Here is a 132344-nt window from a genome sequence, read left to right on the forward strand (position 1 = left end):
TGCAGCTCTCCTTCTGGTGTCCCTGTACTGGAGGGCTGGGGAGAGCTATGCACACATGTGCAGGAATGTGGGTGGCCTTTTGCATGTGAAAGTTCTGCAGCCACTGCTTGTTGTCTCTCTGCGGCTGCTTGGTTGCACCAGCAACCCTTAAATTGTTTTTCACTATGTCCATCAGCAAACTGTCCTTGAAGATATCCTCATATCCTCAGTTACAGTAGTTACGGTGGGTCTGCAAATACAGGTGAACCGTAGGTCCTGTATTTACAACATTCGTGACAATAGTGCAGAGCTTTGCAGGCTCTATGCTTCTGTCAGAGATGGAAGAGACTGCAAAGCACCACATGGGTTTGTGGGGTTTTTAAAAAACAGCATGAAAAATTATGGGATATGGATGGTATTATTGGATGGAAAAAGTTGCATGCTGGGAACTGGACCCCATAGCGCTCAAAGAGCCCTGGGCAAGTCATTCCTATATCACAAAACATTGCAAAAATGTCGCAAAAGTCATTTCATTGGTTGGTGATGCCTGGCACCTTGGGATACCTACCTGCGGTGCACCACGCTTTGCATTGATGCAAGCAGCCAAGTATGCACGTGCCCGAGCTACACACAAATTATGGTGGCTGTATGCCAATGTAACTTGTGTAGATGTGGCTTGAACCTGTCCTCTGAGATTTAATACAGCTCACTCTTGTGTCTCAGTGGAGTTAACGTCTCATTCTCCCCCTAGAACTGGAGCGAGTGGGAGTTTTGCCTGGATAGGCACTGCCAGATTGGTCCCTCAGGAGCTGGGAAATCATCTTGTTTCTTAGCTTTGACACTTTAGACCCGTTTCTCCTCCCCCAAATAGCTTCTTTACTTATTGTTTACTTGGCTGTTAAAACTGGCCCAAAGTTTCTATTCTTGCAGTGCTCTTTGGCTGTAACAAAATTGCAAATGTTGCGCAAAAGCTTTCTCTCTAGTGCTGTTCTTGTAAAAACTCCTGCAGCAACTGATTTCCCCCTCAGCTGCCCCTCTCTGCAGTGGATCAACTCTTCTATTTGTTTAAACTATGTATTCTTCACTTCCGCTCCATGTGATGCCTTGGGCTAAACATTTTAATCACCCCGGGCCAGCCTTTGCTGTTGAGTGTCAATTGCAGTTCGTTCAACATGACCGTCAATTCAATTTTCCTAGCTTTTGCGATGATCCCTCTGGCATTCTGCGGGCCAGCAGCTTTCCAAGAGGTAAGTCTGACCTCCAGAGAGAACAGATTGCAAGAATGCTTTTCCCCCCCTCTCTGTGGAAATAGGACAATGTGCATTCAAATCAAAATGGATTAAGCCCCGCTAATCAAGAAAGTACAGTCATCTTCTCTGGGTGATCATTCTGTACCATACATTTAATGCAAAAGAAAGACATCAACATTAAAATGAATAAATGAAGTTCTGCGCAGGATAGGTGGTGCTGAATAAAGTTTTATTTCCATTTGTTTTTGCTTTGAAAATGTAAAACTGCTATTTTACTTTTTGCAGAAATTTCTTGAGGCATTGGATCCAGAAGACGTTTTTTCTTATTTTGGCACCAATGCAGTCCTTGATGGTATGTAAGCCTTCTTCCTTCTGAATTTTGTAATGTGTCATGTTTGTAAATTTGTTTCTGATACAGTATATTTGATATCAGTAAGCACGCACTATTACTGACATTAGCCCTGATCTGACCTGCAAACACTTATGCTTGTGAGTGACTTTACTCAAACAAGTAGTTTGGTTCAAGTGTGTAAGTGTTTGCAGAATTGGGTATGTTATTTGGAAATCAGATGCAGTAATTCTTTTAGCACTTTTCTGTTTCACTTCTCCTTCTGCTTATTGCTATTGTTTTAGTGCACAATTCATAGAATGAAAGATTCTAAATAACCCTGGAACAGATGCAGATCAGCTGGGTATAAGACTATAGATTATAATGATGATTTTATGTAAGTGTTTTTTTAAAAACATTTCAAGAAAATATAATAATACTTTTAGATTGATAATTCAGGATTAAGATACTGTTTAGATTTAGGCAAGATTCTCAGGGCAGGGACGCTGTACTTACATGTTTGTATAGTGCCTAGCAATAATAATTTTCACTTCTATAATGCTTTACATCTGATGAACTCAAAATACCTTACCTTTTTGTCAGGTAAATTGTTATCCTCATATACAAGTGGGGAAATGGGGGCACAGAGAGGTTACAAGTCTTGACCAAGTTCACACAGCAAGTCAGTTTCAGTACTAATAGGAGAACCTGGATCTCCTCATCACCGGTTCTGTGCTTTAGCTGCAAGGCTATCCTCAGTTTCGGGATTGATAAAAACACAGTGGACCAGAGTTATTGACATAATTAAAGGGAAAAGGCTCTTTGGAGAGTATTGTTTTTCATGGAAGCAGATAGTTATATTTATTTTCCCACGCATCATTATTATTACAGTTAATTATGTGTATAATCCTAGTAATTTGTGGTATTTCTTCCAGTACCGGAATTTGTTATTGCTCAGCCAGCTTGTCCCTGTGAAGAGGACCAAGTTGAACCAAAATCTTGTAAAGGTCAACGCTGCTCCCTTAGGGCCTGGGGAGAACTCTACACCTTTGAATTCCTGGAGGAGCACATCTTTCTTTCCTCTTCCTTCGTGAGCGATCGAAAGCTGAACTCCTCCGTTAGTTTACTAAAGCAATTCCCAGGCACCTGCTTTGCCAGTGGACAACTACTGCACCCTCCAGGGGCTGAATGTAGAGTCACTTACTGCGAAGGGCAGCTGGTGAGTATGCAGCATAGACTTTGAAATCAAAACATTGGCTGCATTTACAACCACTAATGACCAACGATGTTTTGCCATATGCACTTGGCCAGGTGTCTCAGAGTGAAGACCCAGGTGCCTAGAAAGCAAAGTGTCAGATCAGAAATAAGGGGTTAGAGCGAAATTCATTCCTGTGCAGAGGACCAGTGCGAGGACTATGCACTACATAAAAGTTCAACTTTGACCCAGAAAGCGGTGTGAAGAATGCGTGGGGTGGAAGTGGCATTTATGCGGCGCATTGGCCTGGTGCTGGCCCCTCTGCCTAGGGATGAATTTCACCCTGAGCTTGGAATGGAAGAAAAAGCCCTGCCCTGTCGAAAACATAAGGGGATTTACTTTTTATTTATTGATGACTAATTGATGGTGCTGGGTCCAAAGCCCAAAAGTTTGTGTCCAAACTTCCTTCAAGGTCTAAGGGGATTCAGATCTGGTGTTCAGGTTCAGATCAGTTTCGAAGAAGTGAGGTTGAGCTGAGAAGTTCAAATCCAAATTTCCCCCAGAGTCTGAACGGTTTCTGATCCAGTGCTGTGGCTTGGGACCATCTCTCCTATCTAGACAGCACTGTGAAGGCATTTCAGAGAGTCCATAAAAGTCAGAGTCATTGCTCTGAAGAGTCTGCAGTTCAGTACAGTATATGGGGGGTCACAATTCTGCCATGAGAAAATGTGGAAACAGGCAAAGAAATAAATAAGCCGCTCCCCCCTCTCCCCCACTCAAAGGGAGGAAGGTCTCGAAACACTCAATTTTGGTCACCCCAATGCTGCCTCACTGAGCCTCCAGTAGCTTTATTTTTCAGAGCTTTTGGTAACCTGGCAGTTTGGTGTTCATCCAAATCCTTCTGATAACAGGAGATCCCGATGATGTGTGAGGTACTCCATGGCAATGATAATAATTAGCATTGATTTAGTATCCTTATTCTCTGTGTGTATATAAAGTCTGCTGCAGTTTCCACGGTAAACATCTGATGAAGTGAGCTGTAGCTCACGAAAGCTCATGCTCAAATAAATTGGTTAGTCTCTAAGGTGCCACAAGTACTCCTTTTCTTTTTGCGAATACAGACTAACACGGCTGTTCCTCTGAAACCTATCCTTTCCTATGAGGATCTGAAAGTGCTTTATAACATTAATGAAGCACTGCCCTGAGGCAGGTAATAGTAACCCCGTTTTATAGACGAGAAAGCTGACAGGATAACGATTCACCCAGTATTACACAGCAAGTTGGTGGTGAAGTCAGGAACAGAATATAAGGAGCCTAACACCTAGTCCCTCATTCTAACCACTAGACTACACTCCCTCCTAGATCCTAGTAGTATCCTACAGATCACAAATGAACAGGAAGCCTTTGGTTTTGCATCCTCATGCCCCAAACATATTCAGTCTTGCCTGGGTGCAGCACCCATTTGGGAAATCTTGGCGGTAAATCTTGGCAGGAGAGGTGGTCTGTGACTTTCTCTTGGTGGTGAATGCCTCTGGAATAACGTAGGGGTGGGATTTTGCTTTCTTTAGCAAGGGGCCGTCATCGTGAACAAAGAAAAGATTCACATCAGACCTGTAAGAAGCAAACACCTGAATGTGTTGGAAGACCCCAGCCTCCCCACACCCCACATCATCTTCAGAGCTGCAGGGAGAGGGACAAGGACGATAGGAGGTATTGGATTTCTCGGGGCCAAGAGAGGAACTACTGGCTCAATTCTGCCCCCTCTTTTTGCCTGCAGTCAGTGGGGCTGCATGAGTGACAGTGAGGGCAGGACTTGTTGCCGTCACAATGTGTAAATGAGGCTCTCATTGGGGCCTGTGTAGTCCAGGAGCACTGTCTGTGGCTTGGAGAAGAGGCCAAGCTGCATCCTATCACTCTCCTGTCTGCTTTCACCCTTGCTAAAACAACATATAGCCTCAGTAGGGACTCAGGATTTATCTTGGGCGGATAGGCATGGCCTTGTCACTCACCAGTTACTGCCAAACACAAGAGCAAAAAGATATGAACTTCAGCTGAGGATGGGTCAGGACTCAGGGTATGTAGGTGGGATATTTTGTCCATGATAAATTACCAAGGGTGGCAGCAGCAGCTAATAGAAATCAGTGCAGACGGGAATTAGCTCAGTGTCGGGAGGAAGCAATCTTGCGATGTATTGCTCATAAGTGTTCAAAAGGCTGGGATGGACCCACAAGGCTTCCAGGCCTCCTTCCATCCTAACCTCCCTTGTATTTCCTCGTGGTGTTGTAGAACAAAAGTCTCCTCCTCGTCTCTGGAAAAGGGCAGAGGGGAGCATCATGCACCTGGAGCTGCTGGTGGTAGTGGGCCCTGATGTTTATCAGTTCCACACAGAGGACACCGAGAGGTACATCCTTACCAACCTGAACATCGTGAGTGGCTTTCTGTTTGATTTCAGTGCCATGTTTACTGAGCCTATGGCGGCTTGTGTTGGAAGGGACCTCTGGTGGGGTGTCTGGCTAAGCCCATAGCCAAATGTTCTGGAAATGCCTCCACAGAAGTGAGTGGGAGCACCCCTCCCTCGGGTATGTACAGTATACTGGACTGGGGTGCAAAGCACACTTCAGTGTGCAGCCACCTCCTTTGCATGGGCCATTGTACCCTCATCCAGGAAGCTGCAGGCATAAGGGAGGGCATTCACGAACGCTGGGAGTGCAGCTTTAAAGCCCCATTTGGAAAATGTGTCCCTTAATTTCCTTAGTAACTGGTTGGGTGCTGGCTCCAGCATTAGGAGTTTATCCTTCAGTGCCCATTGATTTCAGCAGCCGTATTTCAATTTGAGTTGATCTATCATTTCACTGTGTGGGTTTTAACATTCTATTATTAATTTCCTCAGCGCTACCCACCTTGCTCCAGTCAGGAATGTATCACTGTGTTTTCATGTGGATAGCAGGGGCTGGGGGACTTTGAGGGGTCTTGACATTAATTTTCACACCCTGTGAAATCCCTTGTTCTCGCTCTGCTGGAGGCTTTTAATCCTATTAGTTAAATCTAGTGCACACTGGTGGACAGACTTGTGGCTTACACTGAGTTTAGTTCTCAGATGAATCCTGGTTCTGTTTGTAATGGGCAAATTTCATGCAACTGCCTGTTTCTTTCCCTGGTGATTTGCAGATTTTATAATTGTCCATTATAATTGCCCGATGTGTCACCTTGGAAGTGCATCTGGCTGGTTTGGTGGAAGATCTTATGTGTAGGGAAGCCTTAGTGTCAATGCAGGGCACAGACAGGAGTCACACCGGCATCTTCATTATGAAACTCCATCTGGATCCTGTTTTTCCTTTTACAGGGTGCAGAGCTGCTGAGAGATGCCTCGCTGGGAGCTCAGCTCAGGGTTCACCTGATGAGAATGATGGTCCTGACAGAACCAGAGGTAGAAAATGGAGATTTGTTCACAATCCTTGGAAGGGTCCGTCACAGGCGAGGCTGAGCCCAGCTCCCCTCAGAGGGCTAGCCAGCCTGTGACAGGGCCACTAAAGGGGAAGCATATGAAGATGTGCCTTCTCTTTAGGTGGGTATGAACATCACCACGAACATCAGCTCCTCGCTGGTCAGTGTCTGTGAGTGGAGCAAGAAGGTCAATCCCCAGAATGATTCAGATCCCCAGCATGCCGACCTTGTCCTGTATGTGACCAGGTAACAGAACGCCCCTGAGGGGGATTAGACTGAGGGGAGATTAGAGACATCAGGTCAGGCTGGCAGGGTCAGGCAAACTGCGGCACCTGCTGGACGCGCTTAGATGGGGTAGTAGTAAAATGTGCACCCTTTGGAGAGGGGCCTTACAATTCTCCTTCCATGAGTGGCTTGCTGTGGTGTAGGAAGCCCTCATGCCACTTTGCTTCCCTGGTCTGGAGGGGGGAGGTATTCTGCATGTCTGCACACACCAGCTCCCAGAGCACAGACTGGGCTGAGCGCTCAACAATTCCACTTCCTCAGCTTCAGTGTTAACTGGAATATCCCTCGGGAAGTGGCCAGCCTGGCTGTGGTGAACTCGGCACAATTCCAGCGGCGGCCTGCGTCCCCAAGCAATGTTTGCATGATCACGGGAGGCTCATGTGAGGGCAGAAAAGTCTGGAAGAGGCAGAAACCCAGTGGTTGTTATAGAGAAATTCCCCAGCTTCCGAGATTTCCTCTGACTCACGCATTCCTACAGGCCGCTTGACTCCCAGGCTCACATTATTCTCAACTGACTGTAACTAATGACACCCGCCAAGCTCCCGTTGAATGTAATGGCCTTGTTTAGTTGCTCATCTCTGCACAGAGGGGATTCTGGTATCTCTCTCTCTTGCAGACAGGGTTATATCTGATCAACACGTGCTGGGTAGGGTGGTTCTAGGTACTCAGTGTAAACCTTCATTGAGCATCTCATCCCTGGGGAGATTCACGAATCAAAGTGAAAGGGGGTGGTAAATACCTGGTCAGGTTGAGCTGGGAGAGGCTAAAGACGTTTTCAGTTGACAATGTTCACTGCTAGGGTTTTTAATCCTAATGGATCTGCTCTCACGTTTTCTCCCCGCCTGTCTCACCCGTCCCTAGGTTTGACCTGGAGTTACCCGATGGAAACAAGCAACTGCGCGGAGTCACCCAGCTGGGGGGAGCCTGCTCCTCCTCCTGGAGCTGCGTTATCACTGAGGACACTGGCTTCGACTTGGGAGTCACCATAGCCCACGAGATCGGGCACAGGTCAGAGGGCAAGACCCAAAGAGTTGCCAAGTGTCAGCCAGAGAAAATTGGCCATTGTTTGCAAGCTGAGTTCAGGGAGTGAGCGAGTCACCTCGGGCGGTGCTGGGATTCCCTTAGGTTCAGGACCATCCTTAGGATTTATGGGGCCCTATGCAGTATTATTAAACTGGTGCCCCTATGCCCCACTTGGGGCACAGCCACCACCCCCACCTGTGAACCCCCAGAAGACACACCCCCCCCATTGCTGACACACACCGAGCTTCGTACACAGCAGACGCTGCGGCAGCCCGGGCTGTGAGGCATCGAGGCAGCCAAGGATACTGAGCCGCCCGGCCCGCCTCACAGCGGCAGAGAGTCCCAGTTCCCCACAGAGACCCCCATACCGTCTCCCTCACACAGAATGCGCCGCACTGGCAAATTCGGCTCTGTGAATACGGCCCCTGCCTAAGGAGACTGCAGTGCACGCTGGGTGTGCGGGAGCCGACCCGCTCTTACCTGCTGTCCTGGTGGTGCCCCAAATTTTCAGGTGCCCCACACAGCCGCATATGCTGCGTATGCCTATGGTCAGCCCTGTTCAGGTTGCTTGAAACGCAACTCCGGAGAGACGGAATGGGAACAAGGGGCCCAATCCTGCAAGGTTCTGCGCTCCCTTAACTCCCATCATCTTCAGTGGGAGCTGCGGGCACTCATCATCTCAGGAGGTACTCTGCACAGAGCCGACTCTCTTCTGCACGGACGTCCTCCGTGCTCGGCTCAGTGTGCCACCAGCTGGATTCCAGCCCCTCAGAGGGCTCAGGTCACTCTTGTAATCGATGTGGCGGCGTCTTGGCCCAGAGAATGGTGGTGACTCCCGGTAGCATGGCAGGGCGGGTGACGAGAACAGTGTGCAGTGAGTTACCTATGGGCGGGGGGGGAATAACAAAGGGAAGACTGGCGACGTAGAAAACCACAACAAAACAGAGGCCGAGATTTATAATCCCTGGTCCAAATTCTCGGCTGCTGTAAATTTGTGCAGCTCTGGTGACATCAGTGGGGCTGCGCTCGTTTAGAATTTGGCCTGTTGTTTTTCTTGAGCCATGTCATTCACACCCAAAGGTTTCCATCAGCCTCAGGTATAATGGAGCCGCTTCATCCCCCTTTCCCCAATCCTTTGTCCCTCTGACCTTCTTAACCTGTGTAAACTCTGCAGCCCAGAGACTGTCTTTTCCTAGGTGTGTGGACAGTGCCAAGTGCAAGGGGGTCCTGATCCTGACTGGGGCCTTGAGGCACTAATGTAATGTCAATAAGACCCAGTAAGCACTAGTGCGCGTCAGGAGAAAGCACGCTGTGCTGTGGGGAAAGGGAGGGCCGAGGGAGATGGAATTAGAACAAAATGCAGTGGAAACTTCAATATTAATTAACACTTTGCACTTCCCTCCCATTGCATCTCTCCACATTGGTCTGAGGGTCTGAGAGCACTTTATAAACAATGAATTATGCCTCACAGCACTGCCACATAGCAGGGAAATACTATTGACCCCCTTTTACTAATGGAGAAACTAAGGCACAGAGCAGAGAAGTGACTTAGCCAAGATCACTCATACACTCCCGGAATAGAATGCAGGAGTGGTGACTCCCAGCCCGGGGTTGGAACTGCGTTCTGCTCCTGCAATTTAACACCAGGAGATCAGCTGGATAATATCGGTAACGCCCCCACCCCCTTTTATCTCTTGCGGCAGTTTTGGAATCCATCATGACGGTGAAGGAAACCGGTGCAGTGGGAGTGGCAACATCATGGGTTCCGAGGGCAGCCACAACAGCGTGGACCTGGTCTGGTCGGAGTGCAGCAGAGAGCAGTTCCTTGCCTTTCTCAGGTAGGAGGAACCAGCTGCTCTCCATGCTCATCTGCACATCTGCGTTGGGGAGAGGAGAAAGGCAAGGAACAAGGTGGGGGACTCTTGGAGAGCGAGGTGCTGTTACTCCTCGGGGGTTTGTTGATTTTAGGAATGAACAAGTGGTGAAGAGAGCAGACTTCTCTGAGCCTAGGACAATGCTCACGTTTCCTGGGACACCAATAATGAACTCCCAAGGCCTGTGTTAGCATGTGTGCGTGTCCTTGCTGGCTGTGTGCTGGAAAGCGATGTCTCTTGTGGCTTTCCCAGGACAGGCCAAGCAAGCTGCTTGAACGACCTGCCGGACCTGGAGGGCAGCATCCCCGGGTGGAAGCCTGGCTTGTATTACGGCGCAGACGAGCAGTGTAAAATAGCCTTTGGGAGCGCAGCCACGGCGTGCACCTTTGCCAGGAATGACATTGTAGGTAGAACACTTTCTACCCGCTTGTGCTTCTGGCTGGTAACGGCCACCCCTGAAGTACTGCAGCTGGGACGGGCATGGTGGCGCAGCAGGGCGGTGGGCTGGCATGGAGCGGGGGACAGTATTCATCTGCTAGGGGGCTCTTGGCAGAGAGCAGGCTTATAAAGAATTTGGATCACTTGCCCCTTTTTCAGCCCCTCCTCTCTCTCCTCCACCTCAAGTCTCCTCTTCATTATTATTTAACATTTGCATTGCAATAGTGTCCACGGATCCTGGCCTGGTCAGGGCCATGCTGTGCTAGGTACCGTACAAACACAAAGGGAGAGAGACTCCATGTGGTGAGGAGTTCTCCATTGTCCCTCTCTTGTTCTACTCCATCTCTTTGCTCTCCGGATCCCCTTTGTCCCCTCCCTTGTACAAGACTGTGTGGCTCTAACACACGGACAGTATTGTTAATGCATCTCATTAACAAGAAAACACTAATCCGGCTGCAAACCTCAGCTGCCGTCACCGACCCTCATCCTGTGCCATAACGATTGGCAGTGCCAGTCACTGGAAGCGCCTATAATGCCTGCCACCTGCAGCATGGGCCTCACCTCATTCCACTCAAAATGGAGACGCTAAGGAAATTGCCTAAGCCCTTGGGATTTGGAGGGAGAGAGCAGGTGCTGGCTTCCTGCTAGCAGGAAGCAGGTGGGTGGGTATGGGTAAGGCATGCTTGTCTTCCTGCTGTTCCCCGGTATCTGGTGAGTGCAGAGCACACACAGAGCCATGGCACGGCCTAGGGAAGCCATCTAGCCGTGGTCTGCAGTGTTCCGGCTGGGAGGCGTGGGGGTTCTATGTTGGTGGGACAGGGGTGGGAGCTCAGGTTGAGTAACTGGCACAGCAGCCTCGGGCACAAACTGAATAGCCTGGCTTCCCTGCCCTCCCAGGACATGTGCAGAGTTCTTTCTTGCCACACCCATCGGGCCGACCAGACCAGCTGTACTCGCCTTCTTGTTCCCCTTCTGGATGGGACCGAGTGTGGGATCAACAAGGTAAAGAGTCTCCGGGCGCGGTGAAGATTGGAGGGGGGAGTGGGTGGCTACCAGACACATGGGGTGGCAGGGCGGTGCAGTGAGTGATTGTAGAGCGCATTGGATGGTTGGATGGCGGAGTGGGTGGCTACAGGGCATAGCGGATGGCTGGTACAGTGGGACGAATGAGCTTTCCCATGTAGAGAGCTAAGTTGGAAGAGTGATGGAGAATCCACCACCACTCTTGGTAAATTGCTCCGAGGGTTAATTAACCTCACTGGTAAAAATGAGCACCTTATTTCCTGTCTGAATTTGTCTGGTGTCCTCTTCCAGTCATTGGACTGGGTTATCCCTTTGTCTGCTGGACTGAAGAGCCCGTTATCAAATATGCTGTTGGCACAGGGTATTTTCACTGTTTGTCCCCCATGGGAGGTAGAGTTGGAGGAGAAGATGCCTCGCTCAGCTCCTCCCCTCGCGATTTGGGGTCCAATTTCCTTCACCTCCCCTCCCAGGCAGGGGAGTGACTGAGGCACAAGATACTGTCCCCTTCCAGTTGCATTTCTCCCAGCTGAAGGGGCAGAGCGCCTCCCCCCAGCTCCCTGCAGTCTTAGTTGCAGCATGGCTGTTGCTGATCTCTGGTGTTCTGGGTTCCAGTGGTGCTCCAAGGGACGCTGTAGCTCTCTGGAAGAGCTGAACCCCGGGGCAGCGGTGCATGGGCAGTGGTCCAGCTGGAGCCCCCTCACCGCTTGCTCCCGCAGCTGCGGAGGAGGAGTTATAACGAGAAGACGACTCTGTAACAACCCCAGGTAAAGACCTTCTTCTTTCCCGGCAGCGCCATTGGACGTGCTCGTGGGGCCCTCTGGCTGTTTGCAGGCCCAAAGTATCCGTGCTTCCACTCGTTTACCATGGACGAAAGCTTGTTGATGTTCGAGTTCATTTAAACATGGGCTGGTGTCCTGCGCTGAACCCAGCTTAGGATGTGCTGCGTGTTTTGCCAGTGTAACAAGTTCCTTGTCTCTCTACTGACCATGTGTATCATTCTCAGATCTCATTGCCTTTTCACTGCCCAGGTGTGTCGTTGTCCGGATGAGTCTTTTCAGTGCCTTGATCCCTGTGTCACTCCATTCTTCCTCTTAGCATATGCACAATGTGCCTCAGGTGTCACGTGACCAGGATTCGTCACTGAATTTGGTCTGCTGGTTGGGTCATTAGCTCCCCCGGCTTGGGCCAGGCACTGACTGGGAGCGCGACGTGAACGCTGATCCATGCCCCCCGTCGTTCCATTGATTGGCTGCATCACCGACCCGTGTATTTGTCGTTTCGTTAGCCGGCTCGGTGTGGCTGTCCATGAGCCAGATCTTGGTGCTGCTGCTAGGCACTCCCAGATCCTGTGTATTTGGACGATCAGGATCCTCGGTCTCCTTACTGTGGGGCAGCTCTTCCAGCCTCTCACCTGGCTGCCTGTGGACTCACATGTCTGTTGTTTTCAGGCCTGCTTTCGGGGGTCAGGAGTGCAGGGGAGCAGACGTCCAGGCTGAGATGTGCAATACGCAGGTAGGCTGCCTTCTCTCGCTCTGCAGGCATCACACACATGGCCAAACAATGCACTGTCAGTTATATGCCCTTTTTAACCCTTTAAGAACTCTACCATTCAGGGCCACAGCTTTCAGAGTCGAAACAATTGATTTCCCTGGGAAGGAAACCAAGTATTGGGTATGCAGTCTCCATCTGTGTGACAAGACAGGTATTTGTTCCACTGTCACTGAGGCCAATTACCGACTAATAACTGACCAGCCCCAGCAACGTGTAATAAAGCATCTTATCTGGGACCCCTAGAGAGCCCCCAGGCACTCCAAGGGAGGGGTAATTCCCAGCTCAGGTAGATGGACAGCCGCTAGCTTTGGTTGAGCTAGCATGCAAATAGCCATGATGGTGTGGGCAATGGAATGCGCTAGCCGCTTGAGTACTGGCCTAGGGTCTTGGACGAGATTGGGCAGCCAGCCTGTCCCATTGCCTGTGTCCCCATGGCAACACTGCAGCTATTAGCGTGACAGCTCAATCAACTGTAGTGTGAGTCTGTCTACCCGAGTTGAAGATTACCCCTCTAGCTGCAATGCACATGCCCTGAGTCCTTTCAGTGCAGGACTGTGCTCAACAAGGGCCATGCTTGTATTGCTCACATTTCCCCCAGCGTTTATTTTGGATAAGTAGGAAAGATAACATCATCTGCAAACCGTCTATCTCCCATTCCTAACCCATCTCCTCCTCCCCAAATTCTCCTGCAACTTCACTTTAATGGGATAGTCTTCTTCATTTGCTGTTATTCTATTTGTCAGCTGCTGCTTTTCACCCCAGAGGTGGTTGCACTTAGGTAGTGGGTGAAGTGGTTCCTGGGATTCTGCTCTTATTGTATTCCATTTCACTTTCTTTGCATAATAATCTTCCTCTTCCATAGGCCTGTTTGAGCTCCCAGTTGGAGTTTATGGCTGAACAGTGCGCAGCGACAAATGTAAAGCCGCTGTATCTCATTCCAGAAGTCCCATCTTTTTATAAGTGGACGTCGGCTACTGGTTATGCCAAAGGTAAAGGGGGGAGGGAGAGAGAGAGAGACAGCAGTTCCTTTGGGAAAGAGACCCCGTAGTGTGACCTCGAGTCCTGACCTTAATGGCAAATCAAATGGCATCTTTACTGGTGGTTACAGCCTTTCCTGACAATTCCTTTTACCTTCTTCCCATAATGTATCTGACTCTCTTGTGCCTTTTTGCTTGAGTAACTCTGCCTTTCTCCCCATGTCTGTCTCCCCCAGGGGATACCCTGTGCAAACACATGTGCAAGGCAGAGGAGAAGAATTTCATGGTGAGCCGCGGGGTCAGTTTCACAGATGGAACCAGGTGTGAGCAGAGCAACCACAGAGCCAAAGGGGCTTTCGATCTGTGCGTGATGGGCAGCTGCAGGGTAAGGATTTTCCTCTCTGCAAGTGGATGGTGGATCCAGGCCAAACTTCAGACATGGGATCTAAATGGTCTCAAAGGAGCCACCTCCTTGAGGGTAGGAACAAGCAAACTGTGACCCAAACTTTTGAGGCTGGCTCTTCTATAAGAACAGGATTTGTTAGGACTGTTTAGACTTTTGGACTAACTAACTGGGCATCCCGCTTGTGCATCCAATACCAACTCTCCCCAGCTAGTCCATCCTGCCGATTATACAGTACGGTACATGTGTGTGTAATTCCTTCCTGAACAGTGCAGCAATCAGTTTATACCTTGAAGCATGAGAGTGAAACAACCTTGTCATCAATTCAGCTTGCATAGCTGTATATGTTGTTAGGGTAACTGGGCAGACCTGGACAGACCTAACTCTCCTCCAGGAGAGATTTGCTCAGAGTCAGACAGTGGGTCAGTGGCAAAATGAGGACTAGAATTTAAGAATCCTGACTCTAAATGCCATGCTGTAACCACCATCCGTGCTTGCTTCCTCTGCCCATGAGTGTCCATGCCCACGTGGGTTCCTCTGCCCATGAGTGTTCGTGCCCACGTGGGTTACAAAGAGAAAAGGTAGCTTAAAGAGCGTAACACAGGAAATGCCACTTTGATCACTTCAGGTTCTTCCCAGAATAAGCCGGTCTTGTGGCTCTGCCCTTTGCTCAGGTGTTCGGCTGTGACGGCAGGATGGACTCTGGGATGGTGATGGACTCCTGCATGGTGTGTGGGGGAGACAACGCCACGTGCACCAGAGTGAGCGGCTCTTACACAGAAGGAAAAGCCAAAGGTCTGCAAGCCTCAGCCCTGCTCTCCACATCAGGGTCTATCTCGGTTGCCAGATGCCCCCAAAACAGATGCAGAGCTCTGTACTGTCCCTATGCAGCTTCTTGGGTGTGGTTTTGCTTGTTTCGGTTTTGTGTGGAATCTGCTGGTGGAGACTGTCAGAGATGGAAACGGATGAGATTAATGCTCAGTGCAGCTCGAGAGCTAGTTGCAGCCTGGATTCCCTGCCAAGCCATTCGCAATGTGGCTTCCCTGTTTGCCACGGGCAGGGATCCTGAACTCTGGCCTCGGGGGAAGAGCTCAGCCTAGCTGAGTTCTGTAAAACAGGGGGGCTGCGAGCTTTTTCAAATTCTGCCTGAGCAGTAAAATGTTGATCTGCCCAAGCTTGCCCCTGCCATCACTCTCACGTAGATTTCTCTGGAGGGTATTTTAAAAAATTGAAAGTGAGCGGAGGGCTTTGGTAGCTAGAGCGGAGGATGCTGAGGCCATGTTCCCAGGTCTGCCACTGATTCAGTTAAGTTCTCTTAACTGTCCCGTATTCGTCCCGGGGTGACTCTGAAGTCAGTGGAGTGACACTGGGGGGAATTTAGTTCTCTGTGCCTCCGCCTGTCCTTCCGTAGCATGGCGATATAATACCTACCGTGTAGGGGAGTTTAGAGGGTTAATTACTGTCTGTAAAGTCTTTTGAGATCCTCGGAAGGTGTACTGTGAGGGCAAGGACTGTAATAACAAATCCCCCACTCCTTAGAGAAGGTGCTAAAGTGAAAGTGACCACATCTTCTCTGTGTTCATTCCCCAGAGTATGTTACGTTTCTAGCCCTGCCTCACAAGGCCACCCTCGTCTACGTTACCAATCGCAAACCTCTCTTCACACATTTGGGTGAGTATAATGGAAAGGCTCCTGGGCCGGTTTGGTTTCTGTGCCCCCAAACACCCAGGCAGTCTCGAGAAAAGGCAGACTGGGGGGGAAGCGTCCTGGCAGTGGGGTACTCTCTGTAGAGAAGGAGGGGAAGCTCTATTGCTTGGGATGTTTAAAATAGACTGGACAAGTCACTAGTGGATACATAGAAGGAAGCCATTGTCTCTAGCTGATTCTGTGAACACATAGTACCCCTCTGCCCTGACTACCATTGTTGGTTCTCTAGCTGTGAAGGTCCAAGGTCGGTATGTGGTGGCTGGGAAGGAGAGAATCTCCTTGAACATCACCTATCCATCAGTAATAGAGGACAGCCAGATCAAATACAGGGTGTTACTTACTGAGGACAACCTGCCAAGCCTGGAGGAAGTCCATGTCGATGGACCAACCCAAGAGGACATTGAGATTCAGGTAGCTTGGTAGGGCTGGAAAGGGGATAGCCAGAACTGGCTTGGGGCTGCGTGGCTCAGGGCTAAGACCTGCAAGGCAGAGTCTGGTGGTGGTTGAGGCTCTACTGATTCCCCCCATGGCAGCAGAAATTGAGCTCCGTGCTGGTAATGGTCTCCTTATCCTTGGAAACGGTTGAGCACATGTTCCCTGTGGGTTTTCTGTAGACTTATGTGAAGGTTGGATGCGGGGGGAAAAAGGAGAAAACAGCGGAATCCTGATAGCAAATCTCTCTTGTGATACAAGAGATCGGTTTCCTTCCCAGAAACAAACCTGGTGGAAGTACAAGGCTGTTTCTCCAATTAAGCAGTTCCCATCGTTCATTACCGAAGTTCGTGCTCTAGTGGCAGATACACACATGCTAAGGCAAAGCCATCCAGGCGAGGGATGTCCCTATCAGGACGTGAATTCAGATTTGGGTTTTGGTTCTTATGGCAGACTTAATCTGAGTTTGAATGATTGGAAGTGATAAACAGACCCAGTGTTAACTTGAACTGTTTACAAAGAGCATTGGCTTTAGTCTCTAGTCAGTGCCCAGCGGATGGGTGTTTTTTAAAAGAACTTTTATTAGGGAATACTAATCAACCCTCCAGCATGCTGATTGGCTGACAGAAATTCCACAGACATTGGTACAACCAGGTGTTTGTTAGAGGTGAGTATGACCCCAGCTAGTGGAGTGTTTGGAATCCACATCCAGATCTTGCACCGTGGTTCCATCTTTGCTCTCCATGTGCTCAGACCCAGTCCTCTGACTTGATCTGCATATGCAGCACCATACTGACCTGGGCTAAGCTCTAGATTTATAACTCTTCTCCTTCCCCAGGTTTATAGGAAGTATGGGAAGGAATATGGAGATGTCACCAACCCAGACATCACCTTCAGGTACTTTATACCAAAGGAGAAACAGACACATGTGTGGATTCCTCAGTTCAGGACCTGCTCGGTGAGCTGTGGGGAAGGTGAGGCAGATGTGAGAACCAATGGTTAATTGGGGGAAGCTGCTCAGGCTTGTAGGTTGACTGGCTGCTATCCACCTAAGTCCTCAAACCTTCTGGACTCACTTTGCTTATTGAAAGAAATACGGCTTGGTATCAGTTTCATAAATTTTATTAAAACTTACTAAACAAACTGAAATTTTAAAAAGTGACCAAATCTAAGCTGTTATTACTAATATTAAATTAAGCTAAGAATAAAGCAGTACAGCTATCAAATCATGATCAACATCAACAAGCTAGACGCCACAATGAATTGGAATTAAATCCTCAGGTTAATACTCAACATAACCAATCCTTATACACTCCAAAGAGGATTCTCAGAAGGGGGCTGTGCATTTGGTTATAAACCCTAGCTAAAGAATTTGGTCAAAGTCAATCAAGTCTATGATTTAGAGCTAGTTAAGTGCTAATACTGAAACCAAATTATTACCTAATGACTGATCTGGAGCTGGATGAATTTTTTTGCCCAAAACGTATTTTCTTTCTGTTTTGGAACTGGGCTAACAGTTGAACAGCTGATCTTTTAGAACCTTCATCTTGCTTGAGAAAAAGTTACTTTAAAATCTTTCAAGATGAAACCCATGTAAGAAATACAGTTTTTTAAAGTTTATATAAGGGCTGTATTCCCATATTTGTTCTTTCTGTGACACATCTGGGGATTCACTTCTGTCTTGTTGGACAGAGGGAGCTCATAGTTTCTTCCTGTAAGAGCAAAGACCAGCCCGTAAGTCAGCCTAGAATTTCCTTTCCCTTTTTCAGCTGAGAACCTCTGCAATGGCAGTTCTAATATTTTACTGAACTTTCGTTCCCAGGGGTGCTACTGGTCAATCACTCCTGCTTTGATCAGACCAGGAATGAAATAACAGATGATCAGCAGTGCTCGGAGACTCCACAGCCCCCTTCAAGGCAGGAGCCCTGTGCCATGGCGCCATGCCCAGGCAGGTGAGTATTCCTGAATGGCCTTTTCCACCACTAAGCTAAAGTCTCTTATCACTAGAGATGGGCATAGCTGGCTCTTGTCCTTTCACAGTTGGGTGGCAGGGGACTTCGGCCCCTGCAGTGCCACATGTGGGGGTGGAACGATGGAGCGGCTGGTTCGCTGTATGAAGAGAGAAGGGGGCTTGATCCTGACTCTTCCTGATTCCAAATGCATGGATGCTCCCAAACCTGCCTCCACCGAGGCATGTAGCACTGAGCCGTGTCCCATAAGGTAATTCAGAGGCCCCCTAAATATGTGTGGGGGGGAATAAATAATTGACTCTTTCTCCCCTTGTTTTGTGTGACAGTCCCGTAGTCAGGGGGGTTATTGCATGTTCTTCATTCTTGAGGGCACCTTGTTCGTGCCCGGGCTATGTAACCATTTCTGTTACTGTGCCCTTCACGGTGACTTCTGCTGGGGCCACAATTCTTCAAGCTGGGAGTGTGCGGACTCAGCCATGAGGAGATCTTTGTCTCTCCTTTCCAATCACGGAGACCAAGTGTTCTCCCCAGAGGCCCAGCTCTTAATCGGGAGAAGGTCTAAGTATTGTCTAGGCTGGAGTAGGGGACAGGGAGCCAGAACGCCTGGGTTCTTTATCAGCTCAGCCACGACTTGCTGTTTGACCTCTTGAACATATCACGTCACCCGTCTGTGACTCATATGTGGAATGGGAGTAGTAATCCCTACCTACTGAAGGTGGTGTGAGGGTCAGCTGATTAAGGTTTACAAAGTGCTTTGAGATCCTTGGGTGGTGCTGTTATTTCCCATATAGATGGAAGGAATCTGAGCCGGGCAAATGCTCTGCCATCTGTGGGGCTGGAGTCACCCAGCAGAACGTGACCTGTGTACAGATTCTTGATGGACTGGAGACCACAGTAGACGACAGCCTGTGCTTGGCGGAAGAGAAACCTCTAGCTTTTGTGCCATGTGTGGTTAATATCTGTCCTCTAGGCTGGAACACAGTGAGTACACTGGCTTGGCTAATGGGGAACCTCACACACTGGCCCGTGGGGGATCCCAGGCTGGAGGTTGAGAGGGTGTTATGCACATAGGACAGCTTATTAGTCCAGAGTCCCTTGTAGTCACTGCAGGAAGCCTTGCTCACCTTAGATAATGCTGCCAGGTTCATCAGACTTTGGTGGGGGTGATTTAATTCTGGCAGGGGCCAGCTAAACCACCTTGGGCATCATCCCACCCACTTTCCTTCCCACGCAGCTATATTGCTCCAAGCAAAGCATAGGCTGAAATGCTTTAGCATTTATCACAGAGAGCCATCGCCTCATGAAATCACCTCCCATAAAGAAACCTGCGGTGCTGTCTGTCAGAGGGACCCTGGCATTCGCAAACAGACTGCGGGATGAAACTGGAAAATGGAGGGGGAATTGACTGGCTCTGGGGATTGTTAATGGGGTGTAGAGACTGTCCCCTGCAGGCCACTGGTTCTAAGCCAGCCCAGATCAGGCGTGACTGAAAGTCATGACTATCTAAGGTAGGCCAACGGTCTGGAGACAATGTGTCCATGTCAGAGAACCACCCCCACAGTGCCCAAGAGGTGCCCATCCAGGCAATCTCAGCCAAGGGGCCAGAAGTCAGAAGGGGCTCTCTCCACAGGGCTCAGCCTTATTGGTGGGGCCCTGTGAGGGAAACTTCCCTTGAGTGTGCTGTGCTGCTACAACTGTGTGGGGTAAACGCAGGGTTCGGCCTCCAGGGCTTTCGGGGGCCTTTTGTCAGCACTAAAGTCTACAGACCAGTGTCCCACTAAAACAGGTAAAAGGAAATTCTCAAATCTGTCCCCTTTCAGTCAAAGACATAGGTGCCAATGCTCTGACTCCACCCCTGCCCCGTCCCCATTCCAATCCCTTCCCCAAAGTCCCCGCCCCCTCTCTGCCCCATTGGACTCCTTCACCAAAGCCCCGCCCCGGCCCTGTCTCCTCCCTTGAGTGTGCTGCGTTTCCACTCCTCCCCCTCCCTCCCACAGCTTGTTAAGCCACAAAACAGCTGTTTTGCGGCAGCAAGCGCTGGGAGGAGAAGAGGAGACGCGGCGCGCTCAGGGGAGAAGGCAGAGGCAGAGGGGAGGTGAGCTGGGGCGGGGAGCTTGGTTGCTGGTGGGTGCAATTTTCCAGCCCTGGAGCATCCACAGAGTCGGCACCTATGGTCACAGAGGGAGATTCTTGTGGGGGCTCAGATGCACAGCTTGCATCACTGAAGGGGAGTCCTCGGGGTATACCAGTTTGGAATCTGTCAGAGAGCCCTGTGACACGACTGAAAAGACTCCCTTGGTTCCAGTGGGCTTGGCTCAGGCCCTGGGCGAGCAGCAGCTGCCAAATACTTGTTGTTTTTTGCTGCTGTGTTGGAAGCAGGACAATTCGCCCTCACGGGAAGAGCTGGTGCCATTTGGGAGTCTCCAGAAGGAAAATCGCTTGGTGCATGTCTGGAGCCCTCTCCTTGGCGAATGCACCGTGACCTGTGGTGGAGGTGAGATGCTTGTGACGCTGCACGGAAACGTTCTTTGTTCTGGGGATGAACTCGGCAGCCTCGTGCATTCGTGCAATTAATCTTTCACCGCTGAGGAGCGGGGTGCATGTGTAGTTGTGGTCACAAGTACACAGAGTCTGGAAGAGTTAGGGGGCTTGGAACAAGGATGCAGAGCCTTCCCCTGTAACGTTCCTGGTTTGAATCCAGAGTAGGCTGGTACTAATACAAGGTTCCAGGAGCTTGGGCGGAGCTTGCTTGATCGATAAACAGCACTGAGCTCCAGCATAAGGCTGCTGCTCTCATAAATGATCTTGTTTCAACAGCTGCGTCCATGCCATGCTATCAGACTGTCTCCCCTTCCCTTCTAGGTGTGGCCCAGCTTCGCTATGTGTGTGTGGCTTTCAAGACCAAAGAAGAAACCCAAGAGAAACATTGTAATCAAGTGCCAAGGCCAGCGAGCAGGCTGGAAAGCTGCAATCCCATGCTGTGCCCGCCAAGGTACGAGACAGGTCTCTTTTCACTGTCAGCCTCCAGTGACGGGGTGGTGTGATGGGATCAGTTGTTTCCCGCAGGGGAAATGTTGTGTGGGTCCTGGTACAGATGTTCTCTCCATTCTTGTCCCCCGCAGTTGGGAGGTGAAGGAGCTGGCTGCATGCCCAGTGAGCTGTGGAGGAGGGAGAATACCACTCTCTCTTCGCTGTGTAAGACAAGAAGGAAATACAACCCGTCCTCTTCCTCATTCCAAATGTGGTAGGATGCCCAGGCCAGCCAGCACCAAGGAGTGTGGCACTGATCTGTGCCCAGCAAGGTAACTGCTTGTCGCTTTAGGGCCTGGGTATAACTGAGTGAAGCCCTTGAATGCTTATGTGCCATGGGAAATCTTAGCCCAATACCCCTGATACCTCACTACCTCAGAGTGGGGTAGGAGCCCCGTTTTAACAAATATGGGTTGCAAACGTGGACACCACAATTACCACCTAAATTGTGCTTAGACGTTCCAGTACCCCAGGTGTCTACCATGTGAACTAAAGGACAATCAGCTGTACTTCTTAAATAGGGCTGATAGTCTCTGCAGGCAAATCTCTCAAATAAGCCCGGTAAGAAAAGCTTTGGATCTTGTGCTTTGGAGGTTGGACCCAAACTCCACCTTAGTTCACTGATGGCCGGGGAATGGCTTGCTGAGGGTTGGAGTCACTCATTGATGGCTGTGTTGTTCCCAGGTGGCATTACAAAATGGACTCGTGCAGCGTAAGCTGCGGAGGAGGTGTGGTGCGCAGGGTCCTGTACTGTGCGAGGGAGACAGGGGACAAGGTGGAAGAGATTGTATCAGACGCACAGTGTCATGGTTTGCCTCGCCCAGAGGAGCAGGAGCTGTGTAATCTGGAGCCGTGCCCGCCAAGGTCATTATAATCACATTCACCAAGACCGCATGTGCCTGCGGAGAGTGTGTGTCTTTAAAAGTTCCATGGACTCAACCCAGGGTGGTTGGGGAACCAGGTTACAGAGGGGACCTCTGGATTGTCACTCTCCAGAAGCTGGAGACAAAGTGCTTTGTGTTCTAGAGGAAGGGTGAAGGGTGCTCACTGTCCAGTCACTTCTGACCTTGTAACTTCAGGATGGAGATGCATGGCAAGGTGGTAGCGGAAGCATGCTCAGGACAGGCTGGCTAGGAGGGTGTGTGGCTTCGTTTTTGATGTTTCCGGAGGCTGTTTACTGGGCTGAAATAACACAAGAGTTGGTGTGTTCAGGATATGTCAGTTCCAGGGGGGTGGAAATATCACGAGAAGACCAGATCTTGACTCATTTCAGCCCGTACATGTCTCCCCAAGGGCGGGGAGGGGGGCGCGGGGGAAAGGGCTTGTGATGCATGTACTGTGAACCCCCATGCAAATATTGAGCTCATGGGGTTTCGGCAAAACCCAAAGATGCTGCTCTACAGCTTTCAGAGGACCCACTTCTACACCAGCCTCAGATACTCTAACCTCGCCACAGGGACTGACTCTGTTCCAGATATGGATTGGAGCCACAGTAAGTTGGGATGATCCCAGGCTGCAGTGTGCGTGTTGCTCAGGAAGGGAGTCTACAGATGGCTGGGGAAGTGGGAAGATGAGGAAGTCTCAGTATGTGCTTTTTAGCAGGGGCTGGTGAGAGGAGAGGTATCAGTCCTCACTGAATTTTCTCCTTCCCTTCGGATCAGATGGAAAGTAGCAGCAACTGGTTCGTGTTCCTCCTCTTGTGGGCTTGGCATAGCCACGCAATTGATCACCTGTGTCCAGCTCCGCCAAGGCCTAGAGACCGAGCTGGAAGAGAGTTTGTGTCCGGAGGCAGAGAAACCCCTCTCCAGCATCCCCTGTATCATCAGAATGTGCTCCTATGAGTGGGGTTTCAGTGAATGGACAGAGGTACCTGCTACCCTTCTAACGCAGCGCTAGGTGCAGAAGCTGTGTAGCCCACTGGCTTCATAGCAAATCCCAGGACTATAGGAGAAATAACTCCTCTCTTGCACACTGCATGGTGTTAGCATCCATCAAAATGCCAACCTGTTCCTAGGGATGTCATTCATCTTTCCTTCCGCTCTCCGTCCCTGAGCAGGGTATCTGTGCAGCCCCCAAGTTGTTAGACTTCTGCTCTTTGGCTGCTGTTTAAAAATTGCCTTTGCATGTTTTGGGGTGATGTGCTCCATGCAAGTCTTTTCTGAACTTTGCTCAAACCTTCCCCTGTCAGATCAGACACCCACATAATCACTATTGTGCATGCATATTGGTACATCTGTGGGTCTCAGGGTTCTTCAGTAAGGTGGCTCAGCACTATAATCTCCATTTCACAGCTGGGGAAACTCAAGGGCATAGAGGTTAAATGCGTTGGCCAATATCAGTGGAACGGCTGAGACTATAACCCAGGTCTTCCTACTCCCTGACCTGCACTTTAGCCATTGAACCTCCTTCCCCCTGCATAGAACCCTGACTGTGGATTTATAAAGGCCTCTGGGTTTCTTCCACTGCAGTGCTCGGCGTCGTGTGGGAACGGCATTCAGATGCGGCAGGATTTCTGCCTCAATCCGAAAACCCATGAGCACGTGAACCCCGTCTTCTGCATGCGCTCCCCCAAGCCCATCACGGTGCGTGGCTGCTCTGCCGGCCCCTGTCCTGAGCAGCCTGTGGTGGATGGATCCTCGGTATCAGAACACCAGATACCAACTTCAGCTACGAACCCGATAACGACAGCAGCCACCACTTATTCCGAGAGGCCAGAATACAAAGCCCTGGATCGTCCTCCAACCAGGGTGCTGGCTCCTTCACCCAAACGCCCCGAGGAGCTTTCAGCGGGGGAGGAGGACACTGCTGAAGAGTACAGTTAGGTGGTGATTACATAGGGTGATGTCCTTCGCCAATACTCCGGCCAGGAGTCTGAGAGTCCTCCCGCACTTATGACAGGTTTCAGAGTAACAGCCGTGTTAGTCTGTATTCACAAAAAGAAAAGGAGGACTTGTGGCACCTTAGAGACTAACCAATTTATTTGAGCATAAGCTTTCGTGAGCTACAGCTCACTTCATCGGATGCATACTTTGGAAAGTGTAGAAGATCTTATTATATACACACAAAGCATGAAAAAATGTGGGTGGGAGGAGGTATTTTTTCATGCTTTTTGTGTATATAATAAGATCTTCTACACTTTCCACAGTATGCATCCGATGAAGTGAGCTGTAGCTCACGAAAGCTTATGCTCAAATAAATTGGTTAGTCTCTAAGGTGCCACAAGTACTCCTTTTCTCCCGCACTTAGGCAGTACTCCGGCAGGGAGCATGGAAGCACTCCAGTAGGAAATTTGTCTGGGTCAAGACTTCGGATTCCAGGCTCATGATCATTTAAAATCAAATGAAATTCATTGCAGAGCCTAATTCCGGCCCACAGCAAGTTCAGATCCAGGGCAGCTCCCTTCCAGCTCAGGAGGATGAAAGCCCCAAGCGGGTACAGCACATTGGTATGGCTAGGCAAGCTCCGCTCAGAGTTCCCCTGCTCTGCTTTGCTGTGAAGAGCATCTCGCTTGGAGCTGTGTGGAACATTCATAGCACAGGCCAGAAGCCCCCAGCACGCACGATTCAGGTTTGCTGCAGACTCAGAAGTTGGAGCGGATTCACTGAAAGTCTTGCTGTGAGTCACGCCTTCCAGGTGTGTCATGGGCTACCCATCAGAAGAGAGTTACGAGCAACAATTCTCTTCCCAGGGCCTCCCGCATTCTTTGGATTGCAAGCACCTCAGGCCAACAACTGTCTTACTGTGTGTCTTGTACAGAGGTCAAGCACGCTGTTGGCACATGTTCAGGAGCAGTGATCACAGTCTGTGCTCCAAGGAGCTTGCAGACAGGACGGCGCACATGCCGCGATGTAGAGGGAGTGGTTTCAGTGGGTGTACGTTCCTCCTGCTGCCCTTACTTATCCACGATGTCTGTGCTTTTGGTTTTATTGTGCAGGTGTCTGTGGGAGGCTCTTCCTCAACTCCACCGGGGTCATCAACATGACTGGCCTGCAAGTCAGTGACTGCACGGTTTCCATTGGACGCCCCTTGGGGGAAGTGGTAACAGTCCAGGTGCTGGAGAGCTCCCTAAACTGCAGTGCAGGTATGTTCCAGAGCCTGCAGAGCTCATCCATGGCAGGGGACTTTCAGAAACCTGCGCCTGCCTCCTCGTTGTTACTTCTGTGTAAACTTTTGCTGGTAGTCCACAATTCTAATCTTGCTCCTTAAAATATCCTTGTGGTTTCATTTTGATACCCGATTATTCTTCGCTTCTTTTCTTGAACTGTTATGTAGCACTGTTGTGTGCTGTTAAACAGCTGCTGTGTTCCATGCCAGAGGTGCTGCATTTTATTGATGGGTGACGTGGTCGGAAAGCAATTTCTTAGATCTGTGAAGTAGACGCCTATCTGTTGTATCCGACTGTGATGTCACGACAGAGTGTGTGTTCTCATGTAGTTGTATAGTTTAATAATCCATGAGGTGCAAGCTTGCAAACAGATGTCACATGGGAATGTGCAGGCTCCTGCTGAGGCCTTGGCGTGACTCTTGGCCCTTTTCCAGTCAGTTTTTTGCATCTGTCTTCCTCAGAGGGTTTACATCTTTGATTGACAGTTGCTGTCCATTAAGGTCTGTCCTTGGCTGTGTCTTCAGAGTTATCACTAGTTATGCCCCAGAAGGTCAGACTCTGATTAAGGGAGTCTTTGAAGTGTTTTCATTGACCATCCCTCCTGCACTTTCTGAATTTCAGCTCACCATAGAAAACTTTTTTTCGGGAGTCTATCATTGCCCACTCCGACAGCATGACCTCTCTTTCTAAGCTTTGTTTTGGTGATCATTGCCTCAACGCTAGTTGGTTTTCCTTTTTTCATGGATGTTAACCTTTGAGACTTTCCCTGTAAAAATACTTTGTGGTAAAAGGGTCCTTTATCACTATTTAATTTTATTACAGGGGATATAGTGCTGTTTTCTGGACGGAGGATGTGGTGGACAGGCTGTAAGAAGCTGACGGTGTCATCCGTAAACTCCAGGACCAACACATTGATGGTGAGGCAGCGCCTCCTGCTGCCAGGGAATGGTGTAGTTCTTCAGTACAACAGCAAAGCAGCGGCAAAAAAATATCACCAAGGTACTTTGCTGAACTCTTCACTGGGGCTTTTGGGCAGGGGCAGGGAAAGCAAGGCCCACTGAGTTTCACTGTGCAGTTCATGGCTGCCCATGGAGACCCAAGGGCCCAGAGATGTTGCTCCTTCACCAGGGGCCCATAAGGCCTCTCAGTTGTCTCCATTGGCTGCCCTTCCATATTGAAGATGGGTCCCTGCAAGATGCTTGCACATGCTTTGAGATCCCCGTCTGGAGTGCACTGGGGAAATTTGCTGGACACATGCTTTATTTTGTATGGACATACCCAACACAGTTTGCTTTCTCTCCTACCCCACTTCCCCATCCCAGACTGTGATGTGCAGCTGTTTGGACCCTGGGGTGAAATAGTGAATCCCAGACAGTTGCCAGACCCAAAACAACGAGTGGCATGTCGGACCTTTATCAACGTGGCTCCACGGTATCGCATAGCCATCCATGCCCTGTACATGGACCTGGGGACTGAAAACAATCAAACACACTCCAGTTACATCTCGGTGAGACATCAGCCTGGGGTGGGGCGCCTGTAGGACATGCTTTTCCCCTCATAGGCCCTGAGAAGTTTGCTTCTACATTCGAGGTTCAAAGCACCCTGGAAATCATATAGGGCCAGATTCTGATCTCAGTTACACCAGTGTAGATCTGGAGTGACCCCACTGAAGTCACTGGGACTCTGCCCCCAACTTTTGTGACTTCCCATTCTGTGAGTACCAGGTCCCCTGAACTATTGATGCGCTTCCCTAATGGGTCCTGGCATAGCAACAACAGTGCTCTTGTTTGAAAGAGGCAGACTGCTATGCGATTGTGATTCATTCCTTTCTTTGTTCAGATACGCGATGTGAGTGCCATGAAGACAACAGTGTTTCATGGGAAACAGATGTTCTTCTGGGAATCGACGGGTAGCCGGGCTGAAATTGAATTTCATGAAGGCTTTACAGAAGATCGTGTCAGTTTCCGAGCAGTGTACTGGGTCAGAGAGCCCAGATAAATGGAAACAAGGGGCACCGCAGACAGGGAGGCAGTGGATCAATTAGAGTCAGGACACCCAGCTCTGCCACTGATTCACCGTTTGACCTTGGGCAAGTCATTTAACCTCTCTGCCGCAGTTTCCCCATCTGTTTAATTGGAATAACAATACCTGTCTCCTTCACAGGGCTGATCAGTTAATATTTGTAAAGCATGTGGAGATGCTCAAGTGAAAGGCATTATATAGATGTCAAATATTATAATTCTCTTAAAAGCTTTTTCCTGTCTCTCCCAACTAGCACTGAGACTACTTAGCTGCCTGAAACGAATGACTTGGAGACTGAAGCCCAAGTCATGACTGTGATTTAATGTCATCTTGTTAGAAGGGTCTCGTCTGCCACAGGGCCTCAGCATCCACTGATGAAGATGTAGATTAGAGCAGTTAGTAAAAGTCAGCAGCTTAACCCTTTAGCATTTTCCCTTTTGGCCAATGATACGAATGTGTGTCACAGGCGGAGAAGCCATTCGGAATTGATGGACCTGTTACTCCTTTACACTCTGGCAGTGTACAAGGACCCTAACGTTTACAGCCACTTTACTGTCCGAATGGTGGAAAGGGGCCTTATGCATAAATGAGAACAGGGCACTACATGTCCTCTAGCAATAATAGTATTTCCCAATAATTAGGTAGAGAACTTGTCCTGCTAATGATGAATTTGGTGCCACAATATACTCTGGCCAAGAGTTCCACAGGGTAACTGTGCGTTGTGTGAAGAAATTCTTCCTTTTGTTTTAAACCTGCTGCCTGTTAATTACGTTTGGTGACCCCTGGTTTTTGTGTTATGAGAAGTAGTAAACAACACTTCCTTATTTACTTTCTCCACACCAGTCATGATTTTATAGACCTCTGTCATATCCCCCATATAATTGTCTCTTTTCCAAACTGAAAAGTCCCAGTCTTATTAACCTCTCCTCATATGGAAGCTGTTCCATACCCCTGATCATTTTTGTTGCCCTTTTCTATATCTTTTTCAAAATCATGAGTCAGGCCTCAAAAATCAAGATGTTGGCTCAAAAATCATGAGCTTTTAAAAAAACCCAAAATGGATGTTGGGTTCTTTTTCATTGCTTTCTGGTTTCTGAACCTTTAGGTGGCAGTTGGTTCATGTTTTCAAGCTTTTCTCTGCAGCCATGAGAGCCAGAAACTTTTGTAAAAAAACAGAGCTGAGATTCTAATGCACTCCCTTGATTCCAGGAGCAGGGGCCTTAAGAAAAACTCCAAATATTGTGAGATGCCTGATAGAATCGTGAGAGTTGTCAACGCCACATTTAAAAGGTGCTTTCCTCCTGTCTCGAATGTGAATGGGAAGATTTCCAGGAAGACAAGAGATTTGGAAAGCCTTGCTGAAACACACAGCAAAATCCGTTTTCACAAGAGGGGGAAACACTTTAAGAACTGCCCCATAAACTTAAATCCTAACTGAGGGACTCTCTTTCCAAATGACTGAGATTTGGCAGCTCTGGAAATCACTGAACACTAACTGCCAGAGAGAAGAGAGGTGGGGTGAAGGGTGGAGTGGGAGTTTCCCTGAATCCCTGCCAACCCAATCCCTTCTAATCAGCCTTAGCTCAGTACGTTTTTTGTTTGCATATACAGACCTCCGTCATGTCTCCTACCTATTCACTTGGTCTGACAGACCTGGATCCTGCCCTCGCACACTGGCCACCTTGGCAGCATGTCCTAGTAGTTAGCGCAGGGCACTAGGAGTCAGGATTCCTGGTCCTGCTTCTGGCTTTACCACTGACATATTCTGTGTAACCTTAGGCAAGTCCGTTCACCTCTCTGATGAAGCAAAAGTGCAGAGACATGCACAAGAATGAAACACGCGAGTGGAGAAGACCAAGTTCGCCAGAGTTGTTGAACCCACATGGAAGTAGGAGCTCATGCCCGTGGGAGAGGTGTGGGGTTGGGGGGTCTGAACACAGGACGTCAAGGAACGCCTGTGTTACCATACTGGCTATTAGAAATGAGCCCTCTGTGGTTCAGGGCGAGCTGAAAGACGCGTTTTAAACGCAAGGTAGCAGCCCGTCTGCACCCAGGTGCACACAGGCAGCCTCACAGTACTCGCCGAGGTGCCTACACGTACACGCACCAGTGTGCACACATGGCTGTGCCTCGCTGGGGCCAGGCAGGGCCCTGCCCACTGTAGCTGTGTCATGAGAGGGTGACATCAGCGTCCTCCCTCTCGGAAGGGAGGGGACCCATCATGCAGCACGCAGGGAGCTGGAGAAACTGCTGCTGCTGGGGACAGAGGCTCTCCATTGTCAGCAAGAACAGAGCAGCTGTCAGGGGCCAGGCCGGCTCCATGGGGCGGTGGTGAGGGGCCCCGCCGCAGGACGGGTGTCAGGAGCTGTCACTGACTCTTCTGGGTGTTTGTGTGTGGGGGGGGGGGAAGGGGGGTCCCCTTCTGCTGTGGCTCAGGTGCAAAGGGGGGGCTGCCCCTAGCCCCTGAGGAGGGGCCACACAATGAGCTCCCAGGAGGATCAGTTCCAACAAGCAACCCCTGCCCCGGCTGCCTCCTCGGGGGACGATGACATGACCTGGTGGTACAAGTGGCTGTGCAGGATCGCCGGTGTCATCGGGGGCGTGTGTAAGTAGCCCTAAGGTCCTGCTTGCCGGGTGCCCCTGGAATAACCTCCAGGGATGGGCCGTCCTGGGTCAGCTGTGCTGGCCTGTGCCCGCCTGCCAGTGACTGGCGATGAAGGTCCGAGCAGCAATTATCTGTCTGTCTGTCTGATCACAGCCAGGCAAAGATCCAGAAGCACATTGTCTAGGTGCGGGAATCAGAGTGATTTTAACCGGAGCCTACGTTGTGCACGCTTTCATTGTTTAACCTGCCTGGGCCTCATTGTGAAGCACTTTGGGATCCTGGTGGAGGAACGTCATTCTCCGTATAAATTATTACGCTTGTGCCAAATTGTGACGTTTCCCCTTCAGGTGGAATGCCCTGGGAGGCCATGGAAACAGGGTGTGAGGCCCCAATCCTGCAATGTGTAGCAGGCAGATGGATGGCACGTGGACTTGAATGGGGATCTGCATGGGCAAAGCAATCCGCGTGCAGTTTGCAGGCTCAGGGGTTGGTTCATTGTTGTTATTGACCATTCGTTGCTTATATATATCCATTTTTTCTTTTCCTTGCTGATCTGCTGGTTTCACAGTGGTTTTGTGTACCTGTGTGTTTGCTTCTGTTATTACTAACCCCTGAATAGAGACCCCAAAAGGATAATATTGGGCCTTTTTTTTTTTTTTAATAAGGGATTTTATCTTTGAAACAAACAGAAGGGAGATGGAACAAAGCAGGAGAACTGTGCTGGCTTGTTAAATACTTGCCCCTGAAATTAACAATCTCCCATGGAAAGAGTCAAGGCATCATTGGGTCATATTGGGTTGTGCTGCTCCATGGTTTGACAAGATGAATAGATCTTAAAGCCAGAAGGGACGGTTACGATCACCGCGTCTGGCCTCCTGCCTAGCGCAGGCCGGAGAATTCCACCGGCTGCCTGTTCCTGCATCAAGCCCATCACTTCTGGGGAAGTGAGAGCGTGTCTCTGAGAAAGCACCCACTTTTGATTTGTTCAGTGTGTGCTGGAACATTTCATCCATTCCCTTTCTCTGTCTCCGCCTCCTCGGTTGGCTCTTGTTCTGGTGTCGGCGTGAGTGGCAGGTTTGCTTCAGTTCCTTTTGTTCGCCTGTGTAGAACGTGTTTGTTAACCTGAGGGTGTGCCGGGCTGGGGCTTCAGAACATGCTGCACAGCTGAGGCACGTTGGCAGCTGCATTCCTGGTGTGGTGAAAGGATGTAACAGAGTTGCTCCTACTGGGTGAAATTCACCTGAGTGCACAGCGCTTCTTGCAAGGCCCTCCGTACCTTGCATACAGTCAGGAAATTTGCTGAAGAGTCTCCCCAGGGCTGGGAGGAGGAATCTACCTCACAGGTTGTGAGTGCTGCGAGAGCTACCTGGAGACTTCCACTCCAGCCTCTGTAGTTTCAGTGCAGCATACAGTCCTTGGCGAGCTGGGGTTTTTAGCAAGGGATGGTTGGGGGCCACAGAAATGCTCTGGGCTGAAGGTGCAGAGCTGAAGGGGACAGCTGGTATGTGCCACGGACAGCATTGCCAACTTCAAGCTTTAAAAAATCACCAGTGTGCTTTAAAAGTCATGAAATTGGGAAAAAAAAGACATTTGGGTTCTTCTGGCTTCTGAGCATTTAGGGCACACTCGGGTCACATTTCCAGCTTTTCTCTGCAACCAGGAGCACTCGAAATGTACTTGGTTTAAAAACATGAAAGCTGAGAGTCTCACCTATTCACATGATTCCAAGTGCTGGGGCTGTCCGACAAACGTCAGATTTGGCAAGAGTTGTGGTCAGCCTCTTGTGATCAGTAACAGTATTGCAAACAAACCAGGAAGGCTGGAAAATCCGTGTATACACCTGGTAGTTTCTTCTCCTTGTGATTTTGCCAAGCAGGGAAAAAATATGCCGAGCGACTCTTGGGCAAGTAGGGTTAATGATAGGTAACCGAAGGGACAATTCTCTGAATCCCAAAGTTCTCTGAATCCCAATGCCAAAGTTAATGGCAGGTAACAGAAGGGACAATTCTCTGAATCTCACATACTAACAACAATGTCTTTTCAAAGAGCTTCATATCAGGGAAGCAAAATAACAGAAGGCAGTTTTCCAGAGTGCAGGGAGACAACACAATTTGCTACAAGATTCTAGCCTTTGTGGGTCACTAAGAAATGGAACCAATTTATTCGTATTTTAGTTGATTGTATCCAGGCTGCTAAAAGGAGAGTTTGTTCATACAATGCCAGATTCATTCAAATGCAAAAGGGGTTTGTATTGTAATGGTTTCAAATGCTAGCATAAGGAGATTCAGCCCCAGTGAAGCTGTGACTGCTGATACCTGAACTTGGCCCAAAATGTATTAGAGACAGAACTGTCTGTTGGTTGGAGCAGGTGACTGGGGCTCAGGAAGGATGTGGACAAATTGGAGAGAGTCCAGAGAAAAGCAACAAAAATGATGAAAGGTCTAGAAAACATGACCTATGAGAGAAGATTGGAAATATGGGGTTTGTTTAGTTTGGAGAAGAGAAGACTGAGAGGGGACGTAATGATAGTTTTCAAGACCATAAAAGGTTGTTACAAGGAAGAGGGAGAAAATTGTTCTCCGTAACCTCTGAGGATAGGACAAGAAGCAATGGGCTTAAATTGCAGCAAGGGTAGTTTAGGTTGGACATTAGGAAAAGGTTCCTAACTGTCAGGATGGTTAGGCACTGGAATAATTGCCTAAGGAGGTTGTGGAATCTCCGTCATTGGAGATTTTTAAGAGCAGGTTGGACAAACACGTGTCAGGGATGGTCTAGATAATACTTAGTTCTGCCATGCGTGCAGGGGACTGGACTAGATGACCTTTCGAGGACCCTTCCAGTCCTATGATTCTATGAATTATAGAGGAGTGAATTCTTCTGCTAAGAGTTCATTTTAGCTCCACGTTCTCTGGATGCTCCTTTTCCATTCAGCAAATTAGTTAATTGACTAAGCACCAGACCTGTCCGTCTTCCACACCACAAATCCCAGCAGACGTTTTCATAATTGAAAAGCTCTCCGTGGCCTAGAACTGGAAAAGAAATCTCGGCTGACAGCTCTTTGTTCCCCCTTGGCATCAACAAGAGTGAAAGAACAGTTTGGTCACGGGTGCTGGTACACTGAGGGCTAAAACAACCTCTTGCTTAGCTGAGAGTCGTACAGAGGCATTCTGCAGTCAGGTTTGTTTTGAGGGTGGGTCCTCATAACAAAGAACTCCCAAATCATAATTGTTTTTTAAATGTATTCCAAGAAGTTATTAGCCCTGGTGTCTAGGCCAAATTTGTGCTCGGATTATAGCATTCTGCCCTCTAAATTCTCTCTGTGCTTTCAGCTGAATGTGGGAGCTTTCTAAATTTCCTGTCCTACACTGTTGTAGTGTTGCTGTGAGTGGTGAATATCAGCTGCTGTGTTCCACTCCAGAGGAAGCTGTGTTTCTGTGGTGGGTGAAGTGATCCCTGTATATAACTGGTCTATCGGTTTGAAAGTGCTTTTGGATGACAGATGCTATGTGGCTGTTAAGTGGTTCCTACTTATGATAATCATGCACTTTCTTGTGGGCAGCGTGAGTGCCTGAAGCTCTGGGTTTAACTGCCCGTCTCCCCTGCTCACAATCTGGTGCTTTTATCTGCTAAGATGTATCAAGGACAAGCAGTAGAGCTGTCTATGCCCTGTCCTTGTGCCAGCAGCTGGTTCCACTAGCCCTGCCTGGAGCTCTGGTTGCAGTGGGAGCGCACACATGTCTCATCAGCAGATAGTTTAGGAAGGTTAGAATAAGTCATCTCCTGAACCCTGAGGGCTGTTTCCATTTCCTGTTAGTGCATGTATCCTTAGGGGATAGGGCACTGGACTGAGCCTCAGAAGACCCGGGTGCTGGACTGGGCTCTGCCACTGGTTTGTTGAGTGACCTTGGGGAAGTCACTCCACTGCTCTGCGCCTCAGTTTCCCCATCTGTGAAATGGGGATAATGATACCTCCATTGTAAAGCAGCACTAGATAAGAGTTGTTATTATTTCTCTTTTGACTTTTCTTCTCCCCGGCTGACCTCTCTCACTGAGTCTTCATTATCTTTGGAATGTGTTAGTCTCCTTGAAATACCCCTAACGGACCCTTTTAGAAAATCGTACTGCTTAGTGTTTCCCAAAGGGTGGGCTCCAACGGCAGAGCACAGGAAGTCCTGACTTCTCAGTGTGATACTGACTCACTGGGTGAGTTTGGGCAAGTCAATTTGCCATCCTGTGCCTCAGTTTCCCCATATGTGGAAGGTGCTAATTATAGTGGGTTGTGAGGGTTCATTAATGATTGCTTTAAAAACTCCCCCACATTGCTCTCTGTTTTCTAAGATGAGGTACAACCACACGAGACACACCACAGGCAGGGCAATGACCCCTGTGGACTCTCACCTATGGAAATCCTTAATGCTGAGTAGGTCACAGCTTTCAAATACAGAGAGACGCCAAAAGAAAAGGAGGACTTGTGGCACCTTAGAGACTAACCAATTTATCTGAGCGTAAGCTTTCGTGAGCCACAGCTCACTTCATCGGATGCATAAAGTGGAAAATACAGTGAGGAGATTTATATACACACAGACCATGAAAAATGTGTGTTTATCATATACATTGTAAGGAGAGTGATCACTTAAGATGAGCTATTACCAGCAGGAGAGTGGGGTGGGGGGAGAGAAAACCTTTTGAAGTGATAATCAAGGTGGGCCGTTTCCAGCACATTAGGAGTTAACAAGAACGTCTGAGGAACAGTTGGTGGGGGGTGGGGGGAGGGAGGAATAAACAAGGGGAAATAGTTTTACTTTGTATAATGACTCAACCACTCCCAGTCTCTATTCAAGCCTAAGTTAATTGTATCCAATTTGCAAATTAATTCCAATTCAGCAGTCTCTCCTTGGACTCTGTTTTTGAAGTTTTTTTGTTGAAGAATAGTCACTTTTAGGTCAGAAATCGAGTGACCAGAGAGATTGAAGTGTTCTCCGACTGGTTTTTGAATGTTATAATTCTTGACATCTGATTTGTGTCCATTTATTCTTTTACGTAGATACTGTCCAGTTTGACCAGTGTACATGGCAGAGGGGCATTGCTGGCACATGATGGCATATATCACATTGGTTAAATGTGCAGGTGAACGAGCCCCTGATAGTGTGGCTGATGTGATTAGGCCCTGTGATGGTGTCCCCTGAATAGATATGTGGGCATAGTTGGCACCGGACTTTGTTGCAAGGATAGGTTCCTGGGTTAGTGGTTCTGTTGTGTGGTGTGTGGTTGCTGTGAGGGACACCAGTCATTTGCATTGCATGGGCTACAAAAACCAGCAGCCTCTATACTAACCTTTAGAGACCCTATTTTAGCTGGAGTTTTGTTTAGTGTCATTATTTCTTATTGAGCCAGCCGCTGATTCTGTCCTACACTCAGGCCATGCAGCCCCTCCTCCACACCTGGGCTCTGGTTACCCTGGGCATAAAGGTAGCCTCTTATTGTTAATTGAGGAGACTGACTGTATCAAATGCAGGTGACATTTTGCAAGTTTAATGAGCTGCTAGGTAAATGCATGCACTGCGGGCTCACAAACTGCCCGTTGGCTCCTTTTCTTGCATTACATACTCAAGGCCTCGTGGGTTATTTTGAGGCTTGTTTTGTCAAACAACTGCTTCCATATCTTCAGAAAGAGGGCCAGGTTCTGCTCTGGGTTCCACTCATGTCTGTCCAGAGTATCTCCGGATAAGTCCCTACGACTCCAGAGGAATCACTCTGAATTTACAGCGCTGTAGATGAGAGAGGAATTTGGCCCATTTGTCAGTTCTTGTTTCTGCCTTCAGTTTGTTGCAGACTGCAGCTATTTTTTCATTTCAAAGTAGCTTGTTGTTTACCTCGGGGCCAGTTACACATGACTCGAGATTCTTCAGCAAATAAAAACAGAGGCTCCCTTAAAATGACTTAATTTAAAAGCAAACACACTGGGGTTCTGTGTAACCCTGAACGTCCATAGAAACACAAGCCTGAAGGACGAGTGTCCTAAGCCAAAGGCACCCCGTGTTCTTGTCTTAGCCAAATTGGGAGCAGAGCCTATCTCCTACATCCCAATCATTCTGGCCATTATCTCTCCCCTTCAGTGTGGATTGGTATACGTAGTTGTTATTCATATCATAGTAGTGGCTACAGGTGGCAATTGAAATCAGGGCCCTATTGTGCTAGATGTTGTACATACAAGTAATGGGAGATAATCCCTGACCTAGGGAGTTTAATACAGACTGAAGAGGGAAAGCACAGGTGCAGAGACTTGCCCAAGGTCACGCAGCAGGTCAGTGACCGAACCAGGATTCGAACCCAGATCTTCTACCTGCTAGGTTAGTGCTCTGTCCACTAGATCACACTGCCACCTCTGTGTGCTTCATGGTTTATTTTTCACATGAATTAAAATCAATCTCTTTGCTTTTAAGCTTGTGCACTTGCCGGCCTTTGGAACTGCGTGACCATCAACCCCCTGAACATAGCGGCTGGGGTGTGGATGATGTAAGTACGCTTGTTCTTCCCTCTTTGCCCCAGCGCTGCTGGTCTCCACTTTTGAATCACCATTTAGCAGTGGCAGGCGGTAGAGCTGCGCTTTGTGGGCAAATAACTCTGTGCTCGCATTTTGTAATGGCTGCCTACCGCTGCAAGAGATCACTGTCTGTCTCATGGGACGTGAGGGTCTCGCCCTCACTGATGTGTGAGGCACCTGGGGTTAGCCTAGTATACTGATCTTCCCCGGTCTTGCCGTCTGCCACTATCCGGAGACTCTTTTCCAGAATAAAATGGGCATCCTGCATGCAAATAAGCGGGGTCCCTTCCTGAAGCGCCATCGGCTGCAGATGTCATACAGGCTTCTATGTCTGCCGCCACAAAGCTTGTGCGCAAACCCTGGTGATCACCAGCAAGGCTTTGGGCCAGTTACGGCTTGAAGTAGCTGCCCTGGTGACCTAAACTGCCCAAGTGACACGTGGGGAGTAGGCAGTAAAGCAGTGTAACCTGCCACTCATGGAGGGGATGTGCAGCAGGAGATTAACAGGAGAGTGTAAGGTCAAGTGTGTGCGGATTGGGCCTTTTCACCCAGTTTGGACCAACCTACGCTCTACATATAACTTACGCCCCCATTTACATGGCTGCTGAGCTAGGCTTTCAGGGCATGAGTCTCGGTTGTGCTAGAGTCTCATGCTCCATGCAACTGAGGGGTGGCGTTGTCTCTACCTTACCCTGCCGAGCTTGTTCGCCAGGGTCATCCCCCTTCCTCAGGATTGCTGGAGCGCACTACACTGGCTCCATGCCACCCTGGGGGTCCCTGTCTGAAAGGGGGAGTCCCACGTGGCCAGTTCAACGGGACTGTCGGCCACTGGAGCGGAGGAGGAGGCAGAATCTGGCCCCATGTAATAAAATCTCTCTGACTGTTAAGAATCAGAGCTGTTCGGCTCATTGACAGATGTGTGAATGGGACCCCGACCGGGAGACTCGAGCTCCCTCTCCGGAGCATGCTGATGGCTTAACCCTCTTTTGCTTTGTTTTGAAGGTTAAATGCCTTTATCCTGTTCCTGTGCGAAGCTCCATTCTGTTGCCAGTTTATCGAATTTGCAAACACGGTGTCTGCGCGGGCGGATAAACTGCGGCCCTGGCAAAAAGCTGCCTTCTACTGTGGGTAAGGACTGATGGCTGGCTCCAGCTGTGGGCCGGAGAGGGGGCAGGCAAAAGCGAGGCTGGCAGAGGGGTTGGACGGGCGGTTTAGTGGGCTTTGGCCCTGATTGGTGGGTTTGGTGGCCTGTGATATACGGACGAGAGGATCTGGTGGTCCCTTTCGGCCTTGAACGCTAGGGATACGTCTACACTGCCCCTGGAAGCAGCCTCCCGGCCCAGGCAGACAGACTTGCGCTAGCTTCTCTCGAACTACCATGCTAAGAAGAAAAGGAGTACTTGTGGCACCTTAGAGACTAACCAATTTATTTGAGCATGAGCTTTCGTGAGCTACAGCTCACTTCATCAGATGTAGCTCACGAAAGCTCATGCTCAAATAAATTGGTTAGTCTCTAAGGTGCCACAAGTACTCCTTTTCTTTTTGCGAACACAGACTAACACGGCTGTTCCTCTGAAACATGCTAAGAAGAGCAGTGTAGAGGTTGCAGCCCTGCCAGCTGCTCAGGCTAGCCACCTGAGTTTGAACCCAGGGGGTCACGCAGGCTTGGACTTGGGTGGCTAGCCAGAGCCATTGTCCCTATTGTGCTGGGTGTTGGACAGAACCAGGAAAAAGAAAAGGAGGACTTGTGGCACCTTAGAGACTAACCAATTTATTTGAGCATGAGCTTTCGTGAGCTACAGCTCCCTTCATCGGATGTGAACCAGGAAATAGACCATCCCTGCCCTGGAGGATTTGAAATTACACCAGTCTCAGGGAGGTCATAATCAGGTCCTTGAGCTTTTCAGTCTGTGAACCTCAGGCACATTAAGGGCAAAGCCCTGAGGAAGGGGCTCCGCATAGCCGCGCCAGCCCAGGGAAGGGACTGTGCTCACAATTTCGGCCCTGCTTTCCCCTTGCTTCCAGAGGGAAATAGTCTGAGCAGCAGCTGATCACTGCCCACCCTGTGCCAGCCCAGCTGCACTGGCTGGCCTGTGGGCGGAGGAGCCACGGTTCAGCCCAACCCTGTGAGGAGGGTGCTGTGCTGGATTCAGCAGGAATCAAGGCAGAATCTGGCCCTTAGCGGAGAGGTCAGTCCAGGTGTCACAGAGAGCACGTGCATTGCTTCCAGGGAATGGAAGAGTGCAGCCACTCCCAGCTGGTAGGAACTGGGGCCTGCATTGGGTAGGGGTCTACTGAAATCGCGGAGAAATCACAGTTTTCATGGGTTGGCCATGGCATAAATAGCAAATTTCACGGATATGGTACTCAAAAAAAGTGTGATTTCTTCGCAGCGTTTCTCAAACTAGGGGCCTGGACCCAAAACGGGGGTCACAAGCCTGTTGGGGGTTGCGGTATTGCCACCCTCCCTTTTCCACTGCTCCTGGTGGGTGGCATTGACTTCAGAGCTGGGCACCGGGCAGCAGCTGCCACTTGCTGCTCTACCTTCCCAGCTGATTTCACGGGGGGAGACCAGATTTCACAGGGGGAGACCAGATTTCACGGTCCATGACATGATTTTCATGGCTGTGAATTTAGTAGACCCCTGATTATGGGTCCGAGTTTGAATCTTCGCGTGAGCCATAGGCTTAAAGCGTGAATAAGAGAATAAAATCGAAAGAAGACTTGTCTGGGTTAAAGGTGTAGTGACCCTGGAAATATCAGCTCTATCTTATGTAAGGCTTAGGAACTAGAGAAAGCATGATTCATTGGACATCATGTACAGGGTGTAGCCCTTAGCCTGCCTTTTCTGTCTTTGGTGAAGGTCCAGTAACCGGCAGTACTTAACTTGTTTGCTGTAGTGTAGAAGAAGTTAGGCTTTCAGAAGTTTGTTTGTCAGAGCTTTTTCCTTAGCCCTTTGGAGTTACACCATGACAGGCAGGAGCCTCCCGGGCCTGGATCTGATGTGAGTATTTTGGGCGGTACTTGTAGCTGTGTTGCTGTTGGGATATAGAAGACAAGTGTGCACTGACGTTGTGGGTGAAGTTAACACTAAGCGGCCTTTGAACCAATAAAGAAATATGTGTGTGTGCTAACTGAGTCATGGGAACTCTGAGTAAACTTCCAAGGGAAGTAATTTCCAACAGGGGCATACAGGGGAACCCCATGGGGATTGTTTCGTGGCTGACGTTGTTTCTCTCCCCCAGGATGGCCGTGTTTCCAGTCATTCTCAGTCTGACGCTGACCACGTTACTGGGAAATGCTATTGCTTTTGCAACAGGAGTGCTGTACGGCTTGTCGGCGCTTGGCAAAAAGTAAGGAAGAAAGTGCTTTATTTCACATGCAGTACAGCGGTGAGACTGGCCCTGCGACCCTGGCTCTCTGCAGCAGAGCCGTTTGGTCTTCAGCGGGGCTGGTGGGAGGCTGGGCAGTCAGTGTGGTGAGACTGGGGCCTGCGTGGGTGGTATTTAAATATACCTACAGCAGTCGAGGTTCGTGCAAACAGTTTGTGTGGCAGGATTTGGGGGCTAAGAGTGTTTCATGGAGAGCATATCTTTAGAAAGTGAACATCTTTCTGAGCACACTAAGAGAGCCAGGGTCAGAGCATCCTTGTAATGGGGTGCATTCACTGCTGGGGTGCCTCTTTGGGGCTGGGGATTAGTTCTCGCTGCATCTGGTGCCATTTTCCATAGGTTTCTCACACTGTTGCCTCTCTCTCTCTCTCTGCGACTTGGGGTGCTCCCTCTTCGTGACTCAGCCCTCTGGTCGGATCACGATTTAGTCCTCCCCTTCCAGGGGGTCAAAGTCCCACTGGACAGGCTGTCTGTGTGCCATGTCAGGCAGTCTTCCAGTGCAAGCCCAGGCCCAGTGGATTGTAGGGGAACTGCCTACTACTTTTGAGTTCCAGCCCAGGGACTCTGTTTTTTGCAACCATGGTCTGCTCAAACTCAGATGGTTCCTGTTTCCCTGAGCTCCTTCCTCCCTCACTTCTCTGTCTCCGGGCCCACCTCTGGGTTTGCCAGCTTGAGCTTCCCACACTCCCTGTGGCTCCTTGCCAGTCTCTGTAGTCCAGTGTGGGATCCCAGGGCTTACTTTCCCCCCACGACGCCTCCTTGTCCCTAGACAACTCCCATTCTCTGTAGGGAGTGACTGCACAGCTGCTCCCTGCAGCCTCCTCTTGCGCTCAACTTCCTGGCTTTGTAAAAACCTAGCCGGGCTTCATCTTCAGCTAGGCTTTATCCAGCCCTGGTGCTCCTCCTGGTGCAGCTTACAATGTTAATTGGCCCTTTTTAACCTTCTCAGGCCTTGTGTGGGGTGGACACCCCTGTCACAGCCCTAAATTCACATGGTGGGAGCTTTCAATATACCAATAAAGAATTTTTCCAGCATGTAAAGGGACCTTTTCAGGTTTGGAATCTTGTGGGTGTGTTTAAAAATCTCCTTGCCTCACCATGCTTTATATTATTAAAGCAGAATTTTGCCCCTCTGATTTTCTTTTATGCTGTTCGTTTGCTTTCTGCAACCCAAAGAAAATTCCCGTTAGCTTCACTTTAACATTTCTGGTTAGTTTCATTTTCTAGTGCTAAGCCGGCATTTGGACTGCAAACGCTGCTGCAGAACGTTTACAACCCCATGTGAAAACACGTTTTCACTGGCATTAAATGAAAATCACAGCTGAGAGCAGTTCTCAGGGGCCCAGGCTCTATAAATCTTTGCCTTTTGTTGTTTACAAAACTTCAGTTGTGGAGTTAAATTGCCCTGGCTGAGATGACGGCAAATCCCAGCCCAAAAGCCAGATCTATTCAGATGGGGTTAGATTCTGCAACTGATCAGGTCAATAGTAAAACCCCACCCACTGATTCCAGTGGGAGCAGACCCAAACGCCTAAGGAGCCAGTAATGGGCTGTTCCTTTCATTCCCAGTCCTCCTCACCTGCCTGTCGTACCTTGTTGACTGTTGAGTTTTTCACTGTAGTTATTATTTACTCTTTGGACTCCGGTAGCACCAAGAGGCCCCACTCTGGATCAGGGCTGCCTTGTGCTAGGCACTGCACACACATAGAGGACAGTCTTGCCTCCAAATAGCTTATCTTCTAATGCTGTCCCTTCTCTCTGCAGAGGGGATGCCATTTCCTATGCAAGAATCCAGCAACAGCAGAAGCAAGCGGATGAGGAGAAGCTAACGGGGACTCTGGAGGGGCAGGCGCTGTAGAATTCCCTCCTGGGTAAACCTCCTGTGGAGCCACTTCCTGCCGACACTGAAGACTTTAAAAACACCGTGGAAATCCATTCTGACATGAATCTGATCACTCTTCTATCAATTCCTTGGTAAACTTTCCAAACACTGCAGCAACTAGAATTCCAAGGGGCAGGAGGTGGCACCTTGCCTTCCAAAATAACCTTGAAAGAGCCTCAGATGGAGGCGTCTCAGTCTGTGAGTATTGCACATTGCAACTGGAAGATGCAGGTTTCACTGGGAAGAAGCCTCCTGTGTGATTAGCTGCCCTGCCCAGCCCAGGTTATACCCAGCACCAAAGATCTGAAAATCCCTTTTTGCCTCCAGGTGCGTGTGACTTAAATCTCAGCTGACTCTTCAAGTGCTGCTCGACAAAGCCGATAGCATGTACCCATTCCTCAGCAAGGTCCCTGGTTCACCATGGGGGATCGTGATGTACAGTGGGGTTTTTGCTGGAGAACATGTAGCGGGCCACGATTTCACTTGGGGGCTAGTCTGGGAATTGCCTGAGAAGAGATGGAAGATGTACCAATCACGGAAGCTCAGGAGCCCTGCAATATGGATACCTGGCTTCTGAAAGATGAATTAGGAACACTGGGCAAGCTCTTACCCTCCCAACTGAGATGCTTTCCCCCCTTTCCAGAGTGCACTATGGGGCCAGTTCCTGGTCCCACTGAAGTGATTGGGAGGTTGCCCATTGGCTCCGACAGGGTTAAAGTCTGGCTTTTTGTGCATTACAAGTCTTTAGTGGTGCTCTGTGGTACAGATTTTTAAGGGTGTACTATGCTAATCTAGGGTTTAACGATATACAACAGTGCAGATGCCTGAATGGATTGTGTTAGGAACTAATTGATCCTTGGTGTTGTTTTATTTTAGGATTTTAGATTAGGGGCAGTTAGGTCAGGAATTACTGCTGTTTAGCAAAACACCTTTGAGAGCACAAAAGTAACTTAAGACAATAACAGACCTGCCGGAGACCTGATCGAAAGCCCACAGAAGTTAATGGAGACACTCTCGCAATCTTGAATGGATTTTGGATCAGGTCTTAATGCGTGTAAAGCACAACCTCCACATCCCTCTGAGTATAGCTGCAGGCAGCAGCTGCATTGTACAGAGGTCTTGAACCAGATCAGCTCCTCAGTTTGTCTCCGTAGGGATTTTTTTTTTCTCCTGTTACCACTCACCCTTTCACTGGAGGAAAAGGGGAGTAAGAATTTCTTTCCCTCATCAGAAATGAGGGTAACATTCCTTGAGCTGAGCAGGATTTTGCTAGTCCTGCCCATTTAAACTGTGACTTACGTTAACTGATATGAAGGAAGGTCCCTTGCTCAGGTGCCCAGATTCTGATTTGGAATCTTAAACCTCCTTAGGTGCTCTTGCTCCTACTGCCTCTCCACGCAGAGTCGGTACCTATGGATGTGGGACATATTCTTTTTTTCTGTCCCGCAACAATATTAGCATTTAGGCTCATGCCAAAAAGCAGGTGGCTTTCAGCCACCCATATTGTTGCTGCGTGGGCAGGTGGCACGCTTTTCCCTGCAACGTTGAGATGCCTCAGATCTGGGAAGCATCCTCCTGGTAAAGTTTGCTTAGGATTCTCGAAGATGAACCAACTCACTTTATACCGTGGAATTTGTGGCCTGCTCTCCTAATGTTCTAACACACACGCACACACACATACACCCCTGTCCTATCATCATGTGTCACTGAGGGGGTAGCCTGGCAGGCTGTAGTGTTTTTGCACAGTGAGGTGCATTCATTGCATGCAGCAGCATGGACACTGACAGCCCACTCCAGCTCATATTGTTCTGCCCTAGTTAACTTTTCTATCCTAAATTGCTGCTACTTTAAAGAGGCAGTGCTTGTAAATGGACCCTCTGACTAGTCTAGCTAGACGCTACATACTGTTTGCAGCTGTTGCCTCCAACAGCATGCTTTGTGACCATTTGATTTCCTTTTAAACTGGGAAAGTAAAGGCCTCATCCTGTCCTGGAGCCACTAGACAAAGCGCAGAGAAAAAGAACATTACTTCTAACCTAGTGCCTTGGAACTCTAGCCCAGATTCTGCGCTCTGAGTAATCCAGATTAATTCCACTGAGCTCAGCGGATGACTCTGGAGTTACACTGGTTTAGCTGAGAGCAAAATGTGGCTCTTAGCTCACAGAAGAAAAAGGCAACATAATAGCTTTGGGGTTTTAATAAGCTATAACTGTACACGGCACTTGAGAAGTCTTTACACATCCTACAGATGTAACCAAATGAATTCAATTGTTTGTCACTTCCTGTTTTACCCTTTTGCTGTGCACTGTTAAACTGCTGCCGGGTGCTACCCCAGAGGTGGCTACATTTTAGAGCAGGGCTTGAGGATTCTCGGTGGTGCAGTTTTGGGATCTTCCTGACAGGAAAAAAAATAAAAGGCTCTTTAGTAATTAACATACATCATACCCACTTTCTACTTGGGCACACAGGCTCTGATCCTGCTCCCATTCAGCTCAGTGGTGAAACTCCCATTGACATCTGTGGTGCAGGATCAAATCCACATTCACCACTTTTGTACTGGGTGGACTACACAATGCACTTCTTCCATACAACAGGCTACATAAACGGTGCCCTAATCGCATTCTCCGTTTGATTCTCTTCTGGAGGGTATGGATCATTCTCAAAGTCCAGTTCCCTCTATTCTCAACCCTGACCCCTACACTCTGTTCTGATCATAGGTTTACATTGAATTTATTGTTTTGTTTTACTCTGTTGCTTTTTGTTCTGGTTGGGAACAGGAAGAATAATTTATTTTGGGGTATTTAAGTACTTCTGCTGGGACTGTTCTCATGGGACATAGAAGGAAACACTATTTCACAGAGGACAGTGTTTCGCCATAGTTCAAGGGCCTGTTTTGTTTAATTTCAGGTCTCTCTCTGGGCAAAGAGCGGAGCCCTAGCTACTGTAAGAAAATGCTCTGAACTACTATTTCAGCCTTTAGAGTGAGGTGCTGTTTATTACACACTCAGGAAAGGGATTCACCGACCAGATGACCTGTTGCCTTCCATCTGCAGTCAGCGTGTGACATGATCTTTTTAAGTTGTGTTCACAGGATGGCTGAACAATCCAGTTCAGATACCGTTGTGGCTAGCACAGACCCTATAGTCACTGAGGTCAATGGCAAAACTTTCACTGACCTCAGTGGGATCAGGGTTGGGCCCTGGCTTGTGGGAAAATCAGACTGCCGGTTTTATTTTGCTGGAAGGCATGAGTGTGTGTATTGTAGGGTGAGCTGATGGTGCCTCCTATGGTTATCGGGGCCAAAGCCTCAGCGGGTGCAAATTGGTGTCACTCCATTAAAGTCAAAGGAGCTTTGCAGATTTACACCAGCCGAGAATCTAGCACAGGGTTTATTGCACAGTCAGACAGACAGACTCGCAGACACGCATGCGTCCCTGCAGCTCAGTCTTCAGCAGCTATTTTGTCGTCCCCTCTCCCTAGGCTCTTAGTGCCTCCATCACTTTACATCACGCTCTGTGACTTGTCAACCCAGATGCCACTGAGTTTAATAAAGGGTCCGATCCCATGTTTGAGCCACCAGCTCTGTGTTCGAGGCGCGTTACCGTACATGGACCTTCCTGCACATGGAGCATTGACTTTCCGGGGTGTTTGTGTTACTAGGTAGCACGGCACCCTGGATAACTTGTACCACTAATGTCAGTGGGCCCTTCATGGCATGGATACCATACAGTGATTCTGTGTTTAAAGGATACCTCAGAATAAAACTGGTGATGGAGCCTGTCATGTGACAGCAGCCCTGTCCTTTGAGCAGTCTGGACAGTGTCCCTATGCAATATCTTTACTAGATTTAAAAAAAAAAAGTGTAATGTCCCACTGAGTAAATGGGACACTTGCACCGTTGATTTCAATGGGGTTTGGTGAAGTTAGAGTCGCATTCAGTAGAAGGATATCGCAGAGTAAAGCACATAGTTGCTGGCATAAATTAGTGGTGATTGCTTTGTTCTGTGAGTAGTAGCCTTAATAAAAGGAAATTAAAAGCAACGCAGATGCGATAGAATAACACTGAGTCTAATCTACACCCACAGAAGTAAGCCAGTGAAGGGACAAGGTCCTTCATTCACCATGCTGTGCCTAGACTCCTGTCAGTACGGGGTTTTCAGAAGGCCCCTGTTACAAAAACGTCCGAGCGCCTTTTGACCTTCACAGTATTTACTAAGATTGGCCAGCTTGCATGGTCTGATCTTGCTTCCATTGGTGTCAAAGGCAAAACTACCCCAGACCTCGGTAGGAAGTCTCATGAGATCATCCTGTGCTCTGAGCCCCAGTGTCTGGGGTCAGGCCCCAATTCAGCAAAGCACTTAGGCATGTGCTTAGGTCCCACTGACTTCAATGAGCCTTAAGAACAGGCTCCGAGTTAAGCACATGAATTGGAGCCATAAGGAGGTTTCTGTAAGGATGGAGTACAAGTCTTTGGCCAGAGTTTTCAAGTGTCCACTAAATTTGGGTGTCTCGAGACACCTAGGACCTGATTTCCAGAGCTGCTGAGCACCCACAGATCTCACTGACTTCAGGACCAGCATGGGGCACCCAAAATTAGTGGATCCTTTTGGAAACTTGGGCTTTAAAGCCCAAGCCCCTCTTCGTGCTGCAGATGACCCTGTGATGGTTGTTATCATGGTTGTAGACTTCAGCAGGCTGACAACCCTCCTTCCTGCTGAATTCTGTGTTAGACATGCCACATAAAGGGCTTTTAGGAGCAGCAGCAGTAAACACAGTTGTAGTTAGGCTGGCTCTGATCCTAGCATGGATAAGCAATTACTTTTGGGGGTGTAGATAAAACCCTGAAGATAACATTATGAATACAGTAGTGAGTAGATCCATTCCCAGTGCTGGGTGGTTATTAATAGTACTTGCTGAGCACTGTCAGCGGGTTGGGAGTTGTACAAGCATAGATGCAGATCCAGTACCTGCCCCAGGGAGTGCACAGTCTCAGTCCCACCCTGACGCTAACCCTTCAGACACTGGTGATGTGTAGGCTGAAGGCCCACACTTCAAGGGGTCTTTACAGACAAGGAACCTCTGTGTTCTGTGTGCGCTAGGTCATGCTGGAAAGGCCTCTCGGGAGAGAACTGACCAGAGGGAAGGAGGTTGTATAATGTGCAAATTACAGAGAGATGGGAATTCATTGGCTACAAAGAGCTTGGCATTGCAAACGAACGATACATAGGTACTGGGTGCAAATGTGCACACCACCACCAGACACAGTGCTGTCTGGGCAATTCTCGTTCCCAAAGTGCATTTGCACGGCGTAAGCAAAGTTACTAATCTCTCATCTATTTTATTCATAAAAGGTGACAGCACTGTATTTGCAAGCTCCATTTCCATCTGGGACAATTTTACACTGGGCATTAAAGGGAAGAATTGAAGCTTCATTTATACTGTGTATCCAGGCCTTGCTGCTCTAGAAGGTGGCGAGTGCTGGTTTTGTAAGACTAATTACTTGATTCTTTGTGTATGCAGTGAATAAAAGACCATTCTACCTCCGGAAAGAGCCACTGTGATTTCTGAGACTTTGAACTTAATAGAAGAACGTGGACCATCGTGGGTATAAAGGAAAAGAAGCTACACTCAAAGAATAAAGTTCTCATCATAGAGAACAACCCACCATCCTTCCCAGTTTTATACTCAGGCAGAACTCCCTTAGGCCAAACTCTGAGGTTCTTGCTCTGGCCTCACTCGCTCTTGACTCAGGCAAAATGCCCACTGGCTTCCATGAGCATTTCAGAGACTCCAGGATTTGGTCCGTATGCATTTGAGACGGAAGAAGTCTTGGGCAGGACTTCCAAAGGTGCTGAGCATCCGTGACTCAAGTGAGAGCTGCAGGGAACCCTTAGTGCTGGGTCACACTAGCCAGTGCATGGTAGATACGGGCCTGAGCTGCAAAGTTTGGGTCTGGATCTGAAATTTCCTGAAGTTCAGAGGAGTTTGGATCTGGAATTCTGGTTTTGACCCATCTCTACCTTCTACTCATCTGTCCCATGCAGTGTGAAATGTCTCATCTGGTGGGAGTTCCACCACTGCCCGTGGGGACTGTTCTCCAGTCTAATACAGGAGGTCTCAGTATTAGGAAACCTTTCCTGATATCCAGCCCAAATGTACTATGCCTTAATTTCATCCCTCTGCTCCCAGTTCCAGTGCATTGAGGTGTACTAGTAATGGAAGGGAGCAGGCAAGTCAGTGAGTCAGCTGCGGATACAGTGTTCATGTGGCTGGATGAATGGTTGGACAGTCAGTCCAAACCTGGGTCTTTGCTGTTCTGGAAACTCCAAGCTCCTTTGGTATGGGCTCCCGTTCAAAACCTTTACAAGCTACTTGCATGGTTGTGTTTAACCCAGGGATAGTGTGGGTATTGGCTGGTGCTATAGTGAGACCATCAGCCTGCAAGAGACTGGGGTAGCCCTGTGGTGATGTTGCTGAGGATGGTGGTGGCAAGGTGTTGCTAACCATGTGTAGCTGAAATCTCAAAGATGGGAGGGCCAACACATCTCCAAGAGAGGCGTTCCCCTGCCTCCTTCAGTGGCTGAACATGGGAAGAAAACCAGCTCTCATGCCCACTTTGTTAGAACAATCCCTGGCAGGAGAAGGACCTGTCTGTAGCTACAGCAAAAGTATTGTCTGCACCTAATGTGTCTTCCTGCAGTAGGGCAGCTGCACTAGCTCTTAGTTTTTGTTTCTATTCCCTTTCTTTGTTCTGTTCTAAGGGTCCTTTCTGTGTGGACTGCATTTGGTCTCACTCCTGTTTATTAGGCATCTGGTGTAATGTGCATTTTTAGCAATAAAATGTGGCAGCTTTTTATATGAAAAACTCTCTCTCTTGCTGCCTTTTTTGAAATCACTGTGCTTGTAAGACTCCAAGTGACGCTGCACAAAAGAACGGGCATTTCCCTGGTGTGTGTCTGGGAGCTGTGCATTGGGAGGGGTCATCAGGACACCATGGTCTCCCGCAGTGCAGGGTGCTGCCCTGGAGTGTTAGAGCCTTTCCTTACAAATCAACGTGATGTCTCATGGCCCACGATCATTGGCGTCAAAACCACTTTATTGTTACAATTCATGAGGGGCCTTTGCCAGCCCACCTTGGGCAGTGGCCGACAATGTAAGCTCTTGTTTCAAATCCTGCTTCCCCTGGGCTGCTTTGCTCTTACAGGCTGTGTTAAGAAACTGCTGGTTTTCTCTGGTCCACAGACTCTTGTTTGTTTGTCTTTAAGGAGCTCTCTTTACATCCAGTACTGTGTTGGAGCTGGTATTGTTATGTAGGTTAAAATTAGCAGCACAGATAGAAATTCCAGGTCGTTAACATTCTGTCCAGAGACCAAAGGTCCCTTAGACTAGTGTTGAGTGACTCATGAAAAGGAAGTGAAATTTCAGTGTGTGATTCTCAAAGACAATGGTTCCATCCAAAATTAGACAGTCACCAACAAGTCACCAACAAGCCTGCATGCCTGATGTATGCACACCTTATTGGCACAGAGAAAATGCCAGCACAAAAATTTTCTTGTGCCCTTGCATGTCAGATTTTGTTTTGAAAGCTCAGCTGAAGGGTGGTGCTCCTAAAGGATCCTCATATGTGGTTCCTCATAAAGGATCTCCGCCCAGTCCTGAAGTAGGATTCGATTTGCTCCAGGGATCGGCCTTTGGTCTCTGGGACACAGCAACCTGTGAAGATGAGGTTCCCTGCGCAGATGACCGCAAAGAACAGGAACGGGACTTCAAGGCCGAAGTCTTGCTGGAAAATAGGACAAATGCCCGCGTGACTCGGGAGCCGAGAGCCATTGAAAGAGTGGGTTAGCAAAATACCGGGGAAAATGAAGGGAAGCGGTAAGTCGACACCTTCCCTCTGTGTCCTCAGACATCATACATGGAGAGGAACATAATGCACAGTGAACCTGTGGAACTCATTGCTAGGGGATGTTGTATAGGGCGAAAGTACAACTGGGTTCAAAAAAGAATGAGAGAAGTTCACGGAGGATAGGTCCATCAGTGGCTATTAGCCAAAATGGTCTGGGAAGCACCTCCTGCTCCGGGTGTTCCTAAACCTCTCCCTGCCACAAGCTGGGACTAGACAGCAGGGGATAGATCACTCAGAATTCCCCTGTTCTGTTCACTCCCTCTGAAGCATCTGGCACCAGCCACTGTCAGAAGACAGGATACTAGGCAAGATGGACTGTTGGTCTGACCCAGTATGACTGTTCTTACAGACCTAAGGATAGTCTTGGGGTTAAGGCACGGGCGTGGGGATGTGGGGGCAGGAGATATGAGGCTGGTTCACAGCTCGGCCACTAAATTGGTGTGTGGGCCTGCACAGGTCACCTAATCTCTCTGCATCCAAGTTTCCCCCTCTAATGTGGAGACAGTGAGGCTTGTTTCATTAATATGCTTAGTGTGCCTTGGATGGAAGGGGCTAATGGGAGGCAGTGTGGTCCAGTGGATAAATCACCAGGCAGGGAGTCAAAACAGCTGGGTTGTATTCCCAGCTCTGAAGTGTGACCCTGAGCTTCCACTTGCTGCTTCTCCATCTGTAAAATGGAGACAGTGACACTGACTTTCCTTTGCAAGACATTTGGAGACCTCCTGGTGGAAAGTCATATGTGGGCCAACTAAGTGTTCATGTGTCTGAAGTTCTGGAGGAAGCTCGTAATGCCAACCCCAGGTATGATATTTTGGGGCCTGAATCAAGAGATTTAAAAAAATAACAATGATTTTCAGGTTCTTTCTATTGCCTTCTGGTGTCTGGGCCTCAAAGTCGCACTCGGGTCATGGTTTCAAGCTTTTGCACTGCAATCATGAGGGCTAGAAATATACTTTAAAAAACAAAAGAAAGCTGAGAGTCTCAGGTCATCACCTGACTCCAGGAGCTGGGGCTTTAAGCAAAACACCAAATATCGCAAGAGTTGCGATAAAATGGTGTGAGCGGGCATTGGTGAGCTACCAATGCCTGGATAAAATAGGTCTCATCTTTGTGCTACAGCTCTCCTGACTGTGCTGCCTTCCAAGAGCGGTGTCCCTTGTCCGCGTCCCTGACAGGATTGGCTGTCTCTGCCATATTGCTCCCATGGGGTGGCAGCCTTGGAGGGCCTAGCACCAGTTAGAAAAATGATACTAAATAAATAAATAAAGAGCCAACCCCCGAAGGCCTCCCTCAGGTCAACCTCCGCGTGCCGCCACGAGCTGTACCCACCACGACCAGCAGGAAGAATCTAGTCAGCGCAAAGGCCGTGAGCCAGCTCACGAGGACACAGAGGCCTGACGCCACCCCACGGGCCTTCAGAGGGAGGATCTCTGACATCAGCAACCAGGTGATGGGACCCCAGCCCATGGCATAACCTGGTGGGAGAAAAGGGAGAGATCAGGGGAAAAGCAGAGGACCATAGTGGGTAGGGAGTGGAAAAGTTCCCTGCCAATCCCTGACCCATGACTGCTCCTATTTCCGTTTCAACCAGCACTCTACCAAGACTAGCCGGTCTTCAAAGTGAGGGATCCATCTTCACATCCAGCCCTTGCTGATTACAGCCCCCTAAGTGGTGGTGATATTCATGTGACAAATACATTCACTGTGCCTCTGATCCCCTCCTCTGCCTATGCCGTTGGTTCCAACACCCCAGACCTCTGAGGGTCTCCACATAAACACTGTTTTTCCCGAGAAACATTTCATTCCTGCCCCAGTCCCTGCCCCAGCGTGGAACCTCCCCAGCTCATATCACACCGGCCCAGGATGGTTAGTCCCGGACGGGGGACACCTCTGCAGCTGGAATATGGATTGTAGCTTCTGTTCATACCCATTATAAAGAGCATGGTAGCCACCAGAGGGATGAGGGTGATGTAGCTGGAGGGCTCTGCAGTAAGGCTTTCTGGATTCACTAGGGTTCCATTAATGACGGCCATGGTAGAGTTGTGAGAAGGCAGCGACATGTAGTGGATGTAGAGCCCCAGGATCAGGTTTGAGGCAAACATGATCCCAGCTGTTAACAGAGAGCGAGAATAAAGAAACAAAAAGGTGAAATGAAGAGGTGAGGCCCAGTTTTCTCCCCGTGGAGCTCCAGCGAGTTCCATGGAGTTATGCCTCCTGGTTTACACAGGCCTGAGATCGGGAGTCAGACCCATTGGTGAGCTGTGTTGTCCCCCTCTGCTCCAAAGGAAACGAGCCACTGGAGCACCCCACGGTTGTACCATCGCATGAATTAGCATTCGCCCAGCACCCCGGGAGATAAAACTCTCTGGAATTTGGGGCTAGACATACCTGATACGAAGAGAAGAATTTTCCTCCCAGCTTTGTCCATAGAGACGGCGGCGATGAGCACAGATGCCAAGCGAACTCCCCCTACGATAGCTGCATCGTACTCCGGCTTCTACAGTAAAAACAAACAAATAATCAAATAGTAGGAAAGCGAGAAGCAAGATCTGAGGCAGTACAGGTTCCTGCTTGCATCACCTTCAGTCGTAGCCATGGAACTTAGCTACTGTTACTTCTGTGAAAGCCACAGAAGAATGGTCCCTTTAGTTAGATCTAATAAACCAGGCTGCCAACTGCCTGGGGTAAAGTACGACTAGTGTGTGTGTCTGTGTCCCACTGTCGCCCACCAATGGCTGGCACATCAGATCTGCTGGAGTATGGGGCTGTCACCCACATCCTCCTAGGAATTTTGCCATTAGCTCCAATGCTAGAAGCCTGGGACTTTGAAGCTGAAGGTCCCAAGTTCTGTCCCCCATGTTCTGTGAGTGAATTTCCATTGGCAATCATGGAGTCCACCGTTTATGGCCATGGCTTTGGGACAGCAGGGGGCCAGACATGGCCAGAGACAACTCCCCCTTGGAAGCCTGGGGTCTCCCTCTCTCCCTGACTGCAGTGCACAAAGAGGAGGCTCCGCTTGGTGTATGTTTGCTCTACAGGGATAATAGGTTTTTTGCCTTTAACTCTTGCCTTTGCTCTTCCCCAACCCAGTGCATGCGGGGAGCAAAGAGGAGAGAGGTGGAAGGCTTGGCAGGAGGAGTGAAGAGGGCCTCCGCGATGGGCAGGGTGGTGTGAGTCAGAGAACCACGTCCTGTCCAACCCAGCATTGGACAGAGCAGCAAAGGGGAATCTCTCTTCAGCCCTGCCCATGAGTTGGGTTTGATGCAGGCACCCGGCAATTGCCACGGACGTTTTCCTGGGCAGAATGCACCTGACTGGAACTGGGACATCAGCACTAATGCCATTAAAATGTTCTGTAGCAGACTGAGGTGGCTGAACGGGGAAGCCGTCCTGCCCCCAAGGTAGGGCACAGCTTTGGGGAGCATTGGCCAATACCCCAGAACAAATACTTTGTGTTGACTAGAACCCACATGCCCCTCACCGCCCGGTCCATCCTGTGCCATTGGGGATGACCTGTGGAGCCTCTCCAGGCTCAGAATGACTGGAGGGTAGGGACAGAAGATGACACATGCTGGGCCTACAGTTTGCAAAGTGACTAGTGATTCTGAGCATCTCAATTTATTGGTGCCCTACCTGAGACTCCTTAGAGGGGCCTGGTTTTCCGGGGGCGGGTGCCTTCTGTACAACCAGCCCCCTTTAAGCTGTCTCAGGTTGAGCCTCCAGAATCACTAGTCACTTGAATACCTAGGCCATGGAGCAAAGAGCCATAGGATGGATCAGAGCAGCTCTGAAGAGCGGGGCTATCGGGTTCAGTCTCCTGCAGTGGGGCCACTGCCCGACGCTTTAGCTGAAAGTCAAAACGCTGTCTGGGTTCTCATATGATTGACCGGAGGTGGAAGGTCAGGTCCCTTGTGGGACTTACCAGTATCACAGCTGTGCTCTGAAATATCGACTGCAAATACACCAGGATGGGGGTGACGCCTGAGAGCTGCTGCAGGAACCTCATTAGCACCGCGATCAGGATTGGCTTGTAAATGAATGGGTCCTTGATCTCCGCGCAGGAAATCCGTCTGCTCTAGACACACAGACAGAGCGCGGAAAGGTAAACACGCGTTTGCACTCATGGGGCCAGATCTGGCACGTAAAGAACAGAGCAGGTGAATGGTGAGAAATCCCGGGTCGTTTTCATCCCTCGGTCTCCAAGCTCTGCTCGGTGGGGAAGTCTAGACACACAGACAGAGAAGTCTAGACACACAGACAGAGAGCGGAAAGGTAAACACGCGTTTGCACTCATGGGGCCAGATCTGGCATGTAAAGAACAGAGCAGGTGAATGGTGAGAAATCCCAGGTCGTTTTCATCCCTCGGTCTCCAAGCTCTGCTCAGTGGTGGGGAAGTCTCATTACGCTGTTAGAGAGGGGAAGGTGATGTGCCCAAGGTCACACAGCAAGTGTGTGGCAGGGCTGGAAACAGAACCCAATTGTCCTGAGGCCCCATACTTTGGGCCACTCTGCTTCTCCCAGTCAGGCACACAGGGTAATGCTTACAGTCCATGGGAGCTGGAGGGGGGGAAAGGAGGCTGTGTTTCTAATGTTTTTTTGTATGAATTCCCAGCATGCCCCAGTGCAGTGGCCCCATCCCACCGCACCTGTTGCCTCACGCTTTCTTTGATTTGCTCAAATTCCCGGCGGAAATCCGTGTTCTGTCCCCGGAGCCAGCGCAGCACCCCGACCGCCTCGTCGTTCTTCCCCTTCGAGATGAGGAAACGGGGCGAGTTGGGCATGAAGCAGAGCAGGATGATCATAGTGAGAACCGGCACCTCCCCAGCCACGGCCAGCCAGCGCCAGGAGAGCTTCAGGCCTGCAGGAAGCAGCGGCAGGATGTTAAAGGCAGGGCTGCCCAGGAAATGATCTCCCCACCCCTTCCCTCCCCCCAAAAGTTTTGATTCAAATAAAAAAATGGGTTTCATTAAAAAAATCATTTTTTGTTTGTTTTCGTCAAAAAAACTAAACATTTTCAGCTATTGAAATTTTTTTTTTGTTTTTCAACAAAAGCATCAAAATTTGGGATACAATGGCCATTTTTCATGAAAAATCCTGTTTGGAAAAGCCATTTTCCATTAGAAAAAGTGTTTCAATGGAAAAGTTTCAACCCACTCTAGCTAGACGGCCGCTGGCTAGACCTTCCTTTCTCTGCAGGACCCCATCCCAGCCCTCCCAACAGACCAGGGGCCCATTGAATGTGGTGTCCTGCCTCCAGCAGCTGGCAGCACTCAATAGAAATGGAGAAGAGTTCCCCCATGGCCAGCTGTTCTGGGCTGCACACAGTGGTGGAAATAACCTTTCTTCGTTCTTGATGACGCCGGGACTGAGGTGCCCAGTCATTGTAGTACCAACTTAATTGCTGCAAATCTACCCACACTGGGCATGTGGTCATTATCTGTACCCATCTGACCGCTGCGGTTTTCCCAGGTCTCTTCTGTAGAGTGAAGAGTCAAGACTCAACAGTCTCCTGCCAAGATGCTACTGCAATGCACGCTCATCCCTTGTGGTGACCTTAGCTGGGTGGTCATCCTAGCTCCTCCTGGAGTTTCCACTAGGTTCTGCCTCTTTTCATTCACATATTCATGATTTGCCCAGTGACCCCTCAAAATACGAAAGGAAAACAGACTCTGTGGTGTGTACTTGCCCAGTGCATACAGGATGAGGGAGCCAAGGACAGCCATGATCTGAGGGCAGGCGCCCAAAGCTCCTCTGACCCCAGGGTGAGAGATCTCGGAAATATAGACCTAGAAGAGAGTAACACTGTGGTTACAGGGCAGGAAGGGGTGTGTGTCACTTCCCAAACTCTGCAGCGTGCCTGCCAGGGGCGTCCTGGGAAAAGCCAGTGGGAAAGCAGGAGCACTGTTCTAAATGAAAAAAGAAAAGGAGGACTTGTGGCACCTTAGAGACTAACAAATTTGTTAGTCTCTAAGGTGCCACAAGTCCTCCTTTTCTTTTTGCGGATACAGACTAACACGGCTGCTACTCTGAAACCTGTTCTAAATGAGTCGTCTCTGTTGTCAGGGCAAGAAACGGAGCAAGGCCACAGCCTGGTTATTTTCAGTCTTGCCCAATTTCTGTCTTCCCTATTTTGAGCCACCCTGGGCTGATATTACTGTCAATGCATCCTGCATGTAGGAGGAAGTAACTGTGGTGAGGACGGCAGCACAGGGCAAAGACCAGCTCTTCACTTCTTCCTGTGGGCGTGGGTATCTAGTGGTGCAGAAAGGTGCCAACTGACAGCTTTCAGGGCCTTAGTTCTCTCCTTAGCCAGAGCACAGAAACTGCCCCCCTCCCTGCCTCCCTGCGCCTCCCCCAGAGCTGGAGGAACCAACTGGGCAAGTCATAGAATCATAGAATATCAGGGTTGGAAGGGACCTCAGGAGGTCATCTAGTCCAACCCCCTGCTCAAAGCAGGACCAATTCCCAACTAAATCATCCCAGCCAGGGCTTTGTCAAGCCTGACCTTAAAAACTTCTAAGGAAGGAGATTCCACCACCTCCCTAGGTAATGCATTCCAGTGTTTCACCACCCTCCTAGTGAAGAAGTTTTTCCTAATATCCAACCTAAACCTCCCCCACTGCAACTTGAGACCATTACTCCTTGTTCTGTCATCTGCTACCACTGAGAACAGTCTAGATCCATCCTCTTTGGAACCCCCTTTCAGGTAGTTGAAAGCAGCTATCAAATCCCCCCTCATTCTTCTCTTCTGCAGACTAAACAATCCCAGTTCCCTCAGCCTCTCCTCATAAGTCATGTGTTCCAGATCCCTAATCATTTTTGTTGCCCTTCGCTGGACTCTCTCCAATTTATCCACATCCTTCTTGAAGTGTGGGGCCCAAAACTGGACACAGTACTCCAGATGAGGCCTCACCAATGTCGAATAGAGGGGAACGATCGCGTCCCTCCATCTGCTGGGTATGCCCCTACTTATACATCCCAAAATGCCATTGGCCTTCTTGGCAACAAGGGCACACTGCTGACTCATATCCAGCTTCTCGTCCGCTGTCACCCCTAGGTCCTTTTCCGCAGAACTACTGCCTAGCCATTCGGTCCCTAGCCTCTAGCTGTGCATTGGGTTCTTCCGTCCTAAGTGCAGGACCCTGCACTTATCCTTATTGAACCTCATCAGATTTCTTTTGGCCCAATCCTCCAATTTGTCTAGGTCCCTCTGTATCCTAGCTCAGTGGTCAGGCCCATTCAATGCTTGACTTCTCTGCAGCGATTGCCAGGAGGGGCATCCCTGGGAGAAGCACCCAGCTCATTGCACACAGGCTGCCCAATCGCCACCGAGTAACAGGGCACTGCGGGTTCGGTGCCCGGCAAGGGAAGTCACCTGTGTCCCAATGCCAGCCCCGAGCAGGCACCTGACCCTGCTGTGACGTTCAAGGCCGTCAATTACTATAGCAGCAGTAGGGCCTGGTTATTGCACCCCAAGTCCCAAGGCCTGGCTGGGGTAACCTCGACAGCGGATTAAATGTGGAGCCCCGTCTCCAGCCCGTGGACGAACTTGCTACCTCGGCTAATGCCCCAGGGAGGGAGGAGCAGAGGGGGAGAGGCAATGAGCCGTTGCCCTGTTAACTCATTGACGCTTCGTTACCGGTATGGATGCCGCCGTCACGCCGCCTGCGTAGCCCGTCAGCAGCCGCCCCAGCAGCAGCATCCAGACTCCCTGGGCACTGCCCATGAAGGCGTATCCGACAGCAGAAGGGACGGCTGAGAACATGATGCTCAGCTTCCGACCCAGGCGGTCATTCAGGAGCATGGCGCTGAGGCCTCCGGCGGCAGCTCCCAGCGTGAACACGGACTGCAAAAGGAGGGTGCGTGGGAGGTACATGGCGGCTCTGTGCCCTCCCACGGCAAGTCGGGGGGGGGGACGGCCTGGCCCGAGTGACCGGAATGGCAAAACTCCCGTGGATTCCCAGCAGCCTGGCTCTGAGTCACTGTCAGATTTGCAAACCTCTCTCTGGTGGAGCTGCTGTCTCCTACCAACCCTCGTTCGGGCCTTCCTGTGTATCCTAGCCAGAGCCCTGGAAGTTTCCTCCCACCTTGACCGCCATTCCATTCCTTCCCCCGTCAGAGCCCTGCCATCACCAGCCACCTGGTGGCACCCTGGAGCGACATACGCACATTTTGCCCTTTCACAGTCACCTGGGCCTATGGTTTCAAAAGCGCCTGGTGACTGTGGGGGGTCTCACTTTTTTGGGGGGCCCAACTTGAGATCCCTAAAAAGGGAGCCTGATTTCCAGAGAGTGCTGAGCACCCACCCTCTGAAAAACAGGCCCTTCAAGGAGTCTCTGGTTGGGACCGACTAGTCCCGTGTGGAAATGCAGGGCTCTTTAACCCAGCATCTCCCAGCACGGGATCGGCATAAATCGCCTCTCGCAGCTTGGCTGCCATGTGTGTGCTGTTCCCCTCAGCGGGGTGACTCGCCACTTCTTACCCCAAACCAGGATTCCTCCACCCGGGTGATTTTCAAGGCGGGGATGTTGGATGTTTCCAAGGCAGGGATCACAGGGGATGTGTAAACCAGCGCGTACCCAAAATTGAAGTTCCCCAGGACGGCAGCGAAAGCTGCTAGAAAGAGCCGCTTGTTTTGAAGGGTTCTGTGGAAGAAAGATAGGACAAGAGATGGAGCAGGGAAGAGAGGACAGGGTGTTTGGGGGTGGGGGTGGTTGTGGGTGTATTAAGCTAACATTGCTCTCGACAGAATAAAGAATGAGATCAAGCCCTATTTATCCCAAAGGATTTTCCTCCCTAGGCTCCCAGGCACTTCTATTGCCCCACCCCCAACCCCTGCTTTACCTTTGGGCCCCTCTTTTCCAGCCCTCCTTGATTTTGTTGGTTACAGATTCTGGAGCATGTGGGTGGAATGGGCTTGTCAATGGCCTTTTTGCTGTGTGGAGCCCTGAGCGGCGCCTGGGGATGGGGGCGCGTTATACACAACATTATTATTAATGCATAACTGTAGTCCCTTCTACATAATGGACCCATGTGTAAGTGTCCCCCCTTTAAGCTGTCCCGTTGTGAGTGGGAGACCGGGACCTTGTGGGTTATAAGGGTGGGGAGGGGGGCAGCTGGAGACTTCAGGCAGGTAGGGCTGTGAAATATGAGTCCTTCCAAAGTCAGTGAGGTCTTTAAACCTGATTTTCAGGTTCCAGGAACCCTAAGGTACCCGAGGCTGAAGAATGCAGAAGTGGTGGTGGGGCTGCCTCCATGTGGTGCACTGCAGTTCCTCCGCTCCCTTTAGCCCTTGGCAGCTGGGGAGAGGGCTGTCTGGGGGCAGTTTACCTTTTGAAAGCTGGTAAATCCTTGTTTAGTATTAGTTCCAGTGCCCAGGCGCACCCTGGGTAGGGGCCGTGCAGTCACAGAACACAAAGCTGTCACTCTCCCAGAGCGGGACCCAAACCAGCGTCCCACCCCAGGCCAAAGCACACATCTGCCCAGCTTACCCTCCCCGTGGTAGCGAGTCTCAGCACCCAGGGCTGGTGCTGGGGAGTTACAACTCGCAGTGTAATCATTCGGGCTCTGAGAGCCTCCCCTCCGCGGGGGGTTTCAGAGCCAGGGCGCGAGCCCAGCAAGCCGGAGTCAGTGGACCCAGGTGCAGAGCCTTGCTGCTGTGGGTCTGTTGGTACTGTGTAGACGTGCCCAGAGACGCTTATCTGGCCCCCATTACTGTCGTGTGTGAGCGCCTCACAGTCCTTAGTGTCGGCATCTTCACAGCCCCCCTCACCCGCCCCGGGAAGCAGGGCAGGGCTTTCATCCCTGTTGTGCTGACGGGCAGCTGAGGCAGAGAGAGGCGAAGTGACCTGCCCAAAGTCACACAGGATGTCTGTGGCATAGCAGGGACTTGAACCCAGGTCCTAGGCTACATCCCTAACCACTGGACAATCCTTCCTCTCCCTATAGCCCTACCCCCTCCACACACACAAGCCCACGCACCCCCAGTGCGCTTAGCATTGAGCCCCACCAGCCCGGCAAAGCCAGCAGTCCTGGTGTCTGGCTCATCTGAGCAAGAGCCAGCCGCGGAACAGAGCTCTGGGCGCTGACTGCTAGGCTCTGACCTCCCTGTGGGCACAGGGCCTGTTGCAGTGGGGCCAGACAGAGGGGTGTCCCGGCCATTCAGGGCCATCTAGCTGTGCATGTTGGTAGCCCAGGACAGCGTGTGAGCGCCTTGCAGTTCATCTCGCCCCCCCGCAGCATTCCCAGCATAGCCTTGTCGATACCAGGGGAGCAGTGCCAGTTTGAACCAGCTGCACCTGTTACACTCAGTCATTGCTTCTGGTCTTAAACTAAACAGCGAGCTGTGTGTGGCAGGGCCTGGTTCTCAGTGTGTGCGTACAGCGCCTGGCACAGCAGGGCTCCGGGTCCTGCCCGGGGCTCCGGGTGCCACCTGAATACCGATGACTCAATAATGGTCCTGGACAGTGAGGAGTAGATGAGGCCTTTCTTCCAACCCCACTGAAATGGGCACAGGCGGGGAGAGGAGCAGCCCCAGTACAGGTGTGTCACTCCTACATGCTCCTGTCGGAGAGCAATGGCCACAGCCGGGCTCCCATCAGTCAGACCCCTGCCCCCAGGCAAAGAGCGCAGCCGGGCGAGCCCAGCTCCTACCTGATGTATTCCCGGTCCAGCTGGTGGGCATCCCTCTGAGGGAAGGTCTGATACGCTGAGCTGGGCGCTCCCAGGAGCGGTTTCTGTACGCTGGCGTCCATGGGGGCGACTGTCCTCGTCTCTCCAGTGGATGGGCAGCGCGGGCTGCAGGAGCCACCGTCCCCAGGGGGTGTGATGCCTCTGCAGCTTTCTGGGCTGCTGCTAGCTTGGGATTGTCTCAAAGGGACAAGCAGGAACAAAGTCGAATGAAAGCGAAAGAGAGCGAGAGATGCGAGGAGGCAGCTCAAAGCCTTGCTTAACCAGTGCAATCTGTGCCTGTGGGTGAGCGGCTGAGTGCCCCAGAAGAGGAAGCTGGCTGGGGCCAGGAAATGTGAAAAAGTGACAGGGAAATAATCATCCCCCTCGCCCCACCCCCACTGCCACCCCATCCCACCCTGTCCTCCACCCTTTCCTCCTTCAGTCACCCACTCTTCCTCCTCGCTCACTCCTGAGCTCACATGCCTCATCATCTGGCCCTGTCTCTTCCCCGCACCCTTCTTGTGTGAGAGACAGAGAGAAGGGGAGGGCAACTCCCCTGGGCGGCACGTGGCCAGGGACAGCTGGCATGCCCCATGTGGCATAGCAAGGGGAGGGTGGCATGTTCCATACTGATGTGGCAAAGGGAGCCTGGCATGCCCCCTACTTGGGGAAAGCATCTCCACCAGGGCACCTGGTGCCTCTGTCAGGGTGTGGCTGGTGCAGCCACATGGCTCGGGGGGAGCTCTGGTCACAAGCACAAACTGAAAGACTGAGATCGATGACCGATACAGCGAAACAGGACCGATAAGCCGGGCGGGACCTGTTCCTACAGTCGTGGGGGTAACGCTGTGCGGGCCCCTTGGCCCTGGTGGCTGGTGTCAGGGCTGAGAGGAGAGTGGGTAGCTACGTGTGTGCTTAGTGTGATCAGGATCTCACTGGAGCACTTGACTCCACAGAAAAGCCCTTTCCCATCCCACTGCTTCATTACCCTGTGTCCTGGCCAGGCAGGGAGCACGGGGCTGAGACTCGCTAGCACTGAGGATCTCTAACATCTCCCTGCCCGGGCCCTCTGCTCGCAAGCATTGGAGCACAGCAATCCTGCACCATCAGGGGCATGCAGGATCAAGGGCAAACCTCGTCCCCCAGGAACCAGTCCCTCCAGCCTTCTGGAAGACTCATTCCTGCAAACGGCAGTTAGGCAGGTAGCCAGGCACGACTGGAGGATCAGTAGCAAAGGGCCCAAACCACAACTTGCAACCAGCCATCCCAGATCTTGGGGAAGTTTGGCTCCGGAGCCAGACACTGCAGCTGGTTTCTAGGTCTATGGTGGGTCTAACAGCACCGCAGCTCCAGCCTCCCCAGGCTTTGGGGATTGGGGTTACGGGTCTGTGATGGTGGGATGAACTTGCAGAAACATGCCAGAGTGGCTCTTCTGGTGGGGAACCAGATCTGAAATCATTGAGGGAGGATCTGGCTTACACCAGGGCCAATGATAAGCTTTGGCATTGAGGGACTCAGCCTGTGACAAGAGGCTATCTGGGCAGGTGCAACCCGGGGGAGCAGAGTTGGGCTTGGCAGATTTCCATGTTTACTTTTTAATAATTTGAACAGCTAAAATCTGTGGTTCCTTGTAACTGTATTTTTAATATTTATCTATTTAAATATTCACAGTTGTGGGCAATTATGGGGGAGCATCAGGCAGTTGGGGGGGGGTCACACAATAATTATTGAATGACAGTAGAGGTTGAGATTCAAAAGTGAAAGCTTAAGAGCTGGTAAATCACCAATAGTCACCATCACATATCCGAACAGACACAGTAAAGGTCCTTAAATCAAACGCCAGGTTCTCAAGCAGATCTGTCTCATTTTGGTTAGCTGCAAATGTCGAGAGTTCTCCATGGAAATATTTCTTTCTGGTGGTTCATATGTGTAGGGTGAAATCAACATTTCCCGAATCCTCCCAAGCCCAAGGATAGTACAGTGAGGCCTGGGATGGAGGGCCCCCTTTGGACTCCTCTCAATGCCATTCCCACAGCAGTCGGAGGAGTCACTGTGGGGGTGGCTCTCTGCCCCAGGAGACTGTCTGAGCTGGTTTCTCTTGTGCACACACACAGCCCTGACTGCATCAGGGTTGTGTAAGCAGATTTTATTTGGAGTCAGAGTCATGCTGGGACATTACCTTTGACTCAGGCGTCAGATTTCCCTGAAGGAAGAGAGCTCCGAGCGCGAGGGGCGTTTGGAACCTGAGGCCATAGTTCAGCTCATCTGAAAATTGCCCAAGCCAGGGCATGACCCTGTCCGCGTGGACCCTCAGCAGCACTTGCCCAGCTAGGAGGAAGAGTCTGGCAAAGCCACATTCTCAGCAGTTCTGACCACATGGCTTCGAAACCCCACTGGGGACTCTCTGCTCTGATGTAACGTTCTCAGGCTGGGTTCTGCTCTGCATTGCCCTGGATTGACACTGAAAGCAGAAGCTGGTCCTTGACAGACACGGATGGGTAGGTGCCAATTAACTCCTCTCTGCGATCAGGACCACTGGTCGTTTATCCGGCTCTGCAATAAAGCTGAAGGGCCTTTTCCTCGGGTCGGTTAACCACATGCAAAGGCAATAAACTCCTAGAGAGAGGCAAGCAACAGCCAGATTCACCACGTGAAATTAAAAAACCTGCTTTGACGGTGAATACTCTTTTGCGTCTGATGCATCTGAACTCGCCACAACTTGGGAAACCTTCTGCCTGAACTCTGGACCACCCCAGGGAGAAAAGGCAGCGTTTCAAAGGGTGTAGATACATTGCCATCTGGTGGCGACAGGCGGGAACTGCACTTGGTTCTCAGTACCATCTGCCAGGCTGGCACTGTGTTAGAATTGGATCCATCCAGGGGCGAAAGTCAGTTAGAGGACTTACCGGTATGCCGGGGTCCTGAGCAGCGGGCATGGCCTCAACCGGAAGAGGCAGGGCCTTAAATCCCCAGGCCCTTTAAATCTTGATTCAAAGGGCCAGGGCTCCAGCTGCGGTAGTGGGGGCTGGGAGCCCGGGGCCCTTTAAATCACGCCCGAGCTACCAGCTGCAGAGGCGGCTGGGAGCCCTGGTGCTTGGGGGCGATTTAAAGGGCCCAGGGCTGCAGCGGAGCCCCGGGCCCTTTAAATCACTGAGGAGCCCTGGGGGCTCCCGGCTGCCACCGCTACCCCAGGGCTCTGGGCTCTGGCAGAGCTTTAAAGGGCCTGGGGCTCCGCTGTGGTAGCAGCTGCCGGAGCCCTGTGCCCTTTAAATCTCCGCCTGAGCCCTGCTACCGCCCTGGCCCTTTAAATGCCCGCCGGAGTCCCACCGCCGCTACCCCAGGGCTTTGGCAGCAGGGCTCAGGCGGGGATTTAAAGGGCCGGGGCAGTAGGGGTGGCTGGAGCTCCAGGGCTCTTTAAATCCCACCAGAGCACCCCACACCCCTACCCCAGGGCTCGGGCAGCAGGGCTCAGGCGGGGATTTAAAGGGCTTGGGGCTCCAGCCGCCGCTACCGCCCCGGCCCTTTAAATCGCCTCCGGAGCCCCGCCGCTGCTACCCCAGGGCTTGGGCAGCAGGGCTCAGGTGGGGATTTAAAGGGCCCCGGGAGGGTAGCGGGGGCTGGAGCTCCGGGGCCCTTTAAATCCCTGCCAGAGCCCCGCCACTGCCGCTACCCCAGGGCTCGGGCAGCAGGGCTCAGGCTGGGATTTAAAGGGCCCCGGGGGGGGGGGTGTTAGCAGTGGCTGGAGCTCAGGGGCCCTTTAAATCCCCACTGCAGCTCCGCCGCCGCTACCCCAGGGCTTTATATTGCCCTCTCTGAAAGCCGGTCCTGGTACGGCGCACCGGCTCTTACCGGTACGCCGTACCAGGGCATACCGGCTTACTTTCACCTCTGGATCTATCCTAGGAGAAGGGAACTGGCACTGACCAAAGGGAATGTGTTGAAGCAAAGCCCAAGTGTAGCAGTGGGGTTAGCAGCTATCAGCAGCGATTTGAACTTTTAGGTCGCCAAGAGGAGGCGAAAGCAAAGCCCCTGTTTCAAACATCCCAGTGGCCCGTGAGCTGCACAGGGGAACACTGGCCCTGGAATTTCATGGGAATCTGGCTGTGAATTCTGAAGTTAGGTCCATTTTAAATGATGATGCCTGGTTTGTGCCATTCAGGTATTGGCCTGAGCAGATGTCATGCTGGCTGCAAAACAAAGGTCTGTGAGGGTCTGTACCTGCAGAGACAGAAGCAGAATCCCCGCCAGATTGTGAAAAGCAGAGGGAAGCTGGGCTGTTCATGTGGGGGAAAATATTTCCATTTAAGCAGGCAAAATCACTTGCTCTTCATCCTTGGGAGATCAGGGGTTTCCTCAGCCCACTGGCCCATTAGCACTCAGTGAGCCCTAGTCCTGCTGTGCTCCTAATGCCCTCCCAGCAAAGCCCTGGCAACAAAACCTCCAAATCTTTATGCCGGGCCACAGAGTCATCCATTCCCAGGGCGCTGTACAAGTGCTGTGCTGCGGTGGGTAAGTTGCTATAGCTGATGGGGTTGAGCTGGGAGTGGTGTGATGACTATGTAACCCCCACACACCTCCTGGGTGTGGTGCTCTGTCCCCTCGAGTGGCACTGAGACTAGTTAGAGATTAATGAGTCTGCTACAGCTTTAGCTAAGAGCCATGTGGCTTATAGCTCATGCAGTAGCGACTCATGCATTTAGCTTCAGAGGTCCCAGGTTCAATCCTGCTCACCAACAACTGGGTCGGTGTTGCAACTAAACCCATGGGCCAGACCAGGGGTTCTCAAACTGGGGGTCAGGACCCCTCAGGGGATCACAAGGTTATTACACAGCGGGTTGTGAGCTGTCAGCCTCCACCCCAAACCCCGCATTGCCTCCAGAATTTATAATGGTGCTAAATATATGAAAAAGTGTTTTTAATTCATAAGGTGGGTCGCACTCAGAGGCTTGCTGTGTGAAAGGGGTCACCAGTACAAATGTTTGAGAACCACTGGGCTAGACACTAGCAGAGTGGAGCTGTATTCTCAACTTTGTCACTGATCGTCTTGTGGGGAATCACTTCACCTCTCTGTCCCCTCCCATCTCTTGTCTATTTAGCCTCTACACACTTTGGGACAGGGACTGTCTCTTGCGGTGTGTCTGCCTGGCACGATGGGGCCTTGGTCTCAACTGGCGTCTCTAAACCCTCTTTTACTACAGATTATAATCTCCTTGGTGAGTTGGATTCCCTAGCCAGGGGCTCCTTCTGTGGTCGTACGTTCCTAGATCAGATTGTATTTGCTGCATGAGTGTGGGAAAGCTATACTTTATCTCTTCACTTCAACCTTTGAATGGTGGAACCGACTCCCACTTGGGGCGAGCTGGCTGTGTGCAGTCTGTGGCTGCCGGCCGACTACAGTGACTAACTGGTTAGTATCACACCCACTTCGTTCTGCGTGTCTAGGCCAGCCACATATTTGTTCTTGTTTATTTCTGTGCTAAGCTGGGGCAAGGCAGGCGGCAGCCTCTTCGCACGAGTGCTGCCTTGCTTGGGTGGGTTAGGGACCCAGGAAATGATCCCTGGCAGTTGATTTTTATAGGTTTTGGAAAACTGTGAATGTAGCGGAAATGAAGTGCTTGTAAATTTGCCCAGTTCTACAGTGCATCCTGCCTCCTCAAACGCCCTTCACAGCGTAAGTCGGAGAAGTTGTTCTCCCCAGCCTCTTTCTGAAAACTGTTGTCTTGACTCTCTGTCATGGACCTCCTGTTGCGTTCTGCCCCAGAGGTGGCTGCATTTCATGTCTGATGTGAGTGATCTGTACTGCAACATCCCTCCATGTTCCTGTTCCAGGACTATGGAACAACCAAGGGGAAGAGTCACCTCCTGAGAAGCCATCCCATGCTGTGTGCTGAGCCTACTCCCTGCTGGTGTAGCCCACTCTCCGGTGTGTGTTACAGGCAGGGGCTGGCAAGCTGGGCTGTCGCCTTGGGTGTCAATTTCCAGGGGGGTGATGTCCTATTGTGCCATTTGGGTTTTTTTTTGTTTTTTCTCCTCTCTGATTGGGCAGATGTTTTTGATCTGCCAATTAGCTGGCTTCTGCACCTCCCACCCCATGGCTGATTGGCCAGCTGAGTGATATTTTCTTTGTTGATTGCTCCGCCGCTAAAGGGCAAGGACCCAAAAACATTTTCCACCTGGCAAAATGGGCCAGGGCCACTCCTGATTACATGTCCCCTGCTGCGTCTGAGCCACAGTGAATACGAGTGTCCTGCAGCTGCTAGCTTGGGGACTGTGTCCTTCAGTTGGTGCTGTAGCAACTCATGCTTTAGCTCTGGAGGTCCTGGGTAGGCTTCCCAGTGCTGACCAAGATGGCGATTATTACACCGAGACGGGACGGTGTGTGGCTACCCCCGATGCAGGGCGGAGAGCATCAATCAAACTCCTAGTCTTGAACCTCACTTTTGACACTGTGCCTTGATTTAAGACACTCCCAATAACGTGGGAAATCATATGATCCTTTATATACCAACATGCAGCCTGCACCGTGCTTTGAGCTATCGATAGAGGGGGCTGTCAGCTATTATATCACTTATTACAGGCTTCTCTAACCAAATGGACACTGTCTGCCGTACACAGACCCTCTCAGAACATCGTTGGAGAGCCCATTGCTGGATAGCACCAGCTTCCTGCTTGGGATCAGAGACCAGCTCTGTGCTGTGCTGTGACATACCATCTCCTACAAAGATCTTGGGGATGTGGCAGGAATCCAAAACCTTGATGTGACGGGTCAAATGTTTGTACCCAGAGGTCCAGGGCGTGCATGCAGAATATCCGAACTGTGTGCTGGGATCTGGCACCCGCGCATGCCCATGGAAACCATCACCCATTTTGCACGCCCCTTTAAGCACACAAATGCAGGAGGTGCAGGCCTGTGCTTTAAACAATGTAGCTCTGTATGTCTCAGTGAGAACCCACTGAGTACTTTGTATGTTGTTACCCAGGGTGTATGTATGGTGCCAGGGGTCCTGTTGGCACAGATGAGGCTGAGGACACATACTGACTGTCTGTTATAGGCGAGGCCAATAAATTATACGCTTATATCAACACTGCAGAAATACTTCACTGAAGGGTTGGAACAGGGGACTGAGTTATATTCCCAGCTGTGCCATGGGTGACCTCGGGCAAATTGCCTCTCCGCTCCATGCCTCAGTTTCCCTATCTGTAAAATGTGGCTAATGAAATTGCTTTGTCCACCCGCTTGGGTTGGGAGGTGTCATTTATTACTGCATGTAAAGCACTTTGTCAGCCTCGGATGAAAGGCAAATATTCATATATTTTTCCCGTTGAAAGAGGCTCTTAAATATTCTGAGGATAGAATGTCCATAGCCCAGGGGTTCTCTATGCAAATCCATGGGTCAATATCAGAAAGGACCCTCGGCGGCAAGAAAACATTTTGGCAGGAAGATATCTTTGACTGGCACTCCTTGAACCCACCAGCCCCCCAGAGAGGGGTTGCCTTCCAAACAACAAAGAGAGGCATGAGATGGGTGTTAGGACCAAGAGGAGACCTTGCCTCCAGGAGGAGAAGGGTTTCAGGTGGCAACACACCTAAGGAAAACTTCACCTGGCTGAGCTTAACTGAGAGGTTGAGGAAGTCTGTCAGATGAGTTGCTGTGTGGGCTGTTGCCCTGGGAGTCAGCCTGTGGTGGAGGAGAATGAGGTAAATATCTATATCTCTTATTTCTCTGCTGGACCCTCTGGTCCTGGATTGAATGTGTTTCCCTCACTGCCTCCAATGAATAGCTGAAGTTTTCCTCTTGGTTGCCCCTGGCTCCACCTCTCCCCAACGTCTCTTTAAAACCAGAGCATTAGGTTTAGTACCTGCTCTAAATGCTGGGGAATGTGAGTTCTGTCTCATTGGTACGTGCCTGTACACTGTGCCGGGGCTATGCATGATGCTTCACAGAGAGATTAAGGAAGCACAGCCTGATTCTCTCATTCAGCAGTAACTCCTCTGAAATCAAAGGTGTAAAACTGGTGTAAGGAAGAGGGGTTTGGCTCAGCAGGCCCGCCGAGGCGTTTGCAGTGTAGGCTGGGTCTGAGAGGAGGTTTGTTTGCCTTATTTATGGGCTTATTGCTATGGTACCTGAGCACCATACAACCACTAGTGTATTTATCCTCCTGGCACCTCTGCTAGCTGAGTATTAGCCCCTGTTTTACAGGTGGGGGAAATTGACGCACAGATAGGCTAAGTGATTTGCCCAAGGTCATGCAGGCAATCAGTGTCAGAGCTGGGAATTTATCCATGTCTAGTGATTTAACTGCAAGGATTATTAGAAAACTCGGTTAATGTCCTCATACAAGGCTGTATTGTGTCAATTCTTTCTTTATTTCCCCACTCCTTCTAAAATAACTGAAATTTTTATAAAATAAGTGTGGGTCCCAGCTGGAGAGTGGATATGATGGAGGAGGGAGGTTCCATGGATTTACAGGCTCAGGTAAGCCATTCCCATGGGCTGTCTTGCCTGTTATCAAAAGATGGGTCTGAGCTGTGCATTGTGGTTCTGGATCTGAATGTAGCTGGAAGTGCCTTACTGTAACGGAGCTGGCTGTCTAGTATTTCCATTGGGAACCAAGAATTCACTTTAAACCCTGGCTCCTGGCCCCTGTATCTCTGGGTGGATGCTCCACTCAGCAAGGACTGTGTCTAACTCTCCCCCTTTCCCCGAACTGAGTCATTGCAAACGTGCCTGGCTCCTGCAAAGATGCAGGCAGAGCTGGTCTGACAACTTTTCCGCCAGCATCCAAGGAGGCTGTTGTTGCAGTTTACCCAGGAGCTGACTGACTGGGGGCTGTGTGGCAGAGTTCACAGTGCACACATTCCCTGAGACACGCAAACCCTCATGAAATGGCTTCTGGCTCCAAATTAGGCCCATTTGTTAGTGAAAATGGCACCATTTTTACTCCCAGTCTAGCTTCTGCAATTCTGAATTTTGGCTTGGTTGGGTGAAGAATAATTCTGGCATCAACACTTGCGCCAGCTCACCTTTGTTTTGTAAACGATGTTGCAGTGTGACCCTGTTCCCCGCCCAGGAAATACCCTGGGCTGCACAAATTGGTCCTGCTCTGAGCAGGGGGTTGGACGAGATGACCTCCTGAGGTCCCTTCCAACCCTGATCTTCTATGAAATGTCCCTCAGGGACACTGTGATGGTTTCCTGGGCACAGCAAGAAAAAGGAGAAGTTTCCACGTGCTCCTCAGGGTAAATGAACTTCCTGCCAGGCTGCGACTTTACATAGGCCTCAAATAATCTTTAAAAGCATGTACTGGAGGTTGCAGGGTGCCTGTGTCACAGGAATGGGGCCCGAGGGGCTGGTGTGTTCTTGAGCGGGACTGTGTCAGTGGGCAATGCAGGTGATTCCTTAACAAGGCACGCTGACTCTGTGTAGCCTCCCCTCAGAGATGGGGGATGTTCTTCTGGGCCTGTGGTTGCAGGTCCTGTTTGACTTACGCTGGAAATGAGGGGCTAGCTGCAAACCTGTCTTCACTGAGGAGAGATTAATTTTGCCCTTGAACTTGTCGTGCTAAAGGGAAATTCACCGTCAGGTCCCCAGACTTAGGGACAAATCTTGAAGGAACCCAGTTCTTGGAAGCATTTTGTTCCACTTCCCTGTACAAACAGGGCCTGGTTCCTTCAGATGACTCTACCCCCTCCTCCCACCATGTGATTTTTTTTCTTTCCCCCCTGTTGACCTTGTGTAAGCCCTTTCAGAAGGGAGATGAGTAAAAACATCCCACCTGCTCTGTGCATGTGCTACTGGTGGCTGCCCGGTGGTCGAGGCATGGTCCTCAGGCAGTACCCGTGCTCGCTGGCCCTCTCTCTGTTACTGGTTCTAATCTCAGTGTGTTGCCTGGTGGTGGCGGGTGCGGCCGGGGGAGGATGTATGTACTGATTTGATTCCAGTCCTGCATGCTTCAGCTGGGTACCAATGTCCCTCTGGATTCTGAATCTCCCCCACTTCCTGGTTGGGCCTCGGCCATGCAGAAATTCAGTGGAAGGGGAAATGTCTTAGCTGGACAGCCTAGCTCCACCCGGCTCTATGATGCCAAGTTAATGCCACCTTCCCTGGTATCTGAGTAAAATGCAGGAGTGAAAGAGAGCCTCTTGGGGTCCCTAGTGCAACAAAACACTGGGAATGTATGGTAACAGCGGGCAGATTGCCTTTGGCCTCTGGTGATGGAATAAACGGCCTAACGAGTCTTGCTCCATCTCCACTACCTATGATTCCCCCTCTGGGCCTGATTCCATGCCCATTGATTTAATCTGGCCAACAGTGAGCAAATTTCCCAATCCCTGTAAGCCTTGGCAATGGGCCTTGAAAGATCTCACAAACCAGGAAAGACTCAGAAGCCCTCAAGACTTGTAGTCCCCTCTCTGACCCTCGTGCTGTGTTGTCCCCAGAGCCACTGTTCCCTTTGTCTGTGCCATTTGGGGTGGGAGTTGTCTCAGTTTACAGCAACAGGAAAAAGGTCTGGGTATTTGGGAGCCAGCTCCTTATGAATTTCCCCCTTGCTGGCCACGGGGGCCTACTTTCTCTGTCAGCCTTTTCTGTGGTAGATGGAGGTGTGAGGGTTTGTATTTCGGAGCCACAGGCAGTAATACATACTCTAAGATGTTCCTATGGGGGTGATACACCTCTCTTGCCTTTCCACACCTTGGTTCTGCTGCACTGATGGCCAATGTAGCCCTGTCCTCCTCACCGTTGCTGTGTGCTGAGGACCATCTTGTCACCACACCACCACGAGGTCTCCATAAGCCCATCTTCTACCAGTGCTTCTAGCTACGCACTTATATAACTCCCACCGGCATAGTAAGTGAACACCACACAAACTGAGCACCACACATGGTGCAATCACTTGCCATCCTCCCTCCTGTCTCTTGCAGGCTGGGGCCCTCCTTGACGGGTGTAGTACCTTGATGCACTTGGATTCAGGTTGTGTCCTGAGTGGAAGGAAAAAAAGGGGTGTGTGGTCTGTGTCCCAGAACCCCAATGCAATTTGGCATGTTCTGTTCTGGAAATGTTCTGGCCTACCATAGCATCAGGCTGAGAATCCCCAGCGGAAGGGAGGGTGATCACCAAATATCACCCGGGAATGTTGGAAGCAACAGTACAGCTGGCTGAAATTCTCCGTCTGAGAAGTTCTTCCCACCAAAAACTGGGTTTCATTTAAACCAATTCCCCTCCCCACCCCCAGAAAACGGCAGTGCTGTTAAACTTTGTTTTCATGGGAAACTTTGAAACAAAACTTCTTCCTGACGCGTCATCCCCCGACGCCCTCTGTTCTCCTGACTCTTATGCAGACCTCCTGTCTCTCCCAGTCTCCTTGAAAGCTCTGCTTTTAACAGCTTGCAAGTGCTTTGTTTCAGAGTTCCCACCTAAAAACCCCTAATTTCAAGCTGGTCTCCCCAACCCCCAAAAGGAACTATCCTCTCCATTGTCTGAGTACTGGCCATTGGGGCTGTGTATAGCTATGGATTCTGGGTACCTGCAAAAACTAAGACTGATTTAACTCTTTAGTAACTCATTAGCCAGCAACACTATAACTGCCAAACACACACATGTTATATAAAATTCATTAAATCAATACAGGTAACTTTCATGTTCATTGCACAACACGATCTCTGAGATGCCCAGACAGCCTGGATTTAATGACAGCTGTTGAGCAATCTCTGAATGCTGCTGACACAAGGCGCCTGCTAACACTGGGAATATATGTTCCAGCCTGCTGGTGTTTTGGGGGCAGAGTTACAAAACGAGTGCACACACATCTTCTGTTCAGGCTCCATGGGAAGGAGGCTGGATGTAGAGTTGGATTTTTGACACCCCGTAAGCTCTGTGAGTTTGGATTCAGGGTTGGGTTTGGGGCCCATCTCTAGTTTCTGCTCTAATCTTGTTTCCTCTTCTTGCATTTTTACTGTTGCATGACCTCATGGTCTCCTTGGTGGGGTAGCACATGCAGGAAAAGTCCCTGGAATGACAACATGGACATGAAAACAGTAAACAGACATGTACTTAGAGAAGTGTAGTCAGGAAAGTAACTCAAATATTTTTCCTGATGTACTGTTTTTTCTCTAAATGGACAACCAATCCTAAATTCTCAGTTATTGAGGGACAATCTTCACTCATTGATATATTTTGCTTTCCACCACCAACTCTCTGCATAACTTCTTTTGTGAATAATGTACCCAAATGCATGGATGCTAAATATCTAAACTGTATTCTTAAATTCATTCACCTAAATTTGGGTTATTGCTGATTATGCACTCTATGTATTTTATGACTTTAAAAACAAACTTTGTGGATAATCTAAGCGCTATACCCAGATGTACAGACACCCTTTTCTCAACTTATGTGTTATATAATTTTTTTTAACATTAGCTTTAATAAAATTTTTAAATCTGTAAGAAGGCATGGAGGCAGCTCCTCCTCCTGCTGACTTCAAAACAACTTTGCCTTCCCCACTGGCTGGAAACACACCCTCCACCCTCAGTTCCTAGGTAGCTGGGTCCTTCCCCTGCTCTGGAAGAAGCCACACCTCTTAGAGGGTGTCTGGATTGGTAACACATCCAGACCAGCCAGCACACAACTCTGTAACAATATTGTACTGTCTTTACACCAAGCTTCGTATCTGGCAGCTGGGGACCAGGAACAAGAAAAGTTCAGCAAGGTTGCTCAATGACTGGGCATAAACCATCCATACTGGACACTTGGCAGTGACATGTTTGGGTCACTGTGCCATCCTTCTGCTGCAGCCAGGCCTCTCAATGTGACTGATTCTTCAGTCTCTTCACAAATGATAATCAGCAGCCGTGGGAAAGTCAGGAATGCAAGTGGATCAGAGAAGCTCTGTGTGGAATCTGCAGCTGTGTTGGGACCGGCCCCAAGGATGTCTGTGCTCCAAGGTGAAAGTAAGTGGCTTTGCCTTTAGACCTAGCTTGCAAACAGCTGTCCATCCCAGAGAGACGTTTAGCCTGATGTTGGTAACATAAACAAATTTGGTTTAAGTCATAGCTCATATTGGAGAAAACCTGTTATTAGTTCATGTTACTTAGGTAGCTAACTAATATAACCAATGTGTCATTGTTTCTTCTACCGCTGTTATTTATATCAAGCCGAAAATGGGCCGAGTCTCTGCCCTGAGGAGTTTTCAGTTGCCATATCAGCCACCAGTTTCTACAGGGTTTCTTAACAATCTTGCCTGTCCCTCATTCAAGATCAAGCATGGCTGATGTATTTTCAGTGTAGGTGGTAAACCTGGATGCGGAGGGAGAGTGCACATGTGTGTGTGTGTGTGTGTGAATGAATGCACACACAGGCTGTTGATTTCCTTCTCCTCCATGAGTAACCTTGTCTCTGGAACTCGCCTCCAAAGTCACTAGATTCTTGCTGCTGCCTCTTCGCCCTGTCCCTTCCTTTCCCACCCAGGACTCCCCCCAGTCATGGACGTGTTTAGCTGCCAATAACTTCAGTGTAGAGTATTTGAATGGATTAGGGTTATTCCCCTTGATTTAGGTATGCACTCACGAACCACGGCACACCTCAAATTCGAAAAGCTTTGCAAGCATGAAGGAATCATCCTGGGAGATAGGGAATAACTTGGATCTTGGAATAGATCAAATCCCCTGATTCCCTGTCCTGTCACCAGGCACGCTGGGCTCAGATCTCTGCTCCATTACATCGGTCTTATCCTCGTCTAGCTCCAGTGACTTCAACATAAAGCCAGCTAATGGAGGACAGAGTGGGCCCACTGCCTCTTGCATCCCTCAAGCTCCCATCTGGCTGACGGTATTCTTATTTTTGTTTTGCTTCCAGCTGTAGAAGACCAAGACCTGCCACCTGAGAAGGAGCCATCTGAGAAAAGCTGTTGTCACTGTCTGAACATGCCAGTATCCCTGTGTGAGCCCAGGAACCAAGTGGAGATGGAATCCAGAGAAAGGCAAGTTCCCTCTGCATCCCCCGAGCCTGTTTCTCTGAGGCCAGAAGACTCTGACTTCTTGCCGTCTGTCAGACTTGCAGGCATCTTGTGTCTTGTTTTTATCCTTGTCTCTCTCTTCCTGATTTACGGCAATACTGGCCGAGTGCCATTTAACCACTGCAGGGCCCTCCGCTCCAGTGGAGTTTGTTCACTGGACTATAAACTCAGCCCATTTCCTCTTCTCTTCCCAAACCAGCCAGAAACGACATGGCGCGCCCTCCAGCGCAGTGTGAGTGGCCTGCGTTGGGCTGACCATCCTGAGGGGTTCGGGGTCTCTTTGGTGGCTGTTGGGCTGGGGGATGTGAGGAATACACTCTTTTGTCTCTCAAAATGGACCCTTTCCTTGCTGGCCACAGGACAAGGTCTGCCTCCTTCAGTGAGAGTCCAAATACTAGACTCCAAGAGTACTCAGTTGCCTTGGGGAGGGTACCCAGAGACCAGGACATACCTCTCCATTATTTATGAGAGGGAGAAGTTTGCACCTTATGGCATGACTGTGGTCATACAGCGCTCATTCGATGGAAGCCCCTTTGCCACCGAGACCACCTTTGCCCTCCTGACGAACAGCACGGACCAGGCTGGAGAAAATTCCCTGCACAATTTGACGTTCAGCCTGGCGTCTGACATTTTAAGCAGCATCTCTCGCACGGGAAGGGTACCGGACAAGTTGTGGGCCACAGCGAGGAGCCTACCTGTGCTCGTCATGAGGCCTGAACCGTATCTGGAAGGTGGTTTTATTTGCTGAAGCTAGGTGACCTACTGGGCATGCCTTCAGGAGCTACCGTCATTGGGCCTGGCTGCCCAAGATATGACACTTTTTTAAAAGGGGCCCCTGTTTAGCTCTCTGAACATGCTTGGTGCTACCATGTGATGATACTACCGTGGGCCTGCCTGTGAAAGGTACGGCATGTCACAGGTTAAAATGGCCTAACAGGCTGTGTGAAGCTTGTCAGAGCAGTGGATACAACTGTCACCTCTTCCTCTCTTGGAATTCAAACTGGACAACCAGTGGTCTTCAGCATTCTTGGTCCCACTCTCCAGAAGCCCCGTTCTCCAGACTTGGCGCAGCTGGTGCTCAGGACTTTGCTCAGGACTCTGCTAGCAAGGTGTCACTTTTATACCAGCTTTCCAGAGGACCACAATGAGGCAGGGAAGTGTCTGTGGGAGTCAGACCTTTGACTGCTCAGTCTGACAAGACTCTGCTCTGCTACCTTTGAAATGCACCAGGAGAACAAGTGATGCTGATGAACAATGTGGGCCGACTCTGTAGCTGCTGTAAATCTGTCACACGCCATTGAAGTCCACAGATCTACTTCCATTAACATCAGCTGAGGGGCTGGCCCTGTGACTGTACAGAACTCCTAGGGTTTTTCCACCTCTGGAAGGAGGCGGGACAGAAATCTACAGGATGTGTCTTGCTTGGTGGATAATGCTGCTTTGTGGGGGGAGAAGGGCTGTGATGGGGGACACACAATAAAATTCTTTTTTAAACAATGCCTCCGCTCCTCATCTTGGGGAGCTTTTCTTCTTCCCTTGGACGCTATACAGTTTCAGGGCGATAGGTCTCGCTAAGCATGAGAATGTCTGTCTGATGGCTCAATGGTAAGTGTGTGTGGACTGGAACCAGTGGATGCTGATGATTGGTGAAAGTGGGAGGAGGGGCGGGATTCAGGGCTCCTGGGTTCTGTACCTTTGTTTCCCATCTGCAAAATGGGGGCTCATAATACTTCCTTATCTCCCAGGGTTGTACTGATGCCGTATGATTGGGAAAAAGGGGCCATAGGAGGCTAACAAAACTCTTCCAAACCTTAAGGGTTTGGCTTGAGGTTTGGGCCAGTTATTACTTCATCCAGCCCTGGTCACGCACACCCTGCCTCTTTCCACAGGGAGTTTTCAGGCTGCCGCACTGCCAAAGTTATGGGTGCAGCTTTCTTTGCAAAGGTGATAAGTCGGAACAATCAATCTGTTATGTTATCCTTGTCATCCAGCTCTCTGCAGCAGTTCTGCAAACTCTTAAGCAATTAATGCTAGGGTCTACTAGCTGCCAATGAGCCGTTTGCTTTGTCCAATCTTGCCGGCGTTTGGTAATGATTGATTGTGTTCTCTAAGCACCTTTAAATTTCTCCTGCTACAAAAGGAAAGCATGGCTCCTGGCTAGACAGGGCTGGCTGTGGTCCATCTTGGGTGATTAATCTTTGATCTGTCGTGCTTCATTGGAAACGAATTGGGACCGTAAACTATTAAACTAGAAGAGCAGTAAGTAATCCAACAGCTGCAAGGCTGCCATTAAGGTTAGGTATGGCTTAGTTCTACAGGCATCTGAAATTAGATTTATGATAGGAGCGCCTTCGCAGGATTCCATTTTTAGCTCACGCCTCGAGCCGTGGAGTTCATGCAGTGTGAATGTTGGGGCTGTGATGGGGATGGATAATGGCTAGAATTAGTCTCAATTGATCAAAACCACAGAGTCCCCAAACTGCTGTCCTGTGCATGGGTTGTGGGAGCAGATGTGAGCGTGTGTGTATAAGGGAGGGGGAGAATCTAGAAAGGGAACGTGAATGACAATCAGAGTTCTGATCATTCTTTCAGCTGAGTCGTTCTGGCATCGGTTACCCTGAATGAGATAATTTGCTGATAGCATGAGAACTCTCCCTGGTGCCATGTGCTAACTTGCGTTAGAGGTACCCATACAATGGAGCAAATTCATCCCTGGTGTAATTCCATTGATTTGCAACAGCATCAGGTGACGAGGTAATTAAATGAGAAAAGCACCATTTGCAATACCATAAATAGATAGTTTTTAGTCCTATTGTTCTAAGTGTTCAGGAGATGGGCAGCCTGGATGCGGATGGACTATTGAAAAGGATGTGATCGTTAAGCCTGGAAAGGGTGGTGTGTTTTGAGGGCAACTGAGTGGTGGAATAACCAATCAAGCTATAGGGTGGCTCTGAAGAAGCAGAATGTGCCACTATGTCCTGTGATCATTTCTAATTGGCCAATGCATTGCACAATCGTGCTGATCCACAGAGAGAAGGAGAACCTGCTACTGCTATCAAATAGTGGCATTGGTCCTTTTGTGCAAACTGTAGAGATTTGTGTTCTGCAACTGTTGGTCCTGAGGTCTATCCCAAATGGTGACCCATGGCAAGGGGCTGTATTAATTCTTTGACCATGTAGGGCTCTTCTCCTTTCAACTGGCTGTGACTGCTTAGACCTAAACCACAGCAGTAGGAAGAGAATTAAACCTCTCCTCTTCCAAAAGCCCAGATTTCACAGGATTGCTGTGAGCAGGATAGGCCTGTGAATGTTTCAGCTGTTCTGATTCTGCTCCGCAGAGGGCAGTGATCCAACACACCCTAGGTAATTCATGACATGAACTATTTAACACATCTGCTTTGTCACAGCGCAATATGGAGTGGAAGCTGGGATAGAGTATCGCTTGAAAAAGGCCCCCAAAAATACAAAATAGGAAAGGAGTGCTGTACTGCTGGGTATTTGAACCATCTTGTTACAGTAGCTCTGTTAAAAACCTTGAGTAATAGTTGGACTCCAAAGCCAGGGATCTAACAGCTGGTTCACACTGGAAATGGTTGTGTGCAGAGCTTGCTGGAAAACCAGTAAAATTTTTGCTGGATTCTTTTGTAAAATTTCAAAAATATCAACATTTTGTCTTATCAACAAACGTTTGATGTAGAGCTGGCTGAAAATTTTCAGCTAAACTATTCCTTGGAAGTTTTGGTTGGCTTTTTTGGTTGAAAATTGAGTTCTTAATTTGGAAAATAATTTCATCAAATTTTTGACCAGCGCCAGCTATAAATGCTGTTTCCCCACCCCCGCGCCTCTCTGTCTGCCCATTGGACTGAAGCCATTCCAAGCATTCCCATGCATCACTTCTCCCAATGCTCTGACCTGTGGGTATAGCAGGAAATATTTGTCCTGTTTACATCCAGGTGAGGAGTCTCGAAAAAAACTGGGTCCAGATCCACAATGACATTAAGGTACCTGAGTCTGGGGGGTAGGTGCCTTCTCCCAGTTTTAAATGCCACTGAGATCCATAAAACCCATGCTTGGGTGCTGCCAAAACCTGTAGGCATCTAAACTCACTCACCCCCTAAACGTCTGTGGTAAAAGTTCCCTAGGCACTTAAGTTTCTGCCTCTGGGCCTGTGCACTGCTTCCTCACTCTTGGCATTCAGGTGCCTGTGTCCCAGTGTGATCCACAAACCAGGGGAAGATAAATGCTTGTTGGCCTAACTGACATGCTGGGCCTGATCTGGCAGGCGAGCTCAGAGGCTGCCTACTGGATCAGGTCCCGTTCGGACTCTGGCTGGAGGAGGAAGAGGAGGTGGTGGGACCCAGATTTATGGCTTTTTAGCCCATTGGGTGGAGACCTCACCTGAGAGGCTCCCTTGGCCTCTCCTGTGGAAGCTGTTCTGCTGTGGATAAATAACTACAGCCATTGGCGCAGGGGGACTGGACCCTGGGATTCCTTCTTCCAATCACTGAGCTATGGAGTCCTTCTCGCTCTCAGGCCCAGTGAGCGTTTTGCTATTTCGTGCAACCAGAGGCTGAGGAGCCCTCCCCCATTAGAATATCCCAAAGCTCGGCCATGAGAGCATGCTCCTGAGAGGTGAAAGACCTCTGCTCGGACCCTTTCTCCCCCTCCAGCAGAGGCAGGAATTGAACCTCTGTCTCCTCTATCCCAGCCGAGTGCTCTAACACTGAGCCACGAGTTATAAGGTGAGGTAGGTGAGTAGCAGCAGCTGCTCCTTTGGCCCTTTTGTGTGGCGTGAGGCAGGCTCGATAGCAGAGACAGGCGCCTATCTGCAGCCTGGACTTAGGTGCCTGTCTCCATGAAAGGGGGAGGGTTTAATGCATACCCCTCTTGTTGAGATCTCCCAGGGGCTAGCTCCCTGCCAAGCACCTCTCTGTCTTAGGCACCTGCCTCTCCCCGTGCCTGGTACGGGGGAGCCTACATGCCTGTCTCAGGCTTTGTGGATCTCAATGTTGTGTTCCAGTGGCTTCTCAAGGTGTTGTGATGCCACACAATGCAATGCCTAAGTCCCTTTGTGGCTCTGGGCCTGGCTGTCATGAATGGTGGGACATGTAGGAGAGCTGGGAGGAGACGGACCTGGCTAGCCATTTGACCTGAGCACTAAAGGATTAATACTCCAGCCCTGTCTCATGACGGGCCTTGGTATCCTTTCTCTAGTTACACCTACAGCAGCCTAGCCATGGTGTCAGGCAGTTTGGCACCTTACAAACCCACTCCGTGCGCTTTGTTGCCCCAAAAATATTAGAGCTGGAGCCCAAACCAACCCTCTCGATCTGAACATCCCTGAAACTTGGGGTGCTTGAAATTCAGAGCCAAGTGCTGTGGTTACAGCATCTCTCTGTGCTAGGTGGGAATTGAATTCAGGTCTGGAAGAAATTCCCGATGCCTGTAATGACCTAAACCACACAAGTATTTGGTGTGAATGGAGCTGGTGCTTGCAGGCCAGTGAGTTATGTAGACATGTCCCTTTCCCTCTCAGATGATCCTTACTAATCATAGAATCATAGAATCATAGAACCATAGAATATCAGGGTTGGAAGGGACCCCTGAAGGTCATCTAGTCCAACCCCCTGCTCGAAGCAGGACCAATTCCCAGTTAAATCATCCCAGCCAGGGCTTTGTCAAGCCTGACCTTAAAAACCTCTAAGGAAGGAGATTCTACCACCTCCCTAGGTAACGCATTCCAGTGTTTCACCACCCTCTTAGTGAAAAAGTTTTTCCTAATATCCAATCTAAACCTCCCCCACTGCAACTTGAGACCATTACTCCTCATTCTGTCATCTGCTACCATTGAGAACAGTCTAGAGCCATCCTCTTTGGAACCCCCTTTCAGGTAGTTGAAAGCAGCTATCAAATCCCCCCTCATTCTTCTCTTCTGCAGGCTAAACAATCCCAGCTCCCTCAGCCTCTCCTCATAAGTCATGTGTTCTAGACCCCTAATCATTTTTGTTGCCCTTCGCTGGACTCTCTCCAATTTATCCACATCCTTCTTGTAGTGTGGGGCCCAAAACTGGACACAGTACTCCAGATGAGGCCTCACCAATGTCGAATAGAGGGGGACGATCACGTCCCTCGATCTGCTCGCTATGCCCCTACTTATACATCCCAAAATGCCATTGGCCTTCTTGGCAACAAGGGCACACTGCTGACTCATGTCCAGCTTCTCGTCCACTGTCACCCCTAGGTCCTTTTCCGCAGAACTGCTGCCTAGCCATTCGGTCCCTAGTCTGTAGCGGTGCATTGGATTCTTCCATCCTAAGTGCAGGACCCTGCACTTATCCTTATTGAACCTCATCAGATTTCTTTTGGCCCAATCCTCCAATTTGTCTAGGTCCTTCTGTATCCTATCCCTCCCCTCCAGCGTATCTACCACTCCTCCCAGTTTAGTATCATCCGCAAATTTGCTGAGAGTGCAATCCACACCATCCTCCAGATCATTTATGAAGATATTGAACAAAACCGGCCCCAGGACCGACCCTTGGGGCACTCCACTTGATACCGGCTGCCAACTAGACATGGAGCCATTGATAACTATCCGTTGAGCCCGACAATCTAGCCAGCTTTCTACCCACCTTATAGTGCATTCATCCAGCCCATACTTCCTTAACTTGCTGACAAGAATACTGTGGGAGACCGTGTCAAAAGCTTTGCTAAAGTCAAGAAACAATACATCCACTGCTTTCCCTTCATCCACAGAACCAGTAATCTCATCATAAAAGGCAATTAGATTAGTCAGGCATGACCTTCCCTTGGTGAATCCATGCTGGCTGTTCCTGATCACTTTCCTCTCATGCAAGTGCTTCAGGATTGATTCTTTGAGGACCTGCTCCATGATTTTTCCAGGGACTGAGGTGAGGCTGACTGGCCTGTAGTTCCCTGGATCCTCCTTCTTCCCTTTTTTAAAGATTGGCACTACATTAGCCTAAAGGCTAATGGTCTAAAGGGGGCAACGGCAAAGTTTTCATGTTCTGCTGGGTGTAATGGGCAGCCGGGAACACGAGGGGGCAGGCCAAGGACGGCTAGAAAACCCCTGTTGGCTGGGAAAATAAATTCTCTACAGCGTGGCTTGTTGGAAGTGGCAGCGCCTTGCTGAGCCGCCGAACGAAGAACGTGTGTGTTAATTGCACCTGGTGTGTTCGGGGAGAGAGAAATAAATCTTTTATTAGAATACAGGCAGTTGAGAAATATACAGCAAGAAAAATGAAAGCGGACTTTTGTGTTAGGTAGGAAAACTATTTGCATGGGCTTTCTGTTAGCGATCACCCCCTCTCCCCAGAACAGAAAGGATCAAACCCACAAGTGTTACCAAAAGGCAGCAACCAAATGCATGGCCGCTTAAAGGATAATACAATTTCACAGAGAGCTTTTGGCTCAGGCAGGCTGGAGAGAAGCATCAGCTAGCTCCACAGGATCATTCTCTTCTGGCAGCTGTGCAGGAGATCACGAACATACGCAAAAAAGTAAACTGCATCAAAGCCACTTGGCAACTGCACGACCAAATTCATAAATTTAATTTCTATTCCTCTTGTAAGGGAAGGGAGAAATCGGTCAATCCGCAAGGCTATCTGTCTCTCTCTCTCATCTGGCCACATCCTTTCATAAATCTTCTCCTGGAAGTCTGAATTGGTGATTACCAGGTCAAGATGTAATAATACTTAGTGCCTGTACAGAGCGTTACACAAACAAAGTGCTTCAGGAACAGTATCTGCCTCATTTTCATCACACCCCTGGGTGGTTTTTTAGCCCTACTTTATAGGGTGGAGGAAACAGAGTCAAGACCTGAGAGTTTTCTCAGATTCTGCTATAGAACCAGTGGGGATTCTAGTGCCAGGCCAATGGTGGCCTTTTAAGCACCATGTCATCTAGACCTGCTCTGAGTGGGGCTAAACAATTGGTAGGTTGGGGTAGAGTTGGTCTCCTCACTCCCAGTCCAGCGACCTCCCCTGGTAGTGCTAGGGGGCTGAGATCTATGCGAGCACTTCCACTGAGAAAGCCCTGCGTGTAAACACCGCCAGGGTTAAATAACTTCCCAATATTGCCTAGCAAGTCACTGACAGCTGGGATTGGATCCCAGGTCTCCTTATCCCATGTTCAATCCACTAGATCAAACTGCCTCTCCAGGGCTGCGCTTGCACTAGAGAAATAAATCTGGTGAAATGCAGCTGCTCCAAGTGCAACTAGTTTGCTGCGTCCACGCTAGCTGGCTGACTTCTGTTTGGCACCTTTACAATTTTGCCTCACGTTCTCATTAATGCTGTTGTGAACCATTGGAGATGCAGAGCAGCAGCGCTTGGTTTGTAATGAAAGAGGTGCTGGGGCTCAAGCAATTCGGTGCTTGGACTCATGCAATTTTTTTTTTTTTTACTTTCATAACTGATGCGCCAAGCCTAGAGGTACTGGGGCGATGAACTGCCAAGCCTAGAGGTGCCTGGGCAGCCTTGCAAAGCCCCAGCACAAATTAAGCATTGCAGAGCAGTCTGGATATCTCTTCCATGACCCTCAGAAGCAGTGGATTCTGGGAGACCATTAAAGGCCACCGGTGCAGGACGGGATGACTTTCTGGACTGTTCTAGTGTGGCCCATGCTGTCGATGCTGAAACAGCCCAGACTAACCCAGTGTTTAACCATGCTGAAAGCAATCTGATCCAAACGTTACATGGCATTTAGAGCACTTCTCTGTGTGGCTGTGATGTGTTTTACAGATGTGCTGGGAGGACATGCAGGGCTCTTAGGGAAATTGACCCCAGTTAGACCAACAGCAGGATTTGAATCTGGGACCTTCAACACTAAAATCATGAGCTTCTAGCTCCCCTAGGCTCCTTCTGAAACTCCCACCCTTATTGGTTTAGCCGGCTGCTATAGATGACTCATTAACCTCTTATCTGGAGCAGCCACGAGAGGGGGACAAAGACCCATACTGAGCCAGCCTGGCTTACATTAGCATGGCAAACTTCTCTGGAGTGGGTGAAGTTCAAGCAAGAGTTCCAGGTGTAACTGGATTGGACCCTGGTGGAGTAGCTGCATTCCATTTGCTACATGCCCTGGTCTTTTGGGGAATTGGTGGCCCTGCATAAAGCTGTTTGGCTCCACTTTCTCCAAACTGGGCACCAACCCAGCTTCTTCATAATCAGTCCAATGCGTAATCAGTGCAATCTTTTTGGGATTGTTTTGCAAAAAGATCTCTTCCGCCTTCTGGCCTCCCACCCCTCCCGACCCTGTTTTAAAGAAGCAACACTTTGGGGCAGCCATCTGTTTACTTTCTGGACTCAAGACTTGCTAAAATGTACTTCGATGAACGAAGCAACGCAGAGTAAAAGAACAGAGACTGGCAGGCTGCATGGTGAGTGGAAAATTTTTTTTTTGGGACTTTCTGGAGTTTGAAGCCCTGATGATGGATGTGTGTGCAATAGATGGTAATAGCTTTGTGAGTATCAAAACATAGAGCAAAAGAATAACACTCTGTCTAATAGACTGAGGAACGTATGCAGGGCAAAACCCATTCTGCTCACAAATAGATGGAAAGCAGCAGTGGTGAATGATGAATTGGCACGGGGCTCAGGTGGAGAGTTAGGTTTGTTTAATGTATTGGGAAAAAATGGTGTAACTAGGCGTAAAAAGAATAAACCTCCATTCTGAATAAGCAAGCCCCATATCTGCAATCAAAGTACTGTAATGCCTGAAAAAGATTTTTGGGCTAGAAAGTGTTTGCCCTGCTCTGCGAGAAGGTTTATCTTTGTAGCAGGTGATGTGAGTGGAGTTTAAAAATCACATCATTCTGACTACTATCTTGCTTTCTTTCTCCAGGTCAGTTCTGCTGACAATATTTAGAGTAACTAACACTAGAGAGTTACAAAACGGGAATTTTTTCCCCTCTGGAATTTTTTTTTTTTTGGCCATAGTGAGGGGGCATCCTTCTATAAAAAACTGGTTTGGTCAAAGAAGTATAATTCCCACAGCAAATTTGGAAACATAATGAAATTTTTTGTTTCGTTTTGACTTCAAATGTTTCATTTTGGTGTTTTAAACTGAAAAATGTTGATTTCTTGAATTTTTGAAGTTCCCCAGCTCCGGTTCATTTTTGTCCTCATGATCCCCTGGAAAAAAGGGGAGAAGATTTTTTTTTTTAAAGTATGGATGAAAACTCACTTTCACAGCTTTTACTGTTTAATTAAAAATAGGTTCCCCCCCACTTCCTGTTTTCCAGATTTTCCTAGTTGGGGAGCCGTTGCAAGGTATCAAGTGTGAATTTCCACAATTCTGAAATGAAAAATTCTGATTTTTTTCTCCCCAAATTTGATCAAAAATAAGCCCTCCCCCCCAGTTTTCAATTTAGATGAAATCCTATTTTCCCATGAAAATCTTCTTGATGGAAAATTTTCAGCCAACTCTAGTTATCAATAGAGATTAAAGGTGAGATTTTCAAAGTTGTTTAAGTGCTTGGGGAAAATCTCAGGCTGAATACTTTGAACCTGTAGCATATGAAGCTATGTACCTATCACAGCTTTGTTTTTTCTCTGCATTGCTCCTCTAGATTTCTACGTAGCCTGCCTGCCTGTCATTTTGTTGGTGCAGAACGCGACATAAGAGACATGCACACTGCTCTCTCGTGGAGGCTTAATTTGTGTTTGTTTCCTTCACATCCTACAGACAAAATATGTGGTTCCATTGTGCATGGAGCTCTGTACAGCAATCCTATGTGAAAGCTGCCTCGGGAAGTCCTGTGGGATGGCAGAAACTGGATTCTATTGGATACACCCAATTTATTTTAACAGATGTTACCTGCTCAGGGTTCCAGAATGACTGGGAGAAAATCCTTTCCCAACTCCTTCGGAAGTGATGATCACCTTAAATCGCTGGCTGTGTCGACGCTAGGAGTTCGTTAAAATCTCCCACTGTTACTACCGCTATTTCAGCTGCCCCAGTGCTCGCCCAGGTGGGCACCCCAGGCTGGACAGGGCTTCTAACTACAGTGTCATCTAGCCTGGTTCAGAGTAGGTCCGTGTGACATGGGGCTGGCAGCCATTGGGACTGTGTCCAGGCTTGCACTCCTGCTGGGGCAGCGGAACCAGGGACAGCAAGAGTGGGGAGTACCAGCGACTAACACTCTTGTGCAGATGTGGCCTGTGTGTGGGGACCAGAATTGCCCTGGCTAGCCCATCCCATGGATGCCGCACAATCCTAGCGGGAGAGTGACCTGTACTCTGAACCACATTCGGGGTATCTCCACTGAAGTCAGCTCTGTGTATTTAATCCAATGCTATTGGCAGCCAAGGAGGTGTCCAAATTTTCCTTCTTGACGGGTCATATTAAAGTTTCAAGTGGGTAGAGTTTGCACCATCTCATTCTCCGTATTACAGACTAATACTGCCTCTCCCCCTGACCTTGGGCTCTGCCAGAAGACATGCAATTGCGGTTACGGATTATTATTTGCCTCACAGGAACATGCAAGATTGGAGCTGCACTGCATTAAGCACTGTAAGAGATCATCCTTGCCCAAAACAGCTTACAATTGAAATAGACAAGATTGATGAAGGAAGGGAGGGAAAACAGAGAAAGGAAATGACTTGCCCAAGGTCCTTGGCAGACCTAGGAATAGAACCCAGGTCTCCACTGTTCTAGTCGAAGGTCCAATCCACTGGGTTCCAGTAAAGTGACTTCAATACAGTCATGCTACATATGCAGTTGGTAGGTATGGCACATCAATGGTACACTCTTGGTGCTTGCCTTTGGCCACATTGCTTCTGCTCCGTGTGAAGGAGAGAATCTAGTCAGCTGAAAAGTAGAACGATCCTGCTGATTTCCTGTGAGCTGTGGACACCTCTCAGAGGGAAATGGACCCATAATTGAGCTGGTAGGGAGACCTGAATGAATGGCCAATCAGACTAATCCTTCAGATGAATTCCTTAGAGAAGAGTTTCTCCGCCTTGAATCATAGGTGCTGGAACCATGGGTGCTGGGCATGCTGCCACACCCCCTGGTTTGAAGTAGTAATAACAACCCAAATACAGGGTTTCCGTCTTCAGCACTCCCACTGTAAAAATTGTTCCAGCACCACTGCCTTGAATGCCCCCACTTCCCTCCATGCTTCCCTTAAGACAGGCTTGTAATTGGTGCAAAAGGACTGCATTGAGGGCTTGAAGCATCAGGAGCCAGGAGCCAGAGACTCAAAATCCTGGCAGGGTTGTATTCATCCTTTAGCCTTGCAAGGTAGGTAGCTCCCCAGCTGGTGTAAATTAGCATAACTCAACTGAAGTCGATGCAGCTATGTTCTGGCCTTTGAACCCCACACAGTTTCCTAGTCTTTTGAGAACTTTAGAACCCAGGTTCCATGGGACCATTAAAGATGCCATTCTTTTCTATCCAGGTTCTTGTACTGCACCCATCACCTTGGTATCTGAGCATCTTCTGACAAAAAGTAAACAATGGCATTGGTCTCTCATGTGGTTCCTTCTCCATTCCTTTCCCAAGGGGTGGGTGGGGGGAGTCTCTCTCTTTCTCTCTCTCTCTCTCTTTGTTTTATACGGACTTTTCCGAGGGAAGGTCAGGTCAGAGGCATGAACCTGTCCTTTGGAAGGGACCTGAGAAAGCTGTGCCCCCTTCACCAGTGAGCTTTATCTTTGCAACGAATAATATTGTGTCAAAGGAGCGGAGCAAAAGATCGCACTCTTGCCTCTCCTGGAGTGAGAGGTGATCTCTTTGGCAGAGGCCTGGCATTGGTCATTGTTGGAAGATAGGATACGGGACTAGATGGACCTTTGGGCTGACCCAGTATAGCTGTTCTTGAGAGACGGTGGGGCTATACCAACAAAAGCAGTGACCAGGAGGACTGAACGGGACACTGTTCTGTGCGGAGTCATTGTAGCGAGCAGATGTTGGGCTGGGTTTGGGTCTGTGTTTGATCCCCAAGATGTACAGAATGGGTCTGTCTGTGAATGTTTCCCCACACCTTGGATCACCCAATGTAAGCGTCGCCCACACTAATGTGCTGTGACTTTTTCTACCCGGGCAGGCTGCCTGCTTTTAACAAGGCCTCAATCGGGTCCTCTGTGGGGGCTGAACCCAGGACCACTGGATCCTAAAAGCACGAGCCTCTCCTACTTAAAGCAAATCCTTTTATTTAAAGAGAAGTGGAGACTTTCTTCCCTTCCCCCTTCCAACCTATCTCGAAGCCATTCAGTGAGCGCAAACTTGGAGCGCGGCACGGTCAGTGTCTGCAAAATGCTCCTCCTGTCCGACCCCAGCCACCAGTCCCTGATAGGACAAGAATGTTAGCTTGTTTTCCCATCTGATTCATCCAAAACTAGGGGGACCATGCCTGGATCCTGGGCCACGTACCAGCTAATTTATAGTGTCTAACACGTATCGCTTTGGACAGGAGTCTGATGGCTCTGGTCCAAGAAGAGCACATGGATAATATTTCCTCCAGAGCGAAGAGTGAGCTGGCTGAGCGGCTGCAGCTCCTTCAGACATAGCCCAGCCTGCGGGCTGTGGAGAGTCAAACCCCTAAGCATAGCAGTTTCTTATTCGCGCGTGATTTTAGGTCTTGGGAGCCCCAAGTTCAATTCCTTGCTCCACCTCAGACATCCTCTGTGACCCTGGGCCCGTCACTTAATCTCTTTGTCCCTCATAGTCCCCCAGTGTAAAATGGGGATAAGAGCACTGCCCTCCCTCATAGGGTTGTTGGGAGGTGATTGGGTATTACAGTAATGGGGGGCCATATAAGTACCTGGGGTAGTGAAGCTTTCAGAGACAGAATCCAGGGAATTTCAGTTGTGATGGAACCAAACAGGAACACGGAACTTTGTCCCCTTGCTCTTCAGCAAGCTCTGGGCCTGTTCTGATTTGTAACTGGATCTGCACCCTGCAGTCTTGGCCCATCTCTGCTTTCTGTGTGTTGGGTTATAACGGGGGATGGGGGTGGGTTATTTTCTCCCACTGTAAAAGTTGCTTCCTTCATGTGGGTGGATGGGTGTAGAGTCATTTGTCTCCCATCCATTTCCCTGCCAACAGGATAATGGGACGTCTACCAGCATGGGAGCAGTGAGGTGTATAATAACTCCCAATGAGGGAAGTTAATGTTGCGGACCGAGGGTCCCAATCCAGCAATCCCTTCCTACTCTGGAGTTTTCAAGCATGTGCTAAGACCCACTGGCTTCAGTGGGTATGTCTACCCTGAACACATAGCCTGGGCTCTGACTCGGGTTTGAGCCCAAGCCCCACTTCCATCCACATGCAGATCAGACTTGACTTGGATCAGCAAGCACTCAGGACCCTGGTAGGGGGGTGGGTCAGAGCCCGAGTCCCACTGTGATTCTGGTCCAAACCCTGTCACTTTAGTGTGGACCCGAGTCAGAAGGGCTGCGTAGTACAATATGGAGTGGGTTAGCATGGCTGTGAGACACAGGTTTACAGTGCAGCGTGGACGTTCAAATGCAGGCTTGGAAACGCCGAGTCCACAAGCCTGGGTCCCACAGACCCGGCCTTAGTGTGCAGTGCTGACAAAACGCAATGGGACTTAAGGACCAGCTTAAAGTTAAGCACATTCTTAAGCGCTTTGCTGAATTGGGGTGGACTTAGTCATGCTGAAATGTTCTGCTGGAGCCTTGCTGCTGTGGGACCTTGGCTAAGGTGACTTGTCCCAGCTGCGCTGCGGGCATGAGGAAGGATTGTTAATGAGGCCCAAGGGAGAGAAAGTGGCCTCGTGAATAGGGCAATGACCTTGAAGTCAGGAGACCTGGCTCCTATTCCTGCCTGTGTGACTGTGGGCAAGTGGCTTCCCCTTTCATCCTTTGTTTGTCTTGTTTGGCTTTGTCCACACTAGCACTTTTGTCGGCAAAACTTACGTTGGTCAGGGGTGTGAAAAACACGCCCCGCAACTGACCTAAGTTTCACCGACAGACGCGCCAGTAAGGACAGTGCTATGTGGACGGGAGATACTCGCCTGCCGGCGCAGCTACCGACGCTCATTGGGGGTGATTTAATTGTGCCGGTGGGAGAGCTCTCAACGGGTAGTGATCAATGGCTCCATGTCTAGTTGGCAGCCGGTATCAAGTGGAGTGCCCCAGGGGTCGGTCCTGGGGCCGGTTTTGTTCAATATCTTCATAAATGATCTGGAGGATGGTGTGGATTGCACTCTCAGCAAATTTGCGGATGATACTAACTGGGAGGAGTGGTAGATACGCTGGAGGGCAGGGATAGGATACAGAGGGACCTAGACAAATTGGAGGATTGGGCCAAAAGAAATCTGATGAGGTTCAATAAGGATAAGTGCAGGGTCCTGCACTTAGGACGGAAGAACCCAATGCACAGCTACAGACTAGGGACTGAATGGCTAGGCAGCAGTTCTGCGGAAAAGGACCTAGGGGTGACAGTGGACGAGAAGCTGGATATGAGCCAGCAGTGTGCCCTTGTTGCCAAGAAGGCCAATGGCATTTTGGGATGTATAAGTAGGGGCATAGCCAGCAGATCGAGGGACGTGATCGTCCCCCTCTATTCGACATTGGTGAGGCCTCATCTGGAGTACTGTGTCCAGTTTTGGGCCCCACACTACAAGAAGGATGTGGATAAATTGGAGAGAGTCCAGCGAAGGGCAACAAAAATGATTAGGGGTCTGGAACACATGAGTTATGAGGAGAGGCTGAGGGAACTGGGATTGTTTAGTCTGCAGAAGAGAAGAATGAGGGGGGATTTGATAGCTGCTTTCAACTACCTGAGAGGTAGTTCCAGAGAGGATGGTTCTAGACTATTCTCAGTGGTAGAAGAGGACAGGACAAGGAGTAATGGTCTCAAGTTGCAGTGGGGGAGGTTTAGGTTGGATATTAGGAAAGCTTTTTTCACTAGGAGGGTGGTGAAACACTGGAATGCGTTGCCTAGGGAGGTGGTGGAATCTCCTTCCTTAGAAGTTTTTAAGGTCAGGCTTGACAAAGCCCTGGCTGGGATGATTTAATTGGGTATGGGTCCTGCTTTTGAGCAGGGGGTTGGACTAGATGACCTCCTGAGGTCCCTTCCAACCCTGATATTCTATGATTCTATGATTCTTACAGCGGCGCAGCTGCAGTGGTACGGTCCATAGTGTAGACCTAGCTTTAGACTGTAAACTCTTCAGGGTATGGACTCTGTCTTACTATGTGTTTGTCCAGCACCTGGCACCAGGTGGTGTAAATCCTGATCAAATCCTGTAAGTGCTACTGCAATATAAATTACCAATAGGCAGTGGGTTAGTGCCCCGTTGGAAACCTGGGTTCATCTCCTACAGGGGGCTCGCCCATTGGCAGGAACAGCATCTGCCTTCTTGGGTAAGTACCCGGTCTCTCTGCTGAACATTCTCCACCCGGCAAACGAATGCTACAGGACTCGGCAGAGTTCCTCTCTCATCCAGAAAGAAAATACAAGGATCCAGCGTGGAGTGCTGGGGAAGTGATTAAACTCCCGTGGTGCCAGTCAACAGCAGTGTGGAATCTATTTCTCTTCCACCTTTTTGCTGCTGGAAACTGATGCCTTTAACCAGCTGCGAGGCCAACCCAGGCCACTGCTGTCAAGAGCAAAAGAATGCGTGGCCCAATCAAAGGCTTTAGTTAAGTCAATAAACGCTCCGAGCTGCAGAGCTCTTCACTCTGCCTTGATTAGCATTGTGTGGACAGGGCGCTGGGGTATGGAATGAAAGCCAGACTGGGGAGGTGGGCTGGGGGAAGGAAGGAGCAGCGATGTGTTTGAATTAACAATACCATCCACCTGTTTAGGCTCCAGACCATTACCGAGAGGTGACCATGGAGCTGTAGACACGGAGGAGGATGCATGCAGTTGTTCAATTGCTCCTGCTTGGAATGGCTGGGTGGTTGTTCACTAGAGGTGGGATCCAATTAAACCCCAGCCTGCAGCACAGGGAAAATTCAGATCCAGATCTTTGTGGCATGGGCCCAGGTCTAAGAGCCAGTTTACACACACAGATTGCTCCAGTTTAACTACAGTTGGTTTTAAAGCCAGTTCTGGAATTAAGCTATCGGTGTAAACTGGATGTGTCAACACAGGGGTTTGCACCAGTGTAATGAAATCTATTTAAGAACCAATTTTAGTTCAACCAATGCAAGGTTTGTGTGTAGACAGGGCCTAAGGTTTCAAATGGCAGAACCTAGCCATTCAAATGGCAGAAGCCTACTTTAAACCTGTGTGTTTAAGAAAGGCAGCTAAATGGGGGTGGGACGTGACTCAGCATCCCTTGAATTCTAATTGGCTCTCCGATCGACTCGTGATTTCTAGGCAAGTCCCCTAACCCAGTGGTTCTCAACCTTTCCAGACTACTGTACCCCTTTCAGGAGTCTGATTTGTCTTGTGTATCCCCAAATTTCACCTCAGTTTAAAAACTACCTGCTTACAAAATCGGACATAAAAATTAAAAAGTGTCACAGCACACTGTTACTGACAAATTGACTTTTGCATTTTTAACATAAACTTATAAAATCAATCAATTGGAATATAAATATTGTACTTATATTTCAGTGTATAATGTATAGAGCAGTAATAACAAGTCATTGTATAAAATTTTAGTTTGTACTGACTTCACTAGTGCTTTTTATGAAGCCTGTTGTAAAACTAGGCCAATCTCTGGATGAGTTGATGTACCCCGTGGAAGACCTCTGTGTACCTGCAGGGGTATGCATACCCCTGGCTGAGAACCACTGCCCTAACCTACAGCTTTTTACAATGCTCAAGATCTGGTTTCCAATCTCTAAAGCAGAACTGATAATAATTCACAGGGTAAAGTCAGGATTAATTAGCTATTGGGCCAAATTAATCACTCATTTGCAACTGTGTGGCTCTGCTGAAGTCAATGGAGTGCAACGGAGTCTATGGAGTGCCTGCTGAATGCAGGCAGGGGATTTGAGCCAAGGTTTGCAGAGCACTTTGAAAATGTTTTTAAATGCTCTGTATAGTACAACGTGCATTAGATAGACCTTCATTATCCCAAACTGGAGCAGGCTTCTCAAATGCCTCTTCATTACACTGCATGTTCCCTTAAGGCTTGTCACAGGGGGACATCCAGGAAAATTAATCCGGATTATCTAAAGGTGTGAATTTGAAGTGGCGTAGTTAAACCGTAGATGCTGCTGTTCAGAATTAAAGTGGTCTTAGTTCAGTTTAGCCTAATTCACTTTGCAATTCTAAATGAGGGTGTTCACACAGGGGTTTAATGTAGTTTAGTTAATTCACTTCAAATTCACACCTTCAATTAATTGGAATTAACTTTCCTGGAGATCACTGTGTAGACAAGCCGCAGTACATAACCTCTCAGCTTTCTGGAGCTCTTTGACTATTTCCAGCTAGGGAACATACAGAAATGCTCCCTTTCTGATGGGCGAGTAGAATAGAGGAGCCCGGAAGATCTGGATTCAAAGCCTGTTTCTGAGTTTGTTCCTTGTCCCCAGTTCTCTTCCTTCCTGCCAGAAAACCACCCGCTAACTGGCCAGGACTGGCATTTCTCTTTAGGATACGCCCTGGCTGGTCTGTGGAATGCAGGACTGGCCTAGTAGAGGGGCTGCAGGTCAGGACTGGGGTGCATTAGCTGTGCTGCATGGAGGTGCAGAGCTGGAACAGCAGACAGTGCTGGAGGTCTGGACAGTGGCAGGGCTGTGTGTCTGCCTGGCTTTGGCCAGGCCTATCAGCCCCTCATGTTCACAGGCACTAAATTCACTCCCACAGCGTGTTTATCTATTTTTTTTTTCTTCCTTCATAAAAACAACCCAACCCAACTGTCTCCTCCTCGCCATCTCCCCTTGCCAGTGTGAGGAAGTGAGGAGACAGGCTCCCCCATAAACAATGACCATGTGTCTGACTTCAAGGGCTGATGTCATGCCCCAGCCATTCTGTTTGGCTTGCTTTAATTGGGTTCCCTTCTGTCCTGTCCTGTGCTAATTAGCAAGGATAATGGATCAGCTTGGAACAGCGGTGGCTTTCCTCTCTGAGCGGCTTTCAGATTGTTACTCCTTCTGTGTGCATACCAGCTAGGGAATAAAACGTAGTAATTGAATAGACTTTGATTCAATTGCTTGTGCACTTCACGCTTCCCCTAATCAGCAGCAGAGCTGCTTGTCCTACTTTCTGGTCTGCGCTTATCTCTTGAAGCGACCTAATACTTGTTAGGCTTCCCTCCTGGGGTGTGTGATTGTCCTTCGCCTTTACCCACAAGCAGGTGAGACAAGAGGGAGACCGGGAAGTTGGAAAATTCACACTAGAAGTACCGTGAATGTAGCTTCTTATGTGCAATTTACCTACAGAACTTTCCACATCCCTTCACCCACAGAACTGACCATGAAAAGACTGTAACGGGCCCAATCCCAAACCCAGGACAGCCAATGGGAGTTTTTCCATTGACTTCACTGCGCTTTGGATCAGGCCCTAAAAGAAGAGCTATGGAGGAGGGGTTTTTTTAAGAAGTGGTTGTCCTTATGTGATGGTGATAGGTTCTGTGTGGACTGTGTAGAAATAATGCTGAGCTGCATCATAATGCTGTTTATGCGGACACAAATCAACAGGAAGGGGTGTTTTGGGATGGAATCTGGGAATGAATTCCCCATGCACCCTCCCCCCCACACCTACTCCCAGCCCTCCTCCGTCATAATCAATAGACACGGCAGAGGTGGTTGAAAATGGGAGAGCAGGGGGAAGAGAATTCATGTTTTCACTCTGAAAAGTCCTCCCTAGAGCTTTTTTTCTTAAGGGGTATTTTTGGCCTGGAAAATGAAAATTTTCACATAAAAATGATGGGATGGTCAAAAAATGTTTTTCGACAACAACAAAAAAGAAGAACTGTCAAGTTAAAAAAATATTTTTGGTGGTTGGAAAAAAAAATCATTTTATTTTAACTTTCGCTCCTCCCTCCCCCTTTTTCCTAGGTGGAGAAAACAAAAGTAACCAATGAAGAGGGGTTATTTTCTCTTTTCCCCACCAAAGTGATTTCCTCCCCCCCCCGCAAATGTTGAACCTTTTTGAAAAACTTTTCATCAAAGTATATGTCCCTGCGACCTGCTCCAGGCTTTGTTTGGTGGGGTTGGAAAGGCTGGCAGCATCAGCGGGGCTCATGCTTGATGGTGGTTATAATTTTATCTTTTTACATTGTCCACGATTACTGATGGTGCCGTGAGAAAGCAGGGCCGATTCTCAAACAAAGAACTTTGCAAACTCCTGGGCAGTGTGTTGCTGGGACGGGGGCCTGCACAAGGTGGGAAGGGCTTTCAGTACATGACGGCAGAGCTGGAAAGGAGGGGGTGTTTATCTGAAGAGGCAGTGTGGCCTAGTGGATAGTCCCTTGGGCTGGAAAGCAGGAGTCTTGTGTTCTAGTCTCAGCTATGAGTTGGTTTGTGACCTAGCATAAGTCAGGGCTCCTCTCTCTGCTTTATTTGAATAAAAGGACTACTGGAACCGATCTTCCTTGAGGAATTTTTGAGATCCTTGCTGGATGTACCTGTCTGAAGTGCCAAGTATCACTTTGTTACAGCCCTGCCCTCTTCCCCAGGGGCCAATTTCAACACTGCATGCATTGCATCTTGATCATGGCGATATTGCGCACCACTTCTCTTTTAACACTATCCAGCAGCGCATTTGATGTGTAATCCAACCAGAGCCAAAGTGGTTGATGCAGGGTGAGGGGCACTATCAGTGGGTGAGGGGAGAAGAGGCAGCATGCAGAGCCCTGACTGATCAGATAGCTAATGGCACCTGGTAATGCTGATGGATGACATGGGGGAGCCAGAGCAGTCACCTGGGATGCAGTGAGCATACGGCCATCCATCGCTCGGTGTGCTACATACTGTATTTGTCTCATGCACGGTCTCTCTCTCTCTCTTTTTTTTAATCTTTCCTTAAAGCAAGGGAAGCTCTGGGCATCTTAGTGTATGCAAACACCCTCTGTGGGGTAAAGCCTGTCTTTCCCCCCACATTCTGTCCCTGGGCGAAACCCTCCCAATTGGGACAGACAGCATGGTGTAGTAGCTAGAACACTGGGCTGGGAGACAGGAGAAGCAGACTCCGCTGTGTGACTTTGGGCAAGATGTAGCACTGCTCTGTGCCTCAGTTTCCCCATGTGTCACGTCGGGGTGAGGCTGTCTCACTGTGCAGGAATATTGTGAAACTGACCCCAGTAACGTTCGCACGCTGCTGTGTGATCCTCAGATCTCCGACAGAAGCACAGAGTACTGGAGCCAGCTCCCCTGCGTCCGGGCAGCACTGCACTGGGCGCTTTCCTGTAAAAGGGGGCACCCGCTGACTACACTTTGCATCCAAAAAAGCTTAAAAGCATGAAAAAAAAAATCCAGGGTAGGGAGCTGCAAAGGCCCCAAGAGTAGCTGCTTTTCCATATTGCACGAGCAGCACATGTTGTTTTGATTATCTGCTCCTCCTGGCCAGCCGGCCTCTGTCTGGAGATTGGGAGCTGAACACTGGAGCCAGTGGAAAACTAGCAAGCAATTTGGGAAAACCTTGGATGGTCCTTGAAACCGTTCGGGCCTGCTCCAGCCCAGCCATGTGCACTCACGGCAGGGAGGGGACTGGGTCACTTATGGTCACTGTCTTTCACAATATGTTCTGTATAGTAGGGGGAGAAACTGGGATGGCAGTAAAGCAGAAAGCATAGCCAGTGCCTGGGAGAGGGGTCCTGGCCCTAGTTCTGCGGAATGAGAAGTATTTCTCACTGGAGTATCTGCAGCAATGTAGCAAGCAAAAAAGAGTCCAGGGTGTCCTCTTCCTGTTTTCTCCCCTCCATTCCCATATGGTGCACTGCTCCCTCATGTGTGTGTTTCCTGCGGCAGCAAGCCCCAAAGTGACATATTCCAGTGTCTTAGGCTTCTGTGTAGGGGGAGGTAGCAGTTCATGTGTGCATGGGAGGTCAGGGACTTGTCTTTGGACTGGAGAAGAAGTGAAAAGCAAGTTCAGAGGAAGAATAATAATAGCAAATTAGAAAAGCAATAATGGATTTTTACCAGGAAACTTTAATTCAACCATGTGAGCATGCTGGAGGAACACGTTCCAGCGCTGAGCCGTTTATAGAAATTCCACCCCGGCAGGCTACAGAGTGACAACGCACACTGCCAATGAAAAACAAGAGATGCATGAGAGCATCAGAACAACTCTCGTTGGCCAGTCTTGGGGATGGGACTCATTGAACTAGTAACTTCCGGGAACTGAGAAATGCTCATACATGAGCTGTTTGTGCGTGTGCGGGGATGGCGGGCTGAGACAGGATGAATGAACTGGAAATGTAGAGGGGCGGTGGCCTTGTGAAGAGCTGAGAAGAGTTAGCCTGGTGTTGGTGGAAGGAGAGGAATGTACCAGGGTACACAAGTCAGATTTAGGTAGATGGGCCAACATGGTCAACTTGTCCTCCTCATCCTCCTGTCCTGAAATGTGACTATGTCAAGGCAGCTCCCAGTTGCCTCTGGGAGTGTCTACAAGTTCTTGCGGATCTTACCTCCCAGCCTATCCCGACCTGAGGATCCTAGCAGGACAAGAAACAGGGCCTGATTCACCTTGGCTCTGCACCTTGGGTGGAAATTCACAGCAGTGCAAAGTGGGGCTGAAATGCTACCAAATCGGCACGGCACCATTTGGCACAGGTGGAAGTGAAAGCAGGAGGTGTAAGGTGCTGGACAATCGGGGCTATGGATTCTAATCTAGCTGCAGCGCGCTCAGCACACTGGTAGCACCAGGGTCTGTCTTGCACCGAGAGTTGTTACCCTTGTGGAATGTGGTTCCTGAGACTGAAAGAGTTGGCAACCCTCCTCCTTTGGGTCACACAGTCACCATTTTCTGGCCGAAGGGGCTTGTTATGATAATCTGGTCTGACCTCCCGCATAACACGGGCCTGAGAATTTCATCCAGGGCTTCCAAACATCAAGCTCATAACTTGTGGTTGAGCTGGAGTCTATCTCTTAGAAAGGCATCCGGTCTTGATTTAAAGACACCAAGTAAGGGAGAATCCACCATCTCCCTTGGTCAGTTGTTCCAATGGTTAATTACCCTCACCATATTTCTAGTCCGAATTTGTCTAGCTTCAGCTTATGGCCAGTGGATCTCACTTTCTTTGTCTGCTAGACTGAAGAGCGCTCTGATCTCAGAAATCATCTCCCTATGCAGGTACTTCTAGACCGTGATCAGGTTATATCTTAGCCTTCTCTTTCTGTTTAGCCAGATTGAGCTCTGTAGTGCTCACTGCAAGGCAGGCTCCTGCTTTCAGTTACAACTGCTCTTGCTGGCAGACGGGCAGGCATCTGGACATTTCAAGAAGAGTCTGCAGGAGAGACTACAAGGAGTGATAGGGGGAAGTGGCCTGTGTGGTACATGGAATTCCTCTTCTCCCCACTCATTTCTCCTTTCCTCTGATTTTTTTTTCTTCCTTCTCTCCTTCCTGTGCAGAGCTGTGATGAGCCTGACCCGGAACTCCTCGTCCCAGCATGGCGACACACCACATCACAGTACTGTTGTGAAGACGCTCTGTCGCTGTTGTATTAGGGTGCAACGTGCAGGGCGATGTTGATCCATTGTCTGAGATTATACCTGCTAGCACCCTGTCCACTGCCCAGGGTCAACACTGCCAACATTCCATGTCACGTCTCCCTGCCGGTTAGGGTGTGTCTACACCAGCGGTTCTCAACCTGTGGCCCAATCAGCACACAGCTGCGGCCCACGTGACATCCTCAGGGCCATACGGGTAGTATTGGATGTGGCCCACAATGGTAAACAGGTTGAGAACCACTGGTCTACACTGCATTCAAAGGATTGGTTTGATCTTGCTAGCTTGAATAACAGTAGTAGCGAAGCTGCGGCAGCAGGGGCTAGCAGCTTGAGTGCATACCCAGGCTTCCAAGCAGGCTTGTGCTGCTTTGGCTTCACTGATATTGTTATATGAGCTAGCTAGACCAAAGCTAGCTTGGGTATTTCTACGTGTGCTGCAGATGCACCTTTGATTGCGGTGTAGACATAACCTTAGCCATTAGTCTTTTACCATTCACTCACAATGACATGCAACATTTTAGTGACTGTCATTGCCTATTAAGACCTAGAGCAGGGATGTCATCATTAAGTTTCAGAGTTAACGGGTCGCCAAGAGTAGCAGAGCAGGGGAGCTGTTCCCTCTGTGAGCCATTGTTTCAGTCTGTCTGCAGACTCAGGAAGATGGCGCTTGCATCCATTTAAACTCAGCTCATATTTGGAAAGTTATCTTTGCAACCACAGAGGCTAAGAATTTACTTAAAAATAAAATGAAAGCTTAGATTCTGCAGAATCCTAATATGCCACAGAGGCCACGTGGGGGTTTGAGCCCTCAAGCTGCTCTCGAGGTATAAAGATTAATTTAAACAATACTTTTGTATTTTTCTAAAGCGAGCTCAATTCAACTACACAAACAGCTCTGAAGAGACCTTAAGCAACAGTCTATTATGACTCCATAATCTATGTTTTCATTCCTTGCCACCTGCCTTTGAACATATGCAGCTTGTCAGCTGGTTTAGTGATTTTGAAATGAAGCTGTTTTTCTTTTTGCGGGGAGTGCTGGGTTTCGTTTTTCCTTAGGACAAAAATCTTCCCCCAAATTCCTGAGAACTCTGCTGTCTCGTTCTCCCTTTACTATGTGTATTTTTTCCAATTAATATGATTTAAACACATACACATACACACAAAACATATCATTTCCTTGATTTAATATCAGCCACTTATGGCTCTCAGGCTGTTAACTTCATCACCATTTCTTCCAAGAAAGACCTTAGTAAAATAAACTAACATCCCAGCATACCAGAGCGAAACTCAGACAATAGAACAGACCATTATAACTCTTCCATGACATTAAAAATGTGACCAATAACATATTCAACCAAAGATGTCCATTAGCCCAAGCCCTTAGCAACGTTACCTTATCCCTGTGTGTGGAAAAAGCTAAAGCCCCTGTCACACATGTCCTCTAAAATATCTAACCACTTGTTGTACATCTGCTGATGGATACCAACTGGAAAGGAGATTAGCACTCAGACTCTTACACTGGGCTGTCTGCCCTTCCTAATGAGGAACAGATTGAAACGCTTGTCTGTTTTAAAGTGTGATGCTGTACCTCGAGCACCGAACAGAGCAAATAGCAAAACCCAGAAGGTTGGGCAGGCGTGGAATGGATTGTTTGGATGCCAGGGCACATGCCAGTGTTATTAAACAATAGCTGACAGCCAGGCAGTGTTGCTGTCTGGCTTCCAGGACTAACAGGCAGGTGGGCATCTGCATGTGGCTTGTGTGGTACTGGGGCTATCAGGCTTCTTGAGTTTGGGCTTTGACCCTACAGGTTCTTAGAGGGTGTCCAGTAGGAAGTGCAAGCAAGGTGTAGCCCTCCACTTTTCTCGGAGTATAAAGAAAGGGCAGGGCATGAGCAGAGAATGGGTGTGTCTGTGGAGACATGGGTTTTGGCACCATGCTCACGAGGCACTTTGCTGCACACTCCTCCTCTGAACCCCCACTCCTGCTCCTGCAAAGGAGTAACCCGGAGCACGGCTCTCACTCCTGCAGGGTCAGGTTGTCCTGTTTACCTTGCAGCATTCAGTGTCTGTGCGAGGCAGAATAAAAACATCCTTCGGGGACGTCCGTGCTGCAAGGGAAGGTGTGTTTGTACACGGTTAGCCACATTGGTGATAGCTTTCATCTGCCTAACTCGGGTAACAATAACGGTGCAGACCAGGCGGCGTGGGCTTCAGCCCAGGCTAGCAACCTGAGTATCTCTCCAGGCTCCCCAGCAGGTTGAACGCGTGCGGCTAGTCCATGCTGCCATGTGTCCTGCTGTTCCCCTTGCTAGATTACCCTGCCTACCAGTGCTACATTCACACCTTCACTGGCAGTGTAGACATACCCTTAGCCTGAGCTCTTCTTCTGAAAGTTAGCCCGGCTCCACCTTGAATTCCTGAAGCTGAGCAGTGGCTGACCCTGCTGAACCGCCCCCATCAGAAATCACAAGCAAAAATCAATCTGGGGGTGTGTTTTTCTTTTGAATCATTGTTTTTAACCCTTTCCCTCTTTTTTTTTTTCCCCCGTTGTGATCTAAAATGTTTCTTGGGAGCTTTCCCTGTGTGCTGGGGACCTGTGCCTGTTTCGTGTAGAGCGGGGTTTGGTAAAGACCTGTAGTGGCTATAAAGGAAGAAAAACATTTCCCTCTCCTAATGCATAGGCAGATGGATCTCCGTGCAGAGCCCTCAGCAAGGTCAGTGGAACCAGCCCAGACTATGCAGTAGAAATCTGGTTTTCAGTGAAAATATTTTTTCCCTCCAGTATCTTCCTGCTGGTTGGGGAAAGTGTCATGGGCATGAGTAATCTGCTCCTCACACCTGCATTTATCTGGGAATGCCCCAGCAGCTACTGGAGTGTCCCACTCATTGGGTGCCTATGATATAGTGGTATCAGCTTTCATGTTTTTGGGTAGGGTGACCAGACAGCAAGTGTAAAAAATCGGGATGGGGTGGGGGATAATAGGTGCCTATATAAGAAAAAGCCCCCCAAAATCGGGACTGTCCCTATAAAATCAGGACATCTGGTCACCCTATTTTCGGGTGTGAACTTGTCACCAACTGCCTGGGGCTAGGAAGAAATTTCCATGATGGGCAGTTTATGGCATAATTGCGCAGTTTGGAAGTTTGACATATTCCCAGTGCTTGCCACCGATCGAGACAAGATACTGGACTATATGAAGCATTGGTCTGAGCCAATCTGGCAAGTCCTATAACCCAGAGTTGTTAATTTTTTATCTGTGTTACTGTAGTGCCCAGAGGCCCCCAACCAAGATCAGAGCTCCATTACACCAGGCGCTGTTCGTACATGTGGTGAGAGACAGTCCCAGCTCCAAACACAGAGGAAGTGACTTCTCTGAGTGTGGCAGAACCAAAACCAGACCCCATTGTGGGGTAAAGCCTCCCGAATCCTGGTCCAGCTGCCACACTCGCACTGAATGGGAAAGACTGTCTTCTGCAGTGGGCCTTCGCTTCAAGTGGAAATGCTAACAATGAAACAATAGCTGACGGGATACTCTTTAACTGCCTCTTTTACTCCTCCCTTCACCCCGCCTCCTGCCGCAACCCAGGCATGGTGAACCCAAGGAAACTGTCAAAACACCTTGGAGAGTCATTGAATATGATCTGATTTTATCTTTCTGTGATGCCACTGTGTTACATGTATCAAGACAGGTTTCAGAGTAGCAGCCGTGTTAGTCTGCATTCGCAAAGAGAAAAGGAGTACTAGTGGCTCCTTAGAGACTAACCAATTTATTTGCATCGAATGCATCCGATGAAGTGAGCTGTAGCTCACGAAAGCTCATGCTCAAATAAATTGGTTAGTCTCTAAGGTGCCACTAGTACTTCTTTTCTTTTTATGTATCAAGACGTGGCACTTCTTTTCCTATGGGACCACGTGCTAGGTACTTGTTGGTGTTGGCTTCTCCGTGGGAGTACGACGGGGCCTGGTGAGCCCTGGTTGAACTGGTGGAGGTTTTTGCCATGCAGGCACCTGGTAAAGCATTGTGGGGTTAAGCCCGGAGGCTCCATTGATGTGCTGTTTTCCAGCAGCAGCGGTCCCGGCCTGAAGCCTCTCACGCTTTCCAGGGCTGGGCAGGACACACACGACATTCGACGTCGAAGACCTTGTGCGGAATCATTGAACGCTGCCGTGGCTTGGGGGAATGAAGCACAAAGCCCAATGCCAAGCCCACGAGGAACGGTGGAGACCAAGGTGCGAATCCTCCCGTTTCTGTAGCAGGCCTCGGAACAGAGCGGGGCAATAAGCCCCGTCGGCAACAACCTGGCAGGCGTTTTTCCACACACGCTGCTGGTCGCGGTGGAAGCGATGCGAGTTCTGTCAGCAAAGCCTTGGAGCAGCAAAGCACACGTTCCCCCTCTCCAGCTCAGGCAGCAGTCCTGGGACCCATAGACCATATGTGGATTCATCGTTTATTATATTACAGGCTCCTTAAGTGCTTTGTCTCTTGGCAAGATCCCAGGCCAGGAATGTTAACATTTTTCTGTGGCTAATTCCTGAGGGCCCTGGGCCAGTCCAACGCTGGCCTTCTCCCTCCTCTCCACCATTGGCTCTTATTTTATTTTATGTTTCTTTTCATCGGTGGTTGAATTGAAAATTAAGATGTGCTGGGCCCTAATCCCAAATAAAAATGCCAATACTTTCCCTCTGGGGCCCTTTATTTAACTTCCTAGGCAGACTGTGTACATTACAGCCGTGCGTGTGTTATATACACACACAGTGGAAGGGGCTGTGTGCCTCAGCTCTGACCTGCCTTTAATGCTGGCTCTGAGGAGCCTGCAGAAGGAGCTTGGTTTTATTTTCTGGATGGGAGTGGGGAGGGTAGGGCAGGGGCATTTGTTCCAGGCTCAAAAGAGCCTGTTTCCAGCCCTGAGATGGGAGACTGGGTGAACTAAAATAACAGTCCCTAGCTCTCAGGCTTTTCATCTGGAGATCTCAAAGTGCTTTACAAAGATGGCTGGTATCATTTTCCCATTGTACAGATGGGGAAACTGAGGCACGGAGTGGTGAAGTGAGTTGCCCAGGGTCACCCAGCCCTGGGAAGGGAACCCAGGTCTCCCGAGTCCCAAGGAAGTGCTCCAGTCACTGTCCCAAGATGCAGTATTATTCCCATGACTGCCCAGAAACTGACTCCCACATCAAGCACAGAATAATCCACAGAGACCTGCCAAAAGATTTGGTGGCACCTCTGAAGCTGCAGGCTGGGAAGGAGAGTGCTCGGTGAAGCAGAGATAATTAGTTCATGTTGCTGTTCTGCGCTGACTGATGCTATCTGGGTCTCCCCTGCCTGCCCCGACCAAGCACTAAGACACTGGGGACGTGGGCTGGGTTTTGTGGTGTGGATGGTCTTGTCTTGGAGGTGCTGCCCTGGAGGGCTCTGGGCCAAAGTGGATTGATGCAGTCACTGCTGACCGGAATGGGGAAAGGCTGCTGCCTATCTGGAGTGGTGCTAGCTGATCTGGATTTGTGACCATCTGCCAGACCTGCATCCCTAGCTCCACTTTGGGAGCAAAGGAGAGTGGTTGGAGAGTGTAAGTTGCAGACATCTAAGTGGCACTAAAATATATGTTTGGGGATTATTCTGAAAGGGAGGGAGGGGCACCGCTGCTAAATGAATTACCAGGGCGGTCAAAGATCCTGCCTCAGTGGCGGGGGAGGATGGACTTGATGACTTCTCGAGGTCCCTTGCTGCCCTACATTTCTAGGGTGGCCTAGCTTGGCATCCTTGAACATTCCTAAGCATGTGGTATGTGGGGTACATGTTCCCTTCAGCCCATGGGCCTGGACAAAACCAGGCATGGCTTGGTTTGGAATTGGCAAAGATGCGGCAGCCTGGATTTGGTTTGGCAAACTGGTGAGTTGCAGGATGGGAGTGGAGAGGAAGGGGTGTCTTGGATTTGGGTCCATCTAACTGGAAACCCAGCATTCTGGGGCATGGCTGGGATACATGCTGCTGGTGTTGGCCCATTTCTCTTTTACAGACACTTCATAGGGTTTAGCTGTGACCCTGTTCGGGACAACTCTGAGTGTTGCTACCTTTAAATGTGTTCGGTGGAACAAACTTCTCAAGTAATACTTTAAAAAATAATTAAAAAAAAAATAAAAAAGCAAACCACATTGGTAGCTGTGATTTTATTGTCCCGGTCCCCAAAGCTATTTCAGGACACTAATGACTCCAGACCCTACCTTACGGATGCAGGGTGCCCTACCAAAACTGAGTTCAGCCTGAGGAAACCAGGATGGGTGATCACCTGGGCCTGGGACAAGGTAGGTGCCCAATTGCTGGGCTTGCTTTGTGTCTCAGTGTGAAATCCCCAATTTCCCCTCCTCACCTCTGTGTGCTTCCAAGTGTTCACAAATCATCAGCCAGGCCCCCAAAATCACGAGATTGCCTTTAAAAAGCATGAGATTTATCAAGCCCATACATTTGGGGTTCTCTGTCTTCTAGCTTCTGAGCCTTAGGGGGTCACATTTCAAGATTTTCTCCACACTCAGTTGGCCTAGAAACTTACTTAAAAAAATCTGAAAGCTTTTGTATTTAATAACTGACTCCAGGAGTTGGGAATTTAAGAACTCCACCAAATATCACAAAACTTGGTCCTTCACCTCTTGTTCTTTTGCTTAGAGCTCCCCATGCCTGATAAGACAAGGAAGTTCTGAGCAATGGGTGTTCCTGCTTTGATCCATTCTGTGTGTCCAGACAGACTGGTGCAATTCAGCTGTCATTGGTCTTAGCCAGTCAGCAGAGTTGTCCCCATTAGGTGGCTGGATTTGTAGGGTCAGATTCAGACCTGATGTAATTAGGAGCAGCAATATTGAGCTCCATAGCGTTGCACCCGCTTATATCAGGTCTGAACTACAACCCATCGTGTAAGAACTGAGAAAGAATTGGGACGTTGGCGGTCCAAAGACAGCAGCTTTAGCGGAGGTCCAAGGGGGATCTTCCCTCTTCCAGAGCCAGCAAGAGCTGTGCTCAGTTTCTCACCCTGACATCTCCCTTTCCGCAGCCCTGCAAACTGAACCCAGGGACCCAAACTTAAACCAGATCCTTTCTGCTGCTTGGCACAAGGCATGTGACCCCTGGACAATAACAATGCTAGGGCCTGAGGCCCTCAATCTCTCCATCTCTCAGCTTGCCACCTGTAAAATGGGTCTTTCTCATCCAGTTTGTTTGTTTGGTCTACTTAGACTTCTGGGCAGGGACTGTCTCTCACACTGTGTGTGTACAGCACCTAGCACAATGGGGCTCTGATTTTAATCAGGGCCTCTAGGTGCTGCTGTAATGCCAATTCATTAGTAAGAAATAATAGGGAAAATGTGATAACCGTGAGCTCTGTGGCAGAGTACACTGCCAGAGGGGGCAAGTGAGAGAAACCCAATAGCTTAAATCAATTAAAATTGCCCTGGACAAAGCACCATAAAATATACCATAGAGGACAATCTTGACCTGGCAGGGGATGCACTAGAAGGGACCTAAGTATGTCTTGTCCATCACTAATTTCCACGCTCCCCTTCTGGGAGCTATAGAGCAGTGTCTCTCCTTGGTTAAGAGATGGCCATTTTGGCCTTTGTGATGCATTAATTTCCCCCTCTTATACTGCTTTGCCTTTTTCTGCCTATGGTAAGGAATTTTAATACGTGCCTCACCGCAGTATCTGGGCACCAGTTTATGCTGGTCCACCAAGTTTCTCCACCTCCGGGTTCTACCCTTCTCTCGAGGAAACCTTCTGAGGCTGATATAGCACCACAGAGAGGTCACATTTCATTCGGTGCAAGTCAGCTTCTTCCTTTGAAGCAGCCCACCTCTCGCTACATCCCCTCGCCCCCAGGCTAGATGTTTTGTAGCTGGCGGGGTGTGTAGGAAAGGGCAGGGAGGAATGGAGAGGATCTCGTTGCACACACGTGGTTCCGAGCTTGTGGTCCTTCTGGGATGGGCTACGGCCAGAATCCAGCCCTAACTCCTCTGCCTTCTGGGCACATGGGTCAAAATTCTCCATACAGCTGAAGAGTGTGGTGGAGGATGTGACCGAGGGGCTAGTCCAAAGCCAACTGATATCAATGGAAACACAATCAATGTCTTTGGATCAGGCTCTAACTGGTGAGCTTTGGGGGTACGTTTAGGCCGTTGGGGTTTCTTTGGCTTTCTTTTTGTTGTTAGTCTTTGGAATTTGGCCCCTTGCTCAGCTGTGCGGAGGCATATCGCTAACATGTTTGCACCAGAATGAGCGGTGACTCCTCAAGTCAGCTGCTGCTGTGGGGAAGGGACGAGGACAAGCCCTTGTCCCAAGTCCAGGGCTTTGGGCAGGACATCGCTTTGGGCAAGATGAGTGTCTGAATTCTCAGCTTCTTTGGCCTGCAGCCGCTGCCAGAGCCCGGGGGAGAGAGAGAATTGTTGTTGTGTTCTATAAAAAGGCAAAGATGAACTGGGATTTCCATATAAGGGGGAGAACAGGAGATAGTCATGTCCTCAAAGCAGGAGGATGGGGAGCTTGTTACACGTCCGTTTTTGCATGAACTTTTTTAACCCATTTATCTTTCCAACAAAAGAACTCAAGGATACAATTTGGAAAGAAAAAATTGAGGCCTGTACATTTCTGCTCTGGTAGAAACCTGTTAACAGGATAATCTTGTGGCACTTTTTGAATAGGTCCTGAATATTTCCTGAGCAGGGATTAATTCGTTTTATTGGCATAACATTACCGTGCTATATATTTATATAGCGCCCTCCATTAAAACAGTCTCAGGTCACTGTTTAATTCAAGGCACTTTGAAAGCTGCACTAAATAGGAACCTTTTCAACTGTGGTTATAAAATAGACAGGGCTGGCTGTGTAATGTCAGGAGGCAGTTGTTCTGCAGATTAAGGCTCTGAGTCGGAGACCATTGAAGTCAATGGAAAGAGTCTCATTAGCTTCATTGGGCTACGTACACAAAAGAACTAGATACATTCATAGAGGATAGGTCTATCAATGGCTATTAGCCAGGATGGGCAGGGATGGTGTCCCTAGCCTCTGTTTGCCAGAAGCTGGGAATGAGTGACAGGGGATGGATCACTTGATGATTACCTGTTTTGTTCATTCCCTCTGGGGCACCTGGCACTGGCCACTGTTGGTAGACAGGATACTGGGCTAGATGGACATTTGGTCTGACCCAGTATGGCCATTCTTATGTTCTTACATAGGGGTAGGCACAAACTCTCTAGGTCCATTAAAAGACCTTTCCCCAAGAACTCCTCCGAGACTCAGAGAGGTTAAGTGACTTGCCCCAAGTCACACAGTGAGTCAATGGCAGAGTCAGAGATAGGACTCCTAGTCCAGTGCCCTGTCTTTTGGATCAATGGCCTTGGATTACGGACTGAGTTTTCAGCTGACGCTCTACTTGTACCCACACACATCTGCATCCAGGCGGTGTGGGTGGAAACGCCTGTGTGCACACTTAAAAGGTATTAACACCTGCTCACCCACAAGTGTTAGAATTTACCCCTGCGAATGCCCCTAGGACAAATAGGCTTTGCAGGTGCAAATTCTCACACTTGTGTACCTACACAGGTGTTTTCTTTGGCAAAGTGCTGGAGCAGGCAGGCATGCGTGCCATTTCACCCTCACACAGGTATAGGCCGGGGGCTGAAAATCTACGAGAATAAGGAGGAATCTAGAAGGATAAGGAAATACCAGGAACCCACGTTGTTAATGACTGGAAATGGGCTGTAGTGCCTGGATTTCAAACACTGCCTCCTAAAAGTCGACGCCTCAGAGTGAAGTTGAAGCATCCCACTGTTAGCGTGGAGATCCCGTTCTGGGTTCTGATTCAGGCCCATCTGTAGTGAAACCATGTAGGTTAAAGTCTTTTAATGGCATTAATCAAAGTCCTTCAGTACAGCATTTCATCAAGAACCAATGTAGAAATGAGACATGCACTCATCTGTCAGTCGCCTCATTCCATTGAGGACTGTTCTAGCAGCAGCATTATGTATTAATCTCTTAATTGCATAAAAAAGAGAAAGAGGAATGGCCAGTGATTTCCTCCCTCTGAGTCCCCTTCTTTGAGTTTTCTGCAAGAGTGAATAAACTAGTCCCAGAATCATTCCCAGAATAGTAATACTGCAGCATTTGGGGCTATTACTTTAAAGCATGGCCATGTAGTTTTTCATATGAGAAGAAAAGATTTGATTGAATGAATGTATTTGCTTCTCTTTTATTTCAGTACACCTTCAAAACTAATCTGGCACTGCCAGAGGATCTGGCCTCTGGTTCACATCCCAATATAGACCTCTGAACTCTCCCTCACCTGCCCGTAAGCTGACATGGCTGGTAAGGAAGAATTCCTGGTTTAATTTTTCATGCATCCTGCTACCACTTCCACAAATTCATTTCCCCTATGAAGTCTCTTATGCATCCTGCTGCCTATACTGGACTCTATACATATATATGTATGTATAATATAAAGACTAGTCAAACATTGCAAAATGTGGCAGAAAAATTCAGGTGAGACAGACAGACCAGATTTTATATTAAAGAAAGGGGGGGATTGAAAAATCTCTCCTCACTGAAGGATATGACTTTTTGAGAACACTTGCTCAAATCACCTGGACCCCCAGTGTCCTGGCTTGTCTAGAGAAGCTAATGTGAAACACATTAAAAGGGTAAGAAAAGGCAGTATGATGGTTGAGAATAATTTTGTTTGGGTTTCTGAAACGTGCATATGAAAACACTGTGTGGTTTTTTGACAAATTTGAAACAGTGCTATTCAATTCGCTCCAACATCGCTACTGTTGATCTAGCAGACTGTAAAGCATTTATTGGAGTTGCTTGAGGCGAATTTAAGCATCTGTGGAATAACAAGTCCAGGAAGTAATTGCATCCACAAGGAAAATATTTTTATGTATAATTCAGTGACCCATTTTATAAACATTGCGGTTCCACCTTGGACTTTTTTTTTTTTCATCCAACCATCTGAGGTTAGCAAAATATGAGGAGCTGTGTTTGGTGGATCACAATTTGCGGCACATGGAACGTAGTTGGGGTTGGGTGAATGAAAGGGAAAAACCCCAACTGACTGGAGAGTGAAGTATGGATCGTCAAATATATCTGGTGTGTTCCCCAACCCGTATTAAAGAGTGACTGCTGGTCTGACACTGGTATGATACAAGAGGGTATTTCCACAACATTTAGAAATGGCTCCACTGGATGTGGTGGGAAAAATCTGGGTTTTGGTTGTTTTTGTTTTTGGAAAATTCTGGAGGAGGTGCTTTGGGGAGTTGCGACATTTCGAAACAAATACAGTGGAACCTTTGTCTCTATTTTCCAACAGAGTGGCGTCACTATAAGCGGACTCATTTAAATCTGGAGTCACATTTTGCCCATTTCAAAGCATTTGGTGGGCTAGGCTGAGGGGATGGGAGTCAGGAGTCTATTCCTCCAACTCACTGGATGAGTTACTCAACCTATTAGTGCCTCAGTTTACTCTTCTCGAAAGGGGTGTCCCTGGAGCACTGAGAAAATGATAGCCTGAAAAGTGCTTTGAGCTCCAGGAAGGGAAGTTCCTATAGATGTGCAGGGTAATACATGGTACAGTTCGGGACTTCCTTGGTACTCTGCTCCATGTGGAATTTCACCCTATCTGAATTACCAGTGGGTGAAATCTGTGCAGAGAACTGGAGCTATCCCTTAGTCCCATTTAAGCCATGAGGTCTTTAAGTGATGACGAGGCTTCGTGCTGCTTCTCTGTGTTGGGGTTCCGCTGAAATGCCGAATCTTCTAGGCAGCATGTTTCCTTTATTCAAGGAAACCATCTGCCCTCTCGCCAGTCTCCTCTTGAAATGAGTCCACAGCAGAGATTTTTGGAATAAAAAGAATTTTGCATTGAAAAGTTGCCTTTTTACAAACTCAGTAATTTTGGAAAAAATAATGACTTCTTCAAAGATTTTCTCTGAATTTTTGCAGCTTTTTTGGATCAGTTTTATTGAAATGGTTACCAAATTTTTGTGTTTGCTGAAAAACCCAGTTTTTGGTGAACTAAAAATGTTGACTAGGGTTTTAAGGAGGATGTTGATTATAACATTTTTTTAAAAAATTGAACAAATGAAAAACATGTCCATTTTGAACCCTGTGAAAGAGAAACAACTTGGAAACTTGTATATTTTTTTTTCGGGGTGAATTTATTATTTTTTTCTGTTTTTGTTTCCCAGCCACCTCTAGCTAGGAACAGTGCAAAGTGTGTGTGGGGCATGAGGAGAACAGAAGATGTATGGGGAGCATTTGCAAGTCCTGTTTTTCAGGTGTGATTGATCAGGTGTGGCCAGAAAGGACAACAAGGTGCAAAATCTGGGTTTCATTGTTCAAACTGAGACCATCACAACACTCTCATATGGAAGGAGATTGTCAGGTGGATACAGAATTTATTAAAAACTCAGGAATCAATTTTTGTAACCGTAAAAAATGAAACAAAAGCCCCAGGAAAATGTCTTAAATTCCGCAATGACAAGGGGTATGTTTACACTCTGAGCTGGAGGTGTAATTCCAAGCTTGAGTAGACATACCTGCACTAGCTCTGATACAATCAGTGCACTAAAAATAGAATGTAGCTGGGGCAGTGTGAGCCATGGGAGGGGTTAGCTACCCTACGCGTGCACTCGTGAGAGATGCTAGGGATGTATTCAGGGCAGCTCACTTATATCTCCTTGAGCTGGGAGTTACATCCCCAGCTCAAAGTGCAGATGTATCCAATGATACCATCCATTACAGATGTTACTGCTTCATTACGAGTGCACTGTACATATCTAAGGACTGTTCCCTTGCCTGTGCCTTTGTGTAATTATAAACGTCTCTGTTGAGCTACTTGGGCTATGCCAAATACCCTGATTGCTAAAGGAAAGTGGCAACCTAATTATTATGAATGAGCATTTGTATTCCAGTAGTACCTGTAGGCGCCAGCCAAGATTAGGACCCTCTTGGGCTAGACGTTGTGTAAATCCAGTAAGAGACCCTGCTCTGGAGAGTTTTTGCAAGGACTGCTATCTTCACTGACACATTGGTGATAGCTCTGGGGGTCTCCAGTTCAAATGGCAGGAATTTTTACAGCTTGAGTCTCTGTAGCAGGGGCTGTAATAGATTCTCATGCTCTTGTATGGAGGGGAACATTTAACACTAATGGGTACGTGGACTACACTTGCAATCTAAGTAGCCAAGCCATGCAGGAAGCAGAATGCTGCAAGAGTAACTTCATTGTCCCAGTGGAAGCACTGAGTGGGTTCGTGCCTCAGGGGCACACAACGCCTTTTGGAGGGGGTAATGCTTGCTACTGTCCCCCGTTTAGGAGCTGCAGCATCCCAATCCTTTGCAGCCAGCCCAGCTGGGCAATGAGATATGGAGGGCGGAACTATATCTCTGCCGCCTCCCTTTCCCCCGGGGATGTTAATAGAGAATAAAATTGTGGCCCTGCATAGCCCAGGTTGTGCAAAGGCCCGAGAGAGCCTTCTGGTGCCCTTGCACACACAGGGGCTGCTCAACCTTTTGGCTTGTATAAGCTTCACAACTGGTTTGGAGAGTGTTTGCTGGGGTTGGAAATCCTCCCAGCCAGCTCTGCTCCAGCAAACAAACAAACAAGCTGTGTCTCAGAATAGGTACGGGCGGCGTTGCTTGCTGTGGTGGGCACAGCCCTGCGGCAGACTGTGTGTCTTCCCACTTCCAGCGAGCGCCGTCCTAATGAGACACTATTGAGACACTGGAAAAATAGAGCAAACAAAAAACCCATCCTGACACGGAGACTGAATTGTTCACTGTGGGGTAATGGAGTTGCTGAGCCAGACACTCCCTGCTCAAACTCCAGGATGGATGACTCTGGACTGTCATATTTAAGAGGCACATGGTCTTGGTTTGCAATGACTGGGAATGATTTTGGTGGCTGTTTTTATCTCATCACCTATGCGAATCTCGCCTTTGGCCATTCAATCCCTTTGCTGAGTTGCCTTTGTTTAGCTTAGATAAAGGAGTGTAAGTAGGATATCAGGGTTTGCCAGACAGGTCTATGGACTCTCAGATCTGGGGGCATGGCATTTCTATGGTGCTGGGTTGATGAAGTGGAGTTTTCATGTTGGGCGCATGTTAAGCCAGTGTGCCCCACTCTTCCAATAATGGAATTCCAGAGGAATGGAACTGCATCCCGGAGGCTATTGGAAGCCTGTGCAGATCAGGAAGCGCTGGCCTAATGCACCCAACATGCATCTCCACTGAATAGCCTACAAAGATGCCTGACCCACAAAGCCCTACATGGTTTGGGGGCCTTGTTCCCTATAACAACGCCTCTCTCTATAGGACGTACGTCAGCTCTGACACTTGAGCTGGAGCGCCCTGGCAAGGTGTTCTCTGCAACTTCCTCCCCACACCTTGGTCCTCTAGACAGGGCTGGATTAACACAGGGGCTTTAGGGGCTGCAGCCCAGGACCCCAGGCTAAAGGGGGCCCTGGCGCAGCAGGGCTCAGGCAGGCTTCCTGCCTGCATGCTGTGGCCCCACGCCACTCCTGGAAGCGGCCAGGTGCTGGCACATTTCTGCAGCCAGCCTGCCTGAGCCCTGCTGCCCCGCTGTGGTAAGTGCCACCTGTGGTAAGTGCCTCCCAGCTGGAGCCTGCACCTTGCACTGCCTTCTGCACTCCAACCCCCCCACCCCAGGTCAGAATCCTCTCCTGCACCCAAACTCCCTCCCAGACCCCACACCCCTCACCCTCTCCTGCACCCCAACACTCTGCCCCAGCCTGGAGCCCCCTTCTGCATGCGAACTCCCTCCCAGAAAGAAACTAATATAACAGCTGTTCTAAGGTAAGAAGTAGGCTCTTTTGAATTAATTTAACTATATTCTACATGTTTTAAGACTGAAATGTAACCACAGAACGTCTTTATGTTAATTAAAAGGCAAGTTTATTATAGCGTTAATAGCCTCAGTGCCATAATTGTGATCATTTTGTTTTAAATTAGGAAAAAGACTTTTATACAGGGGCCCCACAAATCAAAGAGCTCTGGGCCCACAGGAGAGTTAATCCGGCCCTACCTCCAGAGTCCAGATTTGTTAACCTGCTGGGCAAAGGTTACTTTTTTCTCTCTGCGCTAAGTGTGTTGAGGAGGGGGTTAGGTATTTTTATAGGCAGTTCTCTGTCTGCTTTACAATATTTTTTTGAATTGGTAGGGTGGTGCCCAGAATGCAGGTTGGGCACCTACAATCACTTTTTAGAAATCTGAATAAATAGTAATAGAATAAATTGCTAGAGTCTTGAGCTGAAATTTGGACCACACTGCAAGTTTTGGCTCATGCGTCTTCTAACTGTCCATCTGTATCAGAAACCATTGCATCCTTCAGCATGGCCATCGCTGTCTGTTTCGGAGACTGGAATAACTGGGGTCTTTTAAGTCCGGATTGAGGTGGAAAGGTAGAGTTGCATGATGGCCCAGGACTAGTAGAGCAGAGATGTTGCAGGTTTGGATGCAGGTGCATTGACAGAGCCACCTGTACGGTGTGTGTGTGCGAGTGTATTGGACAGTGCCTGCTCTCAGCCTGCCTGAGCTGTGAGTAGGAGAGGTTTGACTGTGGAACTGTCATTCAGGAACTCCAGCTGTAGTGCTTGCTCAGCCTTGGACTCCCTCTGAAACCTTAGACAGCTCATTTAGTCTCACTCCACTTCACTTTCCCGCCTTTTGAAACGGGGATAATATTTACCAGCCTCTCTCTCGGGATGTTGGGCGAAAAACCCTTTGAATATGAAAAATGCTACATAAATGTTAACTATTATATTGGAATGAGCAGGCTAATGTGTATTTGTACTACTGCCCCCTGCTGGATAGAATCAGAGCTCTTCAACTGTGTGTCATAGGCCTTATACTGCTAACATAGAATGAAGATTCTCCTATAATTCAAGTGTCAGGGGTCTGGGCTTTTAGAGCTGGACGAGTTACATGCTACCTCCACTGTATCCATAAAGTTTGAATCAGCCATGGCATGTATGACACAGTGACAACTGGGACGACCACCAATTGGTTACAGTATCATTATTGTTGCGTGGCCATGATTGATTAAAAATTCACCCAGATCCCCCCAAGGTGGACGATATAAAAGAGCTCTAACCTCTCTGTGACATGCCACAAACTCTTGGGAGGCTACTCAGTGGGTGTCTCGGTATTAAAACCTATCACCGCTGGACCTGTGAGGTCCTTTCCCCCCGGTCCCTTTGAACAACACTGGAGAGAGGGTGGATTGCACAGGACAGTTTGGTTGTTAAATCCCAAGACGCCCCAGAAGGTGTTAGAGAGGATCCTGGATGTCTTATTCTATTCATACCGTATAAAATAGCTCTGCTGTGGTGTCTGACTGCTTGATCGTGTAACTACTGCACACGCAAGTTTTGCTTACTTGCACAAGCAGTCTCATAAGCTCCTTGGGGATTACTCATGTAAGTAAGGCTTCCAGCCCTGGGTCCTTATTATTTCTGCTCCTTCCTCACTCTACCTTCAAACAAATCCATCTCCCTGCAGAGTCAACCCAAAATACCATCGAGGCCAATGGCAGTATAAAAAAACAAGGGTGCTGGGCAGCCTCCCGAAAGGAAAACAGAACAACAGAAAAGACTGTGAGTAAATATTATCTGAATATAAAGGAATGCTGTGTTTCTTCGTATGGGTCTAGAATTTCTGCCTTTTAACAGCTAACCTTGACTCAGCCAATATCCACAACATGCAGCCTAGGCCAAAATATTTCTGTGCCTTAAAGTACCACAACAGCTGTTTTTCTTGCTAAAATGTGACATTAAATTTTTTTGGATGGCTTGACGTTTCCTTGATGAAAGTGGACTAAGGGGCTAGTTTCCCCTCCCCCTTCCTTCTTTCTTTTCCCTTGCTCCTTCTTCTGCAAGCGGCGATAAAGCTCGGCCTTTTTCAGACATATCATAAATACAGACCACAAGAGCGCCTGTAAACGGCTGAGGGGCGCTTCCCTTGTGCTGGAACGCTGGCTGCAACATGAGAAATGGGCTGCTGTTTGTTTAACTTTCTCCCTTGTTATTCTTGGAACCCGCCCGCGCCCTGACGGAATCAACGCCAGAAGCAATTGTAGGGCTGACATCTTGTTTTGCCGATGGTTTGTAGTATGTCAAAAATGTCCCACCGTTAAAGCGAGGGCACCGAGGAGGAGTGGGACTGGGGGGGGAAGGGAGAAGACAGGGCGAGGGGCAACCTATTACTCCAGCACAGGAGAGAGGGTTTGGGGTTAAGTCGAATGTTCTCTTGTGGCTTTGAGCATTTGCCTTTCCATGCCTGCAGCAGGTAACGTTCGCCTCTAATGAGAGATTGCCTCTTTGTGGGTATCCCCAGGTGCTGATTGGTCCATGGGTGGGTTTCACACTTGAATCATATCTTTGTTTAAAGGCACTGCAGGATGTTTCAGGCTGATTTTATAGTGACCTGCGGTTTTTTAGAGTTCCTGCCATCTACTATACTCACTGCAGCCTATGCTTTACAGTAAGATGCGAATTTTTGGGGGAGGACAGACTTGTCTAGTGCTTAGAGTTAGCCTTCTGCCACTGACTTACTGGGCAAGTCACTTCATCTTCCTCTCTCTCTCTTCCCCTCTCTGTAAAACAATGGGAGTAATAACTAGAGATGGGACCCAGATCTGAGTTCCCGGCTTACATCTATGTCTACAGCTGCCCAATCTATAATTTTATGGGAACCAGATTCAGAACCCAAATCTCACTTCCCTGAACTTTTGGGAATGTTTGGCTCCAGGGTCTGGATCTGGGATTTTAGCTTGGGCTGGTCTCTAATAATAATAATTAATAAAATGTAACCACCTTGGTAAGTGACTTTGAAAAGCTCTATAAAAATACCATGTGCCATGGTTGGCATTAAAAAACTTGCCAGTGTTATATAAATATTTAACATAAGATATACTTATGTAAATAGATACAGCTATCCCACTGTTTGCCATATGCCCTGTACTTACTATAGGACATGCCTCAGGCATACTGCTGATGTTTAGGTAACATTTAGGGTGGGGTTTTCAAAGCATGCTAAGGGAGTTCAACACCCAAATCCCTTAAGCCCCTTTGCAAGTTCCAGCCAACTGGCACCTGTTTAAGGGTCACCACTCAGTTATTATTAAGCAGTGGTTTCTCTAAAATTTTTCTGTTGAAGATGGGGAGAGAAAAAGCACTTAACTGTATGTGAAATGGCCGGTAAACAAAGCAATGTGAGTGCTCATCTCTGTCCTAGCAAGACTGCCAGCTTTCATGGCAAGCTGTCTCACGATCACACTGTGCTCCTTTTTGCACCCAAGATCCTGTGAGCGTCCGAGGGAGCGGAATGGATGTAGCACCAGAATATCAAGGGGGGAAATGTACCTGCTAGCTTACAGAAGGACCAGTGGCTTACCATGCCTAGTGTGGTATTTATTGCCTGTTTATGGGCAATGCTGTGTGTGAGCTTTAAATTTAGTAATGGCACCTTAATATCATGGTGATGAGACTGTGACCTCTAACACATCCTTACAATGATAATAATTAATGATCAATGGACGTTGGCTATATGTTATTGAGTACAATGTCAGATAGCTTAATAAAGAGAAGGTTAAGGGGCGACATGATTGCAGTTGATAAGTACTTCCAAGGGCAACAAATATTTAATAGTGGGCTCTTCAGTGTAGCAGAGAAAGATATAATACAACCCAATGGTTGGAAGTTGAAGCTAGACTGGAAATGAGGTGTAAAGTTTTGACTGTGAGAGTAATTGACTACTGGAACAATTTAATAAGGGCCACGGTGGATTCTCCATCACTGACCATTTTAAAATCAAGACTGGGTTTGTTTCTAAAATTCTTGCTCCAGGAATTAAATGGGGGAAGTTCTACGGCCTGTGCTCTACAGGAGGTCAGGCTAGATGGTCACCGTGGTCCCTTCTGGCCTTGGGATCTATGGATCTATTACAAAGGGTTATTGCTGCTCCCCTGGCTCTTTCTGCTCCCTGTATTCTCTTTGGCTGCATCCCCTAGAAATCTCCAGTTGATTGTTACTGAGACTTTTAAACAGACATTCTGAAATACTTTCTTTCATTCCCCCCCACTATCCAGATCTTAGAAAGACTCCGGCACTGCAAATAAAGCCCAGCTGGCTGTTGCTAGCATGGATGGTGTTTGTGTCACTGGTTGCTAGGCAATAGATGATGAGAAGAAGTGGCTACTCCAATGGCCGTTTACTTGAGGCACCATGATTGTTTTAGTGACCACAGCATTCCCATTTTGAATGTTCTGTCCTTTTCCCACTGGCTAGCTGCCTGTCCGCCATCCAGACTCCTAATCTCTGGCTTAGTCTGGCCTAGGTTGCCACCACCCCATTCCATTTGTTTCTGGGATTGCTCCCTTTTCAGTGGGGTGAGCTCATGCCCTGCTAGCCTAGCCAAAGGGTCCCGAAATATAGCAATTTCAGTGGCCCACGCTTCATCATGGCATTGGGATGATGTGTTTGTCCTCTGGGACGGATAGTTAAAGGCACAGCACCCAAAGGCAGCACTGAGCCCTGTGCGTCTTACTACAAATAATGCAGATCTTAGTACTGTCTTCTATCAACACATTAGCAGGCAAAATCCTGGTCGCAGGGAGGTCAGTGGCAAAACTCCCACTGATTCAATGCGAGAAAGAGTTGGCCCCGTGTATTTTAATGACACCATGAAAACGTTTTTTGAACCACTGAAAAAGAGTGTGGAAAGGCCATATTTTCTTCTTCTTATGGTAGGGCCCACAATGTGCTAAGCCCTGTACGTGAATATAGAAAGCGGCAGTCAGTTTTTGCTCCAAAGAGCTTCCATAAGAACATCCTGAATCAGCCCGGTGGGCCATGCATTGCTGTCCAATACCCTGTCTCCAACAATGGCTGGTTCCAGCGGCTTCAGAGGAAAGTGGAAGAATCCCTGCCATAGGCAGTTAGGGGTAACCTGCCCCCAGGGAATGTTTCCTCCTGACCCTAATAGGAAGAGGTTGGCTGATGCCCTGAATCAGGAGGGTTTGACCCCTTAAAAACACTTAATTTTTTTAGTATTTCCTATTGTAACTTCCATTCCAAAGGGGCCAGGGAGCCACTTGAAGAGAGCGGGACAGGGATACAATATAAAAACACTTCAAAAATGTTGTCTGAATTGAGGAGACAGCCAGTTCTCATGTCCCCTGTAGAGTAATGCAGTTCAGGGTTGCACCAGCTCTTACCCCCTGTTCATGTCCCCCCCGACCCCAAGCTGGGGCTGGGACTGGGACTGAGGTTGTGACTCTGGGAGGGATGGGGGGATGTGGACAGGGGTAAGGGGGCCAAGGCTGGGGCTGGGAGTGGGGCCGGGGCCAGGAATGGAGCTGCAGCCAGGCTGTGGTAAGGGCTGGCTGCCGGGCCTGCGTCCGGGTACGCAGATGTGCCGAGGCTGGGGATGGGGCCGGGGCAGAGCTGGGGGTGGGGCAGGGCTGGGGGGCACTCCCTCCCAGCCGCCTGTGGGGGCTGCCCCACGCTTTCCACATCCCGCCCAGAATGTTCCTCTGTGCCCCTCTGGGGGGGGGTGCCCCATAATTTGGGGACCTGGTTTAATGGAATAGGGTCATATCCCTTCGAATAGTGGCACTTACTCTGTTCTATGTTTTAGAAGCTGCCAGAACCCAACCAGAGCAGCAGTATGTATGTAGCTAGGCCAGGCATGTTGTGTATGTTCAGTAAACAGGGCTACTTGGACCCCGCCAAGCCTGTCTGGTTCCTGTATCGTATGTGTGTTGTGCAATGAGCAAAAGAGACACAACCCCATTTATCTATTGGCTAAATTCTTGTAGGTGTCCTGGCAGCAGTCAGGAGAATAGTAGCCTTGAACACGAGCCTGGTGAGGGGCATAAAGGCAGCATGGAGATGATTGTGGAAGAAGCCAATGAAAGGCTTAGCAAGGCCTGCATCCCTGGCAGAACGGAGGGGATGGGGGATGATGCGGGAAGGGTGGAGAGTGGAAAAGGAGGGGAGGGCAGAATTATGCAGCACCTTGAAGGTAAGAACAAGAGGCTTCAAATGGACTCGTATTCCTTGCATGTTAACAGGTAGGAGAAATGCTCTCAGTCTGAGTCCTGAGGGACTCCTGGCTGCACACGGCATTCAGTTAGTTAGGGACGAGGCAGGATTTACCAGTTTCCATTTCAAAGCAGTCTTTAATGGAACAGTTAAGAAATTAACGAAACCAAATCGGTATCTTAGGCCTCCACGTGGATACAAGCCAGCTCTTTTCTATATCTTTAGTGCTCATGCAAGAGAAGGCCTTATAGCACTGACTAGACCCTGGCATAATGAGGACAAGTGCTGTCCATACCTCTGCATGAAGCTCTGCCAATGCACCCCAATCCTGACCCATCAGATCTCTGCTACTCCAGGCCTGGGCTCTCCCACAGCTCTGCCAATGCACCTCCAAACTGACTTGCTGCCCCCTCTCCTGAACAGAGATGGCCCAGTTCTGCAAACATGGTTTTGTTGTGTGCAAGGAAGGGAATAGGATGGGACCACCAAGCCTGTTTTCACTGCGGGGAACAGACCTTTTCATTAATCTTTCTTTCTTTCTTTCTCATCTCAAGACTATAAAATGGGCTTTTCAGAAGTGCTCACTTTTGGCGTAACGCCGTTCCCATTGAAGTTAATAGTTAAACTGTCATTGAAGTCAATGGGAGCAGTCTTAGGCCAATGCTGAGTGCTTCTGAAAATCTCATCCTTAATAGGCAACAGGTTTAAAACAAACAAAAGGAAGTATTTCTTCACACAATGCACAGTCAACCTGTGGAACGCCTTGCCAGAGGATGTTGTGAAGGCCAAGACTATAACAGGGTTCAAAAAAGAACTAGATAAATTTGTGGAGGACAGGTCCATCAATGGCTATTAGCCAGGATGGGCAGGAATGGTGTCCCTAGCCTCTGTTTGCCAGGGGATTGATCACTTGATGATTACCTGTTCTGTTCATTCCCTCTGGGGCACCTGGCATTGGCCACTGTCAGAAGACAGGATACTGGGCTAGATGGACCTTTGATCTGACCCAGTATGGCCGTTCTTATGTTCTTATTATTTCATGGACTATGGCCCCATTGTGCTAGGCACTGTAGAAACACAGAACTAAAAGACGGTTCCTGCCCCAAGGAGCTTACAATCTAAGTATAAGGCAAGAGGCAACAGATGGATACAGACAGATGGGGGAATACAAAGAAACAACCTTGAAGTGTGCTTGTCCTTTGAAAAATGATCTTTGGTTGCTCCTCATTTGAGAGTGAACAGGGAGGTTCAGCTTCTGTGGACCAGGATCTGCAGGCCACTGTAATTAGTAGATGAACCTAAGACTTTCTTTTCTTTTTGCATTGCTAACATTTTAAATGAACTCAGCTCTTATTAACACTTTGCACCTTCTCCTCCAAGGATCCCAACATTCTTTAAATGACTTTGCTGGGCAGTTTGCCTGAGCAAACACCAAGTAAGGAGGGTGCCAGGATTTGGCCCTGTATTTGAAGGGCCTGGTCACTTGTCAATGTCAGCAGGCCAGGTGGTTGCACATTTGCAGTAATCACTTGCTCTACCCAAAGATCCATCTGCTAGAGCTTTGCCACGTGCAGCCTTGATTACTGCAGTTTCTCTCTGTTGTTTGCAAGGGGTTGTGTTTTAGAGACCAAGCAGCCAGCTGTGGCAAAAGCAGACCGAGGTGGGAGTGATGCTGGTGCCATTGGTGGATGTAGGGGTTCTGAGGCCAGGGTGGAGAGCTAGGAAGCGAGGCAAAGATTTAGAAAGGTGCGGACAAGAAGCTTGAAGCTGATGTGGTAGCAAAGAGGGAAGTGACATCATCAGGGTGAGGAGCCAGGGAGAGGATCACGGCAGCTCTGTTTTGCATGGACTGGAGGGAGCTCAGAGAGCAGGGGGTGGCAGTGATCAACATGGTGGGGGGGGGGGAACAAAGACCCAGAGGAGAGTTTTAGCTGGTTGGACAGAAAGAAAAGGCTAGGTCTTAGAAATGTTAGGGGAGGAGACGTAGCAAGATTTGCCCGTGCTGTATTTGTTCCGTGGATAAACAGAGACCTTTAGATCCAGGCCCTGTCAATGCAACACTTTGCACCCTGAAATTCTCTAAAAAATTACATCTATCTGTCTGTCTAATCTAATCGTCTTGAGAACATAACAGTGACCATACTGGATCAGACCAATGGTCCATCTAGCCCAGTGTCCTCTCTGCCAGTGCCCGATGCTTCAGAGGGAATGAACAGAATAGGCAATCATCAAGTGATCCATCCCCTGTCGTCAGTTCCAGAATCCGGCATTCAGAGGCTTAGGGACACCCAGAGCATGGGGTTTCGTCCCTGATCATGTTGGCTAATCGCCATTGATGGACGTATCTAATTCTCTAATAATCCATGAACGTATCTAATTGTCATTTGAATCTCGTTATGGTTTTGCCCTTCACAACATCCTCTGACAATGAATTCTGCAGGTTGACTGCATTGTGTGAAAACACAACTTATATGATCCCCATTACTGAAACTAGCTGAGTATCTCACAATCTTTTTATCCACCCAGTACCTCTGTGAGGCAGGGCAGGGCTATCACCCCCATTTTACAGATGGGGAACTGAGGTACAGAGAGGCTAACACCGGACATCTGTGGCATAGCAGGGATCTGAATGCAGCTCATCCACACCTAGGCTAGGTCCTTAACCACTGGACCATCCTAGCCCACCCCAAGAGCTGAATTTCTCCCATAAATCTTAATCAGTCCGTTTTTTGGAATTTACCATCTAGGTAAACAAAAACAATGGCAGTTTTAGGACCATTTCTTTTTCTTCTTTATTTTTTTTATATAAGATCACTTTTTTTTTTAACAGGAGGCAGAAGAAATTTAAAAGACCCCCCTCCCCCCTGCCATACACACACGGAACAGATTTTCATTGCCCAGAATCTCTTGAGCGTGTTTATTTTGACTGGGGCCTGACATTTCATGGGTTGAAAAACTGAAAGTGACGGAGAGGCGCTCTGTCGACACAGAGAGATGATATCATCAAAATGCTCCGGGGTCACGCTTGGGGGTGCTCCAAGCATTACTAGAGGTCTGGATCCCCATCCAAACGAGACCATTATTCATCATTCCTACTATTTTCTTAACAATTTTGCTTAAGTACCTTATTTATTCCAAAAATGTTTTTTTGCCAAGCAGTTGGCTTGGCCTCTTGTATGTGCATATATATATATGCTCATTATATATCTATCCATCCCTGTGTGTGTATATAGATATGTAATGTGTGTGTGTGTGTGTGTATGATATATGTATTCCCTTCTCCCCGGACAGCTACCATGTGTTTGGAATTAGTGCAGTGATTACAGTGGGGAGAAGTCAGCTGGGTTCCTCCTGAACATTTCAATGCTTAATCTCTGAAGAATGCAGAATGTCTGTCTGGGCATCCGGGCCAAGATCAACTCCACGGCACGGGGAGGCCAATATAAACGTTCATGTTTTGTGTCACAGAGATTTCATTAGATATTTTTTATGTAATTGCATAAGGAGAACTACTGTGATGAAAATGCCACAGCAAGCAAATGAGATGAATCGCGAAATCTCTCTTTCGAAGAGACATGGGCCTCATCCAGACGACTCACATCCAACTGCTGCATATTCCAGCTCAGTTGTGACCTTTTCGGATAAATAATGGGCTGTCTTTCCCACCCCGCTTCTTTCTTATACAAATGGTCTGACGTCATGGGGAAGTTTGAGTCTCTTTTGGATGGTGATGGTGGGGGGAGAGTCTCGTTAGTGCAACGGCTTTAATATGCTGACCTGTCACCTCTGGTGGCCTAAGTTTAAATCCTCATCCTCAGTGCCTTACCCATCCCCAGTGCCAAGCCTGCCACTCTGAGCTCTGGAGAAGCCCAGGGCTGGAGAAGCAGAAGTACGTTTTGCTGCTCAGGATGGCTGAGGAGCATTGGCAGAGTCCTTTAAGACCTCAGGATGGGAGTAACAAAGGGTGTTGCAGGTCAGGATTAACGTACATTGTCTAGGCTTTGTCAAGGGAAAGCTTGCCTGCAGTATGCCTGGCTCCAGTCAGAGCTATCAGCCCATCACTGAAATTTAGGGGGAAAGGCGGCGGGGGAAGGGGGGGAAGAAAAATCTCCTTTTTTTTTGGCTGTCCGCTGTACAAGTGCTTTTCAGCATCTGAATGATATCGTTGTGCTCTTTGTTCCTAGCTTAGCTCTTTGATGGGGCTGGGGGAGGAGAAAGAGGTATTCCAAACTCACTACCACATGCCACAGGCTTAGTAAGGGGCTTGGAGTTGATTTACAATCTGTAGCAGAGCTTCTCCATGTCCCTGATCTCTACCCACCCCCCACTGATTTAGAATGACTTGGTTAAAGTGCCACTTAAAAGGCCTGGCGGATGTCACCAATTATACAGATTAATGTGCATTTAATTAGGTCTTAATCACTGGCTGCTCATTCAGAATGAACACAGATTCCCAGGCAACCGATAATTCTGTGGTTCGGTCGCTGCATGGCTCATCGCTGTGTCAGTTAAGCTTTTTGCAGCCAATCACAGGAGAGAACTTTGGTCCCTGAGCTCCTTTGCCCGGACACCTGCTGGATTCCCCAGCCGAGTGACTGTGTACATTGCAATTTAATAATGAGCCATAGCATGGAAACGTGAGCAAACAAAATGACTAGGCACATGAGCCAGTGGAGTGGGTGGCGTCCATGCTGGTGGACAGCTCAAGCATCATATACTTGCTCGTGAATGAGGCCAGCGATGTCTCTGTTAGCGCCGTCTCTGGTCCTGCATAGAGAGCATGTGTAATATCCTTGCTAGGAACTCTCCCTGCAGGGCCCCCAAGATGAGAGGCTGTTGTCTAGTGTCACTTGTGTAACCGGACGCGCCGAGTCTGGCCCTGTCCCAGTAATCAGCGCCTGATGTCAAGCAGCTTTTGTGAGCTGATTTGGAACGTTCATCTCCCCAGCCCCACCTCGCCCCAAGACACATCTGGTGGGTGGGGACGGCATGAAATGTGGGATATTGTTTTTCTCCCAGTCAGTGGTGGGTGCCAGAAGCCTGATAAATTAATCACCTCTGACGTGGGTCAGTTGAGGCTCTGGCATGTGACCCACCCAGGCCCCTGAACCACGCAGAGGAGATAGTGTTGTTGCAACTTTACCTCGGGCATGGAAGTGTGTTGTGAAATAACAAACTGGAAGCAGTAGCTCGTGGAGAGCTTTGTGTCACAAGCTCTTGGATGGCGAATCTCATGTTCTGGCCTGAATCACCATTATCTGCATATCTAGTTTACTTAGATTGTGGGCTTGTCTACACAGGGAAATTGACGGGTGGAGCTATTGAGGAACAAGCTATTTTGCAAACCACTCTGGGTGATTTTATGCCTGAATAATTACTCTGTTTTGGAAACACACTAATTATTCTGGAATAAAGTGATTTTTATTCCAGAATAGAGTGTCAACATGGGGAGCTCTTCCACAACAGCTGTGCTGGTCAGTTTCTCCAAATCCAAGCTCTTTCGGGGTTTTTTTGTTCTGTGTGTGTACAGTGCCTAGTCCAGTGGAATCCTGATGCATGACTGGGGCTGCTAGGTGATACTGGAATACTACTAATAATATAATTAGGATGCGGAGGGGGTGTGAGAGGCGGAGAGTAGGCCCTGTAGCTGGGGTTTCAGAAGATGAGGGTGGTATGCTAACTTGTCTCAGCTTCTAAGAAAGGGGCTCAATTCCTAATATCTAATCTCTATCTCCCTTGCTGCATATTAAGCCCATTACTTCTTGTTCTACCTTCAGTGGACATAACCCTTCTCTTTAGAACAGCCCTTAACATATTTGGAGGCTGTTATCAAGTCTCCCCACAATCTTCTTTTCTCCCCAGTAAACATGTCCAATTTTTGTAACTGTTTCTTATAGGTCGGTTTTCCAAAACCTTTATCATTTTTGTTGTTCTCCTCTGGACCACTGTTCCCTCTAAGCTGTGTGCGTGTGCACACAGATCCTAACCCCCACGCACATGGTGAAACACCGCGTGCATAATAATTTGCACAGAAGACATTTTTTGCGCACACGGCCTGTCAAAAATTAGAGGGAACATTGCGCTGGACTCTCTCCAATTTGTCCACATCTTTTCTAAAGTGTGACACCCAGAACAGTTCTCCAGCTGAGGCCTCACCAGTGCTGAGTAAAGGAGGACACTTTCCTCTCATTTCTTGCATAGAATCTTGTTAATACACCCCAGAATATTAACCTTTTTTGCAGCTGAATCACATTGACTCATATTCAATTTGTGACCCACTATAGCCCCCCCCCCAGATCCTTTATAACAGTAGTACCACCTAGCCAGTTATTCCCCATTTTGTAGTTGTGCATTTGATTTTTCCCTCCTAAGTGAAGTACTTTGCACTTGTCTTTGTTTCTCCAGTTGTTTAGGTCGTTTTGAATTCTGATCCTGTCCTTCAAAGTGCTTGCAACTACTCCCAGCTTGGTGTCATATGCAAATTGTATAAGCATACTTTCTGCTCCATTATCCAAGTCATTCATGAAAATATGGAATAGGACTAGACCCAGGACTGACCCCTGTGGGACACCACTAGATACACTCCTCAAGTTTGACAGCAAACCATTGATAACTACTCCTTTGAGCGCCGTCTTTCACCAGTTGTGCCCCATCTTACGGTAATTCCATTTAGACCACATTTCCTTAAAGTCTTACTAAGATCAAGATATATCCCATATACTGCTTCCCCTCTATCCACTAGGCCAGTGACCATGTCAAGAGAAGGAAATTAGGTTGGTTTGGCATGATTAGTTCTTGACAAATACATGCTGGCTATTCCCTATAACCCTATTATTTTCCAGGTGCTTACAAATTGTTTAATAATTTGTCCCAATATCTTTCCAGGTATTGAAGTTAGGCTGACTGGTCTATAATTCCCCACATCCTCTGTGTGAGAGCCAGCACAACAGGGAGCTGAGCACCAGCCAGTGTGTTTTCACCCAATAAGTGGCAGCTCACTGGAGCCCAATGGTACATATTACCAGACGTGGGAGGTCTCCTCTGAACTCAGGGACCAAGAGGTGCCCCAGAGTTCCTGCCTTCAGCAGGTGTGAGTGAATGGGTATTGGATATTGTGTTAGACATTAGCTCCTGTGCAGGTCCATTCTCTTGTGGAGTAGAGCAAGGAAAATGGTCTCTCTTTCTCCTTCCGACTGTGTAAAAATTAAGTGTTGCCCTAGCTGTAACGAGGGCTCTTCACTGCCATGTGGAGAGCTCTGGTATCAGATCCCAGGCTTGGCCCCTCATTCAATGGTCTGGCAGGGTTGGAGGGAAACAGACCGAACCCATGTTGCACCAGAGCTGCCTAGTTGATTAAGAAGGTGGCCCGTCACCATTGTATCTCTGTCCATTAGCAAACTGAGGCACTGAGGTTAAGTGATGTGCAGCAGAGCGTGGAGTAGAATCCAGAAGTTCTTTCTCTCAGTTCCTTAGGAATACAACATCCCCACCTTTTGGTACTCCTCATTGTTCCTGTCTCTGTTTCACCTGCATCTGAAATGCATACAGTGAAAGGGCACCAAAGAACCATTGCAGTGATTCCATTCACTGCAAAGAAATGAGACTTTTTTAATGAAGTCACATACCTTCTCCCCCCTACCTTTATTTTTCTCTTTACTGTTGACTTTTACTCACATTCCTCAACAAGTCCCAGTATTTGTCATCCTGTCAGGGACAGCATTTGTTCTATCTTTTTCCAGGCTTTCTTGGGACTTTTGTGTCAATAATTAAAGGGGGAGGAGGGAAAAACCCTCAAGAAGGATTCCCATTAGTGTCCTTGAAAACATTACAGACTCTGTGTGCATCTTTATTATTGCCAGCTGAATTGCTGTGCGGACTGGCTTGTATTGATAGGATGCTTCTGCTAAGCTGAGATACATTGTTCTGTGTTTCATAAGTGGCTTAGAGCAGTAGATGTTAAGATCAAGGCATGCATCTATAATCTTCACATTGTAGCTGGGCAATTATCAGAATTATGCGTAAATTTCTGTCTGTCCAGATATAATTAATGTAAACCAAATGCTCTGAGCAGAGCTCCTGGCATCCTGAAGTAATCTTGTGTGCGGTCTTTCCTTTAGCCTGAACAGAGATGGAGCAAACACTATCTCAGACCTGCTTGGGTAGAAAGTATCATCTACTGCACAATAGGCACCATTAATCTTCACCTTCCACAAGTGGAACGGAGTTATTTGGGGGCTAGGCAAATTGGTTTGGATAAAATAATCCAACTGTCTAGAACCTTCATCCTCCAAAATCCAGCCAAACCCAAATGGGACTTTTTCAGAAAATTTGCGTAACTGACAATCCAAATGTCTTTCTAGTTTTCATGGCTGGCTCTGGCACTTCCTGGTTCTATCCAGGGCTGGAAGCTAAAGTATCAAAGCTACTGCAAGGAAGGATTTCCTTGCAGAGTTTCTGGCATCACTGGAAGCGTGAAGTAATGGAAATTTCACAAGGCTGTTTGTTCTCATGATTTTTCTAGTCGAAGGGCCAAATCCTGATCACCTTTGTCGCTTCAAATTTTCACAGAAATTAAAGGATGTTTTGCATGGAGAAAACAAGCAGGATCCGGCCATCATTTTTCAGTTTCTAAAGGTCTGAGTGGCTGAACTTTTGGGCTGAAAGCAGAATCTCTGACACACCTTGGAGGTTTTTCTGACAATGGTTTGTGTGAGACAGGCTCAGTACTGCTCACATTTACTGCAGTGCCAATCCAAATGAACTTCGCTGATTTCAAGTTGGCCGGGTGTCAGTCTGGAGTGACTCCATTGACTTCTGTGAAGTCACTCTGCAATGATGAGTGCAACTCAGAGTAGAGTTTGGTCCAAAGCCGAAGATGAAAAGGAGAAGCAACAGTCATTCCAAGCCTGTGTTAGATGGTTCTTCCACTATTCATTGGTCCAAAATAGTCATTTAAAATGCAGCACAGCTTCTGGGATAAGCAGCTCAAGAAAGAAGGAAATTTGCAGATCACGCTGTTCATCTTAGAATCATAGAAATGTAGGGCTGGAAGGCACCTCCAGAGGTCATCTTAGTCCACCCCCCTGCACTGAGGCAGAATTAAGTATACCTAGAACATCTCTTACCTGTTCTTAGCAACCTGCAGTGACAGGGATCCACAACCTCCCTAGTTAACCTGTTCCAGATCTTAAATATCCTTATATTAGAAAGTTTTTCCTAATATCTAACCTAAATCTCCCTGGCTGCAAACTACACCAATTACTTCTAGTGCTTTGAGATCTTTGATGGAAGGCACTAAATACTAGTTGACACCTTGCCTTTATAGAGTCTTTTGTCTAAAGATCTTAAACATGGGGAATTATCCTCATTTAGTAGATGATGAAACGGAAGCACCCACAAAGCAACTGACCTGGCTGGCGCCGTGCAGTGAGTCAGTGGCTGAACATGTTGCAGACAGTTTCACAATGTGGGATCCTCTGACTGGCGTGGTATGGAATTGCTAAGGATTCCAGGGTGATTAAGAGACAACAGATGCCTAAGAAACAAGACAGAGGGAGGTTTATTTATATTACACTGAATCTACAGAATATAATCTCTTTGAGTTGTTCACCTTCACAGTAGTGAGGGGGGAGAGTAAATAACGTTTGACTGTTGAAAGGAAATACACAACCTGAAGGTCTCAACTATACCCACAAGAGAGAAATCACTTAAGCATGTTTATTCCAAGGGGGAGTAGGTGAGACACCAAAAGCGCTGGCAGCCTGATCAAAGGCAAAGTCCTGGTCCCATTGCAATCAAAATGGGAGTTTTGCATTGACTTCAGTGGGGCTGGGATTTTGCCCTGTATTTCTGGTGATTGTTAGGTTGAATCTGCCAAGCTTTGAAGCATGTCATTTGATTTTCAGATCCCTCCCTTCCCTCTTGTTGTGAGATACCACTGTATGGTTCAGGGGACTGGCAGTGGGCTGCAGAGCCTTTCCCCTCCTGAATCTGATTGAGGGCAACAGTGATTTACAATCTGATTGCTGTTCAGTGACTGAAAGGAAATGGGTTTGAGGTTCTCAGTCCAGCCTCGAAAGGACAGAAATCTTCATCACAAAACCCATCATTATAAGAAGCATCCTTGTATATGGTCTGGACAATGAGGCCAAACACTGAGTAAGCATAGAGATCAAGTTGGTTTCTTAGGTTTGCAGATGCTTCCCTCCAGGGAAGGGTTGAGGCTAGCATTGTTCAAAAAATGGTCTTTTTTTCATGGGAAATTTAGACTTTTTGGTGAATAATCAAAACCAGATATACACTGTGGCTAAAAAAGGAAACATTTTGCTTTGAAAATGCTGCTGTGGTTCCTCATGAGACTTGTAGTTCAGGTACCTCATGCCCCCATTCTCCTCTATGGTTGTGCTCCCTGGTTGGACTACATCTCCCATGGTGCACTATGATTTCCCCTCAGAGTGAGGGGAGGTGGTTGCATCATGAACACCTATGACCATGGTGCACTATGGGAGATTGAGTATGTGGAAGAAACCTGGCCCAAAGAGGAGAACAGGGACTTGAGGAAATTAAACTACAACACACATGAGACACCACAGCGAGATATCCAAATTGAAATATTCCAGTTTTCAGGTATTTGGTTTTTTTTTGTTTTTTTTTGACAAAAAAGCAGGCACTTTTCAAGAAAAAAATCATTGAGTTGAAACCCTGATCTTCCGTTTAAAAAAAAAAAAAAGTATTGATGGAAAATTTTCAACCAGCCTTGTTAAGGTACACTGTGAGAAGAGTGTGAGCTGCCTGGTAAAGCTGCTGTCTGTTCTTGTGCTTACCTGTGCCTTGTTGGATGACACCAACCTGGGGCACTGTATTTATGAAGACATGAAAACCCTCTCTCCAAAAACCCCCAAGCCCAGCCCCAATGTACTTTTGCTCACTGACTGGGACATAGACGGGGATGCTGCACGAGAAAAACAGGTGTCTAAACAGACTGCCCCACAGCTCCCAGGTGATGACAATTTTCAACAAGCGAGATGTTGAAAAATGGCAAGTGAGATTTTTTTTTAAAGGTTTCCTTGGCAAAGGCAGCCAAATTCTTCTTTGTGAGACTGAGATGCTTTAAGAGCTGCCTTAAAATTAATCCCAAACATGAGTCTAGCTCCAAATGAGTGGGACTTGGCAGGTCTGCTGCATACATTATCTTGAAATACAGGCAGGAGTCCTGTGGTGATGGTGGTTTTTCTGGTCAATTCTGATTCCTCCACCCCCATCTCACTGTCTGTGTTAATGTTTCTTTCAAGCTTTAGCCTGTTGTATTGTTTGTGGAGGTGAAAATACCTAAAGTCGGGCATGCACAAAGAGTCATCACTTGTTGTGTTGTAATATTTTGCTTGCTAAGGTACATTTCTTTTTAAAAACAAGGTGTTTGTGTGTGAGGGGCTCAGAGGATTGTTAATGGGGTGTAGAGTCTTTCCCCCTCAGGTCACTTTTTTCAAGTCCAGCCTAGATCAGTAGTGGCTGGTTGCTGTTTCATAGACTGCGGTAGATTTTCAAAGGCACAAATGGTAGCTGGCAGCTTAAGACCCTTTGATTTACAACAAAACTTGGGCTAAGACACTTTGGAAGTTGGGACTTAACCTGTTCCTTAGTCACTTAGGCGCTTTTGCAAATTGTACCCTAAGCTCTGGGGCAAGAACTGTCTTTCTCTGTGTCTTACACAGCTAGTTCTGAGTACGTTCTCAGCACTTAACAAATAATAACGGTAACCAAAAGCCTAGATACGACCTTCCCCCACCCCCATGAACTTTCTGTGTGTGGATTGGCTGCACCTGGGACCCATCTTTCATAATGATATTTTACCCTTAGTAGTGTCTTTCCTAAGAGGACCTCAAATAACTTTGAAAACATTCAGGAATTATGCTTCAAAAGGCACCTGGTAGGATGGTATTTTTGTCCTCACTTTACAGCTGGGTGAACTGAGGCAGAAAAATGAAGACATTTGTTCAGGATCAAAGGAGCAGCTCAGTGCTAATTGCCTGTCTCCTGCTTTAACAATGTTATTAAGATGATGTTAAAATAAAAGAAATGGTACAGAGTTTAAGCATAGAAGTTTCTGGTTATCAGGGAATAAAGTACAGATTATCAAGGGGTGCAAAGTTCGGTTTAGGATCGGATGGCGTAAGGAATACATAGTCTGCAACATCCCCGATTGTGGGTAAAAGGTTAACGGGTCAAAGTACAGACACTGAGATATGAGGGTATGTTGTTCGTATAATGGCTATGTTCAGGTGTGGAGTAACTACCCTGTGGCCCTTCTCCTCACTCTCCCAGTGTGGGGGCTGGTCTCACAGGGAATGTTTGACTCACGACCCACACCCACACCAGCTGCGGGAATGGCGTTAGTGCTTGCGGTGGCAAGGCATATGACAAGGCAGGGCAGGAACATGAGCTGCAGGTAACATTCTTCCTACCGCTAGCTGTTATGGCCATATAGGGAATGGAGGGCGAGGTGCATAGTGAATGTGGATTTGCAAGCACCTCTCGTCATCGTATACTGTCGCTGCGCCGTGTGGATATTCGGGATGGCCAGGTCTCTGTACAGTAATACAAGTAAGAGATAATAGTAATAATGATAGGTCATGAGGAGGTGAGTGTGGAGCTGGAGATGCACAGTTAGAGTGAAGACTATCTCTATGGAACAGAGATCACATCAGAACTGTAGCAGGGGGCTTGGCTCTGGGCACAGGAACGTGATGACTGTTGTTCTGATTTAGTATTTGTATTGCATTAGTGTGCTCAGGAGCTCCAGGCAAAGCCCACAACCCCTGGTGCAAGGCACCATGCAAACAGAACAAAAAGGCACGACCCAAAGAGTTTATCGTCTAAGTAGCCAGCAAAGTGCCCAGGAGCTCCAAAGGGAAAAGGAAAAAAGATCATCATTAAGGAGCATGTGGCTTTTCAACATAGGACCACGGCCACCCCGAGGCCCATCATTGACCTGTAGCCACAATCCAGAAGTAATGATCTCCTCAGTGAACTAGATCATCCTTTAGAGCAGAGAGGGCTTTAGGAGGCCAGCATAACAAAAGGATCAAAGAGATGTCGTAGAATTGAAAACTAGGGCATGGAGGGGAGGTCTCAGCCTGCTAATGCAAGAAGAGTGCTATTTCCAGGACGGTGACGGCTGGGGCTCAGGAAAGGGCATAGGAGCACAGGCTGTGCTGAAAAATATAGCTCTGGTAGCAGTGGGAGAGGGCAATCAGAGGGTGCTGCTTTATGTCTAAGACCTTGTCTGCACGACTTCGTCAGACCTGTAATTCTCTACAGGTGCATCACGGGTGGTGGTAGCACGAGTAGAAATTAGTGCAGATTAGGTCCCAGCATTTTAACTGCTGTGTCATCTAGAGCTGCTCCGAGCAGGGTTAGGAGGGATGGCGGTGAAGGCCTCTGAGCCATGTCTAAACTAGAGCCTCCCCCAGTGGAGCTGGGAATTTATAGTCCCCAAAATCTCTAGTGTAGACACAGCCTGAGAGAGCTGATCATGAACTGCTGACGTGTCTAGGGAGTGAAGATTATAGATCCTAACCAAGCAGGGGAGAGAGAGCCAGCCCACTGGCCAGACGTTGAAGAGTAACTTTGGGCAAGTC

General features: G+C 48.7%; 3 protein-coding genes across 7 annotated transcripts; 2 read left to right on the plus strand and 1 right to left on the minus strand.

The window, feature by feature from the left end:
- Positions 1-613: 613 nt before the first annotated feature.
- Positions 614-27860, plus strand: ADAMTS13 (ADAM metallopeptidase with thrombospondin type 1 motif 13). 3 transcript variants are annotated; one of them, XM_048823260.2, is made up of 32 exons: positions 614-1226; positions 1515-1581; positions 2493-2776; positions 4321-4462; positions 5039-5178; positions 6096-6179; positions 6318-6442; positions 7343-7489; positions 9208-9342; positions 9631-9781; positions 10714-10818; positions 11452-11603; positions 12288-12351; positions 13253-13379; positions 13604-13752; positions 14445-14565; positions 15361-15441; positions 15707-15888; positions 16748-16883; positions 17732-17861; positions 17950-18129; positions 18671-18860; positions 20256-20373; positions 20742-20871; positions 21002-21181; positions 21594-21773; positions 22571-22775; positions 23378-23726; positions 24844-24990; positions 25837-26013; positions 26337-26521; positions 26854-27860. In XM_048823260.2, exons 1-32 carry the CDS (start codon positions 1152-1154, stop codon positions 27010-27012), a joined length of 4797 nt encoding a protein of 1598 aa, XP_048679217.2. In that variant the 5' UTR covers positions 614-1151; the 3' UTR covers positions 27013-27860. The 3 variants fall into 3 exon arrangements, with proteins under 3 accessions (XP_048679217.2, XP_048679218.2, XP_048679219.2); XM_048823261.2 differs by having other exon boundaries at positions 20259-20373; XM_048823262.2 differs by lacking the exon at positions 17950-18129.
- Positions 27861-29225: 1365 nt separating this feature from the next.
- Positions 29226-47008, plus strand: CACFD1 (calcium channel flower domain containing 1). 3 transcript variants are annotated; one of them, XR_007353052.2, is made up of 6 exons: positions 29226-29641; positions 36085-36157; positions 37188-37313; positions 39431-39538; positions 41342-41786; positions 46980-47008. XR_007353052.2 is itself a non-coding variant. In XM_048823187.2 (5 exons), the coding sequence occupies exons 1-5, from the start codon at positions 29518-29520 to the stop codon at positions 41433-41435; spliced, it is 525 nt and encodes a 174-aa protein (XP_048679144.1). In that variant the 5' UTR covers positions 29226-29517; the 3' UTR covers positions 41436-47008. The 3 variants fall into 3 exon arrangements, 1 of the variants encoding a protein (XP_048679144.1); XR_007353053.2 differs by having other exon boundaries at positions 41342-41551; XM_048823187.2 differs by having other exon boundaries at positions 41342-47008.
- A 1520-nt stretch (positions 47009-48528) lies between these two features.
- On the minus strand, positions 48529-60346 carry SLC2A6 (solute carrier family 2 member 6). Its single transcript, XM_048822954.2, has 10 exons — positions 60019-60346; positions 57848-58010; positions 57005-57211; positions 55052-55151; positions 54012-54223; positions 53288-53440; positions 51754-51862; positions 51293-51475; positions 50695-50840; positions 48529-49242 (listed from the first exon to the last, which is right to left on the minus strand). The coding sequence occupies exons 1-10, from the start codon at positions 60117-60119 to the stop codon at positions 49078-49080; spliced, it is 1539 nt and encodes a 512-aa protein (XP_048678911.1). The 5' UTR covers positions 60120-60346; the 3' UTR covers positions 48529-49077.
- Positions 60347-132344: the final 71998 nt, after the last annotated feature.

Source organism: Caretta caretta, chromosome 16, assembly GCF_965140235.1.
Source record: "Caretta caretta isolate rCarCar2 chromosome 16, rCarCar1.hap1, whole genome shotgun sequence".
Taxonomy (NCBI): Eukaryota; Metazoa; Chordata; order Testudines; family Cheloniidae; genus Caretta; species Caretta caretta.

What these genes read in the sequence shown, in the direction of transcription:
- SLC2A6 (XM_048822954.2), bottom strand. Translation starts at nt 60,119, where the DNA reads ATGGACGCCAGCGTACAGAAACCGCTCCTGGGAGCGCCCAGCTCAGCG. An exon ending in CCTCATCCTGTATGCACTGG is followed by an intron (nt 54,224 to 55,051) that starts GCAAGTACACAC and finishes TGCTTCCTGCAG; the next exon opens with GCCTGAAGCTCTCCTGGCGC. An exon ending in AATTCTTCTCTTCGTATCAG is followed by an intron (nt 51,476 to 51,753) that starts GTATGTCTAGCC and finishes CTCTGTTAACAG; the next exon opens with CTGGGATCATGTTTGCCTCA.
- CACFD1 (XM_048823187.2), top strand. Translation starts at nt 29,518, where the DNA reads ATGAGCTCCCAGGAGGATCAGTTCCAACAAGCAACCCCTGCCCCGGCT. An exon ending in CGGTGTCATCGGGGGCGTGT is followed by an intron (nt 29,642 to 36,084) that starts GTAAGTAGCCCT and finishes TTTGCTTTTAAG; the next exon opens with CTTGTGCACTTGCCGGCCTT. An exon ending in TTGTCGGCGCTTGGCAAAAA is followed by an intron (nt 39,539 to 41,341) that starts GTAAGGAAGAAA and finishes TTCTCTCTGCAG; the next exon opens with AGGGGATGCCATTTCCTATG.
- ADAMTS13 (XM_048823260.2), top strand. Translation starts at nt 1,152, where the DNA reads ATGACCGTCAATTCAATTTTCCTAGCTTTTGCGATGATCCCTCTGGCA. An exon ending in CTTGTCCTGTATGTGACCAG is followed by an intron (nt 6,443 to 7,342) that starts GTAACAGAACGC and finishes ACCCGTCCCTAG; the next exon opens with GTTTGACCTGGAGTTACCCG. An exon ending in GTTTCAGTGAATGGACAGAG is followed by an intron (nt 22,776 to 23,377) that starts GTACCTGCTACC and finishes CTTCCACTGCAG; the next exon opens with TGCTCGGCGTCGTGTGGGAA.